The 144,007-nt window shown below is 44.5% G+C and overlaps 2 protein-coding genes and 1 long non-coding RNA gene across 4 annotated transcripts; 2 read left to right on the top strand and 1 right to left on the bottom strand.

Annotated features, from left to right (window-relative positions):
- Positions 1 to 5,332: 5,332 nt before the first annotated feature.
- LOC142775851 (uncharacterized) lies at positions 5,333 to 17,377 on the top strand. The gene is made up of 2 exons (XR_012887076.1): positions 5,333 to 6,079; positions 17,189 to 17,377. It is a non-coding gene; the product is annotated as an uncharacterized LOC142775851 (long non-coding RNA).
- A 22,827-nt stretch (positions 17,378 to 40,204) lies between these two features.
- Positions 40,205 to 67,326, top strand: LOC119175531 (uncharacterized). Of its 2 annotated transcripts, XM_075878110.1 has the most exons (5): positions 40,205 to 40,428; positions 61,262 to 61,347; positions 64,363 to 64,621; positions 65,879 to 66,126; positions 67,203 to 67,326. In XM_075878110.1, the coding sequence occupies exons 2-4, from the start codon at positions 61,339 to 61,341 to the stop codon at positions 66,088 to 66,090; spliced, it is 480 nt and encodes a 159-aa protein (XP_075734225.1). In that variant the 5' UTR covers positions 40,205 to 40,428; positions 61,262 to 61,338; the 3' UTR covers positions 66,091 to 66,126; positions 67,203 to 67,326. The 2 variants fall into 2 exon arrangements, with proteins under 2 accessions (XP_075734225.1, XP_037282349.1); XM_037426452.2 differs by lacking the exon at positions 61,262 to 61,347 and having other exon boundaries at positions 40,206 to 40,428.
- Positions 67,327 to 85,895: 18,569 nt separating this feature from the next.
- LOC119177106 (annulin) lies at positions 85,896 to 138,414 on the bottom strand. Its single transcript, XM_037428492.2, has 16 exons — positions 138,220 to 138,414; positions 123,720 to 123,932; positions 121,979 to 122,112; positions 120,051 to 120,189; positions 118,272 to 118,390; positions 117,926 to 118,036; positions 116,996 to 117,170; positions 116,262 to 116,400; positions 103,840 to 103,946; positions 101,480 to 101,645; positions 101,276 to 101,355; positions 97,541 to 97,686; positions 95,342 to 95,486; positions 89,577 to 89,737; positions 89,131 to 89,270; positions 85,896 to 86,680 (listed from the first exon to the last, which is right to left on the bottom strand). The coding sequence occupies exons 1-16, from the start codon at positions 138,266 to 138,268 to the stop codon at positions 86,500 to 86,502; spliced, it is 2,205 nt and encodes a 734-aa protein (XP_037284389.1). The 5' UTR covers positions 138,269 to 138,414; the 3' UTR covers positions 85,896 to 86,499.
- Positions 138,415 to 144,007: the final 5,593 nt, after the last annotated feature.

Genomic DNA, 144,007 nt, shown 5'->3' with positions numbered 1-144,007 from the left:
CTCTAGCTATTGCTAAACTACTCGTTAATCATACGGTCTTCTATTACTGCCCATTAGGTACGTTAGCTCGCAGGACGCAACAGCAACTGTTCTATGTCATATAAGCATCGCCACTTAGTGAATTCCCTAGCTTTGCGAATGTTTAGCCGCTATTTTAATACCGATCTTCATGACAATTAATACTGCAAGGCACTGATTCGCACTAATTTCCAGCAAGATCCTATATTTCAATAACGTAATTATGCATTTTACGACACTTACTATTGTTTTGCTACCATAATTATCATTGTGGTATGAAAGCCCTCGGATCTACAATTATTCCTGTCAAAGGTAAGCATACCGCCCTTACTGTGCCTATTAAACGTCTATTGCTCTCACATCGCCAGCATCGGCTCTCCTCAATTACGCTTCACCTTCATTTTAAGAAATTGTTTTACATCGGCAGATGACAGGCCGTCTGCTTCACCCATAGCACGACCCTCCGAACTGGTCCTATAGCTGTTACTCCTTGTTTCAATTGAATAATTACCTTCCTACCTTACGTACTTACATTTACACCTAAGACACTAAACATTACACCCACCATTATTTCGTTTCATAATAATGTTTCTCACTAAATGTAAATGCGTCACATTCATGAATAGCGGCGTCATCACTGCGCACATTCCGTTCTTTTTTATGTTTGGCAGCAATAGGATTTACGCATACTATGTTAGCGCACGTTAAAATGGTGAGCTAAACATAACTAATGTTTGAGTATAAATATACGCTAAAAAGCGTCATCAGACATGATGGCATTGATAAATAGCTCTGTCTAAGGCGGAAATTTTCGTAAGTGCTACGCTCTCTCAATCCTTTGTCACCAGTACATCTTGAAGTGGGCTTGCGCTTCGTCTCAATTCACTTATATCATCATATAGGTGAATTTGCACGGGGTATAGTGCTTCCGATTTCTGATACTGTTCGGCGCTTTAGACATCCTTAGGCATAATCATACGCACCAACATATAAATAAGCACGATCGCGTGTAATATATTGCTTTGATTAGGACAAGTCTTGTGCCGCACAATAGAAGCGCCTTGTTTTTTAAGTACTCTTTATGACTATATGTTTTCCCAAGTTAAACTTCAGAATGCTGTGAATGGACCCGGGTCATGACGACTTGCAGATGTAACTTAGAAGTGTGGCAGCTTGGGCTAGTGGGTATGGCATGACGATAGTTATAGCGCGAGAACTAAACGACGACACAGAGACTTCTTGTCTCTGTGTCGTCGTTTAGTTTTCGCGCTATAACTATCGTCGCAGATGTACTTGTGTTTAATGTAAATAAAGCGAAAAGTTCACATTAGAGACCAGTCCATTTTTTCTTCCAACACTCGTAGCTTGATCCTCAGTCTTTCCATGATATTTATGTTATACTGTACCACTACGCCAGCAAGAACTATTCAATAAATAAAAATGTGTAAACAACAAACACGTGCCAGGGTAGCTCATAATTTATTGACATATACAGTGATTTAGTTTAATTCAACTATGATCAATGGTGATGCTGACAAATGTCGTTCCGCAGCGGATTCTAAGTTAAAACACAAAATGATGTAATTTTATACCAAGAGGTTGGGGTCATTAGGAAACAACTTGCTGTTTACAAATCACATATTCTTTTAGCAATGATGCAGTGGATTTGTAACAAAGTATTGCCTATATACTTTCAACCGCATTATATGTGCTTAGGGTAAATGTTAGGATTATGAAAGTATTGAGATAACGCTCAATAATCTGTCAACGGTAAGATGCCAGAAGTAAAGAGCTGTGGTCCTGCCCAGCCACTCGTATATATGACAGTTCGCATTTAAGGCACGCTATAATCTCACGAGACAAGAATCACGAAGGGAAATATTCCCGAGCATTGAGAGGAAGTTCAAGTGCATGTCAGTCATTCTCTAGTCATCAATGGCCACACACCCAAACATTAATAAAAAGCAAGGGCACACTTTAACACATCTAACTATAGTACTGAATCTCATGTAGATTTAAAAGTTGAATATGAACAAAGTTCTTGTGATATGCGTCCTGAAAAACGCGTATTGGGTATTGCGCCAAAGTATACACATGAAGCGCCTTTCGAGACACTGCCTGACAAAACTGAGGCTCTGCAACGGCCCACTTTATACGACAGGGGCAAAGTGCGAATGTGTTTTTGTACCGTCCCCTCGTGGCACGTTAACGAAATCCAGGTACATAAGTTGTCTCGCCGCCAACAGCATGTCTACTCGCTTCCGTATTGCTGTAGGGTGTTAAGCCAACCCATAAATTAATCACATTTTATTTCTGCTTCTAAGCAAGCCAGCCAGACAGCATCATTTATTATCTTGTATAAGCATAATATAACTGGAAGATGCCCCGAAGGCGCCAATTCATTCTCCAAAGTATCGATGTGTTCCGAAGTCCCTATTGCCCCCGTATGATGCGAACTCCTACGATCCATTGCGTACAGTGCATAGGTGGCAGCCGCGGAAGCACCCTATACCGTAGCGTAATGAAATGGCAAACAAGCTCTTTGCTTTTCGTTGCAATTCGTGTCGCCCTTAGAAGCGGCGGAAAACACGTATCTGAAGCCACGCTGTGGTCTACGTTCGCAGCGCCTCCTCCCGTCGTTAGAAGGCCTATACCAAACACGCTAGAGCCGACGCGGCCCCTGAGACCGTCGAGGTGAACCGTTTTTCCTATAAATGTTTACGCTATAACATTTCTTCGTGCGTGCCGCGCGACCTCTCCATCAACGTAGGCAAGGCGCTCTGCTTAGAACCTAAGCGTCTCGGGATGAGGAAGCCAGGAGAAAGAAAAAGAAAAGCGCCATACGATCGCGGAAGAGATGCCGACAGCTCCCTGCCTCACAGGAGGCATACAAATGACTCATGCGCAATGGGGGAGTCTGATGCGGTGGCGGAAAAAGGAAGGCAGACGCCGTGAAAGCACATTAGAGCATTAGAATACCTGCACACTTGTTGCGATTTCACAGGTGTTCATCGAATGCGTACCAGGCTACCGGCACGCGCTGTATTTGCATTTTCATACAAAACTGCAAGCTTCTTCACGTATAGTTAAATGCAGGACAGCAGAGCCGTTCGGTCGAATGGGAATGCGAGCGTTCGATCTGAGCTGGCACCTACTGCGGAGCACACGCTTGGTGACAACGCTGCGTGGAACGAGAAATGTTTTGCGTGTAAGCAGTTGCGCATCGGTTAAGATGCCTACACAGCCGGAACACCTACACAAAAACACTTTGCATCGCGATGTCACACGTTTTGCGCCTCCATGGAGGCGGAAGGGGACTGAACAGCATAAAAAAACGCAACTTTACTTTTCGCCACACAAGCGAGCATGATGTTTGAGATATATGCGTTTTTTAACCAGAGCTTCGCCGCAACTACCGGGATTTCGCCCACTTCAATCGCAGTGTCGCGCACGTTATCTGGTCAAGAGGTAAAAGTGGAGAAACAGCAATAACAACCCATAAAACATAAATAGAAGAAGGTTCTACCGTAGCTTCCCTAGTTTTTTGTTTCAAATACACCTCATTGATTCGATTGATATGTGGGGTTTAACGTCCCAAAACTACTATATGATTATGAGAGACACCGTAGTGGAAGGCCCCGGAAATTTCGACCACCTGGGGTTCTTTAGCGTGCACTCAAATCTGAGCACACCAGGCCTACAGCATTTTCACCTCCATCGAAAATGAAGCCACCGCAGCCAGAATTTAATCGCGCAACCTGCGGGTCAGCCGCCGAGTACCTCAGCCACTAGAACACCGCGGCGGGGCTCAAACACACCTCAGGAGGTGGGATTGTTCTATATTGCCTAGCTTGCTTGAACAACTCATACACTCACGAGCGTTAATGGACTTTCGACATCGGTCAACTTCTGTTCTGCTTCGTCAGGTCTGGTTTAGAGAAAGTTATCTTTAAGAGAAACAGCACTGATCCTCCAGCTTCATACCTCGAAAAAGGCTTGTTGCGTGAGTCTGCATGCACCTCTACGCTCAGCCAAAGTCAGATCGATTTTGTGTCCTTGTGAGAATAAAAAGTATAGAAGTTGCCCCGACGCGGTGGTCTAGTGGCTCAGGTACTCGGCTGCTAACCCGCAGGTCGCGGGTTTGTATCCCGGCTGCAGCGGCTGCATTTCCAATGGGGGCGGAATTGTTGTAGGCCTGTGTGGTCAGATTTGGGAGCACGATAAAGAACCCCTGGTGCTGGAAATTTCCGGAGCCCTCCACTACGGCGTCTCTCATAATCATATCGTGGTTTTGGGACGTTAAACCCCACAAATTAATCAAATTATAGACGTTTTGTTGCAAAGATGTGACAGCAACAAAATAAATATATACGAAGTAAGGCTAGCAATTAACTCTTGTGAATCTGCCCCCGCATAGCTGATCAAAAACGCTTGCTTAAGGAAATACCGCCGCTCCTGAGACCAATGTGGCTTCCGTGCTGTCAATTTTGTGTGGGCATTTCGTGAAAATGTCCAAATAAATAAATATTTTGATAAATAAAATAAATAAATAAATAAAATAAACAAATGCATAAATGAACAAATAAATAAATAAAGATTCCTCTAAACGTGCAGTAAGCGTCAAGAGGCACAGCAAGTTCCCAAGCCCACTCTTATGTATGTCGAGAAGGCGCTGGCACCAGTTCTCGCGACTGCGCCCATATATGAGCGAAGTTCTCAGTTGTTGCCCGAGCGATGCAGCCACTTCCCACCGATGCTCTTTCGTCCAACGAAAGACGGGGTGGGAAGGGCAGTGTTCCTCTTTGTTTGGGGTGCCATAAACGTCAGGCCTCACATGCGAGGTGTTGTTATTACATGTACCCGTCATGCGACCGAGATCACCGGGTCACGTTATCTCTGTTTCAGCCGCGTTTTTACCCATCACATGCATGATTTTGCTTGCGCGTAGAACATACAATGCGCGGGGCGATGCTGTTGATTCTCGACTTTATGCGGAGGATGACAACGTCGGTGGCATCGTCATGTTCTGCGTGAAGTCCACGCGAAAGCAAAGAATCACCGAGAGTGCGCATATCAGGAGTTCAACGCCATAGCGTCATTCTGTTCCTTGCTTGCTTCCTTGATCGTTTCTTTTGTGGCTCTCACCCACTAAGGGGGATCGGCCAAGAAGCCGGTGGTTAATGCAAGTCAATACCTTTAGGTTTTCTAGACTAGGGGAATAGGATTACTTTGTTTTCACGGTGAAATTAATTTGGAACAATGTAAAGAAAAGGAGGGAAGGAGAGAAATAATAGAATTTGTTGAATATCTGAGGTGTAATCGTTATATGAAATTATGAAGGTTAAATCATTACAGTGTAACAGCTGAATACTAAATGGTAGATTGGCTAGTAAAAATCGAGAGCTGATCAATGGCTCAGCAAGGTAATCTTCTTGTGTTACATAGGAGTTCCTAGTGCATACTAACACTTCGCGCATCAAACTTGGGGGATTTGCAGCCAAAGTTGGGGGATTTGCAGCCAAAGCCTCAAGCTAATAACGTGCTGTTTTCTAGGTCATCGGACGCAGTTGCCACCGGACGCAGTTGCCACCGGACACGTGGCGTCCCCCTTTACCTTGCACCGTGACTGGCAATCACCACTTCATCTGAGGCAATCAGCACCACACCGGCGCTGCCATTGCTTACCGCTTCGACTGCTCATCGCTTCAAGCACCCTCAGTTCAGCCCCGCCGTAAAAAGGATCGCTCACGCCGACCGAGTGGGGATTTGCAGCCAAAGCCTCAAGCTAATAACGTGCTGTTTTCTAGGTCATCGGACGCAGTTGCCACCGGACGCAGTTGCCACCGGACACGTGGCGTCCCCCTTTACCTTGCACCGTGACTGGCAATCACCACTTCATCTGAGGCAATCAGCACCACACCGGCGCTGCCATTGCTTACCGCTTCGACTGCTCATCGCTTCAAGCACCCTCAGTTCAGCCCCGCCGTAAAAAGGATCGCTCACGCCGACCGAGTGGGGATTTGCAGCCAAAGCCTCAAGCTAATAACGTGCTGTTTTCTAGGTGAGTGTGTAGCTACTTGCTTGCCCTTGCTGAACTTCTAACTGGCTGCATATCCCCCAATTGCACACTGTCTATTGCACACTGTCAATTGCACACTGCCAATTGCACACTGTCTATGTATGACTAAGTATGGGTATTGATTTGTGCACTTACCGCGCTCGCATCGGCTGTTTCACTCAGCCGAGAAAAAATACGGGATCATGTAATCTTTTGTGGCTCCGTCCGTGTTCATTAGGTCGCCGTCACTTGCTGGGTGGACGCCTAGTGCTTGTGTTTTTTTCGCTTGCTCATTTGCTCATTTGTGCGGGCGACGTTGAGCTTAATCCAGGTCCTGACAAAGTTGACCAAGTGGTGGCACTGGTAAAGGAATTCACTGCTTCAAATGAACGTTTTCAAAAGGAAGTGACGAACAAGCTAAAAGACATTCACACTACTGTAACAGACCTCAAAAGGCGGCTCTCCAAAATAGAGGAGCGTCTTGAGAGCGTTGACAACTTAAGTGAAAGCGTCAAGGCTGTCGGCTCTGTTGTGCAAGAGTCTCAGGAACAGTTGAAAACCATTGAGCAAAAACAGACCCATCAAGCCAACCTTGTTGTAGATGACCTGAACAATCGAATGAGGCGCAATAATCTCGTGTTCAAGGGTGTTCCTGAGCAAGCCGCTGAAAAATGGAGCGATACAGAAAAACTCATTCATGAATTCGTCACGGAAAACTTGGGAATTCAACCAGGTGAAATTGAGCGAGCCCATCGGGTCGGGCAACGCAAACCCGATCGCACTCGACCTGTTGTTGTCAAATTCCTAAACTTCAAGGACAAAAGCAATATTCTGAAAAATGCGTTCAAGCTGAAAGACCTGGCAACCCCGCGAGTGTGGATCGAGGAGGATTTTTCACCTCGTGTGCAGCTAATTAGAAAAACGCTTCGTGATTTCGCGCGTGCGAAGCGACAGAAAAATGAGAAGTATAAGTTGCAGTTTGACAAGCTTATAATGGGCAACGTAATTTTCACCGTCGATTCCTCGAGCAATAAAGTGGTCCCCATCCCGAGACAAGACGCTCCCGCGATTTATGAATGACGCCCCATTGAAACCGAAGTTAAAAAGCTATCTATTATTATAGCTAATTTTAGAAGTATTTTTCGAAAACAAGATCACCTTTGTGCGTTTGTCGAATCCTGCTCGGCAGACATCATAGTGGGAACTGAAACATGGCTGACGAGTGACGTGTGTAACCATGAATTGTCTTTTACTAAAAACTTTATCCTGTTTCGAAAGGACAGAACGGAAACACGAGGAGGTGGTGTTATGATTGCAGTAAAAAAAGATCTTCAAGCGCGTCTGCTTGATACGGGTTCCTGTATTGAAATTTTGTGGGTATTGGTCCAGCTTTCATGTGTAACTTGTGCCGTTGGGGTTTGTTACCGTCCGCCTGACTCAAAAGAAACCTTCGTTAATTGCCTAAACGAATCATTGAGCCTCGTATATGACAGATTTCCTGGCTCTCCTGTGATTCTCGCGGGCGACTTTAACTATCCTGGAATAAACTGGCGGACGGGCACAGCCGATAGCGGCGCAAGGATAGCTGAATGTAAGGACTTTCTTGACGTGATTTCGTCTTACGGTTTAAGCCAAATAGTTTCTATGCCAACACGGGGGGATGCTATCTTGGATCTTGTGCTTACCACCGAACCGTCAAACATGTCTGTTAATGTGTTAGACTGCATCAGTGACCATAATGTCATCCATTGTGAATTCAAGTTAACGCGTAAAGAAAGCGTGAATGAAAAGAAAACAATTTATGATTACGCACGTGCAGATGTTGAAATGATCTATAGCGAACTCTCGTCCTTTTGCGTAGAATTTTTCAACGGCATGCAGCATCGCGACAGCAATGAGAACTGGATGATCGTCTGTCACAAGCTAATCGAACTCAAAGAAAAATACATTCCAAAAATACACATATCTGTGTCTACAGGGAGCGCTTGGTTTACCTCCCACGTGAAGCGATGCATTAACAAGAAGAAGCGCTTTTATTCAAGAGCTAAAACCTTGCAATCTGACGATGCCTGGAAGGCTTATCGCGAACAGTCGCAGTTATGCAAAACCGAAATTGAGGCAGCAAAAGACAAATTTTTCAACCATGACATCTCCAACATGTTAACTGTCAACACAAAAAAATTCTGGAAAGTAATAAACCCCAAGCCGTCGTCTTCATGTTTCATATCGATAATGCAAGGCAACGAGTTCCTCCCGCCCTCTGAAGTCGCTACTGCGTTCAATTCCTTCTTTTGTTCTGTTTTTTCTCGTGAGCTTCCTATTACCGACAATATTCACCTCGGCTCCGTTACCTCCATCATGGAGGACATCGTGACCACTGAAAAGGGAATCGAAGCTGCTATTGATCGTCTTTCTAGCAGCTCTGCTCCTGGTCCAGATGGTATTTGTCCTAAACTGCTAAAGTTAACTAAACCTGTTATTTCTCCCATTTTTGCATGCCTTTTCCAGCAATCGATTCAGTCAGGATGCGTTCCTGACGGATGGAAAGTTTCTAAAATAGTGCCAATTTTTAAATCCGGAGACCCGTCATCTGTCACCAACTACAGACCAATCTCGCTGACCAGTATACCATGTAAATTATTAGAGCATATCATATCTTCGGCAATCATGAAGTACCTAACAAAGCACAACCATCTTTTCAGCAACCAGCACGGCTTTCAACAGGGTCGCTCCTGCGAGACGCAGTTATTCGAGCTGGTCTCTGACATTTACGAAGCTGTTAATGACTCATCGCAAATAGATGCCATATTTATCGACTTCGCCAAGGCGTTCGATAAGGTAGCTCATAACCGTTTATCACAAAAACTTCGCTATTTTAAAATACATAGTCAGGTTGTGAATTGGATAAGGAATTTCTTAACCGACAGGTACCAATTTGTAACTGCCAATGAATTTTCTTCCTCACGATCACTGGTCAAGTCAGGGGTGCCTCAGGGCTCTGTATTGGGGCCTATTTTATTCCTATTGTATGTAAATGACATCAGCAATAGCATTTCATCTACAGTTCGATTATTCGCAGATGACTGCGTAATTTATAGACGAATAACTACCACCTCTGATAGTGACGCTTTGCAATCTGACCTTGCGAAAATTGCAGATTGGTGTGAACAGTGGCAAATGGAGATAAATACTTCGAAAACTAAGGCTGTAGCCTTCACTAGAGTGTCTAATCCTAAGCTTACTCATTATTTGATAAATGACTCAGTCATCGCGCGTGCGCATACAATAAAATACTTGGGAGTTCATTTATCTTCTAACATTTCATGGAGTGACCACATCGAAGCAATCTGTAGCAGTGCATGCAAAACTCTTGGTTTTATCAGGCGTAACCTTTATTTGGCAAACAAGTCTACTAAATTATTGGCCTATGCGACGTTGGTTCGCGCAAAACTAGAATATGCATCTTTTATTTGGAACCCGCACCAGTCTTATCTCATCAACAAACTCGAAGCAATTCAAAATAAAGCAACCCGCTTCATTACCAAAGATTATTCACGAACATCAAGCATAACTAACCTAAAAAAATCTCTGAATCTAAGCACCCTAGAGAATAGAATAATCATAGCACTTCTATCTCATTTCCACAAACTTTATCACTCATCATCATCGTTCCGCGTACGCCACATCACGGCCGCCCATCGTATCTTTCCGCGCCTGGATCACCCCTTTAAAGTACAACCCGTTTTTGCTCGAACAAACTTCTTAAGTAAATCCCCCCTCTTTCTCGCAATATATCACTGGAACAAGCTACCTGCCGACGTCGTTTCTTCCCAAAATCATGAAGATTTCATGAATAAACTTAAAAGTTATTTTAATGAAAGTTAATATTGTTCTTGTGCATATCTGCTTTGTTGTACTTGTTGTCGTTGTTCTTGTACGCGGTATTTCAATGAACGTGAATTATCCTTTCTTTGCATCCTTTTGTTGTTTTGAACACTGCGAAAATTTTCCTTAGAGTTTTGTTGTCCTTTTTTTTTTTTTTTTTTTTTTTTTTTAAGTAGTACTTTCTTTATTCCTCCACGTAGCATCTCTGTACTGTTAAGTAATAATATCTCTACATATGTATGTGCATATCAATCGTTTGTATTTGTTATTCAAATTATACACTGTAATTGTAACAGCTTTATTGTGCTACAACTCCCCTATGTAATGCCTACCCAGGCCTTTAGGGTACTTGAATAAAAAAAAAAAAAAAAAAAACTTTCTCGAACTTGCTACGCACCCACTACGTGGCCTTAATGGAATCGGCACAGTAGCGAGCATGCATTATGTAGTGGCTGTCCGGCCATAAACCCCGAGCTTGTTATTTCAACCACATGTTGGCAATCTGCGCTTGTACCCCACATTATCACTGCAACATGTGATTAAAAGAGTAAGTTCGGGGTTTAAAGCCGGGCAGCCACTACAAAATGTTTGGAGCATAGGAATGAAATATCGTTATCGCGAACTCCCAAAGGCGAAACGTTAGGGTTCTCTATTACTTTGATATGTCAGCTCAACAATACACACATATGGACTGATCATTCAACCGTTCTTCGGCGAGACCTCATTGCACTTAACGCAAGGTACCACGCTACCTATAGAGCGACAAGAGGACTGGTCCGAGACGGTGGCACGTATGCAGTGAGAGCAAGCACGTCTGTGCCTCTCTAGTGAGAACATGCGCCACTTACATACAGGGTGTACAACTCGCGTCCGCATTTGATGTAGCCTTCATTTCGGCTATGTGAATTGGGGGCGGCGGTATCGCAATAATCGTTTCCAGGCTCGAAAAGGGAAGTAAGCAATATTAAAACTGAAGCCTTTCGTCGTTCCCTGCAGGCAAAGGTAAAATGGCGCTCTGTTTTGTACGTTAGCGGCAGTCCACGCTAATTGTAACGCATGCGCGGCTTGTCTGTAAAATTACCTTCGTTGGGAAAAGTTAGGAGTGTCGCTATCGTTAGTGCGCCGCTGTTACTTCCAGTGGAGAGAAATTAAGTGCGTGGTTATAAATTTCGCACACGGTTCAGAAGGTTCAGAAAATTGTTCTGGATGCCTTCTTGCCACCAGGAGTGTCTTTTTCTTCTTCTTCTGATTCCCGTATACATTTCGATGAGTTAATGTTGCCACTAGCACATTTACCTTTCTTTTGTTCTCAATGATGAAGGCATTCTGCCCGGGTATAATTGTAGACTCAATTCCAAAAACCAAACTGTAGTGTCAGTACTCTTTCTCTGTGTTTAACAACAACAGAAAGAGAATAGAGACACCAATCATCACAAGAAAACAGCAGTTGCACAGAAAACGCCACTATGGCGTTCCGATACATTTTTTCTTTAAGAGGTACATACGCAGTTACTATAGCGCAGTAATTACAAGCCCAAACTTCACATGTACGAAGAAAAGTGATTGTGCTTCACAAGGGTCGTCTACGGCCGGATATCTCATGAAGAGGTATAAAACTGGACACCGATATTTCTCTAGTGGTAATCTTTGCGGCATATCATTACTAATCCCAACGCCTTCTTTATTTCAATGCCAGTGCAAATGCGCGCTACTCAACGGGAGCCGTCGGTCCGCCTTAATTCAGGGAGTGATCGTGATGCGGTATATGAGGGGTCACGCTGCTCGCGTCACACGTGCGTCCGAGTGCTTTCCCCCGAAGATGCGATAAACCAGTTTACCACCCCAATATCATACGTCTGTCAGATTCACTCGTTCATGCTGCTTCTTTCTGGTTCGAGAGAATGCCGCCGCCGCGTCACAGAGCAGCGCATACAGAAAGTAAAGCCCCTTGATCTTGGGGCTTTAGCAGAAACGTAGCAATGACGCTTCCCCTTTGGTTGCCCGCATAGCGCAACCAACGACGACATCTCAAAGCACCGTACATTTCGCAGAGCCAGCGTGACTGCCAATATTGTGAACACGTGGATGCAAGACGCCACCCCAAGGATCTGTACACAACTGAACAAAAAATTACTTCATATGATTTCCGTCACGAGGCACTCCATGAGGGGCTACTCAAAGGCCCCTAGATGAAACAAGTTTCCAAGATAGCGTCACTCATTGCTCTCGAGCCATCCTCCTCACTCTCTCGATTACCCTTGCTTTTCTCTGCCATCCGCGTTTGTAATTGGTGTATTCCTTGCACGTGATCTTGCAAATGGCTGGTGGTGTTATTTATTATTATGAAAAAGGTTCTAAACGAGTACGCATGCGCATATGGCTTCAGCTGAATTCTCGCCGTGACCAAAGACGAAATTGTAGGCAGGAAACAAACTGAAGAGGAGAAGCGTTTCAGTGTGCGCCAAGTCGACCAAGATTGTTTTGCGATGCTCGTTCAATGCAACATACGCGTTTTTCAACAATGCTGCGTTGCCTTAAAACAACAAAGCCGTTTCACTCTCAACTTATCTCGTGCTTGCCGTGATGAAGCACACTATAAAATGTAGCTATGAAACATTTCCCGCGAGTGCTTTCATGAAACTCCGTCGACATACGTCGACGCGGTTTTGCGAAGCGAGTTTGTGTGTTGGTTTTTATTGAGACGCCAGGTGGGCGTCTATTGCGTGCCTAGTGCATGCCAGTTAGTATAAATACTTATGCATATGCACGTATACATGCCGCTGGAGGGTGTTCTCAACACACCTTCAGAAACGTTTCTCGCTTGACCAGTTTACACTTGAGCCGAAACGCGCTGCTTCGAGACACCTCACCAGTAGAACTCTCCCTTTTCAGGCACCGCAGGAACACCACACGAGAATCACTTGGCATCACGATTGTCCAAATGGGCAAATAAAAAAAAAACCTTCGTCACAGTGCTGCTAGTGAAGCTTTCGTACTAGTCTGCCCATAGTTTGTTTCTTGCGTGTGCTCAAGCCGGCTGTAATCACTCGTCACAATGTCCCGCCCTGTGGTCGCTGACAAGATCCAGCAAGAAGCGCGTTCACTGTGTCACAGAACGAACGAAACACATTCGGAGAAGTAGACTGGTTATAACTGGACGAACTGCAATGTACGATGCGAGATGCCATGGCCAGTGGGGTAAAATATAGAACTGCACAACGTTGCCCGTAAAGAGTAACGCACATCCCGTTAGCTTTTGGATTATACTATTTATGCTCATAAAAGTAACCGTTTATTCTACGACTCACTTTGTTTTATTTTGTTCCACTTACATCTATTCACTGTAGCAACTGAACCCAAACATTCGCTTTTTCATGAAATTTTTGAACTCTGTAGGGGGCGGGCGCTCTAGGAACATAAGCGAGGAGGAAAGGGAAAGGTGCTACCTTGGAAACTTGTTTCAGCTATGGACCTTAGGCTACTCTCCCCCATGACCGCAAAGCACACCCGAAGGCTAGGTGGCGGAAGAGAGCGGGAAAGAGCTAGAGGAGAGGGTGCTCAACAGCTAGACCGGGTGCATCTGGTTCGCATTGTTAAAATAGAGGTGGCGTTGCTCATACGCACTGCTTAACAGTATTCTTGGTTTGCAGATGATTACGCTTGCTTTTAACGCTATAGGTCCCGCAACGGCCATAACATAAGTATAAATAATGAGACTGTGTTTCTATATAAAGACAGCTGACCTGTAAGTGGAATTTCTTAAGCAACTCAATGTCAATAGGAAACAATTCGATGAGTTTAGATGTACATTACATTTACGAAGTATCCCATGGAAACCCCAGCGTGGATGCGTATGATGAATCAAACATTTACATTCTCACATTATGGCCATTTTGGCTTCAGGTACCTTCTCCAAATGGTCTAGCCTGGGTTTCCGATTTCTTCAAAACGTAATTCAGTTTTTTTAACGAAAAACTGTATTCATGCATACATAGCCACAGAGGCTACTTCCCAATAGATGTTCCAGCCGCAGTTTAGTTAATAAGCTGTTGAGCTATAGAAGGCCGCCACGCCTTCTCGTACATCTAGCCGTCAACCCAATGCTACCCATTGAGCCCCGCTACTGTGGTTTAGTTTTTTGATCCACGGTGGTCTAGATTTTGATGAGCCGGGATTTGATCCCGCAGGTCGCGGGATCAAATCCCGGCTGCGGCGGCTGCATTTTCGATGGAGGTGAAAATGCTGTAGGCCCGTGTGCTCAGATTTTGGTACACGTTAAAGAACCCCAGGTAGTCGAAATTTCCGGAGCCCTTCGCTGCGGCGTTTAATGTATTACTATATGGTAGTTTTTGGACGTTAAACCCTACATACTAATCAATCAATCAATCAATCAATCAATGCTACACATTGAAAGATAATTGATAGCACAGCGTTAAATGAAAGCATAGTCATCCATCTGCTTACCAAAAACAGACGCTGCGCAAGGAACGCATGCTAGATTACTTAATCGAAAATGACGCATACAATTCTAAGTAGTCTCTCTCAAGTTCATTTTAGCAACATGTGCTGAAAAAATCGAAGTTCCCTAGAAGAAGACTGCGACCAGCTGGCTACGCAGAATTTTTGAAAACTTATTTTGCTTTAGAGCGAAGTCTTACGAGGTGGATCAATTTATTCATGTAAACTGAGTTCTTGTGCGCATCTCCACGTATGCATGGAATTCAATCTGTTTCTCTGCTCTGAATCCTTTTGTTCTAACATCGCGTTTAGACCCGGTTTTCGCTTTTTTTTTCAACTGTTTTTCTCACTCTGGAGATTAGTAGAAATGAGAACCTACAAGGACCGTCCTCCACGTCATTTCAATGTGATATCAATTATATGATACTTTCGGTGGGTTTTTACCATCGCCATCATCTTGCGTATGAATTCCAAATCCATAACATCGCCCCGCACACCGTATGTTCTACGCAGGAGTAAAAAGCATGTATGTGCTTCAATTTACGTGACTGCAGCAGAGACGCAACGAACCAGCCACTTCCGTCGCACGAAAGACGAATTAGATAACATCGCCCCACTTGCGAGCTCTGCCATCAATGGCTCCTTAAGCAGAAGAGAAATTTTCCGCTCGCCTTTCGTCGGTAGGAAGAGGCGCAAGGGTAGAGGGTTGTCACTTGAGCAGTAACTAGCAAACTTTAATCCCAAGGGTGCGGTCGCGAGAGCCGGCACGTGGGCTGTCTCGACAGACATCAAGGGCACGATTCTCGCGGTGTCCAATTCGTGGAGATGGGCACTTCGGCGCAGCACGTTCAGTTACGCAAACAAAAAAGGGTTACTCGTGACGTCATGGCACTCTTCACATGACGCAGGCACACCGATCCTGCCAGCCCGTTCCGAGCACAAAAAAAAACTAAGCGGATGAAGTGTAGAATAACAGGACTATTAAACAAACTTGCCAAGTCTGAACGTGCGTATGAACGAGTTGAGATGTTTGAAGAGCGATGCAGGGAATGCGTATCAACCTTCCAGGGGCATTGGGCGGGTGGCCGCGTTAAGCCTAATTCAAGGCCTCATAGATGTGCGTCCAAAAGCGGATCTCTGGGGACAGCATTTGTAGTGGCGAAACGCATTCCGTCTTTCTCATTTGTGTCCAGAGTTATGAAAGCGGCGTGGCGTCAAAATGATGTTGCGGAAGAAAGACCGAAAACAGATGGCGCACTGCTCGTCAGCTCAAGCACAAAGTGGACACCACGGGAATAGTTCTCCAGTAAACGGATCTTATACATGCGGTGCTATTAACGGTTACTTCGCGTCGAGTGAACAGACAGCACAAAAACTGCTTCACTCCTTGGAGCGGCCGTATACTTTTAAACCTCATTTTGTAAGCTTACACGAGATGTGATCCAAAAAAGTAAGCTGCTGGTCTTACGTAGCATAACGTTCCGATTTGTGGCGATAGTGTTTGTTGTTTCGCCCTTGAGGTAAAAATGAAATTTTAAACCGTATAAAAGGGGCGTTCTGTGCTGTGTGACACATTTAGGCACAAATTACGAACATCAAATATTATGCCGCCTAAATGTGAATACTCACAAAAGAAAATGGGTCTAGTTTTTGAGCAATTTATGTAAGTGAACTCGGCTTCATGGGACTAATATCAAAAACTATTTTCTGTACTTTTTTTATCCATTGAGAAGCAAGAAAAACACATTTATTCTCCGGAAGCTTTCTGTTTTCTTTTTTCTTTCCGGTTCTGATGTTTTTACCTAATTATTACTTCAAGAATCTTTTTTATAATTGTGAAATCACCTGAGCATATAAAAATTGTGAACACGGGATGTCCCTGGAGCTGACGTTTCGACGAGTGAGCTTTTTAAGGCTGCAAGACAAGTCTGCTTGTCGAATTGCCGGCTCCCGGGACAACCCTCGTTGAAGAATTTGTCCTCTCTTCAAGCTTTCATATTCGCATCAACATCTGCCTTTTTTACTTTACTTAAAAAACAACAATAAAACTATAGAAGGGAAGAAATGGAATTATCATAAGCGCCCAAAAATAAGTATTAGATTAACGAATAGCTGTGGAAATGTATATAGCCAACGTTAAAAAATCATTGATGTATCGTTTGCACTGTTTTTTTGCGACGGCTAAAAATAGCGAGCTTGAATAGATATAATTGTTTATTTCCACATATATATCACGCGAAGACGAGATTGTTGCATATTTTTAACTTATACGACTCGCATCATATGTATAGTCCTCATTGTCATGCTGTCATCTCGCTTGAATTCATTTCATGGGTGATACCTAGCAAAAAAGTAATAAAGCAATAAATGTACGAGAAATGCATGGCACAGTGAGCGCTGGTGTATGCTGTGCACCTCGCTTTCATCAGTCTTTCATGCAGCTTTGCCACGCTTTCCTAATAGCTGTCTTCGCTATAGTTCATGTACAAGTGGTACAACTTCCTAAAAACTTGTGGCAGATAAGATCACGTTAAAATAGTTATTTTTACTGAGCGGCTAATACATTGTTCTTCCTTTTGTTTCCTTCCCATCATAAGCAAGGACCGCGCACATAATCACATTAATCTGCGGAGCCACTGCAATTGTTGTTCTTGCGGTGCATGTCACGCTTCGTTCGAAAACTAGAACTCATTCCCTGTTTCGTGCACTACGTTTGATGCCTGTGATGCGTAGGGTGTCCAGTTTTTCATTTATTTCTTTTTATTACAGCGCTATGGCAATCCAGTCTGAATTGTCTTCATAACTGTGCGACACGTCAATTCGACTTCAGCGCTCACACTGCCACGAGCACTGACCGCTAACATGATGGCATGGTGCTTATCTTCGGCAATTATTTCCACGTCGTTCCTGTCAGCCGGAATGTCAATTTGACAGCAAAATAAAATCTATGCCAGCTCACATGTGTCTTTGTTTATTTAAGAGGAGGACAGCAAAACCCGTTTCGTGGTAGCCATTGAGCAAAAAAGGCTGTGCGGCTTGCCAGCACTGGAAATAGCAACCGCCACGCCTTTGAGTTATGACCGACCGCAGAGATGATAAATTGGAACGATAAGGAAGGAGAAAACAAGGACCGGCGGTTGTTTGCCGCCACATAAAAGACAAACAAACGCTAGCCGGGGCACATTCGTTGCGGATGCTTATTCTGAAGACAGAGAAACAGTTCAACCTCGTGCGAGCTGGGGGTCAGATGAATTCGACGGTTGAAAATGCTCTTCTAAAGCCGCGCCTTCATTATGAAGCTGCAGTACTTTGGGCTATTTATATGATTACTGTTCTCAAAGTCATTTGCACAAACGTTCACTTGTTTGGGTTCGTTTCTAGTTCACTCGTTTGGAAGGTCACAAGATCCCTAACTTTTCGAATAGCACATTCAGAGTTCACGTGATCCCACACTTGGGTATATTTTGTAAAACTAATTTAATTCAATTTAGTTGTGAGAGTTTACGCACTAAAACCACAATTTTATTATCAAGGCTGCCGCAGTGGGGAACTCCGTATGAACTGCTTCCACCTAGGGCTCACTAAAAAACACCCAATGCACAATACATATTTCTTTTTTTTCTTTTTTTGATTTCGTCTTCTTTTAAATGTGGCAGCCTGGGTTGGGATTGAATCCCGGGAACTTATGTTTCGCCGAACAGCCTTATAGCTGCACAGACATATTAGAAATTGTCAGTTTTAGTAAATAAACAATTCCACAGCGGTCGCTCGCTCGCTCACTCACTCACTCATGCAGGTATACTCAATAAACGCTTCTTAGAGAGTCAACTTCTGCACAACTGGTGCCTCGGAAAGGTAACCCTAGACAGCTTACTTCAATAATGATGGAGCAAAGCGTCATCAAAGAGTGTCAAAAAATCAAATTGTGGGTCACTCACGTACGAGCTGTCCGTGCTACTGAGTCCCTTGTTTGGTTCTCTATTACCGTTCATTCGCATTTGTTAAAAAGTAAGTGTGAAGGCCGTTTCCTCTCAGTGATCGAAGTTGGCATTTCAATGGCTTTAACTGTATCATTCTTCGTGCCTGAGCTTTTCCCCCTGTTTTCGGAGACAAATAAATTACAAATGCTATAGCGGGAAAAATTACTTTGTGTGAAAAACCATAAGCCTTTTACTTACGATGCTGCCGCCCGGTTCTTGGCCGATCCCCCTTTGTGGGTGTGTGCCAGAGTATCAAGGATAATCATCATCATCATCATCATCAAAGGAGAGATCTCAATTCGGCTGCACCGAATACCAGTGGTGTTTACAGTCACTTATAGCGCTCCAAAGTCACTCTAACGGCGAACACGTTTCACATTTCTCTTTGAAACTTAACTTCGGTATATGGTTACTTTATCATTTAAAAGAACTGATCGCTGGGCGAGTTGGTAATCTATGACTAAGAAAAACAGCGTAAAACAAACTGACACAAGGAATACACATGTACAAGCATAGGCCAGCAAGTGGACGTTTATTGAAGAAAACACTAACGCATTTGCATGATTCCGAAGTCTACATCAAGTGGATACAAGCGAGTCCACATGAAAACTGTCTACGGACCCACTGCGGTGTTGTGGAAGGTATTCGTAAGGCGCCATCTCACCAATAAGAGTGTTCTATTAGGACCCGTGTCACAAAATTTCTTTGAAACACTTTGAAGCTCACATTTCACAAAAATAAGGAAGCACAATGACCTTCTACGAAAGTAGTTTCCATAGATGGTATCATCTAGCTGGAAGCCCATCTGAATACTTTAGGATTGGGCCCGAAATTCTCCTTCGAGCCTAGTCAAATCTTGGGGATCCAGAAGTTTTGGCTGTGGCTTGTTCTGTCATTGAAAGGGTTCCTGAAGATGAAAGGGAAAGGTGCGTCACTTATGAAGCAGGTGTTGCAACTGTGCTAAATTAAAGGTTTAGAAGAAAGTGCAAGGTTCGTTTCTTAGTTAACTTGACGACTTCCTGACATCAAGTAGACAAAGAAGGAAGTTTTGAGTATCTGCTTGAGAGCAACTTATCGGAGAAGGGGAGGCGTGTTGGGGAGAACATAAAGAAGGTTAGGAAAAAATCAGGGTAAGTGAAGACGAAAGCTATCCTGTTCAAGAGTTCTGCATGTTGGGCAAGGTGACACATACGTAAACTAGTAAAAAGCCACTAGAACGCCGAAAAAAACAACTGAGAAACAGAAGCAGAGACAGCCGCCTATGTGTTCACTGTCTCTGTTTCTGCTTCTCAGTTTTTTGCTTTTTACGTTCTGGCGGCTTTCTTTGAGTTTAAGAAAGCCATTGCTCTGATGGAACAGCTGAAACGTGATAGGTTGTGTGCTGCTGTGTGAGGTGAGAAATGAAATGTACTACGCCTTTTCTTCACTGTTGAAATTCATAAACAAGGTAACTCTTTTAGGCTAACTGTATTAGGGCGAACAATCCAGCAGTGTTTGGTATCTGGCTTCCTGCAAAAGCACTTTTCTTCTCTGTGCATTCGAGATCCCATCTGTGTGTAAACCTCAGATGGGGTCATCTGGTTCCTGAGGGCTACACCCACCTGACGTTTAGCATACATATAGAGGACCTCTACTTTGTTGGAGCATGACACCTTTATAAATTGTGTGACAGAATGAATACAGGATCACGATGACGAACAAAGGTTCCAGAATGAGTGTGGTGTCTTCGTAGCGGCTATCCTGTAGCTGTTGTCGGTGTATTTAAGCTCGACTCTGGTTGAGCGGATAGGTGGTGCGTACAGGCTGAAATCGGGAGTATGTATTGGTTCCCGGGTAGGGTCTATACTGAGTAAGATACGCCTAAGTAGGATTGATCATGACCGGAAAGTGGGCTTGGGATGTGTAGCACTTAAGACAGTGCATTCGTTATGCCAATTATTTCATTGATTGTGTTGAAAAGACAGTTGCATGATTGTCAGGGTAAATGTGTTTAAAATAGTCAGGGAAAAGGGGTGGGGAGTGAAATTAACAAGTGAGGTCCCAAAGGAAGATCGTATTCAATTTTTGGACTTGTAAATTGAGATTGGGCAGGAGCACACTTGTTGGTTGCATTCGCTTAGGTCGACTAGGCCCAGTTCTTTATTTTCACACCTGTCACTCTAAGCTGGCTAAGAATGTTACCACTACATCGTGCTTCTTTGTCTAAACCATGCCCGCATAACATTTTGGAGGCTTTTGCTTACCAGCTCAACAGGCTTAGGCTATGAAACATTCCCCAAGGGAATTTGACCTACCTCTTTTAATAATAAAAAGGTTATTGAATAAACTCAATCAGGTAGAAAATGGTGTTGACAACAGCATGGCTAATAATAAAGATATATGGCGTATCTCCATGCGTTCTCCCACAATACCAAAAAGGTGAGAAACCGTTGTGGGCCCCACCGCGGTGATCTCGTGGCTAAGGTACTTGGCTGCTGACCCGCAGTTCGCGGGATCGAACCCCGGCGGCAGCGGCTGCATTTCCGATGGAGGAACGATGGTACCCCCACATATCTGCGGGGTCTCACGTATGGCAGTTGCCTTGACCTGGCATTGGTGTCACGGTGCTTCTCTCACAAAGTTAAGTGGTTTTGCGATATTGAGACTCATGGGAGTGATCACATACCCACCTACGTGACGATCGATGGTATTATAAAAAATTTCTCTTCCGGTGTTGCAATTGGCACTGACTGGTCGATGTTTGCATCGCGTGTTGAGAACGCTTGCCAAGAAGGCCTCGCCTGCAGCCTGGAAAATACCATAGTGGAAGCTATGCAAGCGTCCAAATGTATATTACCATTTTCGTCTAAAGTAACACAGTTTGACATCGAACTGAAAAAATTACGAGCTATACGAAGGCGTGCTGAACGACGATACAGACGCACAAGATCAATTTACGATCTGAGGGAAGAAAGGCGGCTCCAGAAAAAGATTCAACGACGCATTTACAAACTGGAGAGCGAACGCTGGAAAGCATTCTGCGAATTTCTAGACCCTCATAAACCGCTGTCATATATCTGGAGAACAGTACGTGGTCTTCGCTCCTCTCCACAACAACGGCACCCTTTTAAAGCTTTGGCACTCCATCATGGAAAAACAGAACTCGAGGTGGCTGAAGAATTTTGCACGAGAGTTGCCGGGAATATTATGGACGAGAGCATCGACGCCGTGATCGTTCCTGAGACGCGATTACCAGAAATGGACACTCCGTTCACCATGGAAGAACTGGAAGGTGCGTTAGTCGCTTCTAAGCGCATGTCATCGCCAGGTCCTGATGGTATTACTTATAGTGCGTTGGGACACCTTGGACAAAAAGCTAGAAAAGAACTTTTAACATGCTTCAACAACTCCTGGCTCAGCGGCAGTGTTCCCCGAGAATGGAAAATAAGTCGAATAATACCACTTTTGAAATCGGGAAAATCACCATTGGACTTGACAGCGTATCGCCCTATTGCCCTCGCAAGCTGCCTCGGAAAAGTGATGGAAAGAATGGTTCTATTTCGTCTCGAGTGGTACTTGGAACGATACACCAAATACCCTTCTTGCATGGCAGGCTTTCGTCGGGGCCGCTCCTCCATTGACTGTGTCCTTGATTTATCGACATTTGTTCAACAAGAAAAAAGTCGCAAGCGCATATCAGTGGCACTGTTTCTTGACGTGAAGGGTGCATATGATAATGTAGCTCACGATGCCATCCTCACTTCTCTCGCAGCAATGGGCATTGGTGGACGAATGTTTCAATGGATAAAAGATTATATAACTGGCAGGGGTTTCTTTGTACAAACATATGAGGGTGCAACTGCCCAACATTACACCTACTGCGGAGTACCTCAGGGAGGTGTTTTAAGCCCCACATTGTTCAACGTGGCCCTCATTGGTCTGGTGAAGGTTCTGCCAAAGTCGGTGTGCCTATCCATATACGCCGATGATATTTGCCTCTGGAGTGCTGCAGTTACTCGCCCTCAGGTGCGTGCACGAATACAGCGGGCAGCAGCCCTCACAACAGCCTACCTTCTGAAACAAGGCCTAAATATATCAACTGTGAAGTGCGCGTTGATGGCGTTTACACGCAAACCAATGACGCCATACCCTGTTTACATCAATGGGCAGAGTGCCAAATATGCACGGACGCATCGTTTCCTGGGCATAATTATCGACAGAAGTCTTTTGTGGAGCCCACATTGTGCGTACTTGAAGAAGAGACTGCTATCTATTGTGCATATCATGAAATTCTTGTGCGGTAAAGCATGGGGAACTTCTGTGGCCTCCACGCTACAGCTGTACAGGGCCCTATTTCTGGGTCTATTGCGCTACAGCTTGCCGGTACTGACTAACACTTGAAAATCGAATACTCATTCATTGGAGAGTTTGCAGGATCAGGCACTGCGTATCTGCCTAGGACTGCCCCGATGCGCTTCTACTTATGCCACAATCATGCTTGCCAAAGACCACCCGGTCAGGACATATATAGTTGTGGATTGGCTCAGAGCGCACATTCGACATGCTAGCCGTGTCCCCGACCACCACTTGGCCCTTCTACCTTCCAAAAGACCACGTGCTACGTTTTCATACGTCATAGCCAAGCACCTAAACAGCATTCCATCAGGATATACGCCAGCTGCGAGAACGGCATGCCCTTTGTTGTGCCTCGACCAGCCGCAAGTACGTCTAGAAATTCCGGGAATCAAAAAGAAAAGCAGTCACTCCAGAGTAGCATTGAAGCAAGCAACACTGCTATTATTACATGAGTTGTACTTAGACCGAACGCAGATATACACTGATGGGTCCGTCTCATCCAGCAGCTCATCAGGTGCCGCTGTAATTCCGGCTGCAGAAATGACAATCAAGTTTAAGTTGTCGCATATGACTACATCTACGGCATCAGAGCTTGCTGCTATAAGGGCTGCTTTACAATATCTCTTTCAAGAACGTCCAGGAAAATGGGTCATATTCTGTGATTCGAAGGCAGCGCTTCACAGTTTGCAGTCTGCCATGCGTAGGAGGAGCCATGACCAACTGGTACAAGAAATAAGACATTGCCATCATGAAGCTCTAGCACGAGCGCATGATATTATATATCAATGGCTGCCTGGACATATCGGTATTACCGGAAATCAATTAGCCGATGATGCAGCCCGCTCAGCCCATGAAGAAACCCGTGTAGTCCCGATTCCTCTATCAAGGAATGATGCAGCAAGACAACTTTACCAGCTGGCTCGAGATCTCACACGCACGTTCTGGTCGTCTACCAGCTTCCAAAGGTGTCAATTTTATGAACTGGATCCTTCGCTCAAGCTAAAGCTACCATCACACCTTTCCCGCTCCGATGCGACACTGTTATGCCGCCTTTGGTTGGGTGTTGCATTCACAAAGGCGTACTCCTTTCGCATTGGTATGGCAGACACTCCTACATGTGACTACTGCGGAGATGAAGAGACCATCCAACACGTACTGTGCAGCTGCGCTTGATACAACACACAGCGCTGCCAGATACGGATGGTTTTGAATCGACTTGACCTCGGACCATTTTGTGTGCAGAAGATACTAGGACCTTGGGCATCTGCCTCAGTTGCGCAGAAAGCAACTAAAGCACTGCTACTTTACCTTAAGTCAACAAACCTGAGCGACCGCCTGTAAACTGTGTGTGCTCCCCGACTGTGCTCGTGATTGTGTGTGCCTTCTCATCTTTCTGCAACCCCTTTTCTCCCCTTTATCTCTTCCCCAGCGTAGGGTAGCAAACCGGATGTGCGTCTGGTTAACCTCCCTGCCTTTCCTTGCATCTTTATCTCTCTCTCTCTCTCCGATGGAGGCGGAAACGTTGTAGGTCTGTGTGCTTAGATTTGTGTGCACGTTAAAGAACCCCAGGTGGTCGAAATGTTCGGAGCCCTCCACTACGGCGTCTCTCATAATCATATGGTAGTTTTGGGACGTTTAACCTCACATATCAATCAATCGAGAAACTGTTTTGGTGTTAAGGTCGTATTTTACTCTGGAAATAAGTTGGATAGCGGCTGTGCAGTAGCGGATATAGAAGTTGGAGGGAAAGAAAAAAAGTGGAGTAAATGTGATGTCACCCATCCGGGAAGGAGTGGTAGAATGTGAATAGGGTGCTGTGTATTTCATGGCTTTAGTCTTGCGGAAAGTGTTATATCGTCCAAACGGGGAGACGGTTGAATAATCATTTAGTGGATCACAAAGCATCACTGAAAGCTCAGATTTCGTCGATTTGTGCTCGCATTGGAAAGTAGTCAAGCGCCACCCGTTGCTGCGCCAAACGAAGATGATGTCCCGGCATAAAGGCAGGATGGCGCGAAAAATCGTTGTGATGCTTTTTAATTTCCAAATATGGCGATATGTGAGTTACCAGGCGATAGTTTGCGTTGCATAAACGAGAGAAATATTACCTAATTGAGAACCTCTAACTGATCACGCAGTTTTCTATCATGCTTTTTGTATCTTTCTTCTTCAATAACTTTCTACTTGCTAGTCCGTGTTTGTGCGTATGTCTTGCTGGTCCCAGTTTGTTTCGCGCACTTTGTAGATACTTTATCAGTCTTAATAAAGAAATCAAATTATAGTTCGGACCAGCAAACCGTCACGTTACTCATTAGACTATTGGTCTATGTATCATGTCTATCGTTAAAGTAGTCACCACACAATCTCTCCTCATGTCAAACCTTGAGGGGCAAGTCGTGCGTCCTGGCACTATGTAGCGTATAATTCGAAGACCGCGTTCTTTTCTACCACAAAGCTTCGTTGCTTCCGGTTTCTTCACCTTTCCGTTGACTCTTGCTCGTCTGCGAGGAGCAGCAACCTACTTTTATAAGTGAATACTGCGTCCAGCTGCACGACGTCTCCTTTACGTCATGCGCTTTGAGCAATTTACCCAATTTACGATGAAATGGCAAATGCGAACACAACGTGTGCATGCACGATTAAGAAGACGGCACAATCCCCCGTGTACACAGGCCCGCTGTAAAACCCCATAGTTCGAAAGCGTGGTGCTCGAGCGTGGTGCGCAGCAAGTAGCCCGCAAGGAAAAAAAAATAGAGGTGCACGCACGTGATCCGGCAGCTCGTGACCGAGAGCGCGGGTACATCGATGGCACAGCATGCTGGCTCAGTAAGCGTTCGCGCGCAATGTGTTTCAATGAATAAAACGTGCGTGGACTGGCGCACTCCTTGTTTCTATGCAGGCCTAAAGCTTTTCTGCGTGTGACCACCTTAGGCTAACCCGAATCTACACTAGTTATATTAGGATTCTCTGAGACAAACTGTCAGCCGACTGGAAAACAAGTTTGGATTGGACTAGCGAATTGAACATTTGAACTGTATTAGATTATAAACTCTCACTTAATTAAAACAGAGGAAGTGAGATATTATTGACTTCTTGTTTAGTTACGTTGTTTCTCGTCATGCCCAGTGGTAGGTTTTGCTTCTTATGGTTTAGAGTGAAAACCACTTGTTCATCGAGGAGTTTTGTCATAAATATTTTGCAGTGGCTTAGCTGGGCTATAGTCTACGTGGGCTTAGCCCGAATACAGACTACGTAGCGTCAGTGACAGACAGACAGACAGACAGACAGACAGACAGACAGACAGACAGACAGACAGACAGACAGACAGACAGACAGACAGACAGGCAGGCAGGCAGGCAGGCAGGCAGGCAGGCAGGCAGGCAGGCAGACGAGCGGACGGACAGGCGGACGGAAGGACGGACTAGCGATTGAGCTTACACAATGTCAAGTGTGACGTCGCTCCAGAAGCTTCCAGGCTTTCTCTGGTGCGACAGCTGTGCGCCGTCTGACGTCACTGCTCATCGGGCATGCACAGCACGGCTCTCGATAAGCCATGCGAAACTGCTCAACGTGAGCAAGTGTACAAAACTATTGCTACAAAACTTCACAATGCATTGCAAGTACAATCCCTGCATGAAATGTAGAGCGAAATTTCGTACACTGAAATCGAGACAGCTTATGCAACAACCTATTTCTTTATAAAAAAATACAATTTTTAGTTGGATATGGTCCCAGCCAAATCGTACCCGTTTGAATTCGTTTACGATAACGCAGAAAACCTTAATTCATGCACAGCATCTGCAACACTTATAGTGAATTACGTCTTCCGCGGTTGGAAATCTGCATAGTGACCGTAGGAAGAGATTAGCACGATTGACCATTCCCGCCAATAGTCGCTTGTGCTAATCCTTTTCTGCGCATGTCTGTGCTGTTTTAACCTCTCCCTATAACTTGTCATAACTACCAGCGTAATCACATTAGGAGCGGCACATATTTGCTCAAGTATATGTGGAATCGCTTGACCCCTTACTTCAGTGAATTTACATTTTATTCTTTATGAATATGCGTTACTAATGTGAGATGCACGCTCGAATGAGAAAAAGTGATAAAACTGTAGCCATATACTTACACCACAACGTCGGCAGCACTTCTGTATAGACACGGATATTTTTATGAGCCTCGTTCAGAAAGAGCAGCTTATTCCGTCATAGTCAATTACAACGCACGTGTGAGAGAAAAAGGTAACGAGGGGGCTTGCGTACCCCCCCCCCCCCCCCCGATTGTGGTGGCCGTGTAAGCTGGCGGCCGAGGACCACGTGCCGGCCGGCACCAAGCTACTTAGACACGATTGAGCATCCCGACGCTCCAGTAATCGCATGCAGAAAGCGCACCGCACCAGCCACTCGGTAACATCCGCTGCAAGCTCAGGACGAAGAAACGAACGAGCTTCCCAGACAAGCTGCGAAAAATGCTAGCCTAAGTTTAGCCGAAACCACACAAAAAAAAAAAAGAAAGGCAGCTGCCGTTTCGGAAGGGAGGCACGAGCCGGCTTCGTGTTCACGGCGAATTAGCGAGAGCCGGGCCAATTAAGGCCCTGCGCCCACTTCCTCCTCGGCACGCCGACGATGTCCCACCGACTTCGCCTAATTCCTTCGACGGCGGTGGGCGCAGGAGACATGATTCTCCGTCGCCGATCGCTTCCTCTTCCCCGCTGCCACCGAGCTTTTCCACCAGCCCGAGGGCGCTCGCCTGCGTAGACCAGGGGCGTCGCCGGACCAGCTACACCCTTGTCGAGCACACGGAGCATGTCACGACGCCGGCGGCGCAGGTCAACGCGGCGGCGGGGCCGTTGCATGCGGCGCTTAGGAAACCTCCCGGCATTGGCGGAGGTGCCGTCCGGGTGGTGGTCGTCGCCCTTGTATGTGGGAGCGGCATAAAATACTGCGCCGCGCACCGTTTTATCTATTTATATATAGCGACACGGCGATAGCGTCTGCGCAAATTTGGTATACACTGTGTCTCCTTGTTTCCCTCATTTATTGAGAAGACTTGCTTGGTATGGCCCAGGATAAGAAAAGGCAGGTCCGTATCACGTACCACGTTGCCAACAAGAAAGGCTTGGTACATTCGTTTATTAAGCTAAAGTTCAGATTCCTCATTGCACACTATCATAGAAAAACACAGATATTTATAGAAAAAAAGTATAAATAGGAGGAAATATTAGAGAATGGATTGACTGCCTCGAGGCTGCTATCTGAGCTAGCTGCACAGAAATGCGCTTGGGAATACAAGGTGATTAGAGTGTGTAGTAGTTGATTTTTTGATATTATATATTTATTAGAGGTAAAATACCCTACGGTTAGCTTGCTGTAGTGGGGAAAGGAGTGGTAGCACATGAACTAGAGAAAAAGTTTGGAAGTGCAGTTACTATTTTGTATAGTAAACTCAGCATATTAGGTCACTAGTTAGCGTGTATCCTGCACGGCATTCTTTAACTGAATGAGCGGTATTCTAAGGCATATTTTTTTTTTGTCAAAAGCTTCCTCTATTCAATGTTAAATGTATAACAAAAACTCTCTGCAAAACCAACAATTTGTGCCATGTCACTGCATGTAGAAATAAAAAAGAAAAATACAATCGGTCAATAACTGCTATAAATGAAAAGCACAACTCAATTACCTGTCTCGGAGCATGTTTCAATAAAGCACACACTGATTGATATTCTGTTGATTTCTCCCTCCATTATTATACGTATGCCCCACTCGATTCTACAGCAGACTGACACGTGACTTCTCAAACTCGTGCGAGTGTCTCGGAGGGTGCGAATCAATGGGGGTGCTGGTAATGAGGAACAGGATAAATGATGAAAACTCTTTGACAAAAAGCTGAGTGAATGAAGACCCATCATTTTAACACGCACTATGCCTTCATGTCTGTGTGTGGCAAGTAACCAGGTCACGTAATGTATCCACTATCTCTCACTAGCTTATGGGAAGCACAGGTACGTGACACATACGAGCTGATCCCTTATCGCAACCGCCGCTTTTACGTGCCTTACAATACCGTATTCCTCTTTCGCTTATAAATCAGTCCGTGCAGGAGTGCTCACTACCGTATCTCTGCTGACGTATATTCTTTCATTACGCCTACAGGTTTTGTGCCTTAAAGGTTCAAGTTATCCTAGTGAAGTCCCGTAAATCAGTATGGTTATTCGTAACCACACGTTAACAAAAGACAGCTCATTCCACTGACCTTCATAAATTTATTAAACTGAGGTTTATGAAAGCAAAATTTCCGCACTGGCAACGCCTAAATTCTGTAAATGAGAAATGAGCCAAAAGAGCTCACGGAAAACCGATGTTTTTCTTCCAGAGTACATGCGTGAGTAAAACAGTTACGCTGAGACAACCGCTTATTTATCTCAATAAAATTTGTTAAAAGAGCGAAACTTCAACTCTACCAAATGCTTGCAACGGAATGCTATATAGTTTAGGCTCCCGATCACCACCAAATGTAGGTCTACATCCAAGAACAGGGCCCTATCGACAAAAGCATGTCAGTCTACGATTGTTCGTAATGAAACATTTCAGTAATTTGGGACGCTGGCATCACTAATACTGGTTGGTTCATGATAACTTATGAACAAGAGGCTTCGAGAATTCGGCCCTGAATCTGTGGGGTTGTTTTATTCACAATAATCTCTGGATAGATGCAATCTACAAAACTTTGATGCCATTTTGTAATACTACTGTCATATATATGCAAGCATGATGATAATTTCTTGACATATATGTAAAATTTCTACAAATAATAAAACAAACACAGCACTTTAATGAGACAACACCAAGCCAGAAATCCCCAGTTCTTATCTTTCCTAAGTGCTCTCTTCCTCTTCGCCGATTTACTTTACTAATATGATCTCCATTTTAGCTCGAATTTCATCTTAAGAAATTTTCTATCCTAAACGTATGTTGTGCCATACGGGCTTGAAATTCGAACCACTCAAGTAATTTCGTTTGTAAGTCCTGCTAGAAATTGACTGGCTGCCTTCGCTAACAGTGGGTCAAGCTTCATAATTCACCGTTGTATACTGCTAAGATAATGTCTATCGCAAGAACGTTTCTTGTGAATTTAGGTTCTGCTTTCAACAAACGAAAGACTGAGGCAATATCTTTTAAGGTGAGTAAACTGAATCAGTTTCTTGAATAGAGAGAAAGATACTTTTCTATTCCCATGCTATATACTTAAACTTGAGAATGTAGTAAATCCTTTCACATAACTCCAAGCTTAATTTAAACGTTGCGATAAGACACAGGCCGTTTCATAAGCTGCAAGCTGTGTATTTAACAACATGGAAATGCTTCTTGACGCTGTCGTATCCTTAGAGACAACTGTAAATTTAATGTAAGGGACCGTGGGACAACTTCGTAATACATCTTTTTCGTCTCATTGGTGAGCCAGACTCGCAAATGGTTTGTCCCGCGCGCTGATTGGTTAAAATATTCTTTTTTGAAAATTTTTAGCGTAAAACGTTTTCGTGATTATGAACCCGTACGTTTGTCTGACCATATCGGTTTTTTTATTGGCGTCATGTAAGGAGATGTCGACGCACAAATATGGAGCAGCCTAGTTCTTGTCCCTCAGACGTGTTTAACATAGAGCACATAGCGTCCAGGTCTCCGAGAGTAACAAGTCCAAAGAACATACAATATACGATTTAACATAGAAGTGGGGACATGAGATTTCAAAATAACGTATTCAACAATCACATGTATGTGACCATGCGGTGACTTTAGCAAATTAATGAGCAACCGTTACATAGAATGAACAGTCCATCTTCTTAGCAAGTTTTTGTTCTGCATTCTATTTCGTTAAGAAATATAAGGTATTTCGTCGAATAACTTAGCTCGTTGATTGATTAATTGATTGATTGATTGATCGAGTGAGTGAGTGAGTCGATCGAGCGATCGTTTGCCACGTGATCTTAAGAGCAGCAAACGCTAGTTCCTAGTTTTTCTTGCTCAATTAGCCAATTAAAATTTGCTTAAAATACGGCGTTGATTTCACTCGGTTCGATCATGGTTTGTGCTCCAGTCGACAAAGGAGAAAATAGCTAGCTAGTAGATGCGCAGAGGCGGTGTTGTGTAACGCGTAAACAGAGCATGCTTTATGAAGAAGCATTCGCCAATAGTTTCCGGTCAAGTCGGATCTAATTATTTGTACATCCGAACATTTGATATACCGGAAAAATTCTGCATGGTGCATTTTCTTGTGATAAGTTGTAACCAACGCAGACATCTGTAGACCAACCAGTGCAAGGCGCTTTTTTATTTGATCACACAAAAGTACTACGCTTTAGATTTATGGGTAATAGTGGATATCGATCCATAAAAAGAGGTGAAAGCCTTTGCGTTTGAAATATGCAGATATCCTCGTCAGCGCTTCTTTGAGCCACTGCTACTTAACATCCCCCATATTCAGATAGTACCTGCATATTGAGTGACATAAATATAGTAAGCAAGGATTCTCTTCATGTCGACTGGTGGGGTGTTCAGTAGTTATGTGTTTTGTACTGCACCCTGTACACCACCCCGAGGGGATTCCCTTCCACGCGTTACGTGTTCGTAAGTAAACAGTGTTACACGTTCACTTAAATTCAAGTTTTACTTTCGTAAGCTTTGACAGAAAGGTACGGGATAGTGGTGATTGTAGAGAGTTTCAACGACGAGAGGGGAAGCGCTTAAGTGAATTTTGTTTGCGCGTTATGGTCTCCGGCGTGCGTGAGTATGGGATAATACGAGTGGACGTAAAAAAAAAAAATTCACGAGGTAGCTCAGTTGTTGAGCAAATTGCAAATAATAACAAAAGCGTTTACGGAGGATTGTTCTTTTAGTCGTAGTGCTAGGCACTACACATTTTGGGAGGTCAATATACCATTACCTATATTGTGTATGCTAACTTAACGCCTTCAATGTATGGCAGTTTGACAAATTTTTTTATAGAACGCTTGGTTAAACTGAATAAATGAATGTTATTAGTTAATTAGGAATTGAAGTGAGGCATAGTTCTTCAAGCACTTGAGGTGTTGGTGCACCTTAATTGTTTGACGAGAATTATATGACACATTTCCTTCTCTTGTGGCACGTGCATATGAGTTAGCGTAGTGGGAATCAAACGCTTTGAAGTTGCAGGCGTTATTGTGATTCTTAATAATTATTCAGACAAACCGTGCATGTTTAGACATAAAGATTTAAAGAAAAATTTTTTTACGATTCACTACATTTTTCTAACCTTTTATGCGTTAGTCATGTAGTTTTAATGCCACTGCACCACCGTTAAATAATATAACCCGAGACATCTTAAGAAAATAACCATTATAATGAAAAAATGGGCATTGCGAAACAGCAAAACAATATCCTACGCTTCGTTGAACTTCAAAAACTGTAAACACAGACAAATCAATTCCGCATTTTTCATTGCTTCTGTAAATTGCGTAACAATGTGTGTAAATTATATCATTTCACTACATTTCGCACCGTTTTGGGTTATTTCGTAAACATAACGCTCAAAACGCTCTCATAACATGCGCATTCTTTAATTCGTGGTTTGTATGCGCTGCCATGCACGGCCACTGCGCACGTCGGGAGAGGTGTGTGTGGAGACCAATGCGTTTGACCCTTGATACTTCGCACCAGGGATCATTAAAAAGGACCTTGCATGTTTGGGCTGCAACAAGTGCGTGCGCTATAGAACAGCTGTGCCAGCTGGTAAGATGGTGTTTAAAGTGGGACGGCATACTGCTAAGGGGAGGCTAGGCTGGAGCAACTTTCCTGCTGATAATGATGGGACCAGGCAGCGAACTGTCTTATGCTTGTGGGCTGCCCGTGTATGAGAACTGTCTTGCTCTGGTTCTGCAAATCATGACGAACGCAAAGCTTTCTGCCGGGTGCGATTCACGGGTGCGAAACCAATCCTGCCTTCTTCTTTGCCAACGGCTCACCCTTCTAGTGCGCTCGTTTAATCTGTCGGCGAAAGGACCCGGCAACGGCTTCGGTATTTTTAGCCGCATATGATCATGCAACGACTCGTGCATCTCATGTGAAACAAAAGCTGACCGTCATCGTAAGTGTCATTCTAAAAGGATCGCCATTAAACAAATATGTTTTTTTCTATTTCGATTGTACAGAAATATTTTAAAGCCATTTCTTTTTTATTCTTTAAGAATCTATTGTGCACTCTGTTTTTACACCAGCTGTAGATATTTATCTGATGATATAACGTGCTCAGATAAGTTAGCCAATATGTTCAAGCAAATGTAAACTAATTTATTCAGTATTGGTAATGGATGTATACGTGCTCATATGCTCATAAAGTTACAATATGAAATATTTGTTACAAGAACAACCTGAGGTGGATCAGCATCACCTCATGCCTTTAAAGCACAAGTAGCCGGAGCGAAGATACACATTCTGATGAATCTGATGAAGGAAGGATGCACAAAACGCTTTTCTGTGGTGTTTTGGTTGCAGGTCAAGCTATAGCTCCAACTTCGCAAGAATGATGTGTAGCCCTGAACAGGGGCGAAGCGGAGCACCTCAAACACTCTATGTGTTAACTTTAATCTATTTAGGCGCCCGGTGTTTTTGATAAATCCTAGTTGCTGTGGCAGAATAAAAAACAAACACCCTAAACTCTCGTTCATAGCAGCTGCCTGGTTAGGTGCATGGATGGACAAAAATTATAAGGGCACACAACCACAGCATTCATAGTATTCCACAGAATGAACTACATATGATTAACATTCACAAATGTTAACTGTAAGATCTTTGACTAATATTTCTTATTACACGATCCATTGAAGAACATATTCAACTAACATTCTTCGATTCCTATATCCTTCGAGCATGCGGAAAGTTCTAGACATTCTGAAAGTTCATTACAAAAATTTCATATTTTCATTGACATGCAACTTGTTCGACGATAGACAGCTAAACGCATGGCCTAAAGTACTTAATGTCAGAATCGACGTGTGTAGGCCACGTCCAGCCGCAATTATAGGCGTCGAAGGGGAGTATCGTCGGTACGTTGCGTCTATGGGTTGACCGAGCAGCGCCAGAAGCAGGTCAATTCTATACAGTGATGAAGTCTTCGTGTGCTCCTTGAACCACGAGGCCACGCACAGTTTCTTTTTCCCACAGAGTATGCGAACTCGCCGATAGTCTTGTAGATGCGCAAGCAGCGTCTTTGAACCCCTTTAACGCGTCTTTGATTTAACATGTCTTTGACTCGCAAGAACAAGAGCACGCAGTAGCAAGTGGGGCTATGCTATATCGGGAGCAAAAAAAAAAATTATTGGTATGGTAAGTTGGGTGCTTACAGAAAGGGCAACCATAATCTTCAATGTGGTTCGTCCATGCCCATTCTGACGTCTGGTCTGATTTGTAATAGTGCAGCTGATACTGCCCCAAGTTTCTTGGACTATACCCTACGAAAAATTCGATTGGATGAGTTGATAACAATTCACTATTGTAGGTAACCGGACACTTCACGAAGGAGGGATACAGAAAGGACGAACCTATCGGTGCTTCAAAGTGTAATACGATACCTATAATAATAACATGCCATATAAATAACCTTTTGTACCAATAGTCTTGCTATTGTGATTATTCCCTTATTAGGTATATTTTATTTGAAGTGTGTGGCAGTTGAGTCAGCTTTAATTGCTTTCTTGTTCATGTAGCTCTGTACCAGTCTAAATATCCTTCCAAACCTAAAAAAATTATTCCCTTTGAATATTCGTTCAATGTCCTATACTCCAACCGTTCATCGGCTGTACTTCAATGAAAGAAATCACCAGTGGTTTGTATTTATAATCTTATCTTACATTGGTATGGACTACATCGCTAATAATGCGTTCATGGGCTCAAAATATTATTCCCTGAAATTTTAGCGAATAAGAATTTTTTTGTGAATGCGGGCACAGGGGGGGCTGGCGCTCACGAAATTTCCCAGTATTAGATTGATATGTGGGGTTTAACGTCCCAAAACCACCATTTGATTATGAGAGACGCCGTAGTGGAGGGCTCCTGAAATTTCGACCACCTGGGGTTCTTTAACGTGCACCCAAATCTGAGCACATGGGCCTACAACATTTCCGCCTCCATTGAAAATGCAGCCGCCGCAGCCGGGATTCGAACCCGCGACCTGCGGGTCAGCAGCCGAGTACCTTAGCCACTAGACCACCACGGCGGGGCAATTTCTCAGTATTATTGCTCTTTAACTTAAAGAATCATATATATGATTGCGATACTTCCTAACGCGATATCTGAACGCAGCTCAGTATGTGCTTTCCTTTTCAAAGACTCAGGGCGCCTCAAGCTATGCTCACACATCCTACCTGTCTTCTTCGTAACCTTATGGTGTTGCGTAATAAAAATCACTTTCTATTCGAAGAATCTCAGAAAGACCTGCATGAACATACAGTGGAGACAACTGTTCATTTTCCGCCCATACTCCAAAAAGCACGCCTCTGCAACCCTTGATCGTGATGAAATAAACCTTAAGGTCACACAAATCATTCGTCGTGCAATCGATTATTGTTGCTTTATCCATTTTGAACTCTACGCAAATACAATCAGAAATGTGGGCACGATGGGTGAATGCAGTACTTGTAGTATTTCATTTCGTCGAAATGTTTAATGCACGCACCGGCTTCACCGAATGGTTCCACCAAGATGCGTGAAGGGCAAGTCCACCCACCCGCCAACTGACAGCTTTCTGAACTTTCATTAGCGAACGCGCACGCGACGTGGCCCGTGAGGCGTTTCCCGCTGTGACCGTACGTTTGGTTACACAGCGACCGACTACGAGGGACGAGGCACGCCGACGCACTCCAAAACGCAGTTAAGAGACAATAAATGTCTATCCGCGCAGATGCTACTGGATTACCATCTCTATCGCTCATTGGCTCACATGTCATTTGAAACACTTTTGTGCTTTTAGATGCAAAGCAGCTCTTTGACTAGCCTGTGTAATTATGTCCCTCCGTCCGCATCGCTCCCCTCACCGCAGGTGTTGGAGCGGTGCCATGCAGCTCACGCCCTCCTCGCAGTGCCCTCCTCCCTTCATCGCCTGCCACGTGCTCTCCGCGTGCCAGCTCGTTCTCGTTTCAGCCTTTTCACCACTCTGAACGCTCAAGCCCACTCTTCACGTGGTCATCATCTCATTCACGCCACTTTCTCCATCTGTCGGCGAGAAGAAGCCGCGAGCCGGCGGGTGCACGCACTGCGGGTGCCTCGAGATTTTCGCGGCGCCGACAACGTGGACAGCGCGCCGCTGCGCCGACGGCCAGTACGCCATAGCGGCATGCTTACGACTAGTGTGCGCCTACCTTTTCCGCTGTCGCCGGCGTTGCGAGGGTTAGCGAAGCCGACCATGTTCGCGAATGGCGACGTCAACACCAATTAGGCGCGAGCCAGGGAATCCGAACACAAGCGTCGGCCGTGGAAGACCAGTGACACTGACGAGGTGCGAGTCAAGAACACCAATTGTGTTCGGGAATACAGGCGGCGCGTGGTTAACACCGACGAGACACGAGCCAAGGAATCCGAGTGCAAACGTCTTCAACGCATCCCACCTCCCGTGTCTTTGTGCTTCAAACAAACCTTTAGTCGAGTAAATGCTACGCCGCGTTTAGCTTCAACCGTTCTTCCAGCACCCGTGTCAATGCCCGCTTCAGCCGGGTCAACGCTGTGCGTATCGCTGCTGCTTCGCATCCCGTCAGGGTTTCTTTCGAGGAGACGGTCCAAAGTTTTCAAGGACTACGGACCTTTGCAAATGCCTGTGACTACAGTACAATGCTACCGCCACATTACATGTAAGAGCATTGATTGATTACTTTCTTCTTTTTTTACTACTGCCGCTTCCTCTTTATGCGCTTTCCCTAAGCTCCATTATGAGTTTCTACCTCTGCTTCTGTCTTCAACTCGACCGACATCGCGGGCCTCGACAAGGCGCCTTGAGGGACTCATCAACCAAAAGAGTCGCAAGAGTTTTCTCTCAGCTCTTGAAGACAACGGAATAAAGAGATTCACTGTAGACACGCTGCACTGTGTGCTTATTGTGTTGGGAAATGTGCGCACCGATGCGTTTTCATTCACTGTCTCTCTCTTTTACTCACTTATTCCCCTCCCCATGTTCAGTGTAGCAAACTGGTCAGAGTCTCTTGACATCCCTGTCTTCTGCTGTACTTCTTTCTCGCTTCTATTTTCCCATGTACCATTTCAGCCAGCTTTGACATTCTTATGCACAATAAAAAATAAATCAAAATGGCAAGTTTTTCTAGAAGATCTTAAAAATTGGACTCTTATTCCCACTTTCATTGTTATTAGTTTTGCCTTTGTGCAATAATTATACTGTCCTAGCACTCTGCGTGGTCGCATCAAAATATTTCACGTTATTTCCTCTCTGCATTCAAAAGGATATCTCAATGATTATTACTCTCTGTACTTGCCTGGACCGAATGTCGAAAACCGCTCCTCTACGTAATATCTCACAACTTATCAGTCAAATGGCATGGGCCGTTTGAGATGTGTGGCAAACATTCACGCAACAGATTGTAATTTTTTATTGCAATAAAAAGAATAAAAAACTGGAGCTCAGTAACGAGGAGATATTCAAATGACGCCAATGACTCCCTTTCAACGCCATCGTCTTCATGCTTCTTTGTTTCCATACGCTTTACCTTTATTCTATCTCTTTTTTATTGCGATATCAATTATATGGACACTCTCGGCTGCATTTTTCGGTCAGCGTCGACGTCGACGTTAGTGACCGCCGTCATTCACCGTATATGTATATATATATATATATATATATATATATATATATATATATAGGAAAACGCAATAAAGAAAACTAGTGCAGAGAAGGACTTCAGCGCTCGGAAACGAACGTCCGACCTCTTGCGTGTGAATGCGTAGCACTAGCCACAGAGCCACAAAGGAGCACTTCATTTGTCATTGAAACGCCCAGCTATTTATACATGCCACTTACAGCTGCCGATGGGGATTTCTGGAAAACTACCGTGTTAAGCATCACTTGAACATGCATTGCGAGCGAGATACTGCAATGAGTGCGTGTCGCCAGATCATCACGACACTGTGACGCATGCTGATGCGTTCATCTCCTACGCATACTTTTCCCCGCGTAGGGGAGGGGGTAGACGCTCACTCGTGCGTGCGCTTATCTCGTGATGGGGAGAATCGTACGCCTTGGGCTTCAACGAAACTATTCTGTTGTAGTTACCGGGCGTACAAAGGTCCTTGCACTCGCAACACAGTCTTCGTTTACGAAAAGGGCGTGCTTTTCAGACACAGCGAAGTAACAACTGGGACACTTATTTGCAATCATCTGTACCTGTGATTACGTTGTGTGCCTTATTTCTGCTTGAGCAACGCGTGGCACGTCTCCATTCTATCCATACTGTCCTTGCCATTCTTCGCGTGACGTTTAAATTTTTGCTATCGCGTTCATTGCTTTGCCTTTGCGTCGAAGCTGTGGCTTTTATTTTTATTTGAACGTGAAACGTAAGTAGGTGGGATGCGATATAGCCAACTATCCTAACATCTTCAAATAGATACCAAATGGAATAGGTTGGTTATTGTGCATCTTCGGTTTTCAGGGTGAAGTCAAAAAGCAAGAAACGTGCTTGGTGGGAGAGCTCATCTATCTAGTATGTGAAACCAATCACTAAACTAGAGCAATTGTTCCTTGTATTGCAGGAACTTTGTAATGATATCTCCCCTTATGCATGAGAATTACTACAGCTATTTCTCCCTCTCTGTGTGTTGCTTTCCTTTAGCCATAAGTAAATTAACAAATCAAACTGCTACCGTAATGGTGAGACACTTTATAGTATTGTACATGTAAGTTAACAAATATGCGTACAAATGATACGGCACGGGTTGGCCCACAGAGCTTGCGTTTTCGCCTTCAGTGTGCTCCGCCGTTGCAGAGTCTCGCGGAGCCTGTCGTCATCACACATGTTTTGCTCCACAAGTTGTCGTTTCCCCGGTAGTGTTTAGCCCCTTCTCGGTCGCCTCTGTATTGTGCGACCTGCTTCTACAGCGACTAATCCTTTTATCCCAGCAAGCTTCTCTCGCCATACATGCACTGCTTTGGAAACGTGGCGCTTCAGCCTGCCTCTGGCCGCATCGCGCGTCGATAAAACAAGGCAGGCCTCGCGCGACTTTTCACTCATATCAGTTGTTTGGCAGACAACATGTACTTTCGCACAATATAGCATAAAGCTGCAACTCCTTCAGAGCGAGCGACAATCTTCTTTAAAGAAAGACACCGAAGCCTGCTGGACAACTCCAGCATGGCAGGACAACTCCAGCACGCAGGAGCACGACGACTTGCTTTATTACAGGACTAATGCAGCCATGCAGCCATTGTTCACCGATGACGAAATGCAGAACACTTAGCAGATGATTAGAGGTTATTTAATAAACAAACGGGTGTTGATATTAACGTAGTCCCACCACTACAGTGCTACATGGGTGCTATAAGGCATTTATATGATAGTAGCCATGTTTCTTTCAAAATTGGCCTTATCAACAAGTTGACGTAATTATGTAAGCTTTTCAGTCGTCTGTACTGCAATTTGTCTTTAGCTTCGAAATACAAACCATGAAATATTAGTAATGAGTCTAATGATCTCCAACAAGTGTAATGCTACATAGTTGCATAAGGAACATACTGTATGGAAGTGCGTGATTGCGCGAAGCCCTTGCAGGTGGATAAAAAACTAAACACGTTAAGTTGAAAGGCACTTGATCGACTCTATTCTTGTCTTTGCTGTGCAGAAACAAAAAGGTTTTCCTGAATCTTTTCGATTATTCGCGAGCTTGGGTCGGGCTTGCAAAGAAAATTCGCGCCTCTGTAAGAATGCGGAACCCGGACGCTAACAAGAACTCCGGTTTTGCGTTAGAGAGAGGGTGAGCCCGAAAGCAACGCGTGCTTTCCGGCATAACAGTATATCGAGAAGTGGGGCTGCGGGCAGCGCGTCTCTGTTCCGCGAGCGAAGCTCAAGGAGGAGAGAGAGAGAGAGAGCCATGTTTTACAAAATGACAAGCGAAGAGTGACAAGAAGGGTATGGACGGGGAAGAGTGCAGCCCCTGTCCCTTCCTCCTACTAACGCGGCAATTAAGCGCCTGCCCTGCAAGTGAGCCGCCGCAGTCATGATGAGCAGAAGCAGTGCCGAAAGACTCTCTCGTACACACAAACACGCACCGGTCTCTTCTTCCGCGCGCATGCACACGCGAGAGCGGAGTGACGTGCGGGCACACCCGGTGTGTTCGGTGCCTTCTATTTCGGCACGCCGGCTCTTTCCCTTTCTGTTACAGTTTTCTCTAGGTCAGTTCCCGGCTGGAGGAGCGGACGCTTCCTCCTCCCGCTATATAAGCGCCGCTCATCCCACCGAAGCATGCCAGTCGCTCCTGCCGGGTCTCACCGCTAGAGATAGCAGCAGCTGAAGCAGCGCAGTGCGCGGAGCGCGTACAACCCGTCCGTCATCTTTGCCGTGTTCTCAAGGTTCGATCGCCTCACCAGAGATCAGCGTCTCGCCGCCACCAAGTGTTGTTTATATCAGCACACCGATTGACACCAACTAGGATCATCATGAGAGGCGTGGTGAGTGTCCTCCGGCCGCTCATTCCGGTGGAGCGGACCTTCCGGTCGCGCTCGTGCACCTTCGACGGACGTTTCCGTGGCGCGTGAAATGAACCGCTAGTCTCACCCTCGGTGTTGTCCATTTGTTTTCACTTGATCGTGTCGAGAAGGCATCAAACAGTGCGCTTAGACTGGTGAAAAGTAAACCGGGTGTGCTCGTACGAAACTCGGCGTGTGAACAACTGATCAGCTAATGATCGAGAAATACTGCTTTAACTTCCAATACAAGCGTATTGTGTTGTGATCCCGTTAAGCAGTGAATTGCCGCCAATTAACCCAAACCATTCTTTGTAAAATGTAGCACTTCTATAGGGCTGCAGTCGTACAACATAGATCTATAATTTTATTCATGAGGTCCTGAACTTCAGTGCTGCAACAAAATCGGGCAAAGAAACCATTTCGTGGGCGACGCATCACTCATACAATGCGACAATGCCTTTGTAAGTTTCTTCACCTTTAGCCCAAGTTTTGCGGTGAACTGGCCTGCACTTGTAGAATTCTAAAGACAACCCGACAACGATGAGACATGGATAAGCACGCAGTATGATGTAGCGTGAGCATTCACCGAAGCACCGTGAACACGACACTTAAGGCACGTTCTTCGGTCTCTCGCTCACGACTACGAACAAGTTTCTATTGAAATTATTTAGAAATTAGTAAGGAATTCCGTTCAATAACTGAGAGCATTCTTCCTGTATTATGGTACAAGCGCCTTACATACTTCTGTATCGCCCTCAGCAAGCTGCTTCAGGCAAATTTTATTTATTCACAATGAGTTCAGTCGAAAGGAATGGAAAGGAACAGGAAAGGAACTGCATCGCTACAGGAAGTCATGTGGAATGATGATCTCAATATTTAGGTGTCCTTAGCAGAGGTTCTTAGCAGAGCGGACCATTAACAGGAAAGGAACAGTACCGCTACAGGAAGCCGTGTAGAATGATAATCTCAATATTTAGGTGTCCTTAGCAGAGTTCTTTCTGCTTTCCTAAGTGAAACCTATCCTTCTTAAAGGGACAACGCCAATCCTTTTAGCTTACATTGTACGTACCAGTGGTGAAAAGTAAACGAAAGCATGTGTTGAAGCTTGAACCGGTGCATTCACTGAACGACAGCCCGATCCTTGAAAGCAGCGGTTCAACGTGAAGCTCGCCTTCACGGATAACTTTTTTGGCCTGCACCAAAAGTGAAGACAGATTTAGACTCTGAGGGTAAAGTTGTAACTTTGGAAGAGTCAATCTCAATGGCATTAAACGTCACTCTTTGATTTCACAACAAAGCTTACACGAAAAATTCAACCACATATCCAAATATGGCACCTGTGCTACCTTGAGGCGCATACAGGGAAAATGCACATATCGAAAAAAAAAAAGAACAGGACGAGTGTACACTGAAAACAATACATAAATATATCTGCGACATGAATGCCTTAGAGGGGTTTTCAGTGAGAAAGTACAATCAAGATCTCCTGACCAGAGTCGCGCCGATAGAACGCTATGCATCACGTTTCAATTCTCGTCTTTCATATGCCCAATAGTTAAACTTGGCTTCACATTGCGCCATTCCTGAAAATAAACACGCATGCGTGTTTATCAAGCAGGTCGCACTTGTAGCCGTAGCTAAATTATAATCCTTTAATCCGCTGTGGTGGCTCAGCATCCTACGGGTTGGATCGCGGGTTCGGTTGTTGGCCGCGATGACTGCATGTTGATGGAGGCGTAATTCAACAACACTCGGGTATACTCAGAATAATGGGCTAGTCAAGCAGCACAAGATGGTCAAAATTATTTGGAAGTCATCTGTAACGGCACCACACAACTTCATTAGCAGTGTCAGAAATTTAAGCACCGCAACCAAGTCATTTTAAGAGGTAATATTTGAAGCATTTTGCGTACGTAAGTAAATTTCACAATTAGTTGACTACTTTAGCATTCTGTATAGCATCAGGATTGGATGAACTTTTTCTTTCTTGTTTACAAATCCTTCAATAATAAGAGCTTCCTTTGAATATACATGTACAGCCATGGCCACGTCTGTGTAAAGCATACGAAAAGCCGGTTTTCGCTCTGCGGGATGAAACTTCGAGGCAGTTTCGGGTTGTGAAGTGCTGTATCAGAAGAATGTGCAGCCTAGCTGTCAGGCTGACCACATCAGGGCCCGAAACTGCCTCGAGGTTTCGCCGTGCGGAGCAAAAACTGGCTCCTCGCGTGCTCTACACAGACATGTCCGCGGCTGTACTTTGTTGTTGTCTTTTAGGCGTTATCACTTCGGCCTACGTAAACATTCACAAAATTCAGTTCTAATTTCATGTCTCTGGCATTATAGTTCAAGAATACAGCACAAGAATCATGGGAGATATAAATACTACATTTTGTCTAACAAACAAAAGGTAATAGAATTGACGCTTAATTCTATAGAACCTTTTTGTTCGCACATGGCCTGTGCCGTTGACTGGCCGCCTTGGTTGGGTCATTTTGTTTTATTAGAACCATTTTTGCAAACAATATTCTTTTGAATAAGGTGCCTGCTGCTAAATTCAGATACATTTTGCTTGCAAGTACCGTTTGCCATTGGCCGACCGTCTTCTCTACTTGTTGTGCGATATGATATTGGAGTGCAATTTTATCTTTCGAACAAATCCAGCCTCACGGCAAACTTCACCTAATTCTGATGGTGGACATGACAACAATAATGATAGCCGATCAACGACACACAATAAGCAAAAACAAGAAGGTTCACGAATGCCCAAGCACGTTCGCACAAATTTCCTCCCTTAGATCAATTTTTTTTGTAAGCAAGCATGCCTGCTAGTCGTGATGTCGAACACACGTGTTTCATTAGCGAAAGTTACTGGCAAATAAGCAAACACACTTAAAAACGCAAATCTTTCTATATTCAACATAACGCTTGTCTTTAAGGGAAAGATATTTAAAGCAAACAGAAATGCTTTCGAACAGGACTGTAAGTGACGCCGCTTGAGCTTATAAAAGGACCTTGCAACACGTTTTCAACATGGTAACAAAACAATGTCGATCAGTTTAAAATGTCAGCTAAACACTATAGCGCAGCACGTGGCGTGGAGTTTACAGTTTTCAAAGACAACTAGAAATCATTCCTTCTTTTTTCTACAAATGCTGCCATATACCCAAATGACTGCGCCACATACCCCTATTCATGGCTCCTGGCTCATTTGAACACATGGAGCTGCATAGTTATCCTTGCCGCCGCCAGATGGATTCATGAGCGTGCTTGAGCACTTGCGATCACACTAAAAGTAAGCCACGCGTTTCAACGAAAAAAAATGAAAGAAAAGGCAGTTCAAGATCAGGACGCGCCCGTGACGTAACATCTTTGCCCCATGTCATTCCTTACAGCATAAGTTCCAGCGTGCTCGTCAGTACAAGAGAAAAGAAGCAATTACAGAAATTGACAAATATTTGAAATTCTACCCGTACATGAAGCATTCTCGAATTTATTCCGGTGGTTAATTCGCGAGGTATTAAACTTCTTTAATGAAGCCCTTTGACGGTTACATAGAAAATTGTTGCAGGGCCCCCTTAATTGATAACCTGATTAGATATATCCTGAATATGACCGGTGATCTGATAGCCAATAGCGAAAAACGGCAGGCCTGCGCGAAGTAAGGAGCACAGTCACAGCGAAAGCTAGCTGGATTAGCGAAATTTCTAGAACTTGTAACTCTGTAGGGGTGACTATACTACAAGTGCGCTTGCAAGTTATTCACTATAGGTCATAAATCATGATAATCTTTGTGACGAAGGCAAGCACTCACTATGCCATTATTCGTCATTCTGTGCAGAAGTGAGGTGGCCGCAACGCGTCTGCGAGGCAGTGTGTATTCGTTTTGTTTATACTGTGGTTGATGGTGGTGAAGAATTATAGCTGAGCCCAATACAGTGGTTAGGAAGCTTTAAACCAAACATTCATTGCGCAATTCGCATGTAACGACGCCTGGTTGTAATTGAAAGGGAGTTTCAAGCACTGGTTGGGCTATGTGGTACAATACTTGAGTGCCAAGCAGAGCTCCCCGGTTCGAATTTGGTGTGATCTTAGATATTCTTTTCCATTTAACCCGATAGAGGTTAGAACACCGGCGGAGGGGATGATGAACAATTAAGGCCACGGAAACGCCTGTTCTTGTGATCGTATAACAGCTTTCACTGTAAAAAGGGGAAGGCTTCATTAAAGGCGAAAGTAAGCACGCGTTACTATCAGGCAGAGATGTTTCGCGAGCATATCTTGTGACAGATTCCAGCGATTAGTTGAATCAAACTTCTGGCCCTCCACTCAACTTTCAAGACTACACTGTTACGCTGTACGCAGCCTTTTCTGACCATGGCTTCGACAGCAGAAAGGTGCAGATTTGTGTAATAACATAAACTTTCCGAAACGCCTCCCTGTGCTCCGAGAGATTCCCAATTGCTGATTTCCGCTTTTTGCAGCAATAGATGAAAAAATACGCAAATGATCATAGCCTGAAGAAGTACTTGTTCATAGCTTATTTTGACAAGTAGCCGATGATTACTTCGAATGTTTTTAGGTTCTTCGAAAATATATCTTCCGAGAAGTTTCTCCTTGCTTTCTCCGAAGACTTTTTGAAGATATATAAAACCGACGAGCACGAGATAAAAAGCAGACCCCACTTGGTTAACGTTTGGAAATAGAATATTAGGAGCGTCTTGAACTGTAGATTTTTCTTGTGTAATTAGCCCAATTAGCAATGTTACGAGGGCTCACAGCATCGCCTACCACAGGGGTTCTCAGGCATATTGGTCCCATTGAACCCTGATAAGCTCCGTTAAGTGCAAAGGAACGTCTCTCTCCCTCCCCCTCTTTCATACAAGCATTTTTCATTCGATTGCCACCACATTCATGCGCTCTGAATTCAAACAAAAGTATAAATGGATAGATAGTGGCGAAACTTCTTTGTTTGTCCTAAAATGGACGACTCAACGTGCCGTGGGCCGCTCCCACGTTGGAACAGGCAGGAAATATTAAACTTTTGTTCACTGGCATGCAACCATAAGTCGGTGAAATCACTCATGATTCGACTCACTCAGACTCACCTAGTCTGAGATCGAGCCATGAGTTCCAGTCTGAGTGAGCCCAAGAGTAATATTCTTGGGAGCGTGAGTGAGTCCGGTTGAAGAAAATTTTCGTGAGTCCACGTGAGTTCAGCCGAGGATGATTGTGGTCAGTCTGAGCGAGTTCAACGTGCAATATATATTTGTTGAGTGAGTCTGAATGAGTTGCACTTTCTTTTGCCGACCTATGCATGCAGCGTAACTCACTTGCCAACTTATCGATCTTCAAGGTAAACAATAAATTTATTGCGCGCGTTTCTGTGATGTCCTGAGATGTGCTTGTAAACAGTTGGGCATGGCTAATGGTGGTTCCTTAAATCGATCGTAACCCCGAGCAAAATTTACTGAGATGAAGCATTGCATTCATTTATTGCAACATGTCGAACAGCAGTACCATCAGCCCGTTTTTGGAATTCTCGACAATAATATATGAAGAACTGTGTAACATTTTTTGAGTACGATGTATTATAACTATCACCAAGAATTGCCGTACGTATTTAATTCTATCTCATGAACAGAATTGTAGGGGGTCCGGAGTCATGGAAAGAAAAAAGATTTCATAAGAAAACTAAGTGACGGGGTTTCACATGCAACACCCATGATCTCATCATGAGGCTCGCCGTAGTGCAGCGATTGCATATTGATTTTGATCCCGTGGAGGAATGAAGGCTATGATGTACGAACGTTCGCACATCGTAGCCTTCATTAAAATACGGTCCCTATTGCAGGCAGTGAAGACAAGAAAAAGCAGGATGAGGTTAGCCCTAGCGTACGTCGGTATGGATGCCTTACATGTGGAGATGGTGATAAACAAGCGAAAGATGCAGGGCGTAGGAAGGGCAGGAAAAAATACTGTGCACGTCGTGGAATTCACTTGCATGAACGCGAAGTAAGTGACGTATACGCCATTCGCTTTTTTCTCTCCTTGCTATCATACAGTGGTGGTAATGAATAGCTTGTAGGTGACGCTAACACTTGCTGTTGCGTCATACTCATATTTTGATTAGCCTGTATGAAAAACACCGTTTTCATTACGCATGCCTTTGTTTTGCTTTGTTTTGTTTGCTTAATGAAAAATGTTTTTTTTTTCTGGCAGTTCGCTATTGAGATAGGTTACTCTACCTCATCACTTCGATGCTCTTCATCATTACCTGGGTGATAGTGAGATTAGAACTAGGATATCCCAGAGCAACAGTTTAATGCTTATCCGATAGGGCACAAACTCATCTTCACAACGCTGACAGACTACAACCTCCCTCTTATCCCTCCCCTCATAGAAACTCTTCACCATACAAACTCCCTCTCATAGAATCAGCCTAGTACATATAGAGATGAGTCATGGTTGTAACATATTGTTGTAACGTATATGTCGGAACATATCTTCGTCCAATGGCAATATCACATTGTTATCGTGCCATCGCATTGGCGTAATCACACTACGTATGATCGTGTGATGCCCACACAGTTGCTTGCCACTCGCATAAAAGTAGAGACAATTCGATGAGCAGCGAAATGTGCTAGATAGTCTTATATACCTGCTAAATGCATTGTATAACATTGGTTACGGCATATGGCGAATTGTGGATAAGATTTTATTTTGGCGTTCGTACTTATCTTCTGCAGTCCTCCTTGTTACTTCACAATGTAACGTTCGCTTTTGGGAGGCAAACGTTACATTCGAGGCATAAGAGGTTCCTGAAACTTGTTTGCTGGTTTGTTCATTCTACAGTCTATAGCACCCTTATTTGGGCTGTTGACCCGAACGTCCCAGGGTCGATCCCGGCCTTGGTGGTCGCATCTCGATGAAGGTGAAATGGTAGGAGCCCGTGTAGTGTGCGATGTCAGCGCTCGTTTAAGAACACCAGATGGTCGAAATTACCGGAGCCCTCCACTAACGCGTCTCTCATATTCATATCTTGGTTTTGGGACGTAAAACCCGCATATTGTACGGACGCCTCATTTTGAGTGGACGTATTTTTGGAATTATCATATTTAGTGTCATGTGTACACCATGTGTATCACGTGTTTTGCACTTTTTATTTAAAAGATGGTGTCATTCCAGTAGATTCATCGGATTTTCAACATTTCGTACACTTGGGCTGATACAGTACGTTAGTTATTGCACATGTTTCGTGCAGACTACTTGAGTTAGCCTGACAACCTGAATTGATCAGTTCGACCAACTGATTGTATTCTTTATTTTTTTTTCTCGTTTTATACAGTGCACTAGAGATATTACCTTAACCAGTATCTGACCCTTCTGTATACTCGCTCATAAGCTTATTTAACTCCTGTAGCTGTATTTTACATGCACACTAATGGTGAGAACTCAAACCTTTTACTGTATTGAACAGGGCACAATTACTTCGTGATGTAATATTAAAACATATTCGACGGTGAACTAGTCTAAGCAATATATGCCATTGAGAGTTTTCCGTGTTAAGCGTATTTTGGCACAGCACTGAATAAAAAAGCGATTCTACGTGTTCATATACGTGTAAGCGAGATGTAAAAGGCATTGTGACCAGGGGTCAAACTAACTTCCAAAATCTGTATTGGCTGTCATTGCTATTACGAACAATACTAGAGCAAGGCGTTTTAGTGAATGCGAATAAGATTGTCATTGTTGAATTTTTCTCCTGTTTTTCACAATGTGCGTGCTTCAATTTATCTTGAAAATATGCCCATGCAGCTTGAAGAACTGTGTGGTACTCACGTCGTTTGGAGCACTTGTGAAAGCATGAGCCCTCAAAGCGACGTGGTCTTGTGCGTGCATCTTTGAGAAGATAGCCGTTTCAGTGACACATGTACCTAGTGGTGGGAAAGCTATATTAGAATTGTTGATTGATTGATTAATTGATTGATTGATTGATTGATTGATACGTGAGGTTTAACGTACCAAAACCACCATATAATTATGAGAGAGGCCGTAGGGGAGGGCTTCGGAAATTTTACCACCTGGGGATCTTTACGGTGCACCCAAATATGAGCACATGGACCTACAGTATTTTCGTCTCCATCGAAAATGCCGCCGCTGCAGCCAGGACTTGATCCTGCGACGTGGGGGTCAGCAATTTAGTACCTTATCCACTAGACCACCGCGGCGGGCTGATATTATAATTGTTGAACTATTAGGACTGAATATCACAATCATGAAGAAAAGATTAACGTAATACCATTAGCTGAAAATAATGCATTTTACCGAAAGGTTCATTTCGCTTTCAAGGATGGCGTCCTCAGATCATTTTCCGAGAAATAAATCGCTAGTGTTTGAAGGAGGTCAGCCAAAGGAAAGCATCTTAAAGTTTATGCGCCAAAAAGGACACTGCCACTTGCGTGAACACAACAGCGTTCTACGTGCGTCTCTATCGAAAACAAGATGAGATCCTCAGCACATCAGAAAGAAAAATAAACCAAACGGAAGTAGAAGGAAGAGAGGGATGCATTAGTAAACTTAGAGGGATAAGAATGTCCCATGCGTTCAGAAAAAGAATAGATAAAAACAAACAAATTTATCGATAAACAGTGTGTCTCGTTTTCCGTCTATCTGAACTCTTTACGTATATTCTTCCTCGCGAACAATATCAGAAAGAAAGGTAAGCCATTTTCACAACTTCGAGAGCAGTAAAGAGTGACCGGTATTCTCAGTAGAAAGAAGCAAAGTGCGCCTTGTTATAGAAGCGTCTTGCCGCGAGGAAGCACCAAAGCGATAACAGCCACCGTTGAACAGGCAACGCGAAGGACAGCGCCGAGCAGCAGCGAAAACAAAATTACCAGAAAGGAGTGGCAAAAGCAAACAAGATGGCTTGAAAGGTTCCTCGAGAGGTCGTCGGCGAAAATTGGCCGCCAAACAGCGTTAGGAATGCGCGGCAGTCTGCAGCGAGAAACGAAAGCGCGTCATGATTCTTCTTTGTGCGGCTCTCGTCTTGGAGCCCGTGCGGAATAAGGACGGCCGGCGCGTGCTTGATGGTGTTCCCCTTCGCCCTGCAACAACCACCTCCATGGCCTGGGGCGCCCGCCATCCTGCGAGGAGCATCGGTTCGCCACCTTCCCTCCCTCCAACGCGCATTGCCGACTCGCGGTGATAGAAAAAGATGATGGTGGCGCGTTCTCTTTCGGCATCGCAAGGTGAAGGCCGGCGATACGCCAATCACGCAGGGTCAGCGACTCCTGCATCGCGTACCACAACGTGCGCCTGTGGAAGAGGGGGTTAGCGGAAAGTTGGGAATTGGACAACCGCCCCCCCCTCCCCCCAACCCATCGCGGTTGAACAGCCAGGACTTCGCTTCCCCCCTTTTGCGGGGTCTTGAATTTGGGTTAGCCGCAGACCAGCGAATCTTATGCAGATTCACACCTCGCTGTTTAGTAGCGTTGCTCTCACTTCTCTCCTCTCTTCCATTCGTGTTGGTTCGTTACTGTCCGCTGCTCGCGGCAAGGTGTTCAAACGAGCCGTGCAATGGATGCCGCGCTGGCGCTGGAACCCGAAACGAGTTCTCCATTTGGCGTAACACTATGTGAAAATAGAGGGGGGTCGCACCCGGCGTCCCGTACGAAACGGCTGTGGCGGTGATCGGCGCCAGCTTGTCAGCTGCCCAGAGTTGCGATGGCTCGCGGCGCGCCTGACTCTCGTCCAAATGTGCCATTTAGAGTGATACCATGACCGCGGCATCTATTATTTAGGAATATCGCCAGTCATGTGGAGCGATGCCTATCGAGATGCGCCAAACAGTGTTCGCAAACAGTCTGTCACGAACGGGCTGAATATCATGGCCTCGATCGGCCCAAGATTGCGCCTGCCAATAAGACGCGCCTTTTTGTGTATATGACGGCCCATTCTGCGCAGGTTGGCCTTCTCGAATCGGCCAGCCGCCATTTTCGTCAGGGCTGCTATGCTGCCGCAGTGGTCGACCCATTCACGCCGCATCGGGGGCCGGAATTTGTCAAAAGCCCGTAGTGCGTAAACTCCCTCACCGCTTGTGCTCTCCCCAGCAGATCAACTGGAGCATATCGCCCGTGCCCGTCTATAGCACTCAATCATAGAGGTGTGCTTGCCCTGCGATTATTGAATCGATCACGTATAGGAGATTTGCTGGCCTGGGTTCGATTGCGAATGAAATGCGCGAATTTCTACCACAAAAACCCATGAAAGAAATCAAATGCAGAGCATCCAGCTTACTCTGACAATCAAAACACGTCCGCACGTTTTGCAGCCACGGCGAAATTTTCCAGCCCACTTGCTTAAAGAAAGGCGGAAAGCTGTGGACCATCTCCCCGAAGGGAACTCTATATTTTTTTATATGTGGGGTTTAACGTCCCAAAACAACCATATGATTATGAGAGACGCCGTAGTGGAGGGCTCCGGAAATTTCGACCACATGGGGTTCTTTAACGTGCACCCGAATTTGAGCACACGGGGCTACAAAATTTCCGCTTCCATCGGAAATGCAGCCGCCGCAGCCGTGATTCTATCCTGCGGGTGAGCAGCCGACTACCTTAGCCACTAGACCACTGTGGTGGGGCCCTAAAGGAACCCTGATGGGATGCGAAGCAGCAGTGGGGTGCACGGCATCGACCTGCAACAGGGGTCGACACGGGTGCAGGAAAAACGGTTTGAAGCGAAGTTCGGTGTAGCGTTTACTAGAGTAAATATTTGTTTGAAACGCAAAGACGCTTGCGTTCGGCTTCCCTAGCTCGCGCCTCGTCGGTGTTAACGTCGCCATTCGCCAACGCGATCGGCTTCTCTAATGGCGCATTCACACTAGGCCTCGAAGAGAACGAAACCGGCGAAACTCTTCGGAAACTGACTCGTATCGCCGCCCAAGTGGCCGGAAAACCACGCTGCTTGGCCGGCGCGCAAGAATCGCTCCGAGACCAATTTTCCTGCCATGCGAAACCGCATCTGGTTTCCTCTTCACAACCTTGGCTGCGCTAGATCAAACCAAGTGACCTAACCAGCCAGCCGCAGATTCAACATGGCGGCACAGGCGTCAGCGGTGGCTCGCGTCGGCTCAAATCGCAAACTACCCGTGCAGCACGACGAAGCTTGATGACATCGACCAGGACGCGTTCATCGAGGATGACAGCCTGACTTGAATTACGATCGCTGAAAACTCTGGAAATAGACGGTGCAGCGGCAGCAAGTCAGCATGCCCCAACATGCCTGACTTTTGGTTGCAGCCGGTTGAAACCGCACCGCGGCTGCCGGTGCTTTCGCTTGTATCGTTTCTGCTGGCGTATCTCCCGGAACAACGTTTAAAAGGATCGAGTTGTTTCTTTTCACTACTTTGTGTCAATAACTATAATACTAACTTGGTATTAGCAGGCAAAATCGAACTTAATTTAGTAGGCAAAATTGAATTAATTCTCAAAGTAGCAACGACAGCAGCGGCGGGATGGGGCAAAACAAATGTGAACAACATCGACGCGTGCAGTCGAGGTTTTCCGGCCGCTCTGGCGTTTTCGTTTTCTCTCACTACCCAAGTTAGAACCCTCGCCGATTACAGAAGAGAAGATCCTGGGACCTTGGCCAATGGCTTCCCATACGCGCAAAGCCACGAAAGCCCTCTTGTACTTTTTAAGGACCACCAAACTTCACGACCGCTTGTGAAATAACTGTGCGAGGCCGTGCTGTGTAGTCTCGAGCTGACTATTTATGCTTCTCTTTCTTACTCCTCTTCTTTTCTGTCTTTTTCCGTTCTATTATTCTCCTTTTCCCCCACCCCAAGTGTAGGGTAGCCAACCGAGCCAAGCTTGGTTAACCTCCCTGCCTTTCCTCTCTATTTCTCTCTCTCTCTCTCTCCATAGTCGGCACTCGCAATGCCGACGACAGCCGGGAAAGGTACGCACACACTAGCAGAAAGCATGCCGCATGCCGTTCCGCCCCTCAGCGAGCAGGCACTGCACCGTGCTCCCGGCCGGGCTGCAGAAATTAGGTGCCGTTCTCCTCTTCTAACCACTACCACCACCGTCAGCGAGATCTAGCGGCAAGTAGTGGCGCGCTGCCCACATTGTCAGCACCGCGATATTCTCGAGGCGCGCGCAGCGCGCACCTTTTGGCTCACGGCTTCTTCTCGTCGACAGATGTAGAGAGGTGGCGCGGAACAGATGATACCCACGAGAGAAGAGGGCTCGAGAGCCTCGAGTGTTGCGAGTGGGAGAGAGGGTGAAGATTGCGAGAGCTGACACGGGGAGTGCGCGGCAGGGGAGAGAGAGACGTCACCGCGCATTGCTAGGAGTTCGCTATCATCGAGCAAGCTAGAGCCTTAAATATTCTTTCTTAGCTGTGTGCCGCGTCGCATCATAGTAAATTCATTGATAAATTAATGTTCGTTGCTTTTTACGTGACAACGTAAAACTATAACTATAAATCGAACTATAAATCGTGATCACTTCGTGCTTTTTTAGACTGTTGACGCGAAGGCCTCGGGATCAAATCCTGGCCGCCGCGGCCGCATTTCGATAGAGGCAAAACAATACAAGCCCGTGTGCTTATATTCAGGTGCTCGTTAAAGAAGCCCACGTGGTAAAAATATCAGGAGCAACCCCCCCCCCCCCCTCTATGGCCTCTTTCACAATCATATAGTATGTTTCGGAGGTAACACCCAACAATTATTTCCTAAGGCTGTTGTCAGTGCTATAGCTACCACTCTTAGCCATTCAGCCCGAACTGCAGCATTATTTTTTTCTTTAGGTAGGGGTAGGATGATTGTTCCCGTCAAAGGTGTCGCGAAAAGGCCGCTTCTAAAACAACAATGCGGAACCACCGGCAGCCATACACGCTAACCAGGCGACGTCAGCCGAAGTAGAGAGACCTGCATGGACACTTTGCCTGTCGAGGTACGCCGAACTACACAATACCTGCACGTGCGCGTGAAGTATGCTCATTGGCATCTTTGCCACACGTGAACCTCCTCTACATTACTTAAGCTGACGTCACCAATGCGGAACCACCGACAATGCTGCCGGTTATTTCGCATTGTCGTTTTAAAAACGAACTTTCCACGACCCCTGTAACTCCCGGTGAGCTTTGTGACAACGCACAAACATAAACACAACACTCAAGCCTCTTGACATTTCAGAACGTCACTACAAAAATAAAGATCACATTGAAAGACAAAAATTTTTGGTATATAGTTGTATTTTCGACAGATATTTCACAATGAGGGCAAAATTTGGCAACATCACCCTTTTTACAGAATAAGCACTCAGAGCCATGTACACTTGAAAGCTTAAATTTTATTTGTCCGTAAAATTAGGATGATTACAATAAGGCATGACATATTTCTGGATTATTTTGGGAATAATTTATATATATATATATATATATATATATATATATATATATATATATATATATATATATATATATATATATATATATATATATATATATATATATATATATATATATGTAGCAAGCTGCGCTGTATATAGCATCTAACTTGGAACGGGAAGAATATTCCCGTATTCGTTTGCTCTCGTTCTATTTTTACGCAGCACCAAAAGCTTGTTAATGGCTTCACCTTAAGACGAGAACAAGGCCCTTGTGATAAGCAACAAGAAGCGCTTCTACAATTCATTAAGGCGTCTGGTCTGAATAACTACCTTTTATGTTAAGTACGGATCTGCTACTACGTCGGCGGCAACAAAAGTGGTATTTCACCTCTTTTTTTAAAATACGAATGCGTCTCTTAGTCGGGATATTTCAGGCATCCGGTGTTGACCGTGCGTTGGCAGGTGTTATCTCTCCGCTTTCTATCTCCCATTGCAACAGCCGTGGGCGCGCGTGCTTATCCGCGCCCCTAGCGACGGGAGCATGTGGTTCGAGAGAGTGTAGGAAAGCGTAGGGTCCGTCACGGAGAAAGAAGTATTCTTGCTCTGTGGGTGCAGTGCTACACCACTCCTTCTCTCAACGTTCGCTCTCTCTCCTCCCTGCGCCCAACTTTTCCGTCCGCTCACGCCTCACTCTCGACCTTTCGATGGCTGGGCGCCTCTCAAGAACACCCACAAGTGTGTGCTCAAGACGCCGCTGTGAAACAACAATGTTGAGCAAGGAACGCTGTTTTGTTCACTTCATAGTATTTTTTAACTGTCCACGCTAGCTACTCGAGCTGGAAGCGCGTACCGCGTTTCTCGCGACATAAAAATGCCACGTGCGGCGAACGACGCTATAGGCTGTGTGGTGTAAGAAAAAAAAAAGAAAAACGCCAGGCCTGCGCGGAAGGTGAAGCACAGTCACAGCGAAAGCTAGACGAGCAGCCTTTCAGAGCCTTTTCTAACCACTCACTGCTGCGAGCATACTTTCTGGGTACCCACTACAGCATTATTACTGATAATTTCTGAGTAGTAGGCCAGAATTTTTTGCTTTGCTTTTGCTTTGCTTTCCTAGATACATGGCACGTACCCACTTTGGGGGATTAGCCAAGAATGCAACGTAGAGATTGTTAAATGTTATTTTAGGTAATCTATGAAACTTATTACCAAAATTAAAGAAATAAAATGGCAATAATACTTGAAATATTCAATTTAACTACAAGTAATATGCTTTTGAGCCTGTATTCCAGACTGCCGTAATAAACTGACGAGAATAATTTGAAAACATGAGTTTTCACTTAACGAAATGACGAAGAATTTCAGATACCAGATTAAAATGGTACTCGTTGAGTAGATATAATGAAATTACACACGGCATCAAAGGCATCCTTGTGGCAGTATCCCAAACCTGAAGCACCAAAGCTTAAAACATTTTCCTATGATAAGGTCAAACCAATTTTTGTAAATAGAGTAATTAGATGTCAAGTTCTGATATGAGAATATCTTGCACATGACAAAAAGTAATGAGCGATATTTTCCAGTTCTCCGCAGAATTGACAGAGTGGTTATATCGTCAGACTAGTCATGTACCAGTAAAATTTTAGTGGGGGGTACGACAGCGAAATCTGGCGATCATCACTTCTGACTGTCGAAAATGGCTTTACTGCGATTTCTATGGATATTTTAGGTGATTATATTCCGTCCACGTGGTTATTGTTTCTATCCTATCTGTGTGGATAGCTGATCTTCTAAACCTGATTTCGGTGAAGTGTTCTACGACCGGTAAAAACTGAATTATTGGGAGATCTGGTGATGAGCGGGCTAAGGCGTCGGCCATTTCATTTAATGTTAACCCTCAGTGTCCTGGTACCCGTCCTAATTTCAGGTACTTCAGCTTATATGGAACTAAAGATCATAACTTCATGATGGCACGAGAGGTATGAGAAGTTGTAAGAGCGGTGCATACTGAGAGCGAATCAGTTATTATTATTGCTCTGTTCTCATTCCTCGGAAGTTTTCGCAGTGCCATGATGAATGCCATTAGCTACGCCTCAAAAACAGGAGTGAAATCGGGTAGCCTCACGGCAAAGGACCAGCCAAGTGATTGGGAGACTATTACTACGCCTGCCCTTTCCTCATTGACAAAACCATCTGTGACTATTATGTTACGTGTCTGTGTATGCTGCAAGAAATCTGCTAGCCTGTTCTCTAAGAATTTGCGGGATTGATATTCAGATTGTGGAGAAACGATCTTATCATATTCTATATTAACAATTTGATTTTAGGTATCAGATACAATTACCTCACTAATGTTGACATTTATACGTGTCAGTTTCTTTTGTACATAGATTATCTGCGGTGTATGAAAACGAGGCCCATGAGCGAGAAAGAACGAATCGCTATCCTATCCTTCGTCATTTTTCTGAGAAGCGTGGTATCCGCTACACACTTGTTGAAAATTTTGTGCAATTTTTTTATTCAGTGGCTGATGACGATAAATAAATAGGCCGGAAGTGAGTATGCGCCACAGTTAATAGTCGATAAAGAACAAGTTTTATAATGGGTTGGAGCATTGGACGACCCACTCGCTACGCAACTCACATTGTGTGACGCCTGGCTGTTCCGTTGATGTTCTACAACGCTTTAATAAGCATATTAAAATTTACAACTAAGCAAATTCGTGAATAAAGAAAGCAAATTTCGATGCCATTAACATTGAACTGTCCACTTTCCTTGACATTTTTCTAGACAATTTCGACAACCGTACAGTTGAAGCTAACTGGAACTTATTCCTGCGAAAAGTCGACGAGCTAACCAACAAATACATCCCGCTTCGCAAAATCTCTTCGCATGCCAGAGCTCCATGGTACAATGCCTACTTAAAACGTCTATCAAACCGCAAGAAGCGCCTTTACCGTAAAGCGAAACTGCTGCCCACGAACGCTCGGTGGGTTGCATACAAAGTAGCTAACAATTCCTATGTATCCGCTGTCAAAAATGCAAAATCCAACTTTTTCCAGAGTACCTTACCTCGCCTGCTTCTAAACAATCCCCAAAGCTTTTGGCGTGTAATTAATCCAAGCACGACTGAGTCAATTAAACTGCTGGACCATAATGACGAATCCATTCCCGACAATGAGTCTCCGGTTGTTCTGAATAGGTTTTTTTTGTAGTAATTTTGTGGTTTCTTCCAATACATCTCTTCCTTCCCCAAAGCTGCACGATTGTTCACTCACGAATTCAATTATTATTGACACTCGGGGAATTTCTAAAATAATACAGTCACTTGAGCCCTCTTCAAGCCCTGGTGTCGATCTTATAACTTCTAAATTTCTTCAAGGTACGGCCTCGTATTCTTCAATTCTTCTTACCAAACTTTTTCAACAATCCATTGACAGCGGGTCCCTACCCATCCAGTGGAAAATCGGTAAGGTAGTCGCCGTTCACAATTCAGGTGGCAAAGAATCTCCTTTAAATTACCGCCCTACATCCCTTACGAGCATTCCTTGTAAAGTCTTGGAGCATGTCTTGTACACAAGCATCGTAACGTTTCTCGAATCCAACTCATTTTTCACGGATGCACAACATGGTTTTCGAAAGGGATTTTCATGTGAAACCCAATTACTGTCTTTTACACACCAGCTTCACCGCATTCTTGACCGTCGCTCCAAAGCGGACTGTATTTTTTTAGATTTTGCAAAAGCTTTTGAGAAAGTGTCCCATAATCTCCTGCTCCTGAAACTTAGCAAACTTAACCTTGATCGTGATGTGTTCAAATGGCTGGAACACTTTTTGTGTGGCCGTACACAGTTTGTTGCAGCCAACTCATATAATTCCCCAGAATGTTCTGTTAATTCGGGCGTACCGCAAGGGTCAGTCCTGGGCCCCCTCTTATTTTTAATTTACATCAATGACCTCACTGATTGCATTTCATCAAACATACACCTGTTCGCTGACGATTGTGTGATATTTCGTGAAATTAACAACACAGGCGATGTTAGTATTTTACAAAACGACCTTAACGCTATTTCAAACTGGTGCAGTCTTTGGCTAGTGAACCTTATTATTAAAAAGTGTAAAGTTTTACGCGTATGTCGAACTTCAACCACTCCCGCCTCGTACCATCTTAATAATGTTCTACTCGATTGTGTTTCATCCTACCGGTACTTAGGTGTGCACATTACTTCTTGCCTTACCTGGTCCGTTCACATAAGCAACATTATTAACAATGCAAATCGTATGTTAGGCTATCTTCGTCGCAATTTTTCTTCTTCACCTGCCTCTCTAAAACAACTGATGTATAAGAACTTGGTTAGAAGTAAATCAGAATATGCTGCTTCAGTTTGGGATCCCAGCATGGTTTATCTGATCAAAGCCCTCGAACTGGTCCAAAATAACTCTGCCCGGTTTATCCTACACGATTACGATCGAACAGCAAGCGTTACAGCTATGAAAAACTCGTTGCAGCTGACTTCCCTTTCTTCTCGTCGTAAATTTTTTCGCCTGTGCCTTTTTCATAAAATCTTCCATAACAGCCCCCATCTTCGTGCTAATCTTTTTCTTTCACCGTCCTACGGGTCCTCTCGCATCGATCATGCGCACAAAGTTGGTATACCGATATGCCAAACAAGAACGTGCTCAGAATCTTTTGTCCCACGCACCAGCAAAGACTGGAACCAGCTTCCTGGAGCGACTGCTACGATTACTGATTATCAGCTGTTTCGCGCTGCACTAACAAACATTGTAAACTGAGGTTACTTATGACGTGTGCCTTTTTCGTTTTTTTATGTTCTTGCGTGTTCTGATGTGTTTTGTAGCTAGAATTGTATACTAAGGTTATTTAAAATATGTACACTAGATCTCTTTTGTTCTGCTTTTGTGTCCTAACTTTGTTATCAGCTAAAATAGATTATTCAGTAAACGTTGAATCCTGTACTCCCCTTTACTCACCTTCTGAATCCATTTTTTGTAAACCCTCTCCCCTCTTCAATGCCTCTGGCCCTGAGGGTACAATAAATAAATAAATAAATAAATAAATAAATAAATAAATAAATAAATAAATAAATATTAACGTAATTTATTTCCTGACATCAAGCCTGCTTAAGCTCAGTTTAGACACGAGTCCCAAGTACTGGCGTGGCTCATTGGTAGAATACTCATTTGCTGGCACGAAGCGGACCCGGGCTCGAATCCCATTGTGTCATTCGTGTTTTTTTATTTACCGAGGTCCAAGAACTCGCTGTGCTAAATGGTAGAATACTGGGCAGGCACGCTGCGGAACCGGGTGCCATTGGTGTGTTTGTTTTATTTTTTAGTTTTTTTTTCGTTCGATACTTGCTGCGGACACCGGCGGTGGCGGCGGTGGCGGCGGTGGACAACTCATGTGCCGCCCGTGACCCATGTTCTGATCTCACAACAGCTTTTGCCGTAAAAAAAAACATTTTTCATATAACGCTGGGTTCTCACGTGCGAAACGCCGTTATGGACGCTACGCAATGCATCCGCATTTCCTCACGATTCCCATCGGGGAGGTGGGGTATTTTTTTCCCTACATTTTTCTCCTCGTCCCTATAGCCCACGGTAGCCAACCGGGTTTAGACCTAGTTAAGCTCCCTGTCTTCCTTTCATCATCGCTTTTATTCTCCCCTCCCTCCTTCTTGACAAGGTTTATGCCCATTAGGACTATGTTGATAGCATTCATAAAGCCCCGCCGTGGTGGTCTAGTGGCTAAGGTATTCGGCTGCGGACCCGCAGGTCACGGGATCGAACCCCGGCTGTTCCGGCTGCATTTTCGATGGATGCGAAAATGCTGTAGGCCGCTGTGCTCAGGTTTGGGTGCACGTTATAGAACCCCAAGGGGACGAAATTTCCGGAGCCCTCCACTACGGCATCTCTCATAACCATACGGAGGTTTTGGGACGTCAAAATCCACGTATCAATCAATAGCATTCATAAAACTGACACCTATGCACTTTTCTTCGCAGTGCGTAGCTGCCTGTTGGTTATGGCGGCCACTGTACATTGATGTACAGCGCCGGGTGAAATCTGCAGTCAAGAGAATAAAATGTACTTAATTGCGTTTGACGAAACGTTGCAGCGAGAGCCCTTGCATTGCCTAGGTCATAAATGGCAATTAAATAAAGATCCTGAAGAAAACACTTCCTTTACTTGATTATTTCACTAATATCAGGAATAAATATACAGAGACCATACCGCCAACTAATGAGGACATGCAGATATTTTAGCCTAAAAGATGGCTATATATAGTACACAGAACGTGAGGACGGCCGTTCCTATACAAGAAAGGTGACGCGAGAAGCAACTCGCGGGCGCACCCTTACTCCGCGTTAATGGAGCTGGGACCAAGTCTTTCGTAAAAGTTGTTGGGGCGGGGCTAAAAATTTAGGGACACCGGAGCAGGCGAATTTTTCATCAATTGCGGAACTTCATATCTCCAAAAGTATACGGATCTTCAATTGGTTGGTTGGTGCTCCATTTAATATTTTCTCTTTGATGGCCATTATTGAAACTTGGTATGACCTCAGAACTTATTTATTCTACAAAACGTGCTCGATCTTACAAGCCTTAAATAAAGATGTGATCATATAAATCATCTCATACATCACTGATAACGCATCTAATGAAGCATGCAAGTGGCATTATGGGCCCATGCACAAACCTAACACTGAAGAATTAGAATGCATGCAAATAACGGCTTCCATTGTGTTATAATTACAGCTGCTGTGACTCGGCCTCTAATGAATGCAACCACCGTAGTGGGCGGAGCATCCGCAACAAATGCGAAAGTTACTAGTAAGGAATTCTAATGTCACCAAGGAGCCCACTGAAGCAACAAAAATATATTGCGATGAACGTAGTCGGAAATAACCGGGATATGTCTTGGTCTCAAAAAGGGCTGCGACAGCTGCATTTAGGATGCAGGTGAAAAAGTCTGAGGCCACTGTGCTTAGATTTAGGACCACGTTAAAAAAACCCATGTGGTCAAAATTTCCGGAGCCCTCCATTACGGCGTCTCTCATCATATAGTGTTTTTAGGACGTAAAAGGCCTCATTATTATACATGTTATTATTATTATTATTATTATTATTATTATTATTATTATTATTATTATTATTATTATTATTATTATTATTATTATTATTATTATTATTATTATTATTATTATTATTGTAGTAAGACGGTAAGTTGGGCCAGTTGGTTAGGATCCATCGTGAACTTATTATTGGTCTCAAGCAGAACACATCAATGACTGGCAAACATCTGCCACTAGTAATTTTTCAAAGGCAGGTGTTATATGGCGCTCGTGTGGCGCTATGTTGTTACTGAAAAGTCTTTTGTTGCCACATACATGTCGGAGGCCACGGACATGCTCCCACGTAACTACAAGAGGTCTGCCTGCATTTGCCCCATTGGAAGCCTGGTTTATCACTTGGAATGCACCAGGTAGGGTATAACTCTTCCTGGAATTGAATTATTTCGATCTGCAACGTACATCCATATGCTGCTGAGGAGGACGTCGTCACACCTGCACGGATGGCTCTGCAGCAGTGTTGGCTGTGTTGGGGGTACCAACACAGCCAACACCGCCGCATCTCTCATGGCTGTGTTGGGGGTACCGTATATATGCGTCACTACTTTGGGGGAGCTTCAGTGAAGCTGTGAAGAAAGACGCAGCTTTAACCTTCGCTTGCAGATAAATTGGTTGAGCTGAACACTCACCAAAGCTAGATATCTTTTCAGCTAAGTGGCGTTATTTTTTCGTGGATTATCTGTGCCAGTGCATGTCCTACATAGAAGGCTCTTCGAAGCTTTCCGGTCTCATTGAGGTGCTATATTTGTTTAGTGCTTTGGTGTTTTTTTGTTTGTTTACGTAAAGTGTCTCTCGGGCGAACAGTGCATGTTATATCAGCTTTCATTATACCCATCTCGATTACAATCCTGCAGGTATAAAACTAAGCAAGTCTCTCTCGAATTCATTATAAAGCCTATTGCCCTTTCTCAATCAATTTTTTAACGGGGACTATGGCTTCGTGTTTGTCTACCTGTCCGAGTTTTCTCATCTCGAAAAGGGCCTCATATAGACTTGATAGAGAGGGGGGAGGGGGCTGCGTGCCCTTTGCTTCTCCACGTCTTCGTCTACTCTTACCTAACCCCAGAAAAGTTTAGGTGTCCGCTCAACACTGGACATCTACGATCTCATCTGTCGTCCGCAACAACAATAACGGCTGCAACAATGCTGTATCATTAATCGGCCGTCTTGCTTCCCACAAGTACATGACGATTGCCGCTATGCACAAATACTGATTCAACGCACGTGTAGTACAGCAGCCGGAGCAAGGAATTTATCGGACTGTGTGGCGGAGCATCATTTTACGTTCACCCTTCTTTGTCAAAAGGCAGTTGTACTGCGAGCCATGGTTCGCAAGACCGCGTGCGCAGTCAGAAGAACTGAACTAATAATTTACCGCTTATCAATTCGGTTTACGTGGCCATTCAATACGAAAAGCAGAAGAACGCCTCGAACTATTATAATGACTATCTCCATTGCTATGACATGAATGTGTGTTGCGTGGTGGTGCAACTGATTGCCAAACTAATGTAATGGCTTCACTTAAGGAAATCATTGCTCAGGTGTTTTATTTTCTTTAATGTGAAAAAAAACACCTTCGGCTACATTGAGCGTATCTATCTATCTATCTATCTATCTATTTACCTACCTACCTACCTACCTACCTACCTACCTACCTACCTACCTACCTACCTACCTACCTACCTACCTACCTACCTTCATACCTACCCGCCTACCACATTTAGCTCTTCTGGTCGCTTCGATAATGGTATCGATGCCAAAATTGATATGACATAACATGACTGTATGACGAGTATGGGTGAGTAGTCATAACATGAAAATTACGATGTGTATGTCATGAATGTCAAGATTTACATTTCATGCTCTTGCGATGGATTCTTTTACCAAGACATACTGCAAAACTGGTATGGTATGGCATCACTGCATGACGAATACAAGTGAAAGACCTTAACGTGGAAACCATGACATGCATTTCACATAAGTCATGACTACACACCACACTCATGGTGCTCTCGCAGTCGTCTCGCAAGCTTTACATATACCAAATTTGGTATTATGGCACGTGAATAGATGACGATGGTATGTCACAGGTGCAAACATGATAATCATGAGATGCGTGTTATGTAAGAACATGACTACATGCCACGCTTATTATGTGCTCCCGGCCGTTTTGCTAGCTTCACATATATTAAATTTGGTATTACGTGATGTGAATGCACCGCGAAGGTAAATGAGACTTGCAAACGGGATAATCATGGTACGCGTGTCATGTCAAACATGACTACATGCTACGCTGATAGCGTGCTCGTGCCTGTTTCGCTAGCTCAACATATACCAAATTTGGTATCACATGACGTGAATAGACGACGAATGTAAATGATACGTCTAAATATGATAATCATGACATACATGTCAAGTAAAACATGACTACATGCTACACTCATAGCATGCTTGCGGCCGTTTCGCTAGCCTCACATATATGAAAATTGGTAATGACGTGACGTAAATGCACGACGAAGGTCGTCTATTCACGTCTAAACATGATAATCGTCGTGTTGATTTTAAATGACATATCAGCCTTCCTCACTCGTGCTTCACATATAAACGATTCCCAAGGTACTTGGGATCTGCTAATTTTTTCAAGCAATGTTTACCTGGTCAGGTGATTGCTATGTGATTGATTAGTTAGGATAAATTGGTTCTCTTTTCTTCTTTCTCTTGATTCTTTCTTTGTTCTTTCGGACAATAACACGATGAGCTGCACTTCCCATGATGAAAAGTGCCCCCCCCCCCCCCACCAAAAAAGCTTTAACGTGGTTTTCCACTGCCTCCAGGAATGGAGGCACCTCACCTGGTTTTTCACTGCCTGCGTGACTCTGTGATTGATCACCAATGGGCAAGATACAGTGCCATGTTATGACGTCATCATGATGCCTTAGTGACCCCACAAATGTTGGCGATCTTTGATGTTGTGAGGACGTCACATGGGGGTGAGGTCATCTCCTGATGATGATTTTTTTCATTCCTCTTGTTGACGCCGCCGACACGGGATGCTACTCAGTCCTCGCGTTTGACGAGGTATTTAAGAATTGCGCCCTAATAAATACACAAATAAATAAATAAATAAATAAAACCACCAGAAAAAAGTGCATATTCTTTCTGAGCTGTCGCGAGACGCTTGAGCCAGAAACCAGAACTGAAGTCATTCTTCGTCCACGATAAAAAAAATGAAAGGAATCAAATGGTTATGAGTCGTAATCTGAATAAAACATAAGACAACAGTAACCAGTACTGTTTACATACTCCATTGTTTCTACTTCATACTGTTGCTGCTGGCTTGAAAATACAACCACTACTACTTTCTGCAGGCACTGGCTGCCGTGTGCCTTCTGGGTGCCCTGGTCCGTATCGAAGCCGGCGGCGGCGGTTACGGGGGAGGCGCCGTGGCTGTCGCGACTCCGGTCATCACCAAGACAACGCCCATACTCATCGCTGCATCCAAGCCTGCACTCCCGAGCATTGGCCACTCTGGTCACTACCTCGGATACGCGGGCAACGTTTTTGAGCAGCTGCTGAGGTTCAGCGGACACTATGGCCTGCCCAGAGGTGGTGGTGGAGGGGGCAAAGGTACGAGCCCACATGGGCTGGGTAAATCGAGGAGGAAGTGGATCCCCCAAGAGAGAGAGAGAGAGAGAGGTCACCCCGTCCAGTTGCGTGAAGCTTGAGCACACCCTTTCATTCAGAAAGACACCCTTCACTTAACCCACGATGATGCCCATAAACTTGAAAACAGAATCTTACTGCAAGCAAAATTAAACGTCCGTGTAATCAAGACAACGTTGATGAAGGCAACATTGTCGTAAAGGTAACGTTGATACACATGAGTGAATGACACAACGGGCGGCTCTGAATAGCGGTAGCGCGTACTCTACATCAGGTAATTTGAACACGCATCTCGGTAAAATCGACGCTGAGCAGTCGATGCAGTCAGCAAAGAAGGCTCGTTCAGCATTTTTAAGATTACATTTTCTCCAGGCTGTTAATAATATCAGTCACGCTGGGTGGCCAATCCTAACAGTAATGGTGACTCTGCGGCCTCCGAACCGTGGTTGAGCCAAAGACGAAGGGCAAAAAGAATGAAAAGGGAAATGCTAGAAAAGTAGTCTCGTGGCTCGTATTCGCAAAGAGAGAGAGAGAGATAAATGAGCGCTACAATAGTGAGCAAAAAAAAAGATGTTCACGTGCCATTGTCGACAGTGTCTGGCCATTGTCGAAGAACTATTACCTATACAAAAAAAAGCTTTGTGAATTAGGCATTTCAGAAATGGTTCATTAAAAATATGCTCTTCATTTCTGGCGGGTCGCCTTCCCTGTTATGTCCAACATGAAGATTGGCTAGAAGTTTCACTTCCGAAAAATTATAAAGCAACTGCTTTTGTAAACATGGTCTCAGCTAGCCGCGGTATTCACAAAGAGCTCTTAGCTGTTTCTACGAGAACATATCAGTCAGTCCTGTTGTCGCTATTAGCATTTGCAAAGAGTCTAAGCCTGTGGAAGCATTTACGAACGAAAAGCTATGTGAAATCAGCCTAATAATTTCCATCTTGAACGGTAGACAAGGGGAAATGAGAAAGCATTCCGTCCGAAGAGAGTGGTAGGAAGGTTATCCAGAACAAATATCTGGTCAGAGTACGAAAACATGCCACTTTTTCACACGATCGACTAGGGGCCTCCTCCTATCCTCGATAAGACCAAATGCGCGTTATAACAGCTGCTCTGGCCGCGCATGGCCAGATGGATGACGAACGCTGTGAGGCGACTCCGCTGCAAGGCGAGAGTTTTACAGGCACGCGATTCTTCCGGCTCCCTTTCTTTGTTCGCCAGGTCTACTGGGTGCGGTCAGTCTGCCAGTGTACAGTGGCAATCTGGTGCTTGGCCATGGCCATGGTGGTGGCGGCGGCGGCAGAGGCGGAGCCTTCCTGCTTGGCCATGGCGGCGGCTTCGGCGGTGGCTCCCTCAAGACCTACAAGTTGGCTCAGAGCTCGTATGGCATTCCCGTTGGCCTGCCCGTCAGCTTGGCCCATGGATGGCACTGACACTACGGGAGCTGGCCCTCCCGACCATTCCTCAGCGTGAGTGTGTACTCGGACTATTAGGTGCTACCAGCACGCTCCCGCGTTCATGTGACGGCAGCCCCATGATTAGACGACCCCTCAGGTTTGAATATCTAAACTAAGGACACGTGAACGGGCAGGAACAATGAGCAGGCAGTTGAAACACTCACGCACAGTCATTCTTCAACTTCTACATATAATGTATGCTCGTTCGTCTTTGAAGTTCTACTTGTGCGAGATTCACGTAGGGTTCTACAGCTTGTCTCTTTTCACTGGTACCTACGTTATCGGTGAGTGAGGCTTTTGATTAGACTCCACTGAGTAGCGTGGTGCCGGTACTTGTAAATAATGTCTCTCATATACTTGAGATTACTTGAGTTCCAAATTTGATAAAGTCAGCTTTTTACTGATTCCATCAGTATATGAAATCTCCCACTCAGTGAGTGAAACTTTGGCCTTCTCATTTACGTTTTCTGTATAAGAATACGGCTCTGAGTAAAAACTGAGTACGACTTAGTTTCGCGTATGCTTTATTTTTGCATGTGATAGCCTAAGTCAAAGTTGGGTGAAGCTGAAGAAACGCGTAGGATAAACAGTTTTAAATATCGCATATCACATGAAGGCTGCGCTTATAACATGTAATATTTTACAATTTTTTTCAAAACTCTAGGCACTTTCACTGTCTTGGGGGGTGTCATGTAAAAACAGAATTTTAAAATATTATGAAAGCACGTGGTTGTGCGCCCACACAATGAAAATGAACATTTCAAATATAAAAGAAGTCGCCGCTTTCATTGAACAAATCTGCTTGACGAGATGTTCTTTAATCGAGACACTAAAGCGTTATCTTACATGACTACCACAGGAAAGATACGTAAACTGTTAAGGCAGTTCCTGCTGCAACTTAATTTTGACACACCACTAAACACATGCCACCATAAACACATCATCCCGGACACATCAAGACAGACACAGTATTTTTGCGCCATTATTATTAGAACCAGTAAAAACAGAGCCATAACCAATAAAGTTTGATGACTAACGTGATTTAATATGCTTTATTATACATTTATATTTTGTTATTTTCATTGCAGGTAACGAATGGCACATCAACCATCGCGAATCCTCGAGTGGACACTTGTACATAATGTTTCACATTACAGTTCATTACGTTTTCCTCTTGTTCAATAAAACACGTTTGATTTTTGCTGTTTTAAACGAGTGTTTCAGTGTGGATTTTTTCCCCTATAGAAGCGTTTTCAAAGGCAACGGGGAACGGCGAAAGAACATTGTAAGCTCTGGTATGAAACTTACTCTTCATGGCGAAGTGTGGGCAGGTATAGGTGCAGTAGTATGTTCGAAACATATAACCTTCTACTTTTTATGACTCATGCCGTTAATTCCATGCAATTCAGCAAAATCTCTTGGTTGCTTAAATTATAAAAAATACCCTAGGCAACCTTAAGGTTTCATGTAAGCGTCTCTCATGGGTCTAGCCCCGAATATGGTTGGGTGAAGCTTTGGGACCTGAGTAGACATTCGTGTAAACTAAAAAAAAAACTGTTTGGTTGAGGGCAAGTTCCATTTTGACACGGACAACAAAACAGCGTGCTTTTTCAATCAACTTAAGCTGGGCACATAGCGCGCCGCATAAGAGGCCACATGAAAAGAAGCGCGAGGTTGAGGTCTGCTTTGCATAATGCTACAATGATTGAAGTCAACTCATTCAAATATTTATCCTGGCTGTTAATTTATTCTTATTTTACCAACAATTTCACTGCAATATTATGTGTACCCACTCAACTTCTAGCTCTAGCCATTACCTCCTTTTTATATCAGTTTCATGCTTGTTTTTCATTAGTGTTTCATAAAACTCTCACCGATGCTCAAATTCCAGATGGCTGGGGGTGAAATCAAGCACGTTTATTGAAAAACCAACGTTGCTAGGCGCTGTAGCGCCGTAGAGATATTCAGATTAAGAAAGACACACAGTCCCTTACTCACTTTTGAGCGCTGTCGACAAGATGGAAGTTACATAGAACGATTATTGTCATACAACTAGCGAGTATTCTTTTTGAATTCTTTCTAAAAACGCACAGCCAGCTCTTGTTTTTGCCTAAGTAGTTTTAGTATTCACAGCGCTGCTCGGAGTTGGCAAACGAGAGAGCACGTGTGCGTAAATTGCACTGCGTGCACAAGTTTTCCAGCAACATTAAGAGCTCGGCAAGTGGTCAACCTTCACACCACTGCTGATGCCCGTCAAGGTAGCTCGACAAAGTATTTGTTCTACGTAGTGGCGCCCACTCATCGTCTTGTGGGGCTGAATAGAACAAGACACCAGAGAAGATGCAGGCAGGGCGAACGAACACCAACAGCCGATTGATTAAAATCACACGTTCTTGCCTACTGGAGCAATGCGCATGCACGAAAAACACTTACAACCACATTGTTTCAGGAGGCAAGAGTATGCGACTTGAATAGATCAGTTGTCAGACTGCGTCTGTCCGGTCCTGTCTGCATATTCTCTGGTATCCCATCCGAGAGAAGTTTAAGATTGAATAACGATCGTCTTGAGTTGCGCCTTCTGGGTGCGCACATTAGTTTGGGCTCACATTTTGGGAAGATGAGTGGACAGAATGACTTGCTCATTGGCTCAGGGACAGAGAGATACCTTTGACCTTTGTTGTAGGTTTATTATCGTTTCAGAGTATCATCTGCACCAGGGTCTTCAGCGTGAGTCGCCTAAGGAAGGGCAACGAGAAAATAAATTTCATTTTCTTATTCTTGCTTTGCTTGCTCCGCTAGAGCACAGGACGTCTTTTCTCAAATCGCAGCTGATAACAGGAGCGTAAGCAGAATTTTTTTAGGAAAAGGGGGTGGGTGGGGCACCCCTTCATATGACACGGGGGCCGAGCAGGCATATGTACAAATGTGGTGTAGTGCGATTTTGGGGTCTGTATGACATGGAATATAAAAAAAAATCGGGCGGGAGGGGGGGGGGGGGAGTACGGGCTACTGCTTTGTTGCAGTGAGCGTGCGAATTCTCGTGATAATGGAGGCGCACTGGAGAAGTCAGAAAGAAAAGTATTTTCCAGACCACCAATAACTTTTTAGAAGAGGTTTCCTTACGTAAGATGTCTAACACAGCCTGTAACAAAAGTAAGTGCCGAAACAAAGATTTAGATCACAAAGATTAAGTAAATTGTATTTTTGTCCCAAATGAAAATTGCGAGCATATAATTTGTTGTGCGGAAAAATATATAATTGCTTATATAGCAACACAGAAGTAAAAATATTCTCTCTTCAAAAAAAAATTCAGCGCGTGCACAAATGAAAAATGATTGTTTCATTTAAGTACAACCATAAAGCAAATGTGCAACAAAGAAATTTATACAGCCAAATGAGCACAGAAAATGAAGTGCATATATATATATATATATATATGTAACGTAAAAAGGTAGCGATGGTTAGGAGTTAGTAGTAGAGGCAGAGAAGGAAGAAGAGCAGAATGCAATAAACATGGGGTATGCGCCAGGCCACGTCGCCCATTCTTCATAGCGTCACTCGAGTCGACAGGATGGAGACCTGCCTGCCCCTTCATTAGTCACTCATCATCGACGCAGTTCCCCAGAAGACACCCTGATTATACATTGACTACCGAATCATCGCCTAGAAGGACAACGACCAGCCCCATGACAGAACCATCGGCTGGCCTCGACATCCCCAAGTACACCGGATCAGCGGACGACGGACCCGTACAGGACTGGTTCAACCTATTCGAGGTTCTCGCCGCCGCTGCATCCTGGTCGGAACGGGAGATGATCATCAACTTCACTGACTACATCTCCGGTGAGGCATTTAAGTTTTACCTCATCCACATCTTTGAAAATGACGAATCTTGGCAAAAGATAAAAGAAGAAATGATCACTCGTTTTAGCGACTGTGACCAAGACCTACTTATTGCCAACCATCTCAAGAAAACCCGACAATATCGTCGATTCCCTAAGCAATCATCGAACATTCGAAAGCCCAACGTGAATCGACAACTGCCACAAGACAAAGTCGCACATGGGTTTACTTACGGAAGACCATGCGTATTCTGGGAAAAACCCAACCATCAAGCGCGCCTCCCCTCTGCAGGAAAGTCGGAATTTGCAAAGTCCTCGCTCCAACATACGACACGAGACGTCGCTCACCCTACTGATGCCTTTCATGCTTCGTCTCGCATACATGGTCCACCACCTGGTTTTCTACGACGCAGCTCTTCAAAGGCTCCTAACGATCACTATTCGTGTCATATGGACGCCTTGTTCATGGTAGACCAGCTGACACATGAGCAAAATGCCGAACAACGCCATGACGACTCTAAGAGTGAAAATCAGTCTCCACACATCGGATCAGCTTATTTTCCATGTAGCACAATTGGGCTACCTCCTGGTTTTCCGTCACTTGGCTCTTTCGTCGCTCACAACGCCCACCTCACATCTAGCACGCTCACAATGGTTGGGATAGAGCTGCGGAGCTCAAAGAATACTCAGCCAAGCCCTGGACCTACCTTCCAGATTCAGGCGCAAGAACCACTCGCAGCGAACAGCGAAGAAGAAGCTCCTGATGATGTATCTATCAACTCTGAAGCATTACCTTCATTACCCGAAATGCAGCACAACAGCCTAGAGACTACTACCTGCCCACTCGACACCTCATTCAATTGCCCAGAAAGTCAGTGTCATGGTGAAGAAGGGCTGCCACCTCAGGTCTTTTTGCAACAACATCATCAATGCCAGCAGGTCCAAGAACAACAGAGATTCCAAGGGCTATACGAACAAGGACGACGACGAATGGAATCATCTTCGGAAGAACACACGTGGTTTATGGAAAGCCGTTTACAAACGTGTCAACCAAACCAACGACATATTCAAGATTTCTCGCTTGAAACAAAGCAAGCATCGAATCCAGGATATTTTCCCAAGGAACGTCGAGTAAGCTTTCTCCAGTCGAGATCAAGACTCAGGCAATATGACATACAACGTCGAGAAAGGCGCCAAACCATACCCTGTATTCCGCAAGGACGCAGAAATCACCGCACCAGCCTCGGTCGACAAGCACGCAAACGGGTGGCGACGCATGGGTTCCAATCAAGACAAATAGCACGACACCTGCGCAAATCATCCAGCCAATGCTTCAAGGCCATCACACCTCGTTCATTCATCGCAAGAATACCGGCTGTGTTTCCATCTGATTTCACGCTCAAAGCATGCTCATGTTGTCCAGAGCGCAACAGCCAGCCTCGCCCTCCAGAGCTGTACTTGATACCCCGGATTGCTGTCCTCTCCTGTGAAGCTATAGTGTGTTAACGGAAACTTCGTCGGACTTGGAATGATCTTCTCTTTGTGACAGTGTTCAGTTCTAAGCCGTGCATGTTTTGTTTTCATTTATGTTCGTCTGACGCGACTTTTTTCGGGGGAGGGGGAATCCTGTAACGTAAGAAGGTAGCGATGGTTAGGAGTTAGTAGTAGAGGCAGAGAAGGAAGAAGATCAGAATGCAATAAACATGGGATATGCGCCAGGCCACGTCGCCCATTCTTCATAGCGTCACACACACACACACACACACACACACACACACACACACACACACACACACACACACACACATATATATATATATATATATATATATATATATGGGAAATCTGGTTTGCCTTGAAGAGCAGTAAGTTGTCCTATCTTTAAGCAAGGACATGGAACGAACTGTACATGTCAGCCCCAAATTTCAAGAATATGGCTGTATGTAGACGCGGATTCGCAAGCTTGACCATGATGATCGGATTGAAATATTGAGCAAAATATTGTGCAAAAAACGTAAGGGTTTCTGGTAGTAATAAAAAAAATGATGGGACTATCCCTTTTGACCCGTTAAAAAAGCTTCTTGAAGGAATTCCCCGATTACACGAAATGTTTGGAAACCACCTTACAAAAAAGTGGACAACCAATAAAAAAATGATCCCAGCATGCACGCAAGTACAATACAAATGCAGCATTGGACGAGCGCGCAGACTCCTGCATGGATAAGAACACATGCAGGTGCGCGCGGGTAGCTTGACATTACGAAGCAGCACCAACGTACCTTTCCTAAAGCAGAAATGCGAGCTTATCTGTTCACAAGCAAGAATACTCAGAACGACCTCACGCTACACATGAGATTCTCAGCGCCTCAAAACCATACAATTGACAAGGCAGGACAGCAAGTTACCATAGAACATATGCTCGTTATCATACATTAAATATTACGAATACTGCAGTGGGCTGTATGACGAAGATGCATAACAAATCCGTCACACTGTCTTCTGGGACTGCTGAGTGTCCTGGCCGACAGCTGTCGCTGTCGGCCAGGACACTCAGCAGCGGAGTAGGGCATGGAGAATGGTAATAGAGACACGTGAAGCACTGCTGCCAGCAGTAGAGGTCATCCACTCTAGGCACCGGTGGGACATACCTTAAGATGCAAAGGATAGCAGACCTCAAGACGCAAGCAATCAAGAATTATACCAACGAACATTCATGGCGTTGTCGTATGGACTGCATACTTACATATTTCTGATGTTGAGGAGGGTAAAATAGGCAGCAGATGACAGGAGTCTGACAGCCATGGAGTATAGAACTGCGGACATGGTCAGCAATGAGGCAACAGAAACTGAACGTCTCTGTTGGGGTCTGAGGTGGTTGCTAGACGATTCGTCATGCGTAACCGATGACAAACGTTGTGGCACGTCTGAAAAAACAAGCAGACAACTCATAATTCCCTATCAGCACGAAATTGCAGCTGCGTAGAAAAAAACTGTGCACTTACGCACAGTCAACGTTTTTAAATACTTGGCACAGTTTACCGATTACACAGCCTGAGTGACAGGTTGTATGAGGCGCACTACACCCAATGACCGCGAAACAAAAGTGCAGACACCATCAGACGCTAAATTTGATCTCTCTAGGACACTGCTGAGTGGCTGAAGGAGTGTTTCGGTGCTCGATCGCCAACACAAATCCGCAGTACGGCCCGGAAAACTTAATGTAGTTACGCAAAGCGAGTGAAATGAGAGTTGCGTATGTAAATTTTTTTGACGTACCAATGCCCAGCAGCGGAGTAGTCGCAGGCGGTGAAAATCCTACATGTGGGATATGACCGGATGCAGAACCATGCTGTACCAAAGGTCAAGGTGCATGTCCTCTACCGGACACTAAATATAATGCCTGATGAAGGACGAAAGGAAGAGTAATTCACGTACTCGCCATCAATAGCACTTTGATAGATATGGGCTCGTCCGAGATTGGCATCACGTCCAGCGACGAAAACGTGCAGCGGCAACAAACGAGCCATATACGGAAGGAAGAAAAAAAAGTGGAGAGGGAGGGAATAGGGCAGGATCCATACTCTAGCCACGGTGTGGCGCGCTGCGGACCCAAGGAAACATTCAATCTTCGATGCCTACCTGAGTGTGAAGCTTACATTGAGGACTTTCACGACATTTCACACCTGGGTGTGCTTCGGTGCGAACTTATGCTTTTGAAGGAATGCCCATGCGGAATGGGCCGACATTGTTGTCACAAGCAGGGGAAAACTGCTTTTAGGTGTTTCTTGTCTAGTGCTCGCTAACCATGTCTTATGACCAGACATCCGAACAAGTCCGTTCCGCTTCTGCCATGGAGACGACCCAAAATGCCCACCACCTAAGCAAGTCATACAAAATTGAATGCAACATTTGCGCCAATATTTGATCAATCAGTATTAAGACTAACCACTCTTACAGCAAACTAATTAGTTAATGGCCGTGTCATAAAGGAGGTGTGTTTGAACCTCACATAGTTGCCGAAGCTAGAGGCTTACTTGTTGAACCACGGCGTAGTTCCACGAGCTCTTCGTTGTTTAGGCTTGAACTATAGAATTGAAAAGACGCATAGTAGAAATCAATGACAGGCTGGCCCAACTCAAGTGAAACGTATGTAGCAGTAGCTAAGCATTATTTGCGTCATACACACAGCGTAACGCCACTTAAGAAGGGCTTGAAACAGCTGCCAGAGTTACATGCGATAAGGACGTACGCTCGATCGACACGCGTGCAGTAGGGATATCCTCCACTGCTAATGTGACGAGATGAGATGGGGCCAGCGGCCATTATTTATGAACTACACTCATATGTTAGTGCATGCGTTCAAGTGCCTGCAGAAAATTTTCATCGTGCGCCACTATTGCGATTCACCCCTGGTTCACCGAGATCGAAATAGTTGACTACCGTATAAACTTCCATGAGAACTGATATATGTTAGTATATGCTTTTAATATAGGTCGCCTTTCTTGGTTCTTGTGTCCTAATAAAGCTGCACATTCACCGAAGTTTAGTGTTTACAAGCGGAACAATGCAGTGAACGATTAGACGGTGGTCACAGTCGCATGCGCAGGTGGAGGAGGGGAGGGTTCAGAACAAGATTTAGCCAGTGGGGGAAATTTCTTCGAAGTAAGTTTCGACGTTACAATCCTACGAGTGATGTTTAGTGAATAGGGTCGAACAAGCAAGGGTTAAGGTCGAAAAAGTGAGGTTTATCATGACTCGATTCTGTTTCTGTTTTTCCACGATTTGTACACACCCAAGCGAAAAATCTCAAAATTTAAGCTACCCGCTCTAAGTGGGACGCTTTTTGCGATGAGTATATGCTAACTTACATCTTTCACAAGGTGTCGTAAATCACTCAGAACTTAAAAGAAACGATCAAGAGGCAGACGCATGCTTTCTAGGTCAAAGGAATCCAAGCTAATGCGCCAACAAGTAACCTTCGTTCGTTTCTATGACGTCATGGTAGAGAAGAACTTACAGCATTGTCGGCTCTCGGGAAATGTTCTAAGTCGCAAAAAGTACCATTAGTGGGTGAATAGTGGCTTTTTTGTGAGTGGAGCTTTGGAGATTAGTTCTGCTTTCACTATACAGTAGCATGGTCAGACGATGACAACTGTTGCCTCTCAGATAACAAGCACGAGGACGGAACAAGGAAAAGTGTGCATCAAGTGTTGGCTGTGTCATGGCAGGTGGTATTCACCACCAAGCAACCCTGCGCTTTCGTTCCCAAAGAGTTCCTTAAGAATTCAGTACAAGGAACTCTGGCGCTAGTGTATATGGGTGCTGAGACGCACGGTGCATCAGCCAGCAAGAGAATGATGGGTAGCATACAAAATAGTCTCATCTTCGTTCTTTAGAGTTGCTGTGGCCTGAGGCCGCTTTGCCGCAAGACGAACTTTATCAAATGTTTAGCAGTTATGCTTGACCACCTTGACTATATTAGGTCACTGATTCAAATCGGGCCATGCAATTCACAATGGTCTGTTATTTTATTCAAACAAAACTAAAACACAGCAGTAACCAAAGCCACAAGTGCGTTCAAAGCCGCAAGCATGAGGACAGATTAAATGGGTGTACTATACACATTATTCACATCGTGGCTGGACGATCGCAGTGTCATAGTCTCCTTTGTTTTACTTTAGGAAACTCGATACCAGTACCATACCTGCACGGCAAGCCGGGAAGGCACTGCTTCCGGGTGTCCTGTGCCGCATGTCTAGGGCAGTGTCTCCTGCGTTGCCGCTGCGCCATATTAGTTGAGCAGTGCTTTAGCACCCGCCGTCTGATGTCACGCTTAATCGCGCCGTATTTTAGTGCAGCAATCACAAAAATGACAGTGTGAAACACACGAGAACAAAAAGTTGGCTAAATTTTATTCGGTGACGCAGGCTATTTGCTGCCGCTGTACGTAGCTATTTTCTCGAGGTTTCGTTGAAGTGTTGTGAGGAATGGTTCAGTCATTTTCGCCTGAGTGCAAAGGTCGTGTGGTAAGCGCCTGAGGGTGCATTAGCTGCATATGGAAACTCACTTGAACTCGTATTTTGACAGCTGTCTATAAAAAAAAGAACAGAAGGAAAGACACTCAGACATGAATGAAATATAAAAAAACGCACCAACTAAGTATATAAACACAATCCGTCTCTGCCGCACTGCACTGTCGAGTACGTCGGTGAAAAGCACGACATAAACAAGAAGGGGCGTATAAGCAGCAATTTTTAGGGGGGGGGGGGGGGGGGAGAGGGCACATGCTTTGTATGCCACTTACCGGAAACATGACTGGTCGAAAGACTGCTCTTTTGCCGTTGCCTTCATAAAAGTACCTTCCCCATAAACTAAGTAAACATCCTATCCCTCTTTTCAAGTATTTTCTCTTGAAAAAGTTGGGTAAAGAATAGCATTACTGTAAACGATCAGGACATTGAAATCTGATCTTTCTGTAAAACGTGGGCACGAGTAGGGCAGCGTGCAGTGCAGTGCAAGCGTACAATGTTCTGTCTAAGATTTCAGGAAAAATATGCCCATCACCGCATGTATATACTTTTTAAAAGCGCTATATTTTTCCGTTCCCTGTCTCGAAGAGTATGCCTTACATCCACGCAAACGTCAAAATAACAAAGGTGATTGAGCAGCCTTTTTCTTAACAATTACCTTTAAAAGCATAATACTCAAATATTAGAACTATAGTATGTATTTCTTATGTGAATTCTATGAATTTTCAACGTCTGCGTATTTGGAAGCACGCGCAGCTTTTAGATGACCACGTATTACAGGCTATTTATTGTGGCGCCACAAGGGTCCTTGACCACTTTCAGCTTTACTTTCAATGCATTGGCGGTGCCTTCATTCCGAGCACTCATCCATGTTCTAGTAGAGTCCCTAAACTACACCAATTTCACAGGTGCGACGCTAGTTCCTTCCTACCCTTCCTACAAGCGCTCTCTCCCTCGTCACATATTTCTTCACAAAAGACGTGAATGTCCGCACTAAGCATTGTTCCCTTCAGAACACCGAAGACGAAGTGAAATCAGTTCATCGCGCATGATGGGCACACGAGACAAGTCAGACCTGACATGCGACAGCATCGCAAAGCAGAGTAGGCGACAATTCCCACTAGATATCTCGGATATGGACCAATCGACCGCTTATTTCTGCCTGACGACATGTGAACGAACAGCTGGTGTCATTTATTGTGGCACAAATACGCAAAACTCTGCGAGAGAATAACGCGCTCGTCCTTCGTAGTTTAAAAGGTGGTTTAAAAGTTAAAAAAAACATACAAGTTAGACAAACAAGGGAAAGCAAGACGAGCATGGGGTAAGGTTTAACGAAAAGAAATAAACATTGCCCAGGGATCGATGATTATCGCTGTGCAAACGTGTGGCTCTCTAGAAACATGAATTCTTATCTGACCTCGTGATTGATAGTTTAGCGATGCAGTCACTCTACTAGCGCAGCATTGGGGCTGCCTCAAAAAGAAATCGTTCTTTTAAAGACATTTCTCCAACTAGCCTATTAATAATCAATTTGCCCGCACCCCAGGTGTGCAAGCACGAATGCGACAGCTCCGTGTGGTATCTCAACTATGCGGATTCGCTTACATGCAAGCTGTGAATTTCTCTTAATCCAAAAGAAGAAGCAGAGGCTCTACGTAGGCTTGGCCGATTTTCGTGAAACTCAGCATCTTCACGAGCTCTGGCGACACCCCCTTAAGAACAAGCCAACCAGTACGAAAAAGTCAAACCCACCCCTAAGCGCGTCGCGTTTTATTGATTACGATCAAACCAGTCATCGCGTCAAGGACGGTCGACTAAGTTGGGCGGTGTTTTCAAACGAGAGACATCTTCTTTTATTTCTTTGTTGTTCCACTGAGTGCAGAAGTGCACCCATGCAATCAAAGCGTCAGAAATATTTCGTGATGATATTTTTTAGAGACACGGGGTGTTTATATTAATTTAAGTTTTTCTTAAAAAGTGTGCCAAAATAGTGAATTTTGATTACCAACGCACCCAAGCCGACGCTCTTTCAAACCCGGCATGTATTGATTGTGGCCGCAATGAAACGATTGTCCAACGTTTCTGTGAGAGCCTCTGTTTGAGGAAATCTACAAAAGAGCACTCGAATCAGGTTTCAACAAAGGGTGAAAGTTCGGCTAGTTGGTATATGTTTGTTTCTTTACTTCTTAATAATATTCTTTAATAATCAGACGGCGATCGCCTTTTGCGAAGGAAGGGGTCCACACACTCGCTGAGCACGGAGCGCATCATCAGTACAGAAGGCACGGAAGCGCTTTTGTGTTTTTTGAGGGCCTTGCTGAATACTTGCCAAGCACCATTAAAATCTCAATATACGCAGACGACATCTGTGCCTGGACATCGGCAGTCACACGTCCTCAGATACGTTCCCGGCTTCAAAAAGCAGCAACTATGATTGCCAACTACTTGTTCAAACAAGGTCTCAGCATATCACCAGAAAAATGCGCGCTGGTGGCTTTCACTCGCAAAGCAATGACCCCTTATGTCATCTCAATCTGCGGGCGACCGATTTCTTACGCCAAAACCTACCGGTTTCTGGGGATCATTATTGATAGGAACCTCTGTTGGAGTCCGCATGTGACCTATATGAAGAAGCGCCTGACCGCTGTTTCTCAACTGTTCAAGTCCCTGGCAGGAAAGACGTGGGGGATGTCAGTAGACGCAATGATGGAGCTCTACAGGGTCCTGTTTCTCGGTTTCCTCAGATATAGCTTGCCCGTGCTTAGCAATACCTGCAAGACCAATGTTCGTGTTTTACAGGCAGTACAAGCCCAAGCGCTGAGAGTGTGCCTCGGTCTGCCCAGATGTACGTCAACAGAAGCAACAATTGCAATTGCTGGTGACTATCCGATACAAACTCACATTGTTGTAGAAGTCCTGAGAACGCACATCCGACACTTCGCACGTGCCCCCGGCCATCACCTTGCACTGTTGCCTTCAGAGAGGCGCCAAGCATCGTTCACCAAAATTATCGTGAAATACAACGATAAACTTCCCTTGGGCTTCACTCATGCATCTAAACCATTCATACCACCTTGGTGTCTTATTCGACCCACAGTGCATGTTAGTGTACCAGGGATCCGGAGGAAATCTGAGTTTTCGTCGCCCGTGCTGAAACAACTGTCTCTTCTTCTTTTGCATGAGAAATATTCAGACAGCATACATGTATACACCGATGGTTCCACGAACCACCAGTGTTCGTCAGGGGCAGTATTTATCCCAGCAAGAGGTGTTACCATCAGCTTTAGGACTGACCACTCCACGCAATCTACAGCAGCGGAACTAGCTGCTTTGCGCGCTGCACTTTGTGTGGTCAATCGAGAACCACCGCAACAATGGTCGATTTTCAGCGACTCAAGGGCTGCCCTACAATCTGTGCTCTCAGCACTGCGTCGCGGGCCATACGAACAGCTTGTTTTCGAAATTTGATGCCTTCTCCACACTTTACTCGAGAAAGGGCATCATGTGACACTTCAATGGCTGCCAAGTCACTGCGGCATCATAGGGAACGAACATGCCGATACTGCCGCGTGGGCAGCCCTTGAAGGAGCACGAGAAGAAGCCATACCACTTTAGAGGATTGATGCTGCCAGTAATCTTCGACGACTTGCGCGTGAAATCACGTTTTCACTATGGTGCCCACGAAGCATCGATATGAATCGTCAACACCACCTGTCCTTTTTGAGGTCTCTACGCATGCCCACTGGACTCGACCGAAGAGAAGCCACCCTTCTTCATCGCTTATGGCTAGGAGTGGCATTTACAAAATCTTACTCCTTTGTCATAGGAATGGTCGACAACGCTCTCTGCGATGCCTGTCATTGCGAAGAGACGCTACACCACATCCTGTGTGACTGTCCATTGTATGAAATCCAGAGACAGTCACTGGCGTCTGCTTTTGCGCGCATCGACAACAGCCGAATGTCTGTGGACACTATTCTGTCAAGTGCCCGAGAGAAGACCTTGCAACAGAAGGCGACGAAGGCTCTGTTGAAATTCCTACGCGACACCGACTTGAACAAGCGACTGTAACAGCAATGTCACACACCGCGAAAGACAACACTGGACTATGACTGAGTGCGCGTGCGTGTGCTGCCGAATGTGCTGTTTCTATCTTCCCTCTCCGCTCTTTTTCATCTCCCCCATCCCTCTCCCATGCGCAGGGTAGCAAACCGGCTGCCTATAGGCTGGTTAACCTCCTTGCCTTTCTTTTCCCCTCTATTTTCCTTCCTTCCTTTAAGGGCGAAGCTCCTTAAGCCGTGGGTCATGCACCCACGATGTATGTAGTAGTAGTAGTAGTAGTAGTAGTAGTAGTAGTAGTAGTAGTAGTAGTAGTAGGTAGCAACCTTCACGGCCGGACTAAAGGAACGGCACGTGGGCATTCATTAGAATTGAGGAGAAAACCCGTGCACGCTGATCAGAAATAAAAAAATAGTTCTTTCTGATGAAATTATCTACAGAGACGAGTATGCGTAACTTAATGTACAACAGTATTTGCCTTGAATTTGATGCTTACTAGAAAAACTAGTAATGAAGGACGCACTTTGAGCACTATCTGACCAGAAATGGTTGCCACGTTAAACTCGCTGGGCGTAACGTCCTTGGTTTTAGCAAGGTTTTGCGAGGGTTGGGCCACAGTGCCATGTATTAGAGGAGGTGAAGGCGGGAACTATACACGAAGCGCAGGCCATAAGAAAGTGCGCGCGCTGCTTCTTTAGTGCGGCCATGCCACCTCTCGTTTAGACCTTGGAATGTCCGCTGGATGACGGTATACATGATGAATATATGATGAAAAGGTGCGAGATGGCGGTACTTGGAGCGTTCACTAGATAGACGGACGGACAGACATACTCATTCACGGACGTACAATTGGATGAACGGAAGCACGGACAGATGCACAAACGCACGGACGGACGGATGGATCGACGCACAGACGGATGGACGCACGCATGGACGAATGCACAGACAGACGGATGGATGGTCGCGTGGACGGATGGACGGACGGACGGACGCATGGACAGACGGACGCATGGATCGATGGACGGACGCACAGACGGATGAACGCACATATTAACGAATGCACGGACAAGCGGACAGACAGACGCACGGACGGTCGCACAGGCGGACGCATGGACGGACGGAAGCAAAAAATGATGGATGCTTCCCCCCACTCATTATCATGCCCTCCGTAGATATGCTGTGATTTTTAGGGAAAACCGGTCCCACGGAATAATTTTAAACAGTGTTGTATTTTTTGTCACTTGCTTGTTCTTCTTTTTTATTCACATTCTCGTTATTTATTCATTCATTTCGGCCCCTTTCTATCGCCTAGTGTAGCCAGCTAGCTTAAGAACAAGCTAACTTCCCTGCCTTTCCACCTGTTTCTCTCTCACTGGATTTTAGACCGATTGCGAGAAGAGCATCGGTTCTCGGCACTGTCAGTGGGACATTATGCCAGCACATTTTTGAAATGTTTCTTGGTCAAAAATCTTGGCTAAGTACCTGGGTTTATTGCTCGAGCACTGTAAAGATGGCTCACTGTAGTTCGCTGATGAAGCTCATAGAACAGAACAAAACAGGAGAGAAAGAAAAGGTAGGGATAAGAGCGACTGGTTCTACCCTACACTGTGGACAGGAATGAGAGAGTTTGACAGATGGAGGGAGGAAGAGAACGGAGAGCACACGCACTCTATGTCGCACGTCACAGTAATTCTAACGTTATTAGTCTATAACCACGGTCCAAGTTCGTTGCCTTCAAGAAGCTAACGATTGCTTTCGTCGCCTTCACTTGCAATTACCTCTCTGGATGACATTCCAGAATGGTGTCTGCCGTCATGAGGGTGCGATCTATGCGATTTAGTGCAGATGCTAGCGATTTTTTCTGCGATTGTAGCGAGGACAGTCGCAGAAGAGCTGCTGTACTGCCTCCGTGCTACCACAAGGGGTTTTCAGCCATATCGATACGAAATGAGAATGACTTCGTGAAAGCCACTCTATAGCCATAAATGGCAAAGTAGGGTGGCGTCATTTCGGTGCAGTCCAGTAGGCGTCCGTAATTGTAATGTGTTCGGGCTGTAGTGAAGTTGATTAGGCTGTCTGCTTGTATTCCAAGTGGACAGCGTGAGTTTTTGTGTGGCCACTCAAAGTTGGCTGGCAGCGTCGGTCCTTGATAACGATATTATCTCAAGCCTGTTGCCTTGTAGCGCTGATAGGGCAGCATTGTCAGCGTGATCATTGCTTATAATTCCGCAGTGACTTGTCCGCCATTGAAATGTGACGTGGTGACCTTTCTTAAACGCTGTATGGAGGAGATACCGAACTTCAAAAACCAGCTGATCATAAAGATTGCAGAGCTGCTTTTGAATCACTGAAGCTGATTGAAAGATTGAAAACGCCAAGGGGAAGGGAGGAGGGAGCGGTGATATTTACAGGGTTAAAAAGTACTACTGTGCACAAAATTTTCTTAGCAGTGGAAGTGTCATACGTAAGGTTTGTAAGTATTCTCTATGTGTCGTTCAAATGGAATGCATTGTGTGCTTGTTGTTTGAATATGGTCCTTTAGCTAGTATAGGCTAAGCAGTACCTGTCTTTTTTTTTCTCTTTCAGACAGCAGTGGTAGGCTTGGTTCATCACATTTGATTATCGAACACGTTGTGTCATGATTTCTTTACTTTTTTGTGCAGAGTGGTTCAAGTTACAATATGGTAAGCACCGCTACAACAAATTGCAACTACCCCAGATATTACAGTAGAAAATGGCATGGGCTATTTGCACTCAGTGTCTGATTGGTATCGGAAACTGCGCGATCTGAAACCACTGCATAGCGATCTCGTTGCTACAACTTTGTCAATACCATTGTACATATTTGTAAACGGGGGGGAGGGGGTCAACGATATGATGTCTTGAAACATTTAAAAATGCCGGCTAGACCTGCCCAAGTCATGTCTATCTTAATCTACACGCATAGATGCTATCCGTGAAACCATTGCTAAATAGGTACCATGCACAGTAACCTGTTTTAGATGCAGGGGCGCAGCCAAGAAGTGGCACACCGGGCACGTGCCCCCTCACCCCCCCCCCCCCCCCTGAATGTTTTTTCGCTATGGTATAGAGAGCGAAACTGGCAATTTTAAGCGGGTGTCCCTCTCGAAAAAATTTCTGGCTACGCGCCTGTTTGCAAAAAAAACAGAGATAAAATAAATTATCGAGCATATATAGCCACGTTCATTTCTAGGATTCAATATTTCCTCGCGACAGGTTACAACGGACACTAAAAACTTGAATATACCATTAAAATATCTCGTGCACAACTTTTATGCTCCTTGTCCTCCACAATTTGTAGAAAAAGAAAATAGCAGTGCGACACGAGTTTTTTTTTATATATATACTATTGGCGTGCGCAAGGTTCCCGTAAACTGGAGGGGGGTAGGGGGGTAGAGTGTTGGCCGGGGATTCAAAACTACAAATGAAGCGATGACTGACGGGCCTCTTTCAGCAATCTGCCCTTAGTCCCTGGCTCTCATGCAACAACAATGGTCATCGGCCATCATTGTCGTCAGGAACCCACATGGTCGTAAACGCGCCTTTTAAACAGTGACACGACTGGTGCGAGTGGGCGAAGCTATGGGGCATACTTGGCGCCCCTCCTCAGATGGGGGCAGACCGCCCTCTTACCCCCTTCTTGAGCAAGCCTATGATCGATGTACGCGGGATCACCTGTCATTAACGTTACTGATAAACCTGATGAAGCACTTCATAAGATCGTCGCATTTACGCATGACGAGTTAGTAAATCCGCACGAAACCAAACCAGACAATGAATATTCACAGAAATCTCATTCGTTCAAAGTATTCAGCTCAGCAATTCCACAAAGAGAGAAGCATTCACAATCAGCATCTTGTGAAGAAAAGTCTTCTGCAAAAGCGTCCAATGTTCATCAATCACAAGATCGAAGCGACGTAAATCCAGTATATAATCTCTCTGCCAACAGTGAAAACAAAAGCGCAGGTACGACTTCTGACGACACAAGTACACTTCAGGCAACCACCAGCAATGAACGGTTTATAAATACAGAAGATTCAAGTGCACGAAACTACCCACACCGCCTTGCGCCGGAAACAGCTACATTGGTTCACGTCATAGAGGGCTGTGCAGGGCTTGCTAGAATGTTGGCACACCGCGATCAATGTCACACCACAAGCAAGTCGACGAAACCAAGGAACTACAACGTCGATGTATACTTGAACATTGTCAACGACGAAAGAAAACTGCATCCAAACCACTCTTACGACTTAAAGTGTACGGCAAAAAAGAACATCGTCGTAGATACATTCTGCACCAAAAATAAAGATTGCACCTTCGATCGAAACATCTGCGACATTGCAACAAAAAAATCCCCAAAAAGCCACAAAACCACCCCTTGTACTCGGCAGGAACACAAGCAGCGCCCAATCAACCTCGTTCAACGCGTACGCAAGCTGCCTGCACGGCCTGTGTATCACCCACGACAAGGAATTCGACGTCTACGATATCCGAACTGTCGATCCTGCAAGGCGTTCGAACATCGTTCATTTTTCACAAGAATGCCAGCTGCGATTTCTGCTATATCCATGTTTAAAGCATTCTTGTGTTATCCAGAATGCAGCCATCAGTCTTGCCCGTCAGATCTTTTATTTATATCACCGGAATGCTGCACTCTCCCCTCAAGTCTTTGCGACGAAGAATACGACGCGTGCATTTTAAAATTTGCAAATCTACCTCTTCCTTTTGGTATTTTGTGACTTCTAAGCCCATCCTTGTTCACTTTTTCTTGTTTGTAAGTCATGCATTTTTTCGGGGGGAGGGGGAGTCATGTGACGTATGATGGAATGAATGGTATATATATATATATATATATATATATATATATATATATATATATATATATATATATATATATATATATATATATATTCACGCAGGTAGATCTCAGTAATATATATACACCACCGAAATAATAACTAAAAAGTGAGTTGACAAGAGTCTGTTATATACTGTTTCCAATGATATTACAGCATTGGTAAAGCATTACCACCTTGGCCTAAGCGTTGGTCTGCGTAGGTGACTACTGCGTGTATTTCGGTCATAGCCTTTTAAAAAAGATTTGTTTCGTCAAGAAAATAACTGCTGGCGCATGATTTCTTCAGGTAGAGTGTGTTTCAAAAAAAGCTCCGGGCTAATTCGTTCAACTACACGCTAAGTGCATTAAGCGTTTTAATTACAGACTTCACGGATTATGCTAAATTCGAAATTTTGAAGTGCCCATCTAAACTGAACGATTTGGCGTCAAAATATTTGCCTAATTTAATCCTTTAATTAGGTGATAGCTTTCTCTGCTCCTTGTGGCTACTATTGATGAAACTTTTTTGAGACGCTCGCAAACACAGGTTTTGTGCGCTGATTTCATACAAACTGCTGCACGCGTTGTGGCACGGGACTTGGATCTGTACCACCATCTGGCGGGGAGTTTAAGAAATAAGGTAAGCAGCGCTTGGTAGAGGCAGTTTGAAATTGTTCGCTCGCAGCAAGTGGGGAGAGACTTGATCGTTTCTTGTACATGAAGACACGGAGAACTGCTTACGTTTCGTTTTTTTTTTCTTTGCTGAGGGCGCACTGCTAAGAACTTGACCGAGATTCAATTTCTACTGATTGAATGTTTTGTTTCTATTGAAACACGTACGTCCCCGGTGTGCGAATATCATAATTGAGAGGTATGTTGTCGTCCCTTTAAATTATCCTACTTCCGTAAGATTTCGCCGTTTATAGCAATACTCACGAATACAATCACAATGAGCGTATATAGTTAAGGAAGAAAAGCACAGAAAAGCGCTGCAGATTCACGCATTGCTTTATTGACCTCTCTCAAAACTCAGACAACCATTACATTACTACAGTGGGACCAAGTCGCGAGGCAGCTTCGCCTTACGCTGTCTTGATGTTATCCATTTCTTTCTATTCTCGCCGATGCAATCCTCGTGAAAACTATACATACTTGTGCCGGCAGTAATTTTTCTTGGTGCTTTCATGCAAATGTACCGCGCAACGCTGCCCACGGTCGTGCGAAAGAAATAGAAATAGCTTGTTTACACGTCAGGCGACATCTACCCCATACGATCAAAATACAGAGGTGCAAAAAAAAAGATATGACAGGAACAAAGATAAACGAGTAGACCATTTGCAAAACTATACTAATATTTGTGGGAATAGGAAGGGTCGAAAGGGAAGAATGGAACGGCGCAAATGCGCTCTCTTCCTTTTGTTTTATCCCCTGTCACTTTTATAACTCGGCCACTGAGTGCACCTCCTGCGTGTACGAGGCACGGGCGCACAGGCGCCGTATTTCACTGTCGCCAGTTAAGAGTTGGAAAGCCGAGCATCGGAATCTGCCAGGTGTGAAAGCCACTCGGCGCGGAGCGTGACCGAACAGCAACCATCTATTCGACGGCGTTCGTTATTGTCGGACTGGCGGCTTCTTCGCCCTGGACGTTGACCTCCAAGAAGCCCTCGACATCATTCAGCTGCTGGGATATGAACTTGGCCGCGATAGACCTCGGTCCCGTCGTGGCTGGAGTAAGCGCAAACTCCACCCAGGCTTCGCTCCTTGGCTGTACTCCTCTGTAAAAGACGCCCATCATGCCAATGTATGAATGCACTGATGAAGGGCAGACTGATAACACGCTCCGTTGGTGCGGAAAGTTTAGCCGAAAGTATATCAACTTGTATACCTGTTTATCCCTGTATCTCTGTGCTGTTTTGAATTTTATCTAAGCTGTGAGTTTCAATTCATCGCTTAAAGTAATACCCTAACAGCTGGCCTTCAGATACAAGTAGTGCAAATCAGTAATTTATTTGGATGATGGGCTGGGCATGCTGTATTCATGTACAAAATGATTTTTGCGGAGTAGTATTCGCGTAAAATTCTTCGAATCACAGAACCAACGCACATTGCTCTACATTCGCGGAGCAGTGTTTGCTGTCCTACCAGCTATGCGGCCACTGTTATGCCGATTTAGAAGTCAATGCAGCCAGGACGCCACGAAGAGGAATTGGCTTTCTTAGAACGCCGTTAAGTTCCTCATCTGTTCTGGCTTCGAAAAACGCTGCGTGTTATATGAAAACTCACATGAGGTCTGAAACCCCAATAGTGGTGATGATGATGATCATGATGATGATAATGATAATTATAATGCCGAAGATGATGACAATAATAACATTCACATGTGCCGTTTCAGCCGAATGCGGAAGAACCCTGTGAGGTCTCAGAAATAGCTCCTGCACAAGCTGATGTTGGAGATTTAAATGCGATGTCTCTTTCATTACGGATATCGCTTGCAGCTCTTACCATAACCATGAAAGCTTGCATGTGAAAGGCAGAAATATGACTGATCTCACGTGAAACCACAATTATGAGGCAGTATTTGGTGACATTGTTGCAGCATGAGCAATATGTTGGGGGTTACGTTCAAGTCAGAGTAGCATCAAACAATGTCTTTGTTTTTAAGAACATCCTATATATGAAATACTGGTGAAAAAAAAAAGGCAGCTAAGGAGCGCAAATATGTTGGGGGTTACGTTCAAGTCAGAGTAGCATCAAACAATGTCTTTGTTTTTAAGAACATCTATATATGAAATACTGGTGAAAAAAAAAAGGCAGCTAAGGAGCGCAAATATCTTTCGTTCAAATTATGTACACAGAATGAGGGAAATGGTCATGAAAGTTTGGAACAAAGCACAGAGTAATTGGACACGTAAGTAAGCAACCAGCTGTAACTAAACAGAAAATGAGATACCGAGACCATAGAGTTCCCTAATATACATTAGAGGGAACTCTGGCGCTAGTGTCTATGGGAGCTGCAACACATGGCGCTTCAGTGAGCATGGGAATGATGGGTAGTTCACACATTTGTCTAAACTTCATACTTCTGGCCTGCTTTTGGCTCCATGTGTGTTCGTGTGACTTGAAGATGTTTTCTCACGAAACAAAAATCAGTAAATGTTCAACGATTGTGCTTCACCACCTCAATATTTTAGACTTACTTTTCTAAATTGGTCACGAAGTTCAAAAGGTTTGAATCTTTATTTCAAAACAAAACTAAAACACAGCAATGAATGAAGCCGCAAGTACGATTCGCCGTCCGCAAGTACGAAGACTAGACAAATGTGTGTACTACCCATAATTCCCATGGTCACTGAAAGATCGCAGCGCCAGAGTGCCCTGTAGTTAATTTTGAGAAACTCTATGACCGAGACGGTATACGAAGTATGAAAGTAAGCATGCAACGCAGATTCGCAAATGGGGCAAAAAAAAAAAGAAATCAATGAAAAATTGTAGTGCAAAGCACAGCGTTAGGCTATTTTAGAATAGAAATGGCTGCCTAAGGAAAAATCATAGCAACAAGTAATCTCAATGGGCACTTCACCATAATGTAACGGAAGACCAACATGCTCGTCTACAGAAACCCGTACGAAGTATGCCGTTTTTAGGGGCCCGGAAATTCGAAGCAGGTGGTAACAATAACTAGCCAGCAAAACAGGCAAGCCCATTATTTGAAAATACTGCGATAACTCGCTCAGGGACGCAGAAAATCGCATCACATCGGCGGAGTCACAGTGAAATCTACAAAAGTGAAACGAGTTCTCATTGGTTTTATATAGGCAAAAACCAAACCCAGATCACGGTGAACGCCTCAGATAACAAATGCATCACGGTGCGCAGACGCTGTGTTGTAATAGATAATAAAATGCCCACTGAGTGGCCACTGTTCATGCCTTTTATTTTGATCTATAGATGACCGTTCTAAAAGAAGCCTCTTGATCCGATAGCACCAGTTTTTGCCTTATATCGCGCAGACGCGCAAGCTGACCTGGATATAAGCTTAAAACAAGCGAAAAAACGCACCCGTGTTGTTTCCTTGCTTTTCATCGATCCTTTCACTCAAGCTGACAACATTCAACAGTGTCCGCGACGCATTAGCCGCAGCCCAAAACTGAAAGCACGTTTCTGCGCTCAAAAGCACCACGTCACAGTTGCCAAGCATGCTCACTGAAAGTGTGGAATAACTCACTCTCGCAGTGCGAGGTAGTAAGGTCGGCTCAGGCCCGGTCCCTCGATGGCGAAAAAGCACCTGGTAAGTCTGCCCGGCAGAGGGTTCTGGAAGCTTGCCGTGAACTTTTGTCGCTGCCCCACGGTACACGGACCGTATGCCTGCGAGTATGAGAGCACACAGAAAGCCGCAACGCCGATAACTGCGAGTTTAGTTTCATTCCACAGGTGCGTATACAAGGCATAGAAAGAAAAAATGAGCTCGAGAAAACACGCAGCATTCTAGTGAATTGTGTCTTTCTTTTTCTTCCTTCGCCATCGTCTGGCTCTTTGCAGTATACGGTATGTTAAATCAATCTCAACCAATAGAACAATAGCGCCACTTCGCTTATGTCGATGACCCGAGCAGTACAGGTGTCGCTTAGCCTGTTCTTTTTCAGTGCATTGTTGCTCCGGTTGTGTGCATACCTTAATTTCAATTTCGGGCATGGTGAGCATGAAGTCCTCTTGAGCAATGTAGTCGTATTTGACTTCCGGAATGGTCGCCATCATGGTAACCTTGAAAGTTGCCTGGTCGCTGACATCTCGTTCGTAGTCCTTGTAGTGCACCGTCAGTGAGAGCATCTCCTCTGCAAATGTAAAAAAAAAAAAGATTCATGCTGCGTTTTATTGGAGGGAGGGGGGCTCTTTTTACTTACTACTGCTTTGAATAAGGAATCGAGGAAAATGTTTCTTCTGTAAATGTAAGGAAAAAAAGACAAATAACACTTCGCATTGTGCGTTGCCTAGCCTTCCACTTACTGTTCCTATGAGTAAGAAGTACTTTGTGAGGAGGTGGTCAAAGCGGCAAAGGCATTAGAAAATACCGGGCTTTAAGGGGGCGCGTAGATTATCGGCTTAGCTATCTTAGGCAGCAAGTTGTTTTTTTTCACTCATTTATTTGTTACCTTATCATTTCCACATCTCAATCAAAACGACCAATATTTTCGCTCTGCTTTTCCGAGTGCTATTTTTTGTAGGCTTTGTACTGTATAGAAGAAAAATGTGGCCTCTTTGATTACACCCTAACTTTTAGCTCGCCCAAGTTACGTATTTTCAATTGACACCGCTTGTGAAGACACAGCACCAATAACTTGAGAAATGATCATCTTCGTGGGTAGCTTCAGGTCCAAATATGCATGAAATATTGGAAGACAGACGTGCATTCAGTCATAGTCAGGAAAGCTACGATTGACGGAGACTCACTCGAATAGTAACACAAACTGCAAGATGCTTAGGCCCACTAAGTTCCACAAGCAACTATCAACACACATGCGCTCTCGCGGACTCCTCTATGACCTGGTCTGAATTACATGACTTGTTAATAAATATGAGATATGAAACACTTACAAACTCAGAATTATACTCCTGTTTCCTCTAAATATAGATCAATTATTTCATGCATGTTGCTTTGGAAGCAGCTATTGTTCTCAGCAAAACACCTCTGGGACCGAATCGAGTGCCTTTTTTTTTTTGTCACCAGCGTTTTTATTCTAAACGCGAAGCATTTCCTTGCGTACTGCAGGTACTGTGAGCATCTATCTATCTTTCTATCTATATATCTAGCCATCAACGTCTAGGTGATCCCGTGATCACCCCCTGAGCTTGGAATAAAGCAAAACCAGCATGGCAGAGTAAGATAGTTTGAGGAATATCGCTGGCTGGTCATGACATGAACAATGTCATAATCCCGTCCGCTGCGTGCCAGCCCAGTATTCTGTCACTGAGCCACGCCGGTGCTTCAGACTCGTTCGAAAACTGGCCTTAGGCAGACTTGATGTTGGGAAAGGAATCGCGTTATTATGAGTTACAAAGTTTTATAGAACAGCGAAAGAACAACGAGGCACCACACGTGTGAATAGCGTAACGAGTGGGTCGTCCAATGCCCCAAACCATTACAAAAGCTTGTTTTTATCACCTATTTACTGTGGCGCATATTCACTTCAGGCAGGATTCCTCATCGTCGTCAGCCACTTCATGTACAATTGGCACAAAATTTCTTGCAAATTTTCAGCGGATATAACGCTTCTCAGAAGAATGACGAAAAATGGCATAGCGAGTGCTGGTCTACTACCTAGAAATTATTATTAATAATGCCGTAGTTGCTACCTATGAGTGTTTAGAAAAGGCTCTGAAAGGCCGCTTTTCTAGCTTTCGCTGTGACTGTGTGGCGCTTTTCGCGCAGGCTTGGCGTCTTTTATCTACCCCTGAAGGGGGATAACAGACAAGGGCAATTTTAAAAAAGGAGCTTTAAGAAAAAAGGTAACATCGGCAGCGTTGACCCGACAAATACAGAAAATAAATATCGTGGTCCCCGGCGGGAACCAAGCCCAAACATTCTGCTTGGCAATCAAGTATTCTACCACAGAGCCACGCAAGGTCTCGGAAGTACTGTTTAAACAGACTCGTTCGTGAAACGTCCATTGCCATTTGGTTATCCAATTTTATAATTATTACATATGTACTCCTATGATACAGCCATCACGTCGGGTTAACATCAATTGAAGGTTCTCGCCATTCGCTGAAGTGGATTCATGTAACGTGGTGCTGGGCTACCATCCTCGCGTGTACCAGCAATTGATATGAACTTACCACTTCTGATGTTGCTAGTGTTCATGTTGCTGTTGGCATCATTACGTAACCGTAAACAACTGGTCGTATAAAACATATGTGGTTGTTTCACATGCATCTGTGCGTGCATTTGTAATGTCGGCCTCAACATTTTGCGAGATCTGCTGTGCGTCATGTTTCCGAGAGGGGCCATGGCTTTTGAGATTAGATCCAGCAGCGGCGCATTGTCTAAACGTGCCATTGCTAATCGCCGAGGCCGCGAACATCACGCCGCGGCGCAGATAGGCGGCGCAGCATTGAGTTTTCTACCACTGAGCCACGTGGTGCAGATCCTGCACACGTTTGTGGCCGACAGCACACATCTTGGGCGCTACTTTGTAACGTTTCGCCCCCCCCCCCCCCCAAAAAAAAATTACAGCGTGGTCACCTTCCATTCGTATACCTCGCTTAACATTTCAAGGTACGCGGGATTTGCCAATTTTTTTTTATTGTATGATCCAATTGAGTAAAAGGCCCCAGCTATTGTACTAAACCGGCGTTTTAATCTACTACAGCCATGCTCCACTACTAAAAAATAATAGTACATTAATTATTAGACCACCCTAACGAATGTAACTGCTGCTTGAATTCCGCTGCTAGAGGACGATCGATTTGCGAACATAGAAACTTTTGATTACTAACAACTATTGCGTAAGGGATTTCCGGGATTGCAGGTTCAGCTGAGAGCACTGCACGGGCCGATTTTTCCTGCCCGGATCAGGGTGTAAGAACATCGTGGCCCGAGTCCTGCCCAGCCCGAAAACACCATGCCCCGGCCCGCCCGAGCCCAACCCAGTGTTTTTAAATATGGCCCGCACATGGCCCTGGCCCGAAATGTTTGGACCCGGCCCGGCCAGGTCAAGCCAATTGTGCCTTGAGTATAAGGGAGGCACTGTTCAATCTTCGGGTATTGTGAAGATACCTGCCGGACACAACATATTTGCTAGCATGCCCATAACTCTCGACCCCCCCCCCCACCAAAAAAATTAGAATATAGGAGGGGGTGTTTTACCAACGACAAATAATAAGAATAGGTGTTTTTCAAAGCCTTCAACAAGTGCCCTACCCCATGCTTCCCCGAAAAAAATTTCTGACCGTGGGTTTGTTTTACAGTCAGTGTTTTGAGAACTTTCGGAGTCACGACTTTCACTGGTACACCGTACAAGTTCAGTTAATTACACCCGTAACACTTCTGAGAAAAAACTGCATGGTAATTTAAAAGATAACTGTAGTCATAGCTGGCAGTCTCATGTACGCAGTGCTAACCACACCACCTTATTTTTGCGTTTCAAAGAGCGACTGCAAAATATGCTACTCCAATAAAGTGGCAGACATTTATGATATGTGTTTGCATAAATTTCATACGAGCTGGGGCTATTGAGTAAATGTAGGAAGTCTCGTGCAAACGTCATTTATTACACAATGCAATGAAAAAACGCCCTCTATACCTGCTTCTGGGAGAAATACACTAGGCTGGGCAGCTTTACATAAATAAAAGCTGTCGTGTGGACTAATCGGAGGCAACTACCTTCAACGTAAATTACATTCTCAGGCTCAAAACAAGAAGGTTCTTTGCCCCACCCTTCTTCCCCGAGTCGCCGTCACCACAGCGCCATACATTTGCCACAGCGAGCCCACACCCGTTTGCGAGCGAGTGACCGTCCTTGCTGTTCGCTGAAAATACCTATGTCGTAGTCTTCGTGTGACCACCTTCGTTCTCTGAAAGTGTCTTGTCTTGAAACAAGAGTGGACGAAGGGCTTCCAAAACAACGGTTAATAATATAGAGCACCGAAATGAATCAGCCAGCGGCTTCTTTAGCGCTCTCCGTGGAACGTGGTATGTTGGGTGTTTAGAGTGCGATCCCCGCAGAGACCGAAAGCGGGAGCGTGTTTTGCCGAGTCGCCAAAGGCCGAAGGCTTCGGTGCAAACAAGGGAGCGAAGTCCGGCTGTCTGGCTTACGGTTGTGTTTGTATGCTTGCAGCTCGTGGCAGCCAAAGCGTAGGAGAATATGTGTGTAAAAAAGGAAAAAAAAAACTGGGACTGTGGTGGGGAAGAAAAGTTAGAAGGCATACAGAAGAGGCCACATGTCCAGCAGAAACACTTCAACGAGCCAAGCGGTAGGCATTCCCGGAAATTTCAACAAACATGTGGTACACAGTACATGAGACCCCCTCCGGTCTTCAATGAAGCAGCTATGCAGCTTGCGAAATCATGCGACGCAAGTAGGTTGGACCTCTGCAGACACCAAGGAGAGAGAAGCTATGCGCGTGCAACCTGCATACGTTAATTTTTTTTTTTTTACAAGAATGGGGACTCGTTTCCTCGGTTTTGATGTGTTTTAATTTTTCATCAATATTCAAAAAAACAGCCAAAATTAGAGAAAGACGTGTGAAGGAAGGAAAAATTTTTCCACTCGGTGTGCCGTGAAGTATTTATGCTGTATAAGGTGACTATACACCCATGTTGATACACTACCTCCGTACAAACGGCACAGCAGAAAATCATCATCATAACCATCACCTTCCTTGGAGCTCTTACTTCCGCCTCGGAAGCTCTTCCATCTTGTTGAGCTCCATGAGAACACTTGCGCTTAGATCCTCCCTGCCGTTTTTTCTCCTATTTTCCTTCTTTCCTTGTGCTTAGACAAATGAGGACTTAATTACTGGCGAATTATGACAAAGACAAGGTGGCCATAAAAATAAGCAAGAATATGCTCTGTACGACGGGCATTCGAGTTGCATACTAAATATTATTGGATAACTGTCAAATGATAAATATTTGTGACTGCATTGCTAGCACAAAAAATCATCAACAAGTACATCAATTAGCGCGCCTGTGATGAGAGTAACCTCGCATCTTGCACTTGAAGTGTACGAAAAACAGCTCCTGAGATATTAATAATGACTCACGAGTCACGTTGACCCGTCTGCGGAGTCACGCAAGCGGAAACAGGCGCGGCGGGCATTCGAGCATAGCTGCATACTCGAAATGTTTCCCCAGATACAAATTTGCTCATATTATATCCACTAATGTAAGTAGTGTATCTATGCCCTTGCAGCGTATCGCCTCGTAAATTATTCTTAAGGCGGTACCCTAGAGCGTCTTTCACTTAATAAAATCGTGGAAACTTATATTACGAGTTTCTTGAAACAACACGTAGCATACCGATGGAGAAAAATGGTAGACGACTTGTACTTTGCGATTTCAGTGCCTGCTAATGCACTCCGGGAGGTATAAATTACATGGAGGCCTCAACTTCGAAGTTTTCACATAACCTGGGTCGCTTCAAGACGTTAAACTCCACAAAACAACAAAGCCAAGCAGCGAACACATGCCATATGTATGCCACCCGGGCCTAATACGGGCCTGAATCAAGCCCGAGGCTAGACCCGGGCCCGCGTCAATAACCTCTTACCCGGCCCATCCCGGGCCAACCAACGGGTCGGGCCCGGGCCAGTGCACTGCTCTATCCCAGCTACTCTAACTTATAAAAAGAGTTTCTTTCCATGCTTTCTGGCTGATCGAATACAACGGTTTAAAAAAAAAGCGTACTTTGGGAAAGCATCATGCGATGTGTACTTACCGCCATTTGGCCTTAGGCTGATAGGAAAATTCTGATGCTTGAGTGCTCTCTTGGTCGTTCCAGTGTAGGTAACCGTTTCAATGCGGATAGCAATCTTGCATTGGTAGGCCCTAGACGGACTTTTGTTGATAGCTTTAGCCCGGATCTGGAATCAATGTTACCATTTTAGTAATTTTGTCGCTAGGTCAAACGAGTTTTTAAGAAAGCTTTCGGTCCCCTTATGAGATTTGCATCTTCGTAATTAACGAATAAGCGTACAAGCTTGAGCATATTGGTACATATTCATTGTAGAAAATAGCCCGATTCAACGAGCAAAGCAAATACTAAACAGGACTAGCCCTGTTTCATCTTTCCTGCCATCATTATATCGCGCTATTCTCCAAAGTGAATATGTACCAACGAGATCAAGCTCCTACGCTTTTAAAGTCAATTTCTTGTGGATTGAACTCTGCTTCCCCCCACCCCCTCTGTCCTTTTAGAACCTTGTGCGTGTTCTGCCTTCCTGGTATATATGCTATGTATAATGCCCAGCTGCTTTCCTGATCAGGCAGCCATACTTGCATCAGCATTAGTCCTATTTGGTCTTTCCTGTCTATTAGTTGTATCCCGCTGTTTTTAACTAACATATTAAGCCACCCAGCTGTTAAATGTGGGCGTCAAGCAAAACATGTCATCCAGTGCATAGCTTGTAAACTGGGTACCGTGTATATGAGTTAACTTTTGTCTATTGCGGACCAAATAAAGTTGTTTCGCCCACTCACTCATTCCCTGTGTATATGCGCCGTTTGTTGCACATGAAGGCGTATTTTGGACAGATAGAAAGACGCATTAACATAAGGCTGCGTGATTCCCAACGTGCACTCTCCTTCTCAACCACCAAGTCCAACAATTTGGTGAATAATTGTATTTCTTATAGTCCCAATCCGAATTTCAGTGACACAGCAATACTTTACCGCCGTCGTAACAATGCAACAAAGAAATATTTGATGGCCTCCACATTACCAGTCGGGCATCTGTAACCCCCCCACCTGAAGAATTTTAATATCTCTTGAGATGTGTAGCCTAGTGTCACATTGTTATGGTATTGCTGTGCTTTGTCTGTTTCACCTATGCGGCATTTCACTTTTTCGATGCCACCATGACTTGGTTTGCTCGCACATGTACGCGTGATGGCCTCAGGCTGCGCATAAAGAACGATTTCAACAAATAAGACTTCAGTTGAGAGTAGGCCTACAGCACACGTCTTGTCCTCTTTCCGTTCCTAGCGTATTTGTTGTCTGGCGCTGCTCTACCCCAGCCTTTGCTGCAGCATGAGAATCAACGCGGTGTGGAGTACCATATTATTCGCCATCTTGAACAAATATAATTATAGTATCTTGTGTTTCACGTCCTAAAACCACGGTGTGATTGTGAGGGACACCCAAGGGGGAGGTTCCTGAAATTTTGACCATATGGAGTTCTTTAACGAACACTTGCATCGCATAGTATACCGGAATCCAGAATTCCGCCTTCATTGTAATGCGGCCGGCGTCGAATTCATGACTTTCAGGCTGGCCGCCGTGCACCGTAACCATTGATGCTTCGTGGTGGACTGGAACAATAGTTCTTGAACGGAAGTGCCCTCGTAGGCGTAAAATTCACAGTTTCTCTAAAAGGATTAAGCAATAAATGCGATAGAACATATTTGAATGTTTGAAGAAGCAAGGCCAGCATCCGATCTCACGTAACTGCAAAAAGCTAGTAAGAGAACACGGCTGCTCCAGGCGCAATTTTTGGCACCGTTTTTTTTTTGTGTGTTGATAGCGCAGCCCGTACAAGCCCCTGCCTGCTGTGGTGACAAGAGCCACGCGCTGATCGTTGCCGTAATATCGCTGCTAGCATAAGCGCCCCCCCCCTCCTTCCCCCTGTTGGATGACCCTGGCCGGAAAGGTGATGCTCGCTCAGCAGAAAGAGAAGCCTATAGGGCATCCGTCCGCGTATATATGTGCATACATATACATATCGTGAATGACCGGCGGTGACGGCAAAAACCAGCCGAGACTGTCCATTTAATTGCTAACGCAATAAGACGCTTCCTAGTGCAGGATTCGGATTACAAGGGCACACTTTGTGAACTTTGCATACTGTCACTTGTGCATTCTGTCCCGCTTCTCCGATTTTCATTTTGAAATGTTTTCAAGAGGTTGCAGCTTAACGTACGACTATCGAGGATCCGACGAGCACTTCCTTGATGGGCTCGATAGCGAATTGCACGTCGTCCATAGAGTCATTTAGGTAGAACCGCGCGTACGCATGGTTGTTTTCCCTCAGAGCCTTCAAAACGATGTCCCTTTCGTCTTGGGAACCTGGGAAAAAAGAACGTGGCAGTTCAGTGAGTTGTGAGTGAAAAGTAAATCTCTAAGGAGGGAAGAGTCTTTGTTCCGAATGCACCATAAAGCTTCCAGGCCTTATTGGACCTTGCATGCTCCTCGCAACTAAAGGCTTACATGCAAATATACAAATGGGTGGAAAGATGGGATTTTGTTTAGGGGCTGTTATTGTTCATCAAGAGTAGCACACACCCGCTATGTCGTGCGGTTGATAGGACAATAATCGGGTGGTAGGTGAGCAACAAAATTTAAAGACAAAAATTCTACTTACAAAGATGCCACTGCGTGTTACAGCTCATGAAATAAATTCCCAGTTTTAAAAATAAAAAAGAAATCAGGGCAGCTTCGCAGTAGTAATGCAAGCCTGACGGAAATACGGGGCAGAGCAGCCGGCTGTTATGATCGGCCTGCCTAGCTTGACGCCCCTTTGACGCATGAACAATGTGGCTGAGCCTACCCTAATTTATTCCGAGTCAGCACTCCCAGAGATGCACCAAGAGCGGCGACAAGAGAGAAATCATTCTTCTAGTTATCCCAGGTCGTCGGCGCCCCTCGTAAAACCCTTTGGACACGCATGACCAATTGATGGATAAGGAAGAGTTGTTGGCCGTCGAGGCGGCTTGCTTTGTTGTCAAGGTGCCCCGGGCAAAGGGCCCAGCGTCTGAGAACCATCTGCGGATGCATTTCCCACGTTCTCCGTAGTGCCTTGACGCCGCTGTTTCCACAATTTGTGGTCTGCCTAGCACCGCATAACCATCACTGCAACAGACTACGATATTGACTTCCATGTAAGAGTCAACGTCTTCGTGCTGTGCTATGTCGTGCACGGTGTGCAGTGTTTTCACCCTCGCCACGGGCTGAACTGGGCGTGCCTCTTTGCCTGGGTTAGGAAGGAGGCGGCGTTTCACCTTCCCCTTTCGGGGGCGGAGGTGAAGATGACAAACTTCAATGGACTGTCCTGGCTTCCATTGTTTTTTTCCTGCGGAGAATCCTGTGAAGGCCAGGACAGAAAATGCGAGCGCTGAGGTGCCCCTGACAAGCTCTCACAAGCTCTCAGAAGCTACCATCATGCTTCCATCGAGAGCTACCGTGATGGTGCTCCCATCATGTAGTAACATGCTACCTGTAAATAATGTAAATAAAAGCTACTGTTAACGGCTACGGGCTCCTCTCCTCGATATCTCCCCGAGACTCTGGCTGGCTTCGGTCTTCTGGGCTGACCCCGAACACATCACTTCTATATTCTCTTCAGTTTTCTCCTTTTTTTCTTTTCTGTCTTTTTATATTTTTCAATATTTGTCTTTTTCAAATAATTTTTATATTTCTTCCCATATTTATTTTTTGCTCTCTCTCCATTTCCCACTTGCATCCTTTCTCTTGTCAATTTTCATGCGTGGTTTTGCCTGCGTTACGCCAAGCGCCGACGACGGCATACGACAGACCGTGCCCCTAAGGTGCTCCGCCCTCAGTATCCACTTCAAAGATAACTGACGAGAACGTAATGAGAGCGACTAGTTTTGCGCGGCACCAAATGCCTAAAGCGCTGTAATACATTATGAAAGAAAGTTCCTTAGTCTACGGAGGAACAGCTGAATCTATAGAGCAGTCATATTCGCTAAAAAAAGAGCGGTGCTTCAAAAGAACAACGTTCCTTGTATGTGCTTAAATATTTGGCAATGCACAAAGCTTGTCTTTCCTACTTTCATCTGGGCTAGTTGGTCTATTGTTGAACCTGTTAAGAAGTGACTGCGTAAGGAACACGAACACGCGGACAAGGAAAAACAGTATACACGCTACGAACACTAACAGTGCTTTCTTGAACCTGTCCAATACACGCTACATTTTGTTGTTATCAGGAGGTGTCTACAATTTGCTGCCCACTGATGTCAATATGTCCGACATCGTATTTGGCTAGATTTTCCTCCTAACGTAAGAACTTTTTGAAAATATTAAACCACGAGTGATTCACTCTTAAAAATGATCGTTCGTTACTTCTGTTCCTCAGAAAAAATGTAATCGAAGGATGAATACAAGTGACTAATAAAAAAAAACCGCTTCAAATGAGAGATTTGCAAATTTATACTATCATTTACGAGTATACAGGGCGGGTGAATTTACTCTTCTACGACTGAATTCTGTTCGCGTTAAAACATACAAGGGCTTTACGCCAGCTTTATTGTTTTTCTTCTAAAGTATGAAAATTTGACACCTTTTCCTACCGGCTACGGAATGATTAGACCTCCTTTCGTTTTTAATAGCAATCTCACTATTGTCTGTCTGTGGGCTTATGACTGCGTGAACCCGCCATTTTTGGAGATGGCCACCGGCATTCGACTTGCAGATGCATGTTATTCGAAGAAAGTATCCAACATCCGAGAAAAAATACTTCTGGAAAGGAAACTTTTTGGATGTAAAGTAAAAGCTCGTTAATTTGAACTCGAGGAGGATTATAAAAGTGTTCGAATCAAGCGGAGTTTTAATTAGTGGGTGGGCGCTAAAATGTATAAATATCACGCCACAGGCAGAACCCGAAGAAGCTCTGTGCTCATTATGGCGAACTAGGTGCTACTACACGTTCGTGCCAGGTTCTTTTGTTGATTAAGTTCATGGAGCTTCATGAATGGTGTACATTAGAAATACCGAATATTTTTCTAATATTTTTGAACAGTCAGAAACGACAAAAATGCTAGACCGAACAACACTTTAGAACAGCGAGGGGAAAGATTTCTTGTTTAATACAGCCCATGTAAATACGGCACTGTCGAAGCAACATTATTCACAGGATAAAGGTGTTTCGCACTGGTGTTGTGCAGATGCCCCAATTATTTTCTTTAATTTGCTACAATGCATCTGAATACGAGTCTCTCTTCATAAAAACAAAATTTCATCCGGTAAATTTTGAATACAGGTAGGTTACGTGTTAAAACAACATTTTGCACATCTTATAGAATGTTTTGTAGCAATAGTGCCATTCTAAGAAAAAAATATTATTATTATCTGCAGTTTTACGTCCCGAAACCAAGATATGATTATGAGAGAGGCGCTGTATTGGAGGGCTCTGAAAATTTCGACCACTTGCAGGGTTCTTTGTTGTGCAGTGACATCGCACAGTACATGGGCCTCTACGACTTCGCCTCCATCGAAATTCGACCGCCTCGGCTGGGATTCGATCCCACGACCTTCGGGTCAGCAGCCGAGCACCATAACTGCTACACTACCGCAGTGGACCACTCTAAGAAATGCATCGTGAAGGAAGCACTCCCTTATACAGATCTTCCTGTGATGTCTACGTATTCCTGAGCGGAAACATTAAAGTGCAATTTTCTTGTTGCATCATAATGTCATCGAAGTAACCACTATCCCACAAGTCTTAGTTGTAATGGTGAATTTATTCTTTTCTGCCCACATTGTATGCCTAGGTTACTGTTTAAAATTTTGATTGATCAGCGTATTTATACGTCTAGGATAACGTAACGCCTGCATATATATACTCGCTTCTATAATGCCCCCAGGGTAGTCTATATATATTGTAATAATCCATCTAGTAATATTGGTATCCACGTACCTTCCGCGAATTTGTATTCCAAGGTGATGTCTTCCCTTTCCCAGCGGCCCACAGCTTTGGTGCTGACAAACAAACCGACTCTGAAAGCAAAGGCGTGCATATAGCTATGATATGCGTTCAGACGCACAAAGTTGCGCCAGAAAGTGTAGCATTTTTCGAGTTCTGAATGAGACACGCTTTTACAAGCGAATCCGAACCACTCACTGATCGGTGTTCTTCTTGAGCATCTTGAGCGGTTTCCTGGGGCTCTCATAGCGCCAATAAATACTATCAGCGTTCACTTCTGAAAACACGAAAGTGCTGTCGTATGGCTTATTAAGCTCCCCAGCTTTGATGGCCTTCACGCTTGAAGGTCCGCAAGTGAAAATGCCTGAAAGGAACCAAACAAAAATACTAATAATTAGCGAAGCTTGTACTAAAGATACAATGCGTAATAGAAAGCAGAGCTGTTCTTTAGCGTTGCTGAGTTGTGCTAACTTTCTCTTTTTTCCTTCGTATATTTCTTTCTTTTCTGTTCCCTCTGTTTTTTCTACGTCTTTTCTTTCCTATCTCTTTGTTTATGTTTTTTCTCTCCCTTTGTTTTCTTCTTTGTTCTTTCTATGTGCCTTCCTCATTAATTCCTTTGTTCCTTTCCCTCAATCTCTCATTCTATTTTTGACTTTCTCTCTTTAATTTGTCTCCTATTCTATTTCTGACATTCTCTCTTTCATTTCTCTCCTTCTTTCTTTTTTGCGTTTATTTCGCTGTATTTCTTCCTTTCACAATCTTTGTGTTACGCTTTACTCTCTCGCCTGCTATTGTCTCTCCTCCTCACACTCACTTCCCTTTCCCACCCTCTTCCTGCAATGCACTATGCAAGGCTCTGCTCCTGGATAACCGAGTGGTAAGGACGCTCCCTTCAGATCAAGGGTACAGGGGTTCGATTCCCGCCTCGTTAAAATATTTCATTCTGCTTTTTTATTTTGATCCTTTTTCACTTCCTCTTTCTTTCTTTCTCCCTCTACTGGTTCTTCCACCCTTCAGGACTATCACAAGTTACACCGGAGAAAAGTTGAAGCTGAGGTATAGCACGAAACGCGCGTGTGCCGGTTGACGACGATAATATTTTTGGGTGTACGCCGAGCTAGACCAAACTCGCCGTTAAAAATGGCAAGTTTTGATAACAAATACACTATAGCAATAACATTAATGCGATACTTAGATCCCTTTTTGAGAGCATCAAATATAGCGATGCTGAATATATTGGCGTTTTTAAGGACGATACTTACTGTCATCTTGGCGTAAACAGTCCGTCTTTAATGTCGAGCGCCAGCATGTCATACCAGTAGTGGCTGGCGTTCTCGACGCAGATAGCTGCGCTAGTATCGAGATAGGCGGATGGGACACACCACCCGGACCCTTTCAGCTTCTTGAAGTATAGTAGACAGACGGACGTCGTCTACCGCATGTCTGTGAACGTTGCTCCATCTTTCAGTCCGAGAACATTGCTCAGCCTTTGTTCTAATTTCATTTTTGTTGGTATTGTTACGTCAATCTTGAAATACATATATTCATATCCAGCTCAACAAATGCTCATGTCGCGTGAACGCACACACTCACTCTCTCCCTTTTTAGGGGCGAAGCTCCTAAAGGCGTGAGTTTGTCCATTCCTCGTGTGTATGTATGTGACCGCCTATAGTTCCACCTTTGCCAACTGCCCATTACTTTGTCCTTGCAAACATCCCACTATACCCTATCACGGATCCACCACTTCACCGACCACAAAGCAAATACTGTTGAGAAGTAACCAATATGAAATGCAAGATGGCCGTGTACTTGTATGCAGGTGCGCGTTAAAGAACCATAGATTGTCCCACTGTGTCCATCTCTTGTTTGTGCGTGACCGACTATGGTTCCACCTTTGCAAACTGGCAACTGCCCACTACTTCGTCCTTGCAAACATCCCGCTACGCCCCATCACCAATCCACCACTTCAGCGACCATAAAGCCGGTCGTTGTAATGAAAGGGGAACGCAAACGACGTATAGCTTACCATTTACGAATAATAAATTTTTTGTATAAATATATACAGTGTTTGTCACGTCCTTGGTGATGTAGTGGGCGACATTCGCGGATGGTTCACGGTTTTGCGATGAAATCCTCCAGCGCTTCGCCCCACTCATCCTCATTGACTCCGTGGATATGCTGTGATTTTTTTTGTCTGATGGCAGTGACAGTTTGCCTTCTTACCTAAAATATAACACAGCTGTGCGACGTGTTTACGACCACAATAGCGTGCGTATGTACTAAAACTACGAACTAGTTTACTGCTAATTTGAAGTTGATTGATTGATATGTGGCGTTTAACGTCCCAAAACCACCATATGATTATGAAAGATGCCATGCTAATCGGAAGTTAGCGTGAACACGAAATCAATTAGAACCGTGTGCAAGGCAACATTTCTTCTCACAAAACGGCTTAGAAAACCGCTAAACACTTAATTAGGATAGTATTAAGTCGTTAAATTCCACCTAAAATATCACTAGGAGGTTTAGAAGGATACCGGATCACGCATGTTGCTTACCTCCGGACATTTCCTGTGGTGTAGCATCGATGACCTGCCATCCATCGTATTCACCCTTTCCAAGATCTAGCCGCCTCATCCAGACCTCGTTCCACACGTGAAAGTTCCTACAAGACAGTCGAAGCAGAACAAAGGATTTGAATTCAGAAGCGAATCTCCTTCAGTGTATCTGCTCAAGTTAGTCACCAGTTTCATTACCAATCCTTCTAAATTTTTTTTTCATTGTTTTACGTATGCCTAAACTGAGATGTTTGAACCAATGTGATGCAAAGGCTACTTCTTTTCTCATACATAATAGTTGTGATTAAATTTGTCAAGAACCACGACAAGTAAACGCATGGAAAAAGGCAGACGGAATGAACAGGAAAAAAAGGAAGGGCAGGAATGTTAACCAGTCTGGGAGGACTGGTATAATACCCAACGAATGCTCCCTCGTTAGCAGTGCTGGAATGCACGTAAATATGCATGAAACAGTGTTAACACAGCAGAATGGTCTCAACATCAGAATTCTCCCACAGAACTTAAGAGAACATAAGCCGCCCTTCTCAGTGAGGCCCTTGAAGACCAGGTGTGGGCCGTCGCCGAGGACCTCGGAAGATGTTCCTCGAACGATGTGTCCCCAGCAGCCTAGCCCCGGGCACAGCAACTACCGTTGGACAATTGGACAAATAAAGTTTAGGATGACTGCCAGTTGGGCGTGTTGGTAAGGGTTCATGATGAGACAAGTGCAAAAATACACACACTCCGAGAGGACACAGACAAGCGCTTACTAGCAACTGAAAATTTTATTTCGAAACGAACACTAATAAATACATCACACGCATGTACGTCATTCCCGACTTCCCCTGTCATTATCAACAACGTGATACAACAAAATATGCATGCGCCCACAACCAGAAACAAACACGTGCCAACAACTTAGAAAAACAAAAACAAAAAGAAAAAAAAACAAGAAAAGAAAACAAAAACAAAAACAAAAACAAAAAACAAAAAACAAAAGGCAAAAAACAAAAACAAACAAAAAGTGAGTGTGTGTATTTTTGCGCTTGTCTCATCATGAAATAAAGTTTATCCAACTGAATTCAACTATCCCGCTTATACGGGAAATCAGTCAATTATTGGGCAGTTTAACTTTTAGTTGCCATTTTGAGATAAGAGAACAAACAAATATATGCGTGTGATGACCTTATTCTTGTTCTGTTTCTACGGCCTGTTGTGCGTCCACCACAGGGTGAAGGTCTCTCCTACTGACTCCATTTACCTTGTCCTGCACTACCTGATCCCATTTGGTGCCTACCAACTTCCTAATTTATTCATCCCTCTTGTTTGCCATCGTCGGCTGCGTTTCTTATATCTTCGTATTCATTATGTTGCTTTAACTCCCCCGCCATAGTGGCGTAATGATTATAGTGCTCCACTGCTGACCCGAAGGTCATGGGTTTCAATACCAGCCGTGGCAGCCGCAGTTTCGACGGAGGCGAGAAAGTTCTAGGCCCGTGTATCTAAATTTAAGAGCACGTTGATTCACAGCGCGCGGCGCTAACCACTATACCACGAAGTATTTTTCTCATGGTTTTTAAATAAAGTATTTGCGTAAGAAAGACAAAATCTAGCAAACAAACTACAACCACATGGCGACAATAAGCACTCAAGCGTTACTAATAAACACTCAATGGCTAATATAGCATGAGTCCGCCACATCGAGGATTCATCACATTGTGTTTTAAAACAAGAAAGGGTTCAGGCCAATCGCCACTCAGATGGAGTACCAGTCTTGTCTAAAGTCTAGGTCATCATAAGTGTCTTTGTGGTAAAGGGCCATTTGAATGAAGTGTGTGCTTGAAGAGGTGGTGGGTTCCGTATTGCGGTCCTGCATTCGTGTCTCCCATAAGCTGTGCATACCCATGAGGAAAAACTTATCATATGGCACTTCATCAATCGATGCTGGTAAAAGATAACTTCTGGTGCGAGAATTAATGAGGAAACGTTTTTTCAGTGCTCGCTAAAGGACATTCCTAAACAGCATGACATCTTTGCAGCTAAGAAAACAATGTTCAATTGTTTCCAGCACATCACATAGATGGAAGTTAACAGATGGAATAAAAATACCTTCCCTTTCAAACCATGTGTTTACCACCACTGTTTCAGAATGTAGTTTATGAAATAATGTTTTTGAATTCGGTGGAATGTACATTTTGCGCACGCACTTCCACACATCGTGGCCTGGAAGATCAGAGTAAAATGAACGGTGCAACGGAGGCAGGAAGAGCATACTTAGTAGATCCTTATACAGTACCTTGTGCGATACTGTGTACAGGTGTTCTACAGAAAAGCGAGCTTTAAGGAACTGAACTGCGAGGTAAACTTCCTGTATGAATTGCCACAAACATTCGGAGAAATTGGATGAAACAATTGGATCTGGTAAGTAATCAAAAAGTGTAACCTCCAAGAAAAAACAAATTACAGGATGGGAATTATCTCGAAAAAAAATAATCTTGACACTATTTGCCATATAGATAAAAATGTTATATTTCTAACCCAACCTCACTCACTAGCTTGAATATGTCGTCACGACGCATGGGCGATATAAAAGAAGCGAAAACCCAATGAAAACGTTATATATAATTCTTGCGCAATGAATAGGTTGCAATACACAGTAAAGCTTTGTCGCTAGGAAAGTATTGCAAGCTTCAGCTTTCTCAAATATTGAAAGTTTATAGGTAACAAAAGTCTGGGCTTGTCGCTCAAGCTTAGGGACGCGCTCCTTCCAGTAATGCTCACTGAATCTATACACATGCAATTATACACTGAGGTATGTTGGAGGAGTTCTTGTCCAATTAATCCCTGCGAACTGATTTGGCGTGCTACCCCACAAGCCAAACCAGAGTCCTAAGCTGTTAGAGGTATTTAAACGAGCTCCTGATACGGCGCCAAACTTTTCGATAGCATATACCACATTTTCGACACTTGGCTAATCTGTGCAAAAAAAAGCGACATCGTCTGCATAAGCTGATACTTTAACTTCACGGCCTAATAAACTGATGCCACGTATGCAAGTCGACTGTATTATGCTTGAGCACAGTGGTTCTAGATAAAGTGTAAACAGAAGAGGTGACATTGGGCATCCCTGTTTTACAGAAGAGCGAATGTAGAGACAGGCTTGCAGAATTGACCATTAACAATCAAACGATTTGAGCATTCATTATAGCAATGTTTAATGCATTAAAGAACAACTTTGCCAACATTGGCATGCTCAAGAAGATAAAAAAAGAAGGAATGACTAACACGATCAAATGCTTTTGCAAGGTCTACCAAGAAGATAAAAAAAGAAGGAATGACTAACACGATCAAATGCTTTTGCAAGGTCTACCTGTATAGCATTGAAAGATGCTTTTGATAACTATGACAATATTGAAGCACTGTATGAGCGACATGTACATTGTTCTGTGTGTATAAACCCCTGATTCCACATGTCTGATGTGGCCTAATGAGAATCGACATCGCAAATTGCAACTTATTAGATAATAGATTTCAGAAAATATTCTAATGCACGTTTGACAGAGATATCGGTCTGTAGCCCTCGTCGGGCCAAGGTTTTTCCTTTTCATTTGTTTTCGGTGCTAACACAGAGTGAATTTTGCAAAAAGATTGTCGGAGTGTATCCACATATTTGAAAAATATTCAGCCATATAGGAGCAAGCGTGTTTTTGAAAGTTTTGCAAAATTCGCCTGAGATGCTATTAGGGCTAGATGTTTTCAATAAAGGTAATTTGTCAATTGCCTGCTCAACTTCCTGTATAATAATGGGTTCATGAATGACTGCACAATCATTATTCTTCAATGTGCTCACAAGAGAAACAGTACTAGCCTTGAGGTGAACGTGAGGAAAATCAAAGGGAGAGCTAAGTAAACTGCTACAGTACTTTTAGAACGCCAAGTTATTGTCTCTTGTATCTTTTACGAGCACACCGTTAGAGGACAAGTCTGGAAGAACTTTAGAAATTGCATGGCGTTGCTCATCAAGTAAAGCTTGGCGCGTCGGTTGCTCAGAGTTTAAGGTGCGTTGGTTCCGAGATTCAATACGTGCCCCTTGGTAGCGAGCAGTATCATATCTTTGAAGTTGGTGGTGGTGGTGGTGGTGGTGGTGGTGGTGTTGCAGCAGGCGGGGTTAGCCTGGCCTGCATGGCCGGCAATTGTTCCGCCTGAGCATTTCCTGAATTTGGAAATTGTCACCCCGTGTCAGACAGCCCAGTATCTCGCAGGAAGACCAACAAAATTTGTTGCACGTTCCACCTAGTTGCCGCGGGTCCTTCAGGAAAAATGACGTCATCAACTGTCCGGTGCCTATGACAGCCTTTTTGCAAGGTGCGGATCATCGCTGCTCTTTGCACATCAAACTGGAGGCAAAGCCAAATGAAATGTTCAATATCCCCGATGTCACCGCAGAAGGCACAGAACGGGGAAGCGTATCTCCCAGTCTTGAATGACCAGGCCGGGGAGTATGCAGAGCCGGTTCTTATTCAGTACAACAGCGTCACTTGTTCACGAGAAAGTCCATGAGTTCCACATGCTTGGTGTGGAAACTTGTATATCGCCTTGAAATGATTGCATATCAAATCTTTGTTGTTCTGGTAAGTCTGGGAGTTCCTACTTTTGGAACAGATGTCCGTCGCATTTAATATTCTCAATGTCTTTGATGTAATTTCCCGCCATTTCGCATTCCATCTCATAAAGATCGCAAAGGCTTTTGAGAAGTATCTTTTGATCATTCTTTCTACAGAAAGACCTAACAGCCCCAATTTCTGAAATTATAGCACGAACTTATTGTTTAAAAAGCTGCCAAACAGCGAATATATGCAAACCCATTGAAAAAAGATTGCTTCATTGCCATCTGGACAGAATTCATCAATTTTTGATATCAGAAGAACTTCACGTTCATTGTCCAAAGGCCCACTGGGGGCGGAATCGTTTGTGCTGATTTTCACCAATTTTCGCAATAACAATACAATAGTGTGAGAATGATAAAGCTTCGAGGCTGCAGAACATTTTACGACAGAGGAGTGATGAGGACACGTCAATACGGTCAAGCCAAGCACGAGAACTGCCGTGTACTCTTGTATATGCCATCTACCGATTCGAGACCCCGATCTCAATTAGTCCTGCCTTATCTACAATACCGGATAAAAGCTCGCCACTCCTGTCACTCTTTCCACAATGATTATTACGATCATTAGCATCACATACGCAGTTCAAATCTCCCAAAGGTATCGTGCATCTGTCCGCGTCAGTTAAATTACACACTTTCTTGAATAAGTCAAGTCGTTTCAGAACCTAATTAAACCCACATAGATTGATTATTCCCTACGGCGCTCCTTGCAACAAAAATCACAGCACATATACCTGCCTTCATCATCAACACTACTGCAAAATGCTGAGCAGAGTAAGCTCTTTTTCAGAAACAACCAACAGCCCGCAGATAAACGTTTTGCTAGTGATTGATTGATTGATATGTGGAGTTTAACGTCCCAAAACCACCATATGATTATGAGAAACGCCGTAGTGGAGGGCTCCGGAAATTTCAACCACCTGGGGTTCTTTAACGTGCACCCAAATCTGAGCACACGGGCCTACAGAATTTACGCCTCCATCGGGAATGCAGCCGCCGCAGCCGGGATTTGATCCCACGACGTGCGGGTCAGCAGCCGAGTACCTTAGCCACAAGAACACCACGGCGGGGCCTTTTGCATGTAAAACACACACATTATACTCAGACATAAAAGGCCCCAGGGCCTTCTCAGTCTCTTCCTCACTCTCGATATTTGTATCTTGGAAGGCAACAAAATCGAGACGCTTTCGATTGAAAAGTCTAGGGAGCTGTACCTGTTTCTGCGAAGACTTAAGGCCACGTACATTCGAGGTAGCAAAGATAAGTCAATCAGACTTCGCCATGGTGACTACATTCTATTTCTCTTATTGTCCCTCTTGATCAGTCCCAAGAGTTGATGTTGAGGCTTCCCGTGAACCCCCACAAGGCCTCCTAGATCGAGATCACCAACATTTTCCTTTGGGCATGGACTGTCGGCGACGGCGTGACTTCCTATTTACTGATGCTTGGTTGCTCCCCTTGCTTGAATCCGAGCTGGACGATGCGTGACGCTTTGTTGCGCATCTATGCGCGACGTCACGAAGCGTACGTCGTCGAGTGTCTTAACGGCAAGCCATTTATATACACCATGCATGGTTTCGGTCCTTAGAGCTCTGAAACTTTTCCGCGTTTTTATAATCAGTAGCGAGGTGGCGCGACAGGCTCGCGTTGGGGGCTCTCCAAAGGTCGTCACCTCCACGAAGCATGATCAATCTTGCGGGCACGCTCATCAGACTCGTAATTCGGGAGTGGACGAAGGTCACTTATCTCGCTGCTGCGGCCGCGTTTACGAAAGGAGCGCGTTGCTTACACACGACGAAGTAAGAATTGTGGCAGTTGTTCGCTCTTGTCTTGTGTATAATTAGGCACTTGTTTTGTGCGTCTTTCTTTCTGTCTGAAATGCGTGCTATAAGTGTTGAGCTGCGACAGTTGTTAGTCCACGCTCATCCTGTGTAGGTTAATTTCGTGCGTACTTTCTGCTTGAGGTATGCGCTGCAAGTTTCCAGCTGCTTACCGCTCCTAATGAGACTTTGCAATTTGTTGCTGTTGCTGAAACAATGCACAATAAACGCTAAACTACCTCTTTGAAGACAAGTTTCCCTTTCGTGTTATACTGATTCTTAGATAGGGGGATCAGCTACGTTTTTTCTCAGTCTCCCACACGCCTTCATAGCGCAGGCGAAGTAGGGTAAATAGCACCCATTTTCAATTTTGAGCAAACCTATATTCACCTTGTCGAATCCGGTTCAACCATTGTGAAAAAAGGAATACTGAGAAAAATGAATAAAAATTGCATATTTATCTCTGCAAGCGTGTACAAAGGTATTGTTACGGTGCATCATCGACAGGAGCAAGCGTGGCACCTAGCGAAGATGAAGAAGACGCCTGTGCGTTAGGCGCTTGCAACTCAGACATCTTGTTCAGCTGCCGATTCTCGGTGGACGCTGTCCTGTAAGCCAAGACCTCGCCCCGTCACATTTGGTGGAGGTGCTGGGTAACCGCCTCGCAACGGAACTTCGCAGCGGCTGACGTTTGAAGGGTCATTCCACAACGATGACGGAGAGTACGGCGTGTGAATCTGCTCCTGGTGTTCCTGCGGCCGGAGATGATGCGGTAACTACATCTCCTTCTGCGACCACAACCTTCGTGCTCGAACCCCCGCGGGATCCTGGCACGTTCAGCGGTTCCGGCGATCCAGATGAAGTTGACGTTGAAGATTGGCTGGTAGAGTACGAACGTGTGAGTACTCGATACCGATGGGGCCCGACTCTTATGCTGGCAAACCTGTTATTCTATCTTAGGGGAACCGCCAAATCGTGGTATGAGAACCATGAAACAGAACTTGGGAGTTGGGCAGTGTGCAGGGAGAAAATGCTGTACCTGTTCGGAAAGCCGATTGGAAGAAAAATGGCCGCGAACAAAATGCTCGTGGCTCAGGCGCAGACCTCGACCGAGTCTTACGTCTCCTATATAGAAGATGTGTTGTCGTTGTGTCGCAAAGCCAATGCCGAGATGCTGGAGGCTGACAAGGTCGGGCATATTCTTAAGGGGATTGCGGATGACGCATTCAACCTCCTCATCTGCAAAAATTTTTCTACAGTGGACGCCATTATAAAAGAATGTCGGCGCTTTGAGCAAGCGAAGAGCCGGCGGATTAACAGCGTGTTTACCCGCCTTCCGAATACGGCTGCAACATCATCTTGCGAAGACCGTGCAAGAACACAGCCACCACCTCTAGATTCATCGGATCAGGTGACCCGAATTTTACGGCGCGAACTTGAAGCCATTGCCTCTGCTACGGCTCACACCGCTGCAAGTGACACCACCCCACTCACTGCTAACATGGTTCAAGCCATCGTCCGCCAAGAACTCGCCAGCATAGGTATTCCCTCGGTGTGCGCTTTGCCCAGCCCGCAGCGAGCTTCATGGCGTCCACCCTCGTCCTATCACAAGCAGCAGTTTACGGCCCGATCTCGCGACCCTGCTGCGTGGAGAACCGTCGACAATCGACCAATTTGTTTTCATTGCCACCGTATCGGTCATGTCGTCCGTTACTGCAATTACCGCTGGTCCTCGCCACCTCGGACTTCATCTCAGCCTCACTACCGACAGGACAGCACCCGCTTCGCATCTGCCGCGCAGCCTTCTCCGCAAAACAACTACAGAAGGTTCAACAGCCGATCTCCGTCACCGCATGGTCATCAGTCGCGTTCACCTCCAGGACGTCGCCAGTCGTCTCGCTCACCGCAGACTCGCAGGCCGTCGTCCCCATTCAACCCCGCTCCTGCCTACCCGGAAAACTAAACGGTGCAGCGCCCGGAGGTGACGCTGCATTTTCGACTCCCTCCACAAATCCTCTCTTGACGCTTCCGACGAGACAAAATTTGTTAGACGTTGCCGTTGACGGTGTGGCTATTTTTGCCCTTATAGATACTGGAGCGCATATTTCTGTAATGAGCGCGAACCTTCGCCGACGCCTACATAAAGTGCTCACGCCTGCCGCTTCCCACAAACTTTGTGTCGCTGATGGGAGGACCCCTGATGTTCAAGGGATGTGCACAGCCCGTGTGTCCATTGCCGGTCATCCTACATTAGTTCAGTTTGCCGTCATTGAAATGTGTCCTCATGACCTAATACTTGGTTTGGACTTCCTGTCACGGCATTCTGCGCTCAATGATTGTGCCACTGGTGCTCTCCAGCTTGAACTGCCGCAGTTTGCCGATTTTCCAGCAGATTATTCTCCCCGTTTATGCTCTCGTCACCACGTTCGCTTGCCTCCGCAAGCTGCTACATATGTCACTTTGTCGTGCTCACGTCATGTGCCCGACGGTGACTACCTCGTCACTCCTATAGTCGACGTACTGATGGCCCGAGACGTCGCCCTTGATCACACTGTTGTCGCCGTCGCTAATAAATACACTCAACGTGAGTCTCTTGACTCAACTCAGACATCTTGTTCGGCTGCTGATTCTCGGTGGACGCTGTCCTGTAAGCCAAGTCCTCGTCACAGTATTTTAGTGCGCAACCAAATATGCGTTCTCACGAGAAAACTTGCATGAATCTTGCTGCTGCAGTTGCTGAATATTCTAAGCTTGCTTGCAATTAATGATACAATAATTTTTCCCCAACTTTTATGTGTACGTGTGCTACAACCATCCACTCTGTGCGTGTTTTTTTTTAATTTTTGTTATCATGGCAACAAAAGTTTGGTTTGCGACTTGCATTCAAGCGACTAACCTTCGATTAGGGTGACAGAACGACGACCTGCAATGTTTCATCCCAAATGAACATAATGAGCACTATTTAGAGCACAAGAGAATAGCTCAAGAAGTGCCGTTTGTATTGTTTCCACCCCTTGTCCGTAATAGCTTACAGCACACTCTCTCTGACGTATGAAAAAGGGGCACACGAATACAAGTGCTAGCAACTGAATTTTATTTCCATGGAAGACACGTGTATGTATACATACAGAATCGCAGATGCGTGAGTACATGTCGTAAAAAAACGTCCTTTGACAATAACAAGTTATCATTGATGTCACTCAATAGGGAAGACAGGCTCAAGTTTGCGCAGCGCCATTCGTCGCCCTAGTGGATAGAGGGCAAAGCTCTGGTCACTCGAATGGGCTACAATTGCTTGGTTTTCCCATTGCGTGCACAAAAAACTTGTTCCTTGGGGCTTTTATATTGCATTTTGCACACGCTATAGACACCGCTCCTTCGTCATCCTGGGAAGCAGGTACAAACTCCTACTGCATTGTGAGCTGATACAAAAGTTTAAAAATTGTCTGAGACCTGAAAACTACCCCTGAAGTTCTACTGTTTCCAATGCAAGCAGTGCGAGGAGCAAAGGCATCAAGAGTGGATTGTGGCAGTTCGTCGATGCTTCCGGGGTCTTGACACTTTGAAGAATCTTTTATCGCGCACAGTATTACCAACTACTAACGGGGAGAGACATGATGGCTGGACTCATATGAAAAACAAGGGCGTTTGTAAACTGAAGTTACAGCAAATAGACAACTGCTGTACAATTCGAGATCGGGCACCGGCTTTCCGAGACAACCATTTTTATAACGCAAGTGTGGCTGAGATTGCTAGCTTAATACACCACTGTTAAAATACCGTACTGTGAGCCCTGCAAGTGTTTTATTCAGCTGATGGCTGTAGACTTCTCGTCGCCGCTCAGTGTCTACAGATTTGTGCTGCGTGTTTGCGCTGAGCGTTTATACGTACAGTTCTTTCAAGCAACACCTACCGATAAGTTAGCAGGCTGAGGTGTCGAGTTGCTAGGATCAAAGACGTGAGTTCGATTCCCGTCTACACCAGCTGCATTTCTATGGAAGCTCAACGTAGTAACAGTGCGCTTAGATTACGATGCAAGAATGGCAGGCAGGGCGTGTTGGTTTTGTATATTTGAAGCGTACGGTGGGATTAAGCAGAAGTGGCACTTGGTGGGTGTCCGCCGTCTCTCCGTTGTCGTCGTCGTGCTTTACACTTCAAATAGATTTAGGTGCACGTTAAAAAACCTTAGGAGGGCGGAATTAATCTGGAGTTTCACATCATGGCATGCCTCTTAAGGATATCATGGTTTTAGCCCGTAAAATATTATATCTTTGCATGCACCCTAGCTGCAGGCGATATACAGCTGCCTCTATGGAAACGAGTTGAGAAAAAAAAAACAAGGCAGCAATAAAATTTTGAATGGTTTCGTGAAATTAGACGCGGTTGTCTGGGGTGAATCTCGGTGTAACTAAATACATGCTTGATCCTTGCGGGTATCGTATATTATGATGAAGACCAAGCGAGCTGTCAAAACAACGATATTGACATTCGAATCGGTAAACACGCTGCGTGATCAGGCGTGGATATTCATCCGAAATGAAACATGCGCACAAGGAAAAATGCATGGTCGAAGTGGACATAAAATATTTTTTTTTGTGCATCGTTATGCTTTCAAAGCAACTGTGAAAAAGGCAATGTGGCATTGACCTCCCGATACGACGTTGTTAACATCCTATGAAAGCCTGAGCTAATGTAAAACTCTTATGAAATGGAACACTGCGTATTGCAACGGGGTCAGGAACTCAACAAAGCAGACGTAAGTTCTGTCTCTTTCGCTGACCCCCTAAAAAAATTCAAGTTGCGCGACAAACTTGGCACTCAAGCAATCGAAATCCGAAAGCCATATACAAACACACGCGAAAGCTTGGTAGTGGTTTGCCGACAGCTCCGAGAAGACACAACTGCCGCAGCAAATGCTCGTTTTACCGGTGACATGCATATATAATTCGCACCGTCACCTCACATTTAATGTAATAGAAAGGTGGCTGTTCACCATCGACATGCACATAGCACTCGCTCAAAGACATCACGTTCAACTTGCTTGGTCCCGCAAATGTTATCAATGAATCCCTCTCAATTTTTGTGCGATTCACACCGTGAAAACGTTTTTATAATCTTTTGAAACCTTCAGAGCAAGTCACAGGTGACGTTGCACGTGGAGGGCGACCAGATAACAGCGCGTGCAGAGCGCTTGAACGTGCTGAGAGAGCACAGGCAGAAGGCGGGAGCTACGTACCGAGCGACCGGCTTTTGCTAGAAACAGTGCGAAACACGCGTGGTGCAGCGCCCTCTGGCCTAGGTTGGAAGGCATACGTTAAGAAATGCATGCAAGACTGTTCGCTGAGTGACATTAATGATAACTTATCATTGTCAGAGCACGTTTTCTATAGCATGTACTCACACATGTGCTATACCGTACGCATATATGCACGCGTTCCATCGAAATAAAATTCAGTTGTTAGCCAGCTTTCGTCTTCGCGTGTCCCTCCTTCGTTCGTGCTTCAGAGTGCGTAACACGCTATTATGAATATTCACCAAGCACCGCCGCGGTGGTCTAGTGGCTAAGGTACTCGGCTACTGACGCGCAGGTCGCGGGATCGAATCCCGGCTGCGGCGGCTGCATTTCCGATGGAGGCGGAAATGCTTTAGTCCCGTGAGCTCAGATTTGGGTGCACGTTAAAGAACCCCAGATGGTCGAAATTTCCGGAGCCCTCCACTACGGCGTCTCTCATATTCATATGGTGGTTTTGGGACGTTAACCCCCACATATCTATCAATCAATCTTCACCAACCAGCACTGGTCAAAAGACATGTTTACTCTTTTCGTGTGCCCATCCATGTTTTTGTATTTTCTTTCATGACGATACTTTACCAAGTAGCTCAGTTTTCCGTAGCGCTATACAAGATAAGTTGTGGGTATTGTTGTAAAATCTTACCAGATAGAGTCAGTATTGAGTTTATCCACGGGTTTGCCATTTTCGTCGTAGAACTGGTCCACTGTCGCACTACCCTGTGTGTCATGGGCTGAGTGGTAGGTGGTCACTGTTCTCGCCGGAAGGCCCAGTGCCCGGCAGACTGCGAAGATAATATACATCAGAATTTGTTGATTTAGCATTATTGTTGTTTTATCAGTCATAAATGACGGGCACACGCATGCACTGAAGTGGCCGAGTTTAAGAAGTGTTTTGCACAATATCGGTCAAATTAATTTTTATACAGGACTTTTAACGTTACGAGAGGGTATTTGCAAAACGACCGACCAAACTTTTCAGGGCGACGTACAACATGTGTGGCTTTTCCATGTGTTTAGGGACATCTAGGGAATAATGAAATAAAACTGCATGACAGCATTCATAAGCGGCCGTAGTTCAGTACTCGCAGCCACGCTTCGAGCGATACAGCTCGGCGGGCGCACCATAAATCCATCGTTTATTAAGGACGACGTTCCATTGCTGCGTACCACACTCAGAATTGTCGACGTGCTGTGAAGTCAGTGCGTAGAGCCGTGACCAGTCAGTTCACCGCTGACGACGTGCAGCAGAAGTTTTTCACGCAATAACCGGTGACTGCTTGTTTATGACGCTGCCTTACGTTGTCGATGTTGGTGCGAGTGCGACACCTAAATGCTTTTAGATAAGTCAACACGAGTGAACCCGAATGTGCACCTCACCAGCGGTAGTGACACCAGCAAAGACCCAGCACTGTCCAAATTTGACAGGCCGTTTGGTCTTATAGTACTGTTGGAGGATAGGGTGGCTGCCAGTCCAGGAGACCGGAGGCACGCCACCAGAGTAGTTCGAGGTCCAATTTCCAGTGACCACACCCTGGTCGTCTGATGAGTTCACCTGCAACAGTGAGTAGTACTCAGTGTTTTCGTTCACGCGCGAACAACGCTGTACCGGTACGAACCTTCGAACGAAGGCCAGCTTTCTTGCGCTATAGCTAAGTCTTCTCATTTTCCCAGCTTGTGTATAAAACTAAATCCACTATCGCAGCAATATCTGCCTTCTTGTGCTTTGTTATGGTTTACCAGGGGCAATGGTGTTTGGCGTGAATCACTAGGACAGAAATGAAAATTTCCGCTCATCCTTTTATGCTTTCCTCATCATAATTGACCCCACTCTTTGTACCGCAATAAAACTTACGAAATGTTATTCATCACAGAGATGAGACAGAACTCTCACGATTTCTGCTCCACAGAAAATAGTCATTACGCTGAAGTAATAAATAACACATTACATTGGTGACATGTATATTCTTGAACCGGGGATGTCGCTGGAGCCACCACTTTGCCTAGTGGTGCTTTCTTGTTCAAGGTAGCAATGCTGAAGAAGGCAAAACCAGTTGTAGAAACGTTCGCTTTCCATGTTTAAGAGTGCGCATCTCTTCCAGCCTCCACTATACCCTGAACATCTACCTTGTTTAAACATTGCGAGTTGGTATCGCTGTTTGAGTTATGCACCAGCACGTAGAAGCGGTTACACACAATAGATAACTTGAGAGTTTACAAGTTAGCAAAAAAAAGAGCCCTTTTTTCTAGACTCCGTATTTCTAGGTTGGTTAGTGCTCGAAATCTTATTAATCGAATGAAAATACTTACGGCGGCAGAAATGTGGCGAGCAACAAGCACAGGATCTGCACAGGCTTGCAGAGGAAGGTTGCCAACGTTTCTCAGCAGATAGACGCAGCATTCCAAGACATTCTCTTCAAACTGCAATTTGCAACAAGTATCGTAAGAGCTGGGTGATTGCGCCGTTCTTTTAAAGCTTCTCAAGAACGGCTGCACCAGCTACTAAGGCGGGAGAAGTTAGGACCTGCCTTTAATTCATTCATTAGCATGTCTCTGTATTATTTCGAAGAGGGTGCAGTATGTCAATCCATATAAAGATTTCACACGCGAAAGGTTAGAAACAATCAATATGACTTTTGCCATAGCGTCCACTCACATGTCCATACTTCCAAGGGCTTGGCTTCATTAATTTCATTGTTCCACGCCAGATGATGCCACTGTGAGCAAGCACGTACTCAAATCTTGCTTCGGGATTCTCCATGTATACAAGGTCCTCTGCGTATAAAACCAAATAAATAAACAATATACACGCATAAATTGTTTTGCATCCTTCCTCGTGTGTTATATTGTATCCAATGCCTTGCCAGCTTGTGTGCCTGAAGTTTCACTTGTTCGCTTTCTTTTGCGTGGGCTTCCTGTTAATTCGTAGTTTCAAATATATTTTTAAGGCATTTGTTTTTAAGGCGCACTTAGTACCCACAAGCTAAGGGATGTATACAGTTCTCGCGTAAACTTAATGAGCCAAGTTATGTAGTATAAGTAACTACTTCGAAAACGTCTTAATAACTACGTGCAGACGTGGCGATTTTATGGCTCTCTGGAAACGACGTTTTCAAAATAGCTCCCGGAAATCATTTATTTGTGATAATATTTAACTCTTAAGTCACCAAAACCGAAAATACGGGAAAAAATAAGGAAACAATATGACAGTGACGCATATGATTGGAACCAACTTTATTTTATGGGTAGGTGTCAGTCCTATATACCAAGTGTGTCAGCGTGCACAAACATTTTCGCGACAATAACAAATCATATTGAAAAATATATTGAATTATACCATGTGCTTTTAATAATTACAACATGTCAAGAATTTACGTTGATCCCGGGGCTACAGTATTCACACTGATACAAATATCATCTTTATTTGCGCTATAAAATGATTTATAACTGAACGCTGGCACAAATTGCCATTTGGCGAGGGCGGGGGCACTACTCGGTGAATGCATGTCTAGGAAGCATAGTGCATACGTAAAGATTTCGTAATTTTGTTCTTCATTGAACGCTCTCCCTCTTTCGCTCCTTCGTTAAAGCAGAGGCTCGTTTTGCGAATATGAATGATATCACAAATTAGAGAAACTTTATAGACAACGGCCAGTTTGGTCGTTTGTGGTTGAGCTTATACTGGCCGTATGCAGGTCAGCGATTGAACGATAAACAGTCGTTCATTAGCTTCACTTAGTGCACAATCTCCGAAAATTTGTCTATGAATTCGCAAAGAACGCAAAGATGACTAAGCCTATTAGTTAATAGGAGTACAGCGCCACGCAATGAGAGAGGTGTTTATATTACCCATAGGATGATTGCCCCCCCCCCCCCAAGCACCAAACAATTTTTCGCTGTCTTCCTCTAGAATAGGCTCGCAGTTAAATAACTTCTTTTTATACCATCGGCAACTGCTACGTATTCATTATTACATGAGTCGGTCCTACTAGTAAAGTGATGTTTTTTTTTTAGCTGGTCATTTCCTACGTTCGTTTTTTTTTGTGTGTCCTTTCCACCGCAAGCTGTACGGCCCAACTAGGTGAGAAACATGTGGTAACAGATCCAAAATTTGTTCACATGCTTATAGGCCACTGGGTCAACCTTTTGCAGTTGCACAAGTTTTGTGACTGCTTCCCTCGGAAATTTAAAGTAGACATATAGTGACTTCCGGAGAAGGTGAAGGCCTAAAGCGACAAGAAGTCATCGAACGAAGAATGCCTCGTGAGCCTTTTGACGAAGTGAGTTCACTTCGTCGGAGCAGCAAGTAATTTTATTGCTGCAGTTTGCGCCATGACGAGTGCAAGCCTTGCTGTCGAAACCTAGGCTCCAGTGACGTTCCTAGTTAGACAAATTCCCATTGCGTTGGCGTGTGACACTCCAAGCCTCGTATCACCTTTGCACCACGGGTTGAAGAGAATGTAGATGGGGTCCGGGTAGGTGTAACGGGCGCCCACAGATTCCACCACGTTGCGCATCTTGGTGTCGACATCCATGATCCATGATCCAACGATGCAGGTTGCCGGTGTCATAACCTGCGGAAGAGAGAACGGCGGCAGTGCTGCTGCGTCTCAAGGTACAGTCTCAACGGAAATAGATTAGCACAAACGAACTGTCGCTGGAGCCACAAAATTGCGACACGCGGTGCTGTTGTTCATGAGCACGCCAATAGCGAGACCAACGAGACTGCCAAGCATATTCCATTTCCAAAGCATGGGTGGTCGGTAGACCGGCGGTAGGCAGCCCCTCTTGCGGTAGGCCCATCCGAAAGCCCACATCTTAACGAAACGCTTGTTCATTGCTTATAGGAAGATGTGGGTATGCAAGTGATATCCTTTTTTTTTTGTTTGTTTCTGCTCTATATTTGCTGAAGTTGTGAGCAATCACATCTTTATCGCAGCTGCCCAGAAAACGCTGCTTATTAGAGTGCTTCCCCCCTGCTATGAAATATGAAGTGTGCTTGTCACTCTCGATATCGGTGCATTAGGAAAAAAAAACCGGCGCTGCATGTCACCATCTTGTCGCTCCGGTTCCTTGTGCCAATCTTTTTACGTTGAGACTGTACTTCGGGCCCATTCGCAACAAACGGAAGCAAGAACGCAATGCTAAGGTGTATCAAAATCTTCATGTATTGAAGCATAACAGACACACAAAGAGGGGCAAGCAGGTTAACCAGTGATATCGACTCGACTACCCTTTACAAGAGCCCATATATAAACAACATAACGTGCATAGGCACCTACTGATCTCCTCAATAAATCTGACATCAGGTTCAGAGAAAAAATCCAAGGAAAGGAATTTTGGCATGGATACAATTGCTGCAATTCTTTCATTAGATTAATTTACCGCGTATGTACATATTCCACTTATATTAGTCAATTTCTCACATCTCTTTTGTGGAGTACCTCGCGAAACTGTAGTCAGTTGTCACGCTTTATGCGTATAATAATAATAATAATAATAATAATAATAATAATAATAATAATAATAATAATAATAATAATAATAATAATAATAATAATAATAATAATAATAATAATGGGAAGAAAAAGAAGAACTTGTTGACATCTTGAAAAAGCATGCAAGCAAAATTTGGCCGTCAAAACCCCTTTGTTTTGTTAGTGGTAAAGCAGCTTGTATTATTGCGATAGAAATTTTGCGCATGCTTACTGCGGATTTGGGCTATCTACGTCATCGTGCGGGGATTACAGTAATACAGTGATTATATATATATATATATATATATATATATATACAATGTCAGGGGATTTAGAATTAGAACAAAATTTTCTGAAACACGCTACCTGAGATACGAATCTTCTCAACCTTCCCAAACTCGTTGTACCAGAAGGTTCCTATTTTTACTTACGGTGGACCGACAGGCAACCGCGCGAAGACTGGGCTATAGTGGATACATACATGGAAGGACAACAGCGTGCAAAGGCGAAGAAAGAGAAGAAGGACGAGCGTAAACGAAAGTTATTTGTCTCTCTTCGTCTTTCGCCATAGCCCGCTGTTTCTCTACCGAGACGTAGAGGCAGCTTTTTTTTTGTGCTTTATTAGGCGTGTCTGGCCCTTTTAATTGGGTTTTAGTCAATTACCCACGTGAATAACTAGGTTTTTTCTTCAGTTCACGTATTTCTCAATGACTTTTCAATTTTATACAACTATTACTAATTGTTTATAAACATTTTTAAATCAAAATTGCCTTGTTCTTTTCAGGGTACATTTTGGGGTCACGAGTTGTCAGCCACTGCGCTATCTGCAGGCTAGCGCCACAAAACAAAACTGGGAAGCCTGAAGAGTCGCCTTCTGAGTTCATACCTCGATAAGCAGGGCCTTTTCCTCCGACTTCCTCACCACGGCACTCCAGGTACCTGACGACAAAGCCTCTGCACTTCTAAAATCCACTGGGACCAAGGCCGTCGCACCCTTCGAGTAGGTTGTACGATTCTCGCCTGCACAGGGTTGATTTATGGCAATTGTGTGAAAAGGTGTTCGCGATTGTCTCAAATAGTTGACCACCACCTAAAACAGTAATAGAACATTCACATAATAGTTGGCTAAGCCTATACATTCGTGCATGCAGCAAAACGACACTACTTGGCCTAAAAAATGGTTGCTTTTAATTTGGGTCTCGCACTGACGAACCGTAAACCAGGGGGCAAATTAACGATGTCTTCACGCTACTTGTCATAGAATTTGTAATTACATGTTGGATGGCAGCTCATGCGAATGTACAGCATCAGTATTGGCTTGACTTCTTCAATAAGAACACTTCTAGAATAAAAGCTTTTTTTCTTTGTAAATACTGCCAAGAAGTTTATTTCACAAAACATTTTGTTCTTAACTTCTTTCCGCATTGGTAATCCGCATGCGGCTTTGTATTCACAAAGGCCTTCCGCCATTTGTTGTTAAGAGTAAATTTCAGTGAAATCTGATGCTACAGGTTGTGACGTATACCCAGGAGGTGGCACACGGATCCCGTGCCCCCCGCGATTTTTTAATCTTTGGAATACAGAGCACAAAATGACACTCGACCACATTTGCATGCCCGGCCCCCAATTCAGATGAAGGAGAAGCCCTCCCCCCCTCTCTCCCACCGAAAACATTCTTACTGTGCGTCTAGCCGTAGGCACATATTATTAGAAAAACAGGTAGGCCAATGGAAAATGCCAGCCTGATCTAATGTTGCACGTTTAATAGTTTAAAGGACTGTTGGCGATGAACAGAAGTTATAAAAAATGCTTTAGAAATTATTCCACAGTTCTGTACACGTTCTACTTTTTTGGCTTTCGTACTCTTTTTTAGTTAGTTACAACAAAGTGGTTACAACAAATCCGAACCCACAACCTTTTAACTCAAAGGTTGTGGGGTCACATTACACAGACCGGAAGGTGGGTTTTTTGTTGATATTTTTTTCATTTACGTCATAATTACTACACGATAGTGAACGACAATAATTATTGTACGATATGTTTTCCGTGGTATAAAGGTCAATTTAATTCGCTTGGTTGTGTCTAACTGAGAAATGAGCTTCTCGGAAATATTCCCCTTCTTTTGTTTCAGAATTAGTTTAGTTAGTTAGTTTGTTTGTTTGCCTGTTTGTTTCTTAGCTAGTTAGTGTGTTTCTATGTTTCTTAGTTTGTTTGCGAAGATGCTCTTTATGCATTTATGGCGTACCCTGGGAGAGAGAATAGTTTCGCGAGGCGTTCAGCAGGGCAGTTTTATAAAAAATACTGAATTCACGTCGGCTATTTTACTACGATGGGAAGCGTTACACATGTATTTGAGTCGAATTGTTTCTAACCTCAAGGTGGTGCTAAAAGTGGGGCCCGTATCCATAAAAAAAATCCCCAACGCGAAATCTGGGTATAAGAGCAGCTGCCATGTAATGGCGACGTCATAGATATTATTAGCGAAGTCGGCTTGTGAACGAAAACAGCTGGCATGAAGAAGAAGTTTTGTAAATTAAACTCTGGTACAAAACTAACAGATCATTGCTTTCCTACCACCTATATTGTTCTTCGATGAATGAAACTTATTGTTTATTCTACTTGCTTACCTTCGACGCCAAAGAAGAGGGACAACGAGTCCGTTTCCGGGTTGAAGGGTCTGTTGAAGTTGATGACTATTGTGAAGGACTGCCCCCGCCGAAGGACAGGGGCTGGTTTTTGTGATTTAGTCCGGGCGAATCCTCTCGTGAAGTGATTCTCCGCGTTGTACGTCACGTACATGTCCACGTTCCGCACTCTGACCACCTCGTTCGGGTTTCCGGCTGCAGAAAGGTGATAAATTATTTACAATTGATTGTTGAAAAAATATACATCTCCTGCTAAAGGGAAACATGTCTAGATGCGAAACAGCAGGCGCTAACTCTTACACTTGCGGCGACGTTGACGCTGGCGCTCCTCGCTGCTCTGCGCGGGAGAAATACCCGGTGAGGCGCAAAGCACACAGTGATGGACCTGTGTTTCCTACCAGATGACGCCAATCACTGCTTATGAGCAATGAGAGACAGAAGACCCCGATTTGACACAGAGATCTACAATCCGCTTTCAGATAACGCGCAGGCTGCACACTTTTATTGTTCAACAACGCACACGAGAAATCTCCTACCGGCACTACCTTGGAGGTCAAGATTCGGTGCTTATATATACGGGATGGCAGCGGTTGCACAGCGCGAGCACTAGCTCTCTTTAATAAAAAAATTATGGGGACCCTTAAGCTTCGCCTTTAAGAGTTGAACGCGATAGCGAAAACTGGCTCCAAGTGCGCCCTTCGACGGCTAAGTGCATACTTATTCCTATGTTTTGTTACATAAACACGCCCGCACACAAACACGCACACGGTAGATTGGACCAGTGCGCGGTAATATCGTCAAAGGGGCTCATTTTAGTCGTGACACCTGTCGAACAAAATGCGTTAAAGGGGCCCCGAAACACTTCTTCAAGTAACTATGGAATGAATTCACTAGAAGAGCTTATTGCCTCACGAATTCAACACCGCAAAATTTTTAAAAATTCCTCCAGTGCGAGTGGAGTTACAAAGGTTTCTCACATGCTGAAATTGCACTATTTCTTCTCTCGTCCCGACGAAAACACTGGAAGCTAAGAAGGGAGGGGTGGCAGGGCAAAAAAAAAAAAAAAAAACTACCACGCCTCGTGAACTTGAGCACTTTTTTTCTTCGAATGCGCGGCTTGCTCAGTGTGATCGCGCGCGCACGCATGGACAAGTCGCGGCCTCTCACGGCTGTCTCGGTAACTTGATTTTTCGGTCACAGACGCACGAACGATTTTTCACTCACCAGCAACGGGGCTGACGCCGGCGACGGGTTTTCTGCGACACGAGCTTTTTAACGCTATCGCGTTAAACTTGCTAGCATACGCTGCCTGCTTCAGCATTGCAATGCGGGATAGGGCGAGCGTACGAGCGGAGAGAGTGGGGAAACCACACGCGTATCACACTGCCTGCGTTGGCATTGAGAAATTAGAGAGAGAGAGTGTAGGAGAGGAAAGGGGAAGGGCGTGCATGCGCTGCAAGGGTGGTCACGCCGCACACCAGATTGACCTCGACCATAAGGCGCTTCGCATATAAAACCCTAATATGTAGCGCCAGTTTATTTGTACTTGCTCTTGCTTCGAGTTGATTACAAAAAAAATTGTTCAAGCTCGTGCGTTCTAGTTTTTAGGCTGGTGTTTTTTGCCCAATTCCAAGTTATCCTTCCATTCTCTCTTTAGCATATAGGTGCACGTTATCCGAATATTGTATCGGTTGCTTTCGGGAACAATTATGAAGGAGCGGTGAGTTTTATTCTCACAGCCTTGGATATATGCAAGTGTGACAACGTGCCTGTAGTCGATATTTTCCCGGGAAGATAAGAATTATGCAGAAAGGGCTAGAAAACCAAGCGGGGATATCACTTCAGTTAACCTTCTTACTTTTCATCTCTCTCTCTCTTTCTCTCTTACAGTTTACAAACATTACAGACAGAGAGGTTTTTTTTGTTTTTGAGCCCGTGCTCAACTGTTGACCGGGAGGTTGCGGGTTTGATCCTGGCCATGGTAGTTGCATTTCGATGGAGGCGAAATGGAAGGAGCCCCGTGTACTGTGCGATGTCGGTGCATGTTAAAGCCCTCTACTATGGTGTCTCATAATCATATTGTGGTATTGGGATGTAAAAACCCGCATATCAACGCGATAGCGTTAAAGAGCTCGTTTCGCAGAAATTCCGGCATCGGCGTTGATGTCGGCGTCGTTGGCTGTGAGCGAAAAATCATCATCTTATGCGTGACTGAAAAATTGAGAACGATTAAAAAAATGATGGAATATCCACGGGGTGAATGACCAAGAATAGGGCGAAGCTTTTGCTATTTAAGATACCTCGCCCCACACCTAAATGAAACTTGTGAGTAAAACGTCATTAAACAGTGTTTATTGAACAATGTCGTTTCTTAATTCCGCTTTTCGTTTTATCTTCGATATGACCACCTTTTGGTCGGTGAAATTCACCGAACGCGGTTATTGCACTGGTTGTACGTGAAAGCTTGCAAACCCGACGTCAATGCAGATTCCCCTAATGATCGTCTTGTGATCGGGGTAATCGAAGGAGATGCACCTAAGTCCGTACCTGCTCGTCATGTATTGCATCAACCAATGCTTGTTCGGGTCTGATACGGCGATGTTGAAGTGGCCGACGAGCAGGAACAGTCTCGGCCTGTCATATATGTGCATGTCCTGGTCGTTCAACTTTTTGACGTCTTCGATTGGAAGATTGGGTGCCAGGTACAGCTTCTCGTGCGGCCTGGCGGGTGCCACTACCACGCCGCTTCGGCCTCCCGCGCTCGTACATCGGGATCTAAAGCAACGCCGCACGGCTTCGGGAACGCTTCTGCCTCGCGCGCCCCCACATAGGGGTTTCTTCTTCGAGCGCGAGCCGCCGCCGCCCTGTGCGCACGCCGCTCAGCAGCCTTGTCCATCCGCCGACCCTCTGAACGCGCACGTGCCTGAACGGCGCTTCTATTTTGCTATCTGGCGTACGGCAGAACATGCGATCACAGTCGTTCAATCGTCTCCCTCTCTCTCTCCTTTCCGTACGTGTGACGAAAATTTTCTTTTCATAAGATTCCCCTTTCATTCTTGTCTTTTCTTGAGTCGGACCATTTGCGTTTTTGAGCGTATATGCATTCGTTATATAGTACCAGTAGCACCATCTATGGCTTGTTCAAGAACTCAGGAGAGGTGGTTACTACAGAGGACAATCGGGGCACGCCTTAAGGAGCTTCGCTCCTAAAATAAATGACAGAAAATCCTGGAGCAGAGCGAGGACCAAACCAGGGTTCGAGTGGGGATCGAACCTGCGTCGTTTGCGTGGCAAGCGGATGGTCTACCACACAGTCACGCCTCTACTTGAGAAAAGAGAGAAAAGAACTTTCTCTGCTTTGAAATGCAGTGAAAGTAGCTTCCATGCTTCACAATCACACGCGTCCTGTATGCACGCCGACGGTACTTAAATGGGCCTTGCAACACTTTTTGAGCATGCTCAGAAAATGCTGCAGATCGGTAGCACAGGCTCCCGACAAAACGCGAGCCAAATATTATAGCGCAGCAGGCGGCCTGGAATTCACAATAAAATATCGAAGTCAGCTAAAAATTGCTTTCTCTTCTCTCGAGAAATTACGCAATAAGCCCAAAAATCACTCGTAGTCAGCCCTTCTATCTGCCATTGGCTGATTTGAACATGGCGCGCTCGCTCGTTACAGAGATCAGCGCGGGAGGCCGCTACTTGTCCACGAGTGCGCGTGCGATCGCACTGGAAAAGCCGCGCATTCGCAGAAAAAAGTGCTGAAGGTCACGAGGCGCACATGACGTTTTTTGTTTGCCCCTCCCATCTCTTCCTGCTTAGCTTCCAGTGCTTTCGTCAGGACAAGAGAACAGAGAATGTGATTGCAGCATGTGACAAATCTTTGTATCTCCACTCGTACTGGACGGGTTCTTAAAATGTTGCGGTGTTGAACTTGTGAGGAAATGTGCTTTTCCAGTGAATTGATTTTATGGTTACTCAAAGAAGTGTTTCAGAGCTTCTTTAAAAGCGGTTTTTAGTCGTCGAAAAGCCCCCTCCGGCTAATGTCATCACAGGGTCACCATGACGCGGCAGCCGACCGCTTCGCGCCTACAGGCACCACTTGTACCCAAACCTCTACAGGTGTGTTCACGCCGCAGTTGTTCACGCCGTGTAGAAGTTCCCCGGGAAAGCTTCGTTTTGAGCGGAGATGAATTTTTAGAAAAGTTTCTTTTATTTCTCATTTAGAATACAACACGTGTAATATATTATTGGTCAGCTGGAATAGTGAAATGCAACCACAGCGACATCGTTTAAGTCAGCGCCTGCGCAGACACAGGCGCAATTGAACGCCGACGAGCGATGAACGATGAGTGAGGAAGCAATCACACATTGAGATACTATAAAACCGGACAGTCATCAGTTTCGTGGGAGCAATAAGTGAGAGCCACCCACTAACGTCATGGGCTCTGCACAATCATAATATTTTAACAACCTTCTAGCGTAATCAATGATAAATCAAAAAGCAGTTATCGCCACCTATCGCAGACACTGGTCTGACAACAGGCGTGGGAAGCATCGCACACCACAATGACAGGAGAAACAAAACGACAGAACGCGCAACACTTTACGCTCAAGACAAAACGCCCTCAGAGGATGATGACAACAGCTTTGTATCACACCGGGTATTGGAGCACCAATCAATGGCACTAATATCGGCCGTTGCTTCTAGGCAGCGCTGGACGCTTATGTAGCAAACTAAACACTACGGCGATCGTCGTTGCCGAACACACAAAGCCACAAACAATGCTTTCCGTGGAAATCAAGTTCAGATGAACGGCACTAAAGTCAGCTTTCGAGAGTGCGATTTCACTGACGACGCCGATGGGCAGTCGCGAACAGCAGAGGCGCTCGTTTGGGTTGCGGTCTGTGCATGCAGAATGCCCATGCTTCTTGTTTCCTCGCGTGAGTGCTGTGGTCAGCAGCAACGTCGTGATGGCGCGGCGACGCGATTGGCTGGAGGAGGATCATTGAAGGCAAAAAGCCGCGTTTTTTTTTTCTTTTCTTGTACCCGATTGTAGCCCACGCGTATACAACTTAGTTTAACAATTCATACCATGGATTCAAATATTGAGCTTACATTTAAACCAGACAGGCCTTAGTTTCTTTCCTTTCAACCCTCCAAGCGCCGACTGTATGAACACCGATGAAGAGTTTTCAAAACAAAATCGACGTTGGCAGCAAATCAACGGCGATCATTTTTCTTCGTTCATCACCAGGAAGCGCGCGCTCGTAGAGATCCCTTAGTCCCAAAGGAAGGCTTAAGCTGTGTGTAAGAGATGCACTGGGGCCGAATTCACAAAAACTTCTCTTTCGTGAGGACGTTTTTCTGTTCAGTCAGCCGACTTCCCTAATAATAATTCTCACATCGTGATTAGCTGAAATATTTTCTCACGGAACCGTTAATGGGGCGCCAGGTTTTAGTTTGTCATTTAAATCAACAAAATTTATAGAATACGGTGAGGTAGAACCTAAAAACACATGAGTTCCCATGCATTCCCGTAATAAAACTTGTATGATTGCACGTTAAGGCACTTATAAATCGGAAAGATGCCTGCAGGCGCGAGCTACATTCACTGGACCCATATTTTGTCTGCATGCAGGTAACATCAGGGCTACTTTGAACAAATGCAATAATGTTATGCAAACAGCTCTTGGGTCCTGCATTTATAATGCCTCCACCGTGAAAGTGGGATCAAAGGGTATTCAGCAGTACTGCTCTAGCCTTCAGTATAAAAAAATGTACGGCACCAAAGCCTGTGACCAATGTGGTGAAGATTCCATGAAACATTCTGTGTCAGTTGTCAGACGTCTTACAAAAGCTCTTCCTTATTATTAGTTGGTGTCGATGATTTCGGTACCCAGTTTTGTGTCGGTAAAGACAATTCTCCAAGGACCGCTTTTATATCCTTTTAAAAGGCTATTAAAGCATTGTGGTGCTTTTAGAGCAAAAGCTACTCCATATCTCGCAAAGTCATTGATCGCGTCGCAATGATCTTTACTTCCGGTGTGCTAGTGCCACGCAAGGTACAGCCGTGGGCATGTCTGTGTAGAGCAGGTGGCGGATCCTGAGGGGTGGTGGGAAGAGTGATCACCCCCCCCCCCCCCCCAAAGCCTGTCAACACTCTCTCCCCCTCTCCTAAATGCTTGCCATCCACCTGCTATTCCCAATTAGGACAAATGAGTGGGACCATTGTGAGCACACATTAACAGTATTTATGCCATTACAGGGTTTTTGTGCTAGTAGAAACAAAAAGTAATGACCACGCCCACCTCTCAGGTGTTAATTCAAGTGACCGCCCCCTAATATGGGTGGCTGGATCCACCCCTGCGTAGAGCCCTCAAGAAGGCGGTTTTCGCTCCGTGAGGCGATACCTCGATGCAGTTTCGGGCTTTAATGTGGTCAGCCTGACAGCTAGGCCACACATGCTTCTGATACAGCACTTCAGAGCCCAAAACTGCCTCAAGGTTTCACCCCACAGAGTAAAAACCGGCTCCTCGCGTGCTCTACACAGACATGGCCGCGGATGTACGTCTGACCGTCTTTGGCAAAAGAAGAGCTGCACAGCTCGAGACGCAAACTTGGCGCTTGGCTCCCGGCAAGTTAAGACGCTACTGGCGCAGCCGCTACTATTTTGTCCTTGTGTTTCCCTCACTCCAAGTGACGCATGCCACGTGGTTCGCTGGAGAGGGGTGTCGCAGCTGTCGTTCTACGTGACTAGGCGAAGGTAGCGCTTCGTTACTCCGTCTCGTCATGAATGGCTTGCTGGCTGGGTCGTTTGTGTGTTCGCTTCAATGCAAGTGACATCCTGAATCTAGCCATTGAATATTTATAGCTAGACAAGCTACAAAATCTCATTCAAAGACGAAGTTGCTCGCTTCAACACCGGAGCAACTATATGCCAGATTAGCACGTTATAGAAAGGATTACCAAGTTTTAAAGCGTGCCAACATCTGAGCTACTGTAGCCGCCACCTGTTTGTGTGTAATCTCAGTGCTACCACGCCAGTCATACCTTCCGTTCGTGACAAATATGTTCAGAAGAATTATAACTGTTTTTTTTTTTCAATGCGAAGCCTTTCTTTGCGTACTGCAAGCACTTTCAGCATCTATCTATCTATCTATCTATCTATCTATCTATCTATCTATCTATCTATCTATCTATCTATCTATCTATCTATCTATCTATCTATTCATCTATCTATCTGTCTATCTATCTATCTGCCCACGACTGTTAGCCCTCCTGACCATTTGGATAGTGGTATCGATACCAAAATTGGTATGACATAACGTGACGTTATGACAAACTTCGCATACACGCTTACGATTTTCACACATGTGCTTTCGTTAGCTGTGGCGTGAATTTGGCAGTATGAAATAAAAAACATCAGTATAAATATAATTGAGGCACTCATGGTTAGGGTCCCTGATTTTCCGCGCACTCTTTCTCGCATACGAACGTTTGAAGTTCTCGGTCCACGTTGGCCTTAAACCAAAGCTATTCGACCACTTTAGCTGGAACACTGATTAGTGGAAAGCAACGCATATGGTTAAACGTTTCGTCAAGAGTTGACATTTTTTTACCAGCGCAGCGCTGACTTTAGTGATTCACATGGCATACAACGTTTTTACTGTAGAAATGGCTTTGTCAATTGTTTTGCCTGGCCAGTTAGCAACTGTTCTCCCTTCCTCGTGCTTTAGCGTGGAAAAGCAAAAATTTCGATTCCGACTAACCTCACCACATTTTTCTTTCTCTCTCCCTCTCTCTCTATCCTTCAATCCTCTACTTCGTGGGAAGATACTCTTGGCTATGTCGCCATCTGAGGGCCCGCGGTACCACTGGAGCTCCCAGTAATGACCGCTGAAAACACAGTTTTGTAAATAGAGCTGCGAAACCGTTCCCTGCAACATACCTAAGAGTAGATGTGCCCTTTGCGTTAATGGTATGCGGTCGAAATATCAAGCTAAGTTAATAAATAGTATACCAGCGGACATAAGAGTGGCGAAGAGATCAAGGGGAACAGAGTCGTTACAGGTGTGGGTGACTTGGTGACTGTACAATACATTAAAAATGCTAGTATAAAGGAGTCACGGGCGAAAATTTGAGACAGTCATAGATGTACACTAAAACATAATTACTTCCAACAAGCAAGGTGACTGTTAACCACCTTCTCATTTCAAATGGAATGCCCATAGACATAATTATCATCATAATATCGTAACATCTTCCTGACGTGATTTCCTGCTTATGGATACGCTGGTGTAAATGGTGGAGAGGACGTTTTTCTTGCCCCGTATTTCCCTTCCCAGTGACCATTGTGTGTTCATCATGAGCCCTTGGAAGAGCGCGAGAAGGGCCACTTAAGCGAGGCTCCACTATTCCGCTACCGTTGTGGGGCTCTATGAAGTGTTAGGGATTCCGAAATCACATATAAAAGAAAGTGTAAAAAAAAAGGTGGAGAACATCAAGGGAATTACATAGACCACCACATGCGACCCCAAATGAAATCAATGAACGCTATCGCGAACGCGTATATCATCTCTGTGTGATTATTTAAATTTATTTACACAATTTAGTTTCCTCTTTTCTTGTCTCTGTGCGCTATGAATATATCTTTTGTTTAGTTTTATATGAAGTCAGTCAATCTGAACAGCTAGATAGCCATAACTTTAAGCAGGTCTATCCCATACTGTGGAGATGCAGACTTAGCAGCAGATTAACTGTTCTACTCATGTCAAGTCAGCGTGCTGATGAGTTATAGCGTGCATTGTTTGAGTAAGCAGTTTTTATTTATTTATTTTCTTCTTTTATTGTTTCTTCTTGGTGTGCGCGTGACACTTGCGGGACACAGTTGATAAATTGTATTCCAAGTGTACCTAAATCTAGTAAAGTATCCATCACCACTCTGCAAGGCGATTAAGTCTTCTTTTATATTTGCATTTCAATTAAAAAATATGCGCTATACCAAACAGCTGCAGTCAACAGGTGTTTTGCAGTGACCATTGCCCTTCATGTGACACCCTTGAGGACTTTATACAGAACGTGGTGTCATGTCTTGAAGCAGAGACGACGCTATATCAGCAATACAAGGTTCGCTGCGACTTGAAAGCACAGAAAATGCGTAGGCGAACTTCGCATAACAGGTGCAGGCGAAACAAAGGGGAGAAAATAGTCTACTTCGACTGCCAACGTCGTCGCACTATCGTTGATGGAACAATGGCGGGACGACGCAAATGGCCAGCGTTCGCATTTCTGCAAGATGGAGCCCTTGTTTCGTGGCCTTGAGCACGACCGGTCTTAATGTTGTTTCAATTTTTTTGCCCGTCAATTTTTTGTTCTCTCTTTTTCTGCAGTGCTGTAGGCTAAGCGGAAATGCTAACGGTTGTTTGGACTACTACCACCAGTTAGAGTAATGATCCTATTAAGCCTATTAACCTATTAAGGTAAATCGCTTTGCCCCAACAGACGAATAGCCCTGCTCAGCGTTTCTTCCGGCATAGCTAGCTATTCGTAAGCGTTGCAGGGTTCTGGTTGCAAATGGTAGTAAAGTGTCTGTTTGTATTATCAAGGCTTCACTTAAAATTCACAGATACATTACATTACATGAACTTCTGGAGAAGAATGGTGACATTATTGTTATAATCTGTTGTGGCACTCGCAAAAGCTAAGCGTTCGCCCTCAACTAACGGTTACAGCGAATTTCTCATGTTGCGGTGAATTCTTGCTGGGGTAGTGCAATGCCTTCCTCTTGATTCTGTTTTTTTTGTTGTTGTTGAATGTCAACCGTTCACAATCGGCTGGTTCAGTAATAGTGTAAGGGGTCTACCACTCTAAAAAGAAATAAAAGGAATTAGAACAATTTCTCATCGGGCTCCTTTTCTTGAGGATTGCATAGCACGTCGAATAAAATGCTCAGATTCCTCAAAAGAAAAAGCTGACATCTGCAGCCGTTGCGCATACAGTCTGTTAAGTTCGATCTACGCTGTATACAGACAGGGAACTGATGCTATCCAATGAACTTCCTTGAATGTCTTGCATCACGACAAAATTACAAACTCATTCAAGCATCATGTGTCTACTCCATACTTGTGATTACACACCTCAACCTCTTTAATAGCATTCTTCATAGACCCGGTGATTCTGAAGAGAATGTTTGATGTTCCTAAAGTTTAATTTTCTCTACTTGGATTCATGGCGGCTCTGGAAATACTTCGTCTACTTACAAGTAGGGTTGAGCGCACATATAAGCAACATTTTTTTACCAGGGTGGATTGCTTGTATAGGGTTCAGAATTATCAGCCACATATAAAAATGCTGAATTTTAATTGCTAGAATTCCTTGCTATGTGACCCGTTGCTAACGAGTTACTGTGTATTACACATCCACAAACATTTCGAACAATGATACATTATTTAGTAAACAGTTTAAAGTAATATGCATCTCTACTCTCTTTCATTTAACTTTCAACGCTTCGGCAAGGTCAGAAAGCAAACTTTTCGAAAAGTCTAGCCGATAATTCAGACTTCAAGACTCTAGTGTGACTTGGTTAGTTCATTATCTTGAACAAGATTTTTCTGAATGAAATGGACGATGACAAAACAGCACTTATTGCTGTCTCATTGCTTCTCAATTTTTCATCTTGTCAAACTGGCGCTGGAAAAGCCTGCTCGATGATAACTTAGAGTCGTTCGACATTGTAGTGCAGTAGTTAATACAAAGCGTGGATGTCAATCTTGAATAATCATTAATGTTATTGGGGCGTATATAGTCACTAACATTAGCGGAAATAACATGTAATTTCTTCGAATATATGGCATACGACCAAACCAATTTGGTCGTATGCTCCCATCGCACTTATGCATTAACGTTCAATATGAATAATTATCAGAGCGGCTTAGTAAGTGTTAACAGCGCATATGAAATAATGGGACATAAAAAGCAGTGGCAAGAGGCGCTTACTTCCAATTACATTTAATTCAGGAAATATTTTCGAATGTGCACAAACGAACGAAAAGCGGCAAGGCAAGGAAAGACGCGTTCGTCGCTGCCACATCATCTGACATCATTTGAACGTACAGTCACCTTTACCTTAAAGTAGGGGGTATAGGTGATCGAATTTTTTATTAGAAAGCACAATAGAGGGTGCACTAATCCACATTTCCCCCAACGTATTTATAAATTGCGCTTCGATAATTTCATGGGTTAACTGGATTGTATGATTTTCCATTACTTCATGAAAACGGTGTGTGTACCCACAGTTGTGGTAACGAATGTTGATATGTTATTATCTGGTTGTTCTGTCTCGCTTCCTATTTTTGCATGTGGTGTTAATAATATATAATTGACTCATATCAACTTGTCCGAGCTTCAATTCTTTTTGTCGGAGGAAAGTAGTATCTCTGGCTCTATGTTTCAGAATACACACCACGGAGAAAGTCTTTTGAAAAGTGTACCCTTAAAAGTCAAGCCTGAATTTCTTGAAGTGCGCCAGACGATTGTATGCTGAATAGTTTCATTGCATAGCCGAGTGAAAGGGAACAGAAATGCTTCTTGAGGTAACACTTATGAAGCAGAGGAATTGATTTGCGCAGAACTGTAATCACACAACATTCACCTCAAGGAGCACAATCGTCCCTATAATGGTCCTGTAGATAGCCTAAAGGCAGATAGATATACACGGTGTGCTGGCGTTCGTTATTCCGCCGGCAGAGAGACTTCATTTCTCGGCACAGCAATGGCTTACATATTCTAAAGCACATGCGTCTAAACAAAGTGCTGTTCACCTTACTACCAGGGCGACTAAAGTAAAATTACATCTGAAATATTCTGTTCGTTTTTGAGGCACAAAGGGGACGTTGCTTTATATATGCCATGATTATGTGTGCCTGAAAACTCTCAAAAAGCCCAGCAATGCTCTTGAAGTTTCCCGAACGAGAAATTAGTCAGTTGTTTTAACGTGGCATGCAATGAGCGGCATCGGCGTTTTTTGTGAATGGTTCTTTCTTTAAAAATGAACATATATAGCCCAATAATTATTTAACTGAAAGCATTTGTCTGATGTGCACAGTTACTTTCTCTTGTGGGAGCAAGCATAAGAAAAAAAAGACGCACCTTAAGCAAGATGACTCCCCATTTTCCGAAGAACCTACTCATTTATCAGCTGTGATGTCTTTCTCTCTCTAATTAATAATTGTAGCAGCTTAACGTCCCGAAACTACCACATAATTATGAGAAACGCCATAGTAAAGAGCTCCTGAAATTTCGACCACCTGGATTTCTTTAACGTGCACCTAAGTCTAAGCGCACGGACTTCAAGCATTTTCGCCTCCAACGAAAATGTGCCCTCCGCGGTTGGGATATGATCCCGTGACCTGCGGGTCAGCAATAGGGTGCCTTAGCCGCTAGACCACTGTGGCGGTTTTTTCTCTCTCCCAACATGTGTGTGTGTGTGTGTGTGTGTGTGTGTGTGTGTGTGTGTGTGTGTGTGTGTGTGTGTGTGTGTGTGTGTGTGTGTGTGTGTGTGTGTGTGTGTGTGTGTTGTGTGTGTGTGTGTGTGTGTGCGTACACGGGCATACGGGCTGTAAGCACAGTTATGCTCATGAATATGGGCCCATAGTCTTCTCCCTGATGACATATAAATAGTCGGTTATTTATGTTATTCACAGCTTCAGCACAAAAAACTATTGCACGCGTCGGCCCTTAACAGTTCTGACGCTTGTGGTCAAGTTATCTTAAATTGCCAACCATCTTTCGCTTTGACAGCAATAGCTAGTACGGTGATCAGTGCCAGCTGGCTGAATGCTTTTGCGTAAAATGCTACTTTTCCTCAAAATGCAGTCGAAAGTCACTCCACTGTGTTCCGACTTTTTTATCGCTTCACCCTCAAAGGGTGCCATATCTTGTAAATCAACGAGCTTTTGTCGTACCTTCACAGAAGATGTTTCAAATTTTAAGCAGCCACGTGTGATTTCTTCAGTTAACGGGGTGCGACACCAGCGTCTTACACTAGCAAGTGAACTTTCAATTAAATATTTAAACGATGCGTGTATTGTATAATCAGCATTGTGCACTGCCCTAAGTACCGGAGAAGAATCTTTTTTTCCGCGACGTACTTTCCAAAAGGAGCATCACATTCGGGCTCAACTTTGTTTCTTGGTCAAACAACAAATAACTTCAAAAAATATATGGGGCTACACAAAACCAGACAAAAAAGAGCTAAGTGTCCTTCAAAGAGTAACACGCACATCAATTACCCAGCCAGTCAAACATAGAGTTTCAAATGACTCGTAAAGGACTAGACAAGAATACATCAAACACAAAACACTTACAGACATTATCTGCAAGCCTGTAGAGAGCAACGCTTCTTTCCTATACTTCTGAATTTACCTCTTTATGCGTCAATCAATGCAAGGTAAGATAATTCGTGTGGTAGATTACTGTGATGCTATCAACGAATTGAATCGTCTCAGCTGACTAAGCGAAGAAATTCTTCAAATTATGCTTACATGTCTGTGTAGATTATACGCACGCTGATTAAATAATGTCACCTTCCAGTAAAACAATGTCTATACCAGCAATATTTGCTAGAGAGCGCATATTTGCAGTAAAGAAAGTCTTCACACTGAAATAATTGGACAACAACGCCGTTAAGAGAGCGGAAATGTGGAAAAAGAACGATGATTTTTGTAGGTGAGATGCAGAAAATTGCATTTAAGGCGATTTTTATATTTTGAACACACAAAACAAAATAATAAATACAACTGAAGCAGAAACTGAAAAATAAGAAGTACATCGAAAAAATCGGAGCCGCAGAAAGAAAACGAAGGCCAAGGCGCAGCTACAAACACTTGCCCGTTGTTTTCTTTCCAGCCCCATCTCATTATTCATCTCGGGTATAATATGTACGACCTCTCTGAAAAGAAAGAAAGGAGGTCTGGACAGACGCGTTACACGTGTAAGCATTGAAATCGGCTCAAGGCTTCCAATATGGATAAGCCTTACTAAAGGCCTATGTGTTGGTCAGGACCATATAATTTTTTTGTGCTTACAAAAAAAAATGTGGCGTTGTTTTCATATACATAATTGAATCTGTGGACCACTGAGCAAGTAAAATGTTGAAAATGATTTAGTAATTAAAAATACAACGTACGCAAATACTTAGCATCCAAGTCTTGTGGGCCATAACTGATGATTTCAGAGTCACATATTGCAGGTTTTCAAACTTGGGGAGCGTTTCAAAAGTATCTTGTTTATGGGAAGCGCCTCATCACAACAACGCTACAAGTGATCGTCCCATATGCTGCTTAAAACGGCAAAGTGAGTGTGGCTTCAGTAGCACTCATTTTGCCTTCCGTTTGTTGGGCTCCACTCCATCCTTTCTCACAAATTATTGCGCTGCGCGTGTGGTTATTCTTTGAACCGAAAGTGAAAGGGTTTACTCACGTTGCCCATCATCGTCGTTGCCTTGAAGTCGGCTGCTTACATCCCCCATCTTTCAAGTCTAGATGCTTCCTCCGACGCGAAGAATATTCAGGCTCTCCGGCACGCAAAAGACAAAAAAAATTACAAGTGCCCCTTGTCTGCGGCGGCTCCTCTGCCGTCTTTCGGAGAGGATGCGAGTGTGAACAGTGGTGTGCACCTGGCAAGGTGCTCCGGTGGGCGGCGACTGGTCTTCGCAAACGGGCGTCGAGGAGTGGCCTGCAGCTCTGCGCACAGACGGCGGTGAACTAGCGCCTCCGTCGCCCGTGTGCCTGAGGCCCAGACCGGCGGTCAGCCTGAGCCTTGCAATGATGCATCGCTTGTCAGATGGAACAACGGCGCTTGTACAGCGGAGAGCAGCCGCGGGCCTCCAATAGGGCTTTTGTGCACTGTTTTGATCAGTCATAGGAAGCGCTTTGCTTATGTAGTATATGCATGAGTAGTCAAAACACTTCTCTGGGTGATAGCAATCAACGAAAGAGTGCCGAATGTCAATTAAAAGTAGTTGTACTAATGGTAATCTTGTCTATTTTTCAAAACAGTGGGCTTCGCGATCAAATGCATGTTGAAGCCGTTTTGTCTAACTCGAGGGGAAGAGAAATGGCTAGAGTGACGAGCTTAGAGTGGGGTAAGCTAAAAGCGATTCATCCTTTTTACATTCACAGACTAAACCAGCTCATCGCATTTTCTCACGCGTGGAGTCTGCTTGGAAAATACAACCCATGTTTGCGCGTACTAAGTTCCTTCGTGACTCGCCATTGTGTCTTGCGATTTATTATTGGAATAAACTTCCAAGCGATGTTGTAACAGTACGTGATCACAACACATCTGTTAGCAAATTAAAGGAGATGCGGAATGTAGAACTGTAACACTTTGTAGTTTTCTTTTGTTTAGTCTGGTGCCACTATTACATCTGTTATCGCCTACCTTGTGTCATGCCTTACCGAGTGCTACATTCCATTACTATGTTTTCTTTGATGCGAACTTCTTGTGCCTTTTGCATTGACCTTTTTATTTTTATGTTCTGTGTAAACATTTCTTTTGTAAACATAACCCTGCAGTATTGTAACTACCCCCCCCCCCTATGTAATGCCCACATGGGCCCTTAGGGTATATGAATTAATGAATAAATGTACATAAACCAACTTCAACCTCTAGCTCATAAGACAACTTTTCATTTCGTATGAACTTTATTAGAAACTATGAACCTGGGTCAGCGTCTACACGTCTTTGCTGCTAGTCTAATGTGATTTCAAATGCGTACGGAAAGAATAAAAAGAATTCTCATGGGGAGCCAGGTGGAGGGGGGGGGGATGTAACGCAACGAGTGAAACACAGAAAGGGAGATAGTTGATCTAGCTGATAGGGATTCATCCTGGAATTTTGTGTTTTCCGGTGGTCTTGGGTTCATTTTTACACCATTTGCTTTAGGATTAACAAAAGAAAGGTCAAGGTCATTAGGGGCCAAGCTATATTGTATTGCTTGGCTGATGAGTAATATAGGAATGAGACAACAAAAACGTGTATGGCGCGTGGGCAACTGGAACTTTGGTCCAGCATATTGGAGGGTCAGCCTATTCGACTATAGAAAATATCCCCAAAGCTGAAACGCCTGACTTTTGAACCCCTGAGGTAAGCAGCAGTGCTTGCAACTCTTGCAAGTTTATATTTTAAGTTGTCCATGAGTTGTTATTCCCGGTTTACAGTTAGAGGTGTTATAAGATCACAACAAGAGCTGTTTTGGCGCTGTAGTTGTCCGCCGCCTGTGTCCGTAACCACGACCACTCGAAATAACAAAAAATAAGAAAAAAATATTCCGGATGAAATGGTGTTTGAACTTGATCTGGTTTCATTCGTGGCAGCCCAGTATGTTACCACGGAGCCGCGACGGGGCTCAAAACTCACTTGTAAAAACAGCCTATATATATGGGCGTTATGTCTGGAAGGAACCACGTTAGGATCATCTTAACGTGGTTCCTTCCAGACGCTATACTATATGACTCTACTCTACGCATATTAATAAGATGTGTATATAGTATAGAGTGTAGAAGAGCAAACTAACAACCTGGCATCAGACAGTGTGAATTCGTTAACCTGGTTTGACAAAATGCGAGTTGCGTAATGGGTTATTGAATGCTTCCAACTTATTATAAAGGGCTCAGCCGAATTCATCATCGTCATCTGCCAGCGCATCAACAAAGTGCGAATAAGGCCTTGCAAATGCGTAGTGGGTGCCCCTCTCCGCAGAGTGAAGAATAAAGGCGTAGCGGGTGGTTCCCTACTTGACAAAAATTATGATTTATGGCGTGGTGCGTACCTTGCAAGCGTACTTGTATTCGTAAATCTACAAGAGTTTACAGCTCATTCTAGAAATTCCCCACACCATGCGCGGTCAAGGGACCTCAATGCGTCGTCGCATTTAGATACGCCATCTTTTAGTGATAGACAAATGGAAGCCACGCAAACGCACTTACCACCTGCTTCGATGATTTTCTTGGCCTCAATGATTAATGTTACAGCTTTATCGTGGCTTCTGGTGACAAACACTCAGTAACTTAAGTCAGGACTACACTGACAATCACGGCAATGAATTGCTAGGTGGCCTTCTCGGCCATTTCTCACATTGTTATTATGTGGTTTTCCGGCACTGCGTGGTTTGACCGACATAATTTTACCACATGACAAAGAGATCTCAAGAAGCACACCCGCCTGACAATCGACGCAATCGTTTTGTGTTTCAAGGTGCATTCCGGATCTATTCTGAGACAAGGGCGGGTCATCTTACAGAGCCTTGAAAGTTGTAACGGTGCAGAGAAGACCACGTTTACATATACACGTTTGGTTATCCTTTTCACATTATTGATGTGTCCTGCATACGAAATCATGGCTATCTTAACATTTTCTTGGTGTTTCTCGTCGTTCAAGTGGCAGCTCCACGACTTCCGAAGCATCTTCTCCTCCACAGACACTAGAATGTACTGTGGACAGCCTGCCTCCTCTAAACGATCAACCTGCTTGAGGAAACTATCTGTTGCCTGTGTGGGTAGGATTTCTCAAAAGCATTTTACAGGTACATGTTCGTGATGCTACATTTGACGAGCCTAGAGTCGGACGAGCTGAAATGTTGCAGTGGTTTGTTCATATTGCCAGCCTTCCAGAAGGTAGTGGTATCATCAGAGTCTCTAGGTACGTAGATGTTTTTGTTATCGTAGACAAGAAGTACATACACGCCGACCAAGTCGTTACTAAACCTTGGCAACTTATAGCCATATTTTATTTCCCACAGAAGTGACACACAAACTTTCGAACGATTCGACTGTAAGATTTTCAAATATAAGATATTTTGTAGGAACTGATCGTGTGTTTTGGCAGTACGAGCCTCGCGCGAACAAACCACCGCTACCGTTTATCTCGTTCCAGCCTAAGCTCGTTAAACTTAGCATCAGTACGTACATGGGAGCCACTAACATTCCGCCTTCATCTAAATGCGACCACCGCGGCCAGTATGGAACCCGCGTCTGTCGGGTCAGCAGCCAAACACCATAGTGTCACGGGGTCATCACGGTGTCGTGCCCATGTGACGACCCGTGACATGTCACGGGGTCGTGACGCGGGTGCCCTACTGGCGCGTGGGAATAACAATCAGGCCAGCACGGCATCACCACAAGTGGTGTTAGAAGACCATCAACAAACCTACTCATGGGATACTTTTATTTAGGATCTCTATAGCGTGGCTGATTGTTGTGGCTCATTCCAGAACGTGTGTCTGCATTTGCATGCGTTCTACAAATCATTAACTCAACAAACAGTTTGCGTTTCTCTCTCTTGACCCACGCAGAGTAACTTCTCACAAAGTTTTCAATGTCTATTTTGACTGTACCTAAACTGAAATTACATATATCGCATGCCACATTCCCGGATGTACTGGGGCAGCCTCATTCAAGGAGCACGCCTCATTAGTATTAGAGCCACTAAAACTTGAACGTTTTCACAAGAAAAGTGTTTGATATATGACGTGTAGTATTGGTATTATTAAAGAAAATATTATTTTCCGAATTAGGTTCAGCACATCAGCTTCTATGAGGTCTTGAATACTAATGATGTATTCACCGTTGCTGTGAACGATCACCCTGTACATAGAATGCATGTTGAGTTAGTCACGTCATGACCTTTCATTCATATTGGTTGCACACTCTCGTCATCCTAGTCCGTCGTGGTGGAGCAAGTGTTATGGTGCTCGGCTGTTAACCAGAGGGTCGCGGGTTCGATACCGGCCGTGGTGGTCGCATTTCGAAGGTGGCGAAAGCCCGTGTACTGTGTGATATTCGTCATCATCATAAACACGTGACGGCTAAAAGTTCCAGAGCCCTGCATTACGGCATCTCTAATAAGTAATACCGGGGTTTTGGGACATAAAGCTGCCGTTATTATTATCATTACTCATGCCATCCTATGCTGATTCTTTAACCAATAAAATCAAAAACGGGTAAGCCAAGGAAAGTATAGGGGACAATATTTATTTGTGTTAACTGTAGTGCAGTCTTGAACTTAAGTGAAAATATTTAAAGCGAACGAAAAAAGCAAATTTTTAGTCAGTAGGGTCTGAGCCAATAGCCTTCATATTACGCGTTTTACGCTCTACCGATTGAGCCCATCTTGGTTTATACCAAGCAGTAGGTAAGTAGGCAGGTAGGTAGGTAGGTAGGTAGGTAGGTAGGTAGGTAGGTAGGTAGGTAGGTAGGTAGGTAGGTAGGTAGGTAGGTAGGTAGGTAGGTAGGTAGGTAGGTAGGTAGGCAGGTAGGTAGGTAGGTAGGTAGGTAGGTAGGTAGGTTTGTAGATAGATAGATAGATAGATAGATAGATAGATAGATAGATAGATAGATAGATAGATAGATAGATAGATAGATAGATAGATAGATAGATAGATAGATAGATAGATAGATAGATAGATAGATAGATAGATAGATAGATAGATAGATAGATAGATAGATGAAATTTAAGAGGCGTTTTTTCCTCTGATGATTTCTTCAACCAAACTGCAGTTTTGATTTAATGGGTACACTTACGCAGGCAGAAAAAAGTTTGTGACCCCAAATACTATGAATTTCTACAACCCTTTGATAAACTTTCAGAACGTCCTCAGGTCATTCCTAAATGGCAATAGCGTTGCGGCCATATGTTTCGCAACCCTTCCTCGGTGACGTTAACGCCGAGCATCGACCAGGTTCTTTTTTTTTTTTTAGCTACGTACTGCACCTGCAGCGGCGCTTTCTCTTTTAGAAGAACTTTCATACGAGAACAAAACAAATACGAAAACACATAAAACAATGCCGTGAAGCTCTTCGGAAGCACATATACTTTTGCGAACACCCATTGTTTTGATACTCCTAACAAGAACGGCATTATCTCTTCTATGATGAACTTGTTACGTGTACTGAGGACAGCAGTGAGTGCAATGACACCGAGCAGACAGTTTCTGCACCAGCTAAACATGAAATTATTGCCAATAAACGCTGGTCTATGTAGTTCCGTTCTGGCTCCTCTTTGTTATGATCTGTGCAGCCCTGCACTGACTGCGCTAAATTCTGTAGTCATATGTCGCCTAAACAAGTGTCGAGATTCGACGAGCTGCCTATGACAAAAAAGTTCTCTTAGGGCGTTTTTTGGACCCTCGAAATCAGCGACATGTTTCACAGGCTGCTAACAAATTCGGGTAGTTAAGTTTGTGACGTACAGTATGTTCGTACGGACC

This window comes from Rhipicephalus microplus, chromosome X, assembly GCF_043290135.1.
Source record: "Rhipicephalus microplus isolate Deutch F79 chromosome X, USDA_Rmic, whole genome shotgun sequence".
Taxonomy (NCBI): domain Eukaryota; kingdom Metazoa; phylum Arthropoda; class Arachnida; order Ixodida; family Ixodidae; genus Rhipicephalus; species Rhipicephalus microplus.
The sequence above is the reverse complement of the archived record's forward strand: the minus strand, read 5'-3'. Positions and strand labels throughout refer to the sequence as shown.

Coding starts and splice junctions, on each gene's coding strand:
- LOC119177106 (XM_037428492.2), bottom strand. CDS start 138,268: ATGGGGGATGTAAGCAGCCGACTTCAAGGCAACGACGATGATGGGCAA. Junction 118,037..118,271: donor GCCCTTGGAAGTATGGACAT/GTGAGTGGACGC, acceptor TGCAAATTGCAG/TTTGAAGAGAATGTCTTGGA. Junction 116,401..116,995: donor TGCTGGTGTCACTACCGCTG/GTGAGGTGCACA, acceptor TTATCTTCGCAG/TCTGCCGGGCACTGGGCCTT.
- LOC119175531 (XM_037426452.2), top strand. Junction 64,622..65,878: donor TGGTGGTGGAGGGGGCAAAG/GTACGAGCCCAC, acceptor TTTGTTCGCCAG/GTCTACTGGGTGCGGTCAGT.